This window comes from Suncus etruscus, chromosome X (assembly GCF_024139225.1).
Source record: "Suncus etruscus isolate mSunEtr1 chromosome X, mSunEtr1.pri.cur, whole genome shotgun sequence".
Taxonomy (NCBI): domain Eukaryota; kingdom Metazoa; phylum Chordata; class Mammalia; order Eulipotyphla; family Soricidae; genus Suncus; species Suncus etruscus.
In genome coordinates this window covers 27,725,599-27,869,777 of record NC_064868.1, presented here as the reverse complement: position 1 = coordinate 27,869,777, position 144,179 = coordinate 27,725,599, and the positions used below count along the sequence as shown (strand labels likewise).

The 144,179-nt window shown below is 36.3% G+C and overlaps 2 pseudogenes; one reads left to right on the top strand and one right to left on the bottom strand.

Annotated features, from left to right (window-relative positions):
* The first annotated feature begins 20,738 nt into the window (after positions 1-20,738).
* LOC125998799 (eukaryotic translation initiation factor 1A, X-chromosomal-like) lies at positions 20,739-21,188 on the top strand (annotated as a pseudogene).
* Positions 21,189-45,340: 24,152 nt separating this feature from the next.
* On the bottom strand, positions 45,341-109,930 carry LOC125998798 (tropomyosin alpha-3 chain-like; annotated as a pseudogene).
* Between the last annotated feature and the right edge of the window lie 34,249 nt (positions 109,931-144,179).

Here is a 144,179-nt window from a genome sequence, read left to right as displayed (position 1 = left end):
TGGGAACACAGAGGAGGAACTCCTAATAATTAGCTCTGGAGTAGTCCCTTCAGCACCACTGGCTTTATCCACAAACCAAAGAAGAGTTTCTTAGTTTCTTAGCTGTAAGGAATATGAAGCAAACTTAAGAAGTCTATAGATGGCCAGAGTGATAGTATAGCATGTAGGACATTTATGTTGCACGCAGGTTGATTCTCAGTGCCTGATATAGTTCCCAGAGCACTGTAGAGAATGATCTCTAAAGAATGAGCTAGGGATAAGCGCTGAACATTGCCGTGTGTGGCCCAGAAATTAAAAGAAATATGTCTGTTCATTTGAGAAACACCAAGAAAAATCCTTTGTTATTCAATGCAGGCTTGAAAATGAATGATTTTGATCTTAATCCATGAATATTTTTTTTAGTATCCTTCTACAAAGATTTCATCCTTCATCTGAAAGTTTACAAAAGTGTAAGACATTATCTTGATTTTCAATCACTGACAATTCTTGCAGTTTACATTTAATAATATAATTTAAGACATTAATAGTACAGACTTTTTAATTCACAGAGGCTGCAATAAATGTAAAATTCTTCTCTAAGAAATTCATGCCAATAGTTTCTAGTAAACCAAGCATTTGTTGTACCAAAACAAGATTTTTTTTCTGGCAACACACACACACAGCTGCATCCGAAACATGTAATCAGAATATCCATAGCCCTGGGCCGGAGCAGTGACAAAGCAGTAGAGTGTTTGCCTTGCACATGCTAACCTAGGATGAACCAAGGTTCGATCTGCTGGCATACCATATGGTTCCCCAATCCAGGAACGATTTCTGAGCACATAGCCAGGAGTAACCCTAAGTGTCACTGTGTGTGGCCCAGAAACCCCCCCCAAAAAAAACAATATCCATAGCCCTACATTGAAGGACTTGGAATAAGGTGGGCATTCTTTTCTCTGAAGCTATCCTGTCAAGAAACAACAGAGCAGAATTATGATATTTCAAAGCATCAAATAGCATGTTAAGGTCAATTAAATGGTTTTCTCCAAAACAGACCCTATAGGTAAATATGAAAATATTGAGTAAGAGAACAATGTTTAAACTATAGTACATGAGATATAGATGGAATCTTATCAATCATTTTTCTCTTTTCTCTTGTTCTTGTTTTGTGTTATTGGGTCACACCCAGTTATGCTCAGGGGCTTATTCATTGCTCTGCCTTCAGGGATCTGTTATGATGGGTCGTGGAAAACTATGGGGTGCCAGGGATTGAACCTGGGTCAGCTACTTGCAAGGCAAGCACCTTAACTGCTGTACTCTCTAAAGTACCTCAAACTTTTTTTCTTAATAGATGTAAGGCAGGTGCTGGAGCAATACCACAATGGGAAGGTGTTTGCCTTGCAAGTAGTCGACCCAGAATTGATCACCTGCATCCCATAAGGTCGCCAAACCTGCCAGGTGTGATTTCTACATGCAGAGCCAGGAATAACCCTTCAGTGTCTCCGAGTGTGACACCAAAACAAAACAAAACAAAAAAATAAGTCAATAGGGATGATGTCAGAGCCCATTTAATGGTATTATGTCTCAGATTCAAAAATTCATATCTAAACTTAAAATCGTTTACAAGTGATTTTACATACTCAGAAAACTATTGGTATAGTTATTTAAAAACATATTCCCATTTTTTATATTTTTGTTCATATCCACACTAACTACTACATGGTACAATGTATTGATATTTTTTAAATAAATGTCAGTGTTGGGGAGATAAATCAAGTGGTAGAAAACATCTACAGCATATGTGAGACACTTAGTAACTTTGGGTCACTGTTGGTGGCAACCCCTATAAGAAAACAAAAATTAACTCCTCACTTCCATGAGTAACACAAATTTGAGCTTACATGTATTAAATATAATAAGCATCAAGTTATAAAGATGCCCACATCAGGGCCTGGAGAGATAGCACAGCAGCATTTGCCTTGCAAGCAGCCGATCCAGGACCAAAAGGAGGTTGGTTCGAATCCCCGTGTCCCATATGGACCCCAGTGCCTACCAGGAGCTATTTCTGAGCAGACAGCCGGGTGTGGCCCAAAAACCAAAAAAAAAAAAAAAAAAAAAAAAAGATCTCCACATCAAGTTTCATAATCAGTGAGAGTAATACACTAATAAAAACTTTAAGATATAAAAAATTATACTATTTATTGATTGGAAGTAGAAACTATTAAACACATGAAAATAAGCATCAATATTTCTTTTATTTTAATTATTTTAAGCACCATGGATACAACATTGTTCATGACTGAGTTTCAGTAATAGAATGTACACTAATCACCATCAACGCACATTTTCTACCACCAAATGTCGTTTCCCCCCAGCTGCAGGCATTTTACCTCTCCCTCTCCCTGCCTCTTCTCTCTCTGACACTGCAGTTTACACTAATGTTAATGGAAGATTACCATGCATATCACTTTATTCCCTTTCAGCACCCATAAACATCAAATTTTAAATTAAAACTCACATGCTGGGTTGAAAGGATGGAAGAGAAAAGAGTACATGAATAATGTGAAATTTTTCTAATTCTTTATTGCCTTTCTATATGAAGCACATTTGGAAAAATGCTAAGAAGAATGTTAAAAAGAAGACCATATGGCAGACACAAATATTCATTATATATCAGCATGTTTCAATTGGAGATCTGAAATTACCTTAAACATTTGTAACTAATATTTAAAAGATAACACAATAAAAGAAAACAAAATAGAAAATATTGTAGTACATTTAAAGAGTGATTTGGTTATTTTTTTTAATTTGGTGGGTCAGATCTATCAGTGTTCAGGGCTTACTTCTGGCTCTGCACTCAGGGATCAGAATCTTGGGGGGCTTAAAAAACCATATGGTGCTGGGGATCAAACCCGGGTCAGCTATGTGCAAGGCAAGCACCCTACCCACTGTTCAGTCACTTTGGCCACTAAATAATGTTTTATGGATAGTTTGCATCACTCATTTCCATATTTATATATGAGTATTAGTATGACATAAATGTTTCTTCTGTTGTATTTGGGGTAAAAATATTTCCAATGTGCTGCATCATGTTATTTTCTAACACTTTGACCATCAGCTGTTTGAAATGTTGGCTATATTTAAAGTTGAAGTGGAGATTAATAATCGAAAAGATTGAAAAAAGTTACATTCTATTTTTTAGAGAATTATAATATCAAATAACATAAACAGTACTGTGTGAGAAAATATTGTTTTATATTTATATAATAGTTTAGAGATTTTATTTTTGCTTCTTTGTTCTTTTTTTTTTAGGGCCCCATGTGGTTTGCTCAGGGTTCACTCCTGGTATTGCTTAGGGACCATATGTAGTCCTGGAGAATGAAATGGGGTTTGCTGTGTGTAAACCAAGTGCTTTATTCCCTGTACTAACTCTCAGGCCATATATATACATACATATACATATATAGTGTTTAAATACATTTATTTGGAAAGAAAAAAGAAACCTGTGAACATGAAATTTGAACTGTGTCTAAATCTCAAATTCTGACTTCTTGTTGTTGTTGTTTGGAGACATCTCAGTACTCAGGGCTTACTCCTGACTGTCCACAGGATCGCTCCTTGAGGGTTGTGGGAGTGGAATGAGATAAGGGGTGCAAGAGACTGAGGACAGTGTGCCAAGCAAGCAGCTTACCCACTATACTATCTCTCTGTCCCCTCTAAGTTACAACTTAATGTTTATTTCTCAGAGACGATCACAATACCAATTAAACATCTTCTTTTTGCTCAATCTGAATTAAAATTTAATATATACCATGATTTTAAAAGTATTCGTGGGTTAGGTTTGTTGAAAATGTAATGAAAATGACAGAATACTGATGTAATTAACAGTGATCAGAAATTTGATTAAAATTAAGTGAGATAGCAGACAATTGAAATTGGACCTTTATATTACATTTTCCTTGTTCCACAGGACTGCATTTCAAAGCTGATATGCTTGGCCTTTGATGTGGACACATTGCTTACCCTATATATATTTATCATTTATATAAATTATGATGTTGAGTTTTAATGATCTGGAATGGGAGTTGGAAGTTAGGTGAAACATTTCAAGATGAGGTCTTTACCTATGAATCTTAACCTTTTAAAAATATACAAGTAATTTTAAAAACTATGTGCATGTCCTTAACACAGGAACTATTAATGGAAAGTAGTTCATACACATTTCCATTCTGAATTTTATTAGTGCCACTAATACAAGTTATAAATTATGAAAATTGTATGGTATTTAATGAAATAAAAAGCTACAGGCTATAGTGCTATACTTAGCATATTTTGGCATATAAAGTTATCTATCTATATATTCTAATAAGCTATATAATACACAGAAACCCAATTTTAAATGCTTCTATAGTAACAAAATGTATTTGTAGCTGAATTTATGCCTCTGGCACTCCAAAAAGATGCAGATGGGCTATAATTCATAGTCTGTATATCTTCCAAGTTTGTTTATTTGTTTGGTTTATTCATATCTGCTGCTTTCAGAAAAGGATTTTGAGCTAGGTTATAATAAAAGGCCGATGCAATAGGCTTGTTAAAATGAAGATAAATTATCAAAGTCATCGTACTTTGGAGTAGAAGAAATGATTATTGGGAATGTGGTGAAGAACATATAATTATAGAAGAAATACTAGCTAAGAATACTTTAATTATATACTAAATTTAAACTATTTCCTGGAAGCCAACACAACTAAGGGGAAAAAAAAGCAGGCTGAGTTATCTAGCTCCATTTATATCATAGTTTATCAAGACAGACAAATCAGAGTTCTAAATCTGAAGGCACTGGTGAAGGGGGTGTGTGCTTTTATGGCTGAAACCCAATTATGAATATGTTTGTATCCATTGTGCTTAAAGAAATTATTTTTAAAAAATGATTTATGTGAGAAAAAGAAAAAATAGGGCCCCAAATTTTTAAAAATCGTGGAATTTTCCAATAAGGCATGGTCAACAATATATAGCATAACACTTTGAATATTCACTAGAGGGGCTGGAGAGATAGCATGGAGGTAGGGCATTTGCCTTGCATGCAGAAGGATGGTGGTTGGAATTCCGGCATCCCATATGGTCCTTCGAGCTTGCCAGGACTAATTTCTGAGCATAGAGCCAGGAGTAACTCCTGAGTGCTGGCGGGTATGACCCAAAAACAAACAAACAAAAAAAATTCAGTAGAATTTAGAGAACTCATTCTAACATTATTCAGTGGACCATTTTATATGTCAAACACTGATAAAAAGCTGAAGGAAATCTCATTTGTTATTTCAACAAATTCCATATTAAAAGTCTACAATGAGAGGCTGGAGCAAAATTACAGTAGTAAAAGTGTTTGCCTTGCACATAGCCAATCTGGGTTCCATCCCCAGCATTTTATGTGGTCCCCCAGAACCTACCAGGAGTGATCCCTGAGTACAGAAGCCAGTGAAACCTTGAGCACTGCCTGGTTTGGCCCACCCCTTTCTTCCAAAAAAAGCTTTTTAATTAAAATCTACAATGGTTCCAGCTGCAAGATTTCATGGTAAATGTGGTAGCTAAAGAGCTTGAGAAAATAAAAGCAGGTGGTGGGATTGTTGAAACAACTTTGTTAGGTCAAGAGGCCTGGTTTTATAAGAACATTGATACCACAGATGAAAACAATATCTTCAATTAATGTGGTAAACTAAAGTCCTCCAAAGATACTCAGGTCCAAATTCCTGGAATTTGTGAAGGTCACTTTATATGGCAAAAGAACTTTGCACATCAGACTCAGGAATGTGAAAGAGGGAGATTAGCTTGGATTATCCAGGTGGTTCTTAAATTTAATCACAAGCCACCTCTAATAAAGAAAGGGAGTGAGAATTTATTGTAGAGTCAGAAGTCAACAGGGATTACTCAAGGCAGATGCTACCTTCTGGTTTTAAATCTGGAAGAGGGTAATAAGAAATGCAGCTTTAAAAGCTGGAGAAAGCAAAGAAACAAATTCTTTCCTAGAGCTTCAGACGAGAAGGTCAGACTTGCTGACATGCGGATTTGGGGCCACTGTACGTGATCTTGCATGTCTGACCTCAAAAATGAAAAGAGAATAAATGTATGTTGCTTTAAACTATAGGAAGTGTGGGGCAACTTGTTATGGCAGGCATAAGAAATGAATTAAACAAAATGCACGTGAAAAAAATATCTTTGCCCGAACTCCTGCATTTGAAACAGTCACGTGGCATAGGTACACCTAATACTAATGTTTGGATATTTCTGCTCCCCACCCCACCCCTGATTTCCTAGTGCCTACTAATGTGAAGTTAAGGACAGGGAAGTCAGAGATGTGATTCGGTTGGAGTGAATGAGCTTAATGCCTGTGAATGAGCTTAATGCCTTATAAAGGAAGCCAGAGGGACACTCCTTTGGCCTTTGTCACCAACATCCAGAATTGTAAGAAAAAAATTCTGCTGTCTAAGCTACCCTGACTGCAGTCTCTGTGTGCAGTGCGAATGGAAATCAATTGCTGTTAGCTTGAAGGGAGGGGAGGGGAGGAGGAAGAGAAGAAAAACTTAAAGGCTAATCAGCATTTTTAAATCTAATATTAAACTCCTAAGAGAATAATTTCGTAGCTCGTTATGAATTCTTTTGGCTTTCCTAATTATATTTTAGTTATCATTTGCAGTATTCTTTTATTGTATTTGTGATAATACTTTTCAGTATTCTCCTGCTGCATTCTTAGGGTAATGAAGTAAATGGCTGCATCTAGAATATCAAACCCAGTGGGAAAATAAGATTTCTTCCTTCAGTCTGGGTGGAATGATTGGCGCTTCTCAGGAATTTGCAGTGCAGATGAATGGAAGACAGGTAACACCACTCTGAGCACAGAACTGATTTCCTTTCCTCGACCTGCAATGTTAGGAATGGTAAAATAGGCAAGACACAACTGAATTCTTCTATTGAAAACAAAGTATTAGTGGGGACCTAGGGAGGCAGTGGTCTACCTGGAATATTCTTTCTTAATTTACCAACGCATAGAAAAAAAAAAAAACACTAGGAAAACAAGCCACTTGTTACTTGTTAACTAGAGAGCAACTTGGCTTGTTTTCCAAGAGGCTGAAGAGGATAGTTTAATGCAGAGAGGTGAGTTGTTTTGTTTTGTTTTTTTAAATGGAGCTAACAGGATGGATCTGGCTTATTAAGTCTTCCTTTGGGTGACTGGATTTGGAATTCAGTGGTGTTTGTTGGCCAGTTCGTTTTCTGACTGGATAATGTATGCTAGCTAATGCATTATTACCTCTAGGTCTCTAAATGAACTTGTGTACTGAACTATGAGAGATCACCATCATTATGGACCTTGCTTACTCTTTATTTACAGAGACCTTTGCAGCTCGCCCACAATGCTTTTCAGACTAAATTTAGGTTTTTCATGTCTCCCTCCTCCACAGGCATCCTGCTTTATTCTTGTATTTCTAGTACCTACAAAGTGATCAATACATACAATAATCCAAATAAATGTTTGTTCTATAAATGAATGCAATGGATTGCTAAGTACCTTTTATTAGAAAACCACTATGCAGAACCATTGACTCCTAGAATTCTTTAGGCAGATGAAGACTTTCTAGGTGGTACCAACCTGAATACACATATTAATCAGGGGTTACTCCTGGCTATGCGCTCAGAAATCACTCCTGGCTTGGGGACCCATATGGGACACCAGGGGATTGAACCGACGTCTATCCTAGGCCAGCGTGTACAAGGCAGAGGCCTTACCACTTGTGCCACCATTCTGGCCCCCAAATGTGATTTTTAAGCTCCCTTCCCACAATCATGCCTCCACATGAAGAGCTCTCACTCCCTCCACCACTCAGATTTATGCATGGATTATGATCGAGAAACAAAAGAGCCTGAATATTATTAACTGATTAAAATCTCTGGTAATAACACTTTAGGTATAACATTTTGATAGCTGTTCTATTCTTTTTTTTTTTTGGTTATTTTTGGGCCACACCCGTTTGATGCTCAGGGGTTAGTCCTGGCTAAGCGCTCAGAAATTGCCTCTGGCTTGGGGGGACCATATGGGATGCCAGGGGATCGAACCGCAGTCCTTCCTTGGCTAGCACTTGCAAGGCAGACACCTTACCTCTAGTGCCACCTCTCTGGCCCCAACATTTTGATAGCTGTTCTATTCTTATAATTAGTTTTTTTCTTCAACATTATTTGTATCAAAATGTCTTCCTGGATTACAGGTTTTTATTTTGTTAAACTAATCTTCCATTGGAGCCAAAGGAATAATCCAGAGGTAGGATGTTTAACTTTGTATGTGGCTGGCCTGGGTTGGATTCTTGGCACACCATATGTTCTATCACCTGAACATACTAAGAGTGGTCCCTGAGCACAGATCCAGGAATAAGCTGGATTCACATAACTGCTGGATTCACATAAAAAACAACCAAACAAAACAGGCTTCTATTAAACTATATAGAGTAACTCCTTTAAAAAATAAAAATATCAAGCAAGACCAAACTATAATCTTTAAACTGACCCTGTTTTTCCTAATTTATCCTGAGTCCCCAGTATTTTGGTTTTAAAGGAGCTATATAAGTCAAAACCCAAAACAAAACCTCATGAGAGAGAGAGAAAGAGAGAGAGACAGAGAGAGAGAGAGAGAGAGGGAGGGAGAGAGGGACAGAGAGAGAGTATGTGTATACAGGGGTTAAGGTATTTTTTCTTGCATGAAGTGGACCCTGGTGCAACTTCCTGCACCATGTATTCCAAATACTGCCAAAAAGATCCTTGGGCATAGAGTCAGAAGTAAGCTCTGAGTACTGTCTAAGAATAGTCCATCTCCCCCTATAAAATAAAACAACTATATAATAAGTTTTAAACATATCTGTTATCATTTATTTTCTTTAAATGACCCATATTATAAAGGCTTAGTTTTAGCTGATTGGAGATATTGATTAACTTAATCAGGCACTTTTGTGTGTATGTATCCATCTGCATGTGCATGCTCCAACAAGTAATTTGGAATACTGAGATCTTTGAAAATTATATTATTATACAAGGTATTCTTGGAAAAATATTCCCATTGTTTGAAAAGAATTTCTATTGATTTAAATAATAGACATAACAGATTCTGTTTTTCTCTTGCTTAACATAGAATCTTTTTTTACTTAGACAGTCTTTGTTCAGAAAAAAAACATGTATTTGTCAAGACATCTTTCAAAGGAAAGAATGAATTGTCTCGAATTGCCTTATTCCTTTTCTAACTGCACAGAACTGTACCCAGAATAATACTAACTGCATGTAGAAAAGAAGGTTATTCTATTTTGTTTGCCTCTTTTTCTTAAAGAAAGAAAAATCCATTACCAAAGAGTCAGTCTTTCTTTAACCCAATTAGTATTTCCTATTAGAATTTCCCAAAGAATTTGAAGTGAGTTAATAGTTTCCAGGGCTTTGTTCATTTATTTAGGCTCTAAATTCTATCAAATAAAGATAACTTTAGAATAATGAGTTTTTGAATAGTCAAAACTACTTTTCAAATCTTTATATCTTTAATCTTTCTTTCTATTACACTAGGCAACAGAAGCACCAAGGGATGCTGTCACCACAGAAATTTGTGCACACTAGGTTCTTGATTACGACACAAATATTACTTGGAGAGTTTGGCATTTTGCCTAAAAGTTGAAAGTTTGAGCAAATTAGGGAAGCAGATGTCTAGGACTGAGAATACATTTGTCAGCTGGTGTAATTACTCCATGTTGTTTAAAACACACTGAATATCTTTATCCTAATTTTGACTAGAGTTCATGACAAATGAGTGTTTAATAACATAGTAATATATTATTTTAAAAACCAATCTCTCTTCCTTTCTGCTTCTGATCTGGAGTGGTCTGAGTTCCTCATTGGCCAGTGAAGGCTCAGGCAATGGGGTCCTGGCAGCAGGACTCCCAGCCCAGCAAAGACATGTGTTTCCCAGATGGAAATGGATTCAAAAGGTAGTGACATTGGGAGCCTGGGCCTAGATACACCACACCACCCGGTCTTCGACACAGGACCTGTAGAGAAACCAGGACCTATAATTACAGAAACCTGACAGCAACAACTATGAGACTGAAGAGCTAACCAGTGAGAATGAGTAGGGGATTGGACAACTGAGTATGCCTGAAGTCTTGAGTGGGTCTTTTGTCAAAGTGCTTCAGGGGTAAGATCTCCCTGTTTTTAGGCCAAAGGTGTTTATTTCCAATTTCTTCCATATTTTGCTGTGCCTACGCAAATGACAATAGCCACACACACACACACACACACACACACACACACACACACACACACATACATCTATTTTTTTAGTGTATTTCCCATCTCTGGAAAAAAAATGGGAACATACTAAACCTTTGGCTATTGCATTAATGACTTTATAGGTGATACAATAAGTTTCACAAATATAACTGCTAATTAACTCTCTCCCCTTCTTCCATTTTTTAATTCTCTGTTCTCTTTCTATTTCTTAATAACTTTCCTTTCTATTATCCTGAAACAAATATATTATTATCAGTTGTGTTAACAATGTGATATAGTTTCTTTAAATAAATAATTTAAAAAATCTCTCTTGGAGGGCTGGACGTTACAGCCACATCAAGGACCTCACCACAAAGAGTGATGAGTTTAGTTTGAGAAATAACTACATTGAGAACTTCCTAACAATGAGAATATATGAGGGATATAGAAAGCCTGTCTAGAGTACAATTGGGGGCGGGGAGGGGAGGAGGAATATTTGGGACATTGGTGATAGGAATGTTACACTGGTGATGGGGGGGTTGTCATCTTATATGACTGAACCCCAACCACAATCATGTTGGTAACCAAGGTGTTTAAATAAAAAATATTAATTAAAAAATCTTTCTTAACTATCACATCTACCTTATCCACACGTTAATGACCCAAGTCCTCTATCCCTCCTGATTTTAGCTCTTTAAATTGCAGCAAACATTTTGGTTGTCATTGTTGAATTTGTGAGCTATCAGTGCCCTCCTAGCCAGATCATTCATGATAAGAGTCTTTTCCTCTTTGGTTGTCAGTTACAAATAAGAACACTCTGAGGCACTTTGTAAAGATCCGGAAGAGAGAAAATAGGTATTGAATTTTTAGGAGAGAATAAGCCAAATGAGTATACTAGAAATTCTGAGGGTCATAAAGTTCGGGCTTAATTTATCTGAGAGGGTTCTCAGTAGTCTTATGTGACTAGTATGCATTTGAAATATGGCCAGACTATATTTTTATAAAATGTATATATTATTATAGCAATCTTTAGAAATTCGCTCACACAAAATACATCACAATTAATGTCAACTGTTTCTCTTTACATTTATTTTAGCAATGACTATTAGAATATCAAACATCACATATGGGCTGGAATTACAGTTCCAGGCAAAAGTGGTGAGTTATAACATCCATCTCAGAAAGAAGGAATAAAGCAAGTTCTTGATCACTAAAAATCTAATATTTACAGAGATATGGGATGAATGGTAAGCTTGTAAATGGAGAATATATATATATATATTTGGTTTTTGGGCCACACTCGGCAATGCTCAGGAGTTACTCCTAGCTCTGCGCTCAGAAATTGCCTCTGGCAGGCTTGGGGGACTATATAGGAAGCTGGGATTCAAACCACCGACCATTCTGGGTCTGCTGCGTGCAAGGAAAACGCCCTACCACTGTAATATCTCTCTGACCTGAGAATATATAGATTATTCAGTGCAGAAAACGAGTAAGGTTTTATATGAACTTAATTCACCTTATACAGTTTTTGATACAAGAAGTCGTCAGTAAATAAGTATACGAATAACTAATCACTCAAGTTAGAATTATAAGCAGGAAAACTTAAGACTGCACACAACTTTCTAAACCCATAGTTAAGACATCTAAGTTTTTGCAATTTATGAATAAATTTTCAAGAAATAATTAAGAGTCCCAATTTGGAAAGTGCCCAATTGAGTTAGGAACAATTCTGACAAACTTACTAGAGAATTACTTTCTGAGTGAGGTGAGTAGAGGAAGGCTAGAGTCTGGGATTTGCATTCTAGTTTCATTTAAAAAATTTTTGCTGCCATACAATTTAGGGCTGGAACCAAACATTGGCTAAGAGAACATTTAGATTAATTTGATGAAGAGGAGGCAGTGCTGAAAGGTTATAATTTTTATGTATGAAACCCTATCAGCAAGAGTACTATAAACCACAGTACAAAAAATTATACAAAATAATAAATAAAAAAAGGCTCTTTTAGAGTCAAACTAATGTGAGGCAAATGGGCTGAGAGTGCAGGCATTGGTGAAGGGATGTGGACCCTGATGAATGGATTGGTGTTAAAACATATGCCTGAAAACTAATCATGAATTATTTTGTAATTTCATGCTGACTATATAAAAAAGAAATTTTAAAAACTCAAAAAATATGCATAGACCCATGAAAGGCATTTATTTCTTCTCTGTGTCCCTTTCTTAGAATTCTAAAACATAACTTTTTAATAAAAAGTTTTAAACTCTGATATCCACAGATGACCTTCAGAGACATATGAATCTTTCAAAATTGTGTGCAAAATTGTGCAATATGTGTTCTGGAGAAAGACTACTTGGTTGTCATCAGTATCTCAAAGGGGCCCTTGACTAAAACATATTACCCACTCACTGCTCTAACACAACATTAAGTGAGATTAGGGTGACAGTAAAATAAGACATTATGCTCTGGTTTCAACATTAGAAAGAGTTAGCCTTTGGCTGCAAAACACTAGTTCTTTTCTGTTTTTCATAAATTACCCAAGAGATTTTTCCTTTCAACTTTTTTGGAGAGCTTTCATATAGCCAGGCAAGCATTTTACAGCACTGTAAAATGGCCTAATAAAGGCAAGCATAATTTAACAGTTATATAAATGTATGAAGTGCTAACAGATTTCTTGTCTACTAGAATAACAGTATTTTTGTAATAATTCTGACCATGACAAAAAAGTTAAAAAAAATAGACACCAAGCTATACAATAGCCTTTATATTGATGTGTGAGGTGTAAGTCACTGCACCACACGGATCACCAATGTCAAACTCTCTCTCTAGCTTATTACATTTAGTCCAATAAGATAGGACTTATTAAATTCAGTCCTTTATTTTAAAATAGTCTCTTACAGAATGTAACAGAAAAAATGAAAAGTGGTTAGATTTTATTCACCCTGGCAATTGGTCAATACTGAGGAAACTGGCAGGTTCCTGGCACCTGGATCCTTAGAGTTTCACTATCTGATTCGTTCTTAAACCAGATTTTTCTGCTTTGTTTTTGATATCCAGTAAATCCCGCATAGGACCGAGATTATTTAGGAAGCAACTATATAAGAATGTTAATATTTTATTCAAAAGAAAATAGTAAACATTTCAACAGTGATTTGAGAGGTTATTGTCTTTATTAAACAGCTAGAAGCTTCAAAATAATTAAGCTGATGTAGACTGATTTCAAGGGGAATACTGATACACAAAGAAAATCATTGCCTAGTCCCCGAAAATATAGTATGGACTTCAATTCACAAAAAAAAGTCACTCTTTTGGAAAAGTGACAGGACAAAATAAAATGTGGGGGTGGCAACATCTTGATCATTGACTTAGAGAAAACTGATCCAATTGGCCTCTAGGGAGAATTTATGTATGAAAGACTGAAGAATAAGCCAGAAGTAATTTTTTAAAAAGATAATGCCATGTTCAGATGTTTGATTTATTTTATGCAGGCAACAGAAATTTCATGTAATTGATGTTTGAAATACCCTGCCCCCTCTACCTCCTCTGTGGATCACAATTGCTTCAATAAAATAAAATTAAAAAAAATAAAACTAATAAATAAAATAATGACATTTCAAATTATGCTTAGACACACCTGTTACCTGATAGAAAATATTCTATCCTGACATGAGATTAATACATGTTATTATTCATCTTTTCTTTTTTATGAACCTAAAATTTATGGAATAAAATTTTCTCAATTCATAAAGTTGACATATTTATTTCTGGCTTTCAGGTACTTTCACACCATGATGATATTATTTTATTTGTTTTGTGTTTTTTCTTTTTGGTATGTGAAGATTTATACTGCCAAATAAAAACACTAGTGCAACAAAAAAAATTAAAAAGTAGCCTGCCCCAGGCCAAAATTGGATAGGAGTTATAACTTTTCCATATTTGCTCAGATTAGTGGTAGAAAGGAAATGGGCAAGGTAGCAACAATGGAATGAAAATGGATTCCTGGAAAGAAGAATTCACTAATTCCATAAGCCTGTGAATGACTTCATCATAATTAAAAGATCATCAAGATATGTTATAAAAAAATCAAGAAGACTTTGAATTTACTAAAAAATACTGTTTTGATAATTATAGTGTGCATAGAATTTGGGTGTTTTTTGTTTGGTGGTATTGTTTTCTTGTATTTCAGGGTTATTCTTGGCTCTGTATTCAAGGGTCGCTCCCATGGTGCTTAAGGAGCCATGCCGTGCTGGAGGATCAAATCAAGGCCTCCTTTATCCAAACTATGCTTTGTATGACTCATCAAGTCAAGCTATCTACCTGACACTTAAATTCTGTTTGTCTCAATACACTGTTTTATACAAGAACAAGTGGGGTAGCTGAAAAAGAGTACTCACTTCTATATTTAATAACTATAATACACTATAGATTATTAATGATATTTTTGTTAAATATTTGTTCCTCCTCTTATTTTGAGATACTGATTTCAGATTTCCTTCCTTCCTTCCTTCCTTCCTTCCTTCCTTCCTTCCTTCCTTCCTTCCTTCCTTCCTTCCTTCCTTCCTTCCTTCCTTCCTTCCTTCCTTCCTTCCTTCCTTCCTTCCTTCCTTCCTTCCTTCCTTCCTCCCTCCCTCCCTCCCTCCCTCCCTCCCTCCCTCCCTCCCTCCCTCCCTCCCTCCCTCCCTCTTTCTTCTTTGTTTCCTTTCTATTTCCTTGAGGACAAGAGAGGTAGTATAGTGGGTAAGGTGCTTGCTTCTATCTGACCTGGGTTTAGTTTCTGTACTCCATATGGTTTCTTGATCCTGCCAGAATTGATTCCTTGCACAAAGCCAGAAGTATGCCTGGAGCTAAACTGAGTATAGCCCCCAAACACACACACACACACACACACACACACACACACACACACACACACACAAAATAACACTTTCCTTTAATAGTGTTCCACAATTTAAAAAATGCTCATAGAATTTCCTGTAATGGATAAACATGCCCTCTATGTTGAATTTTGCATATAAACTGGATAACAGTAGAGGCAGAATAAAAATTGGCAGAATAAAAATGCCTCCACAAGGTTTACTATCATTTAACATAAACTGGGGAACCTATTTCTTCATATGTATATATATGTGTGTATGTGTATATACATTTTCACACACACATTCATATATATATATATATACACAAATATATAGATATTTGGCTTTGGGCCATACTCAGCAGTGCTCAGGACTTAATCACTTCTGGCAGACTGGTGTGACCATAAGAATTGTCACGGAAGGCAAGTGCTTTCCCCTCTTTAAGATCGCTCTGGCCCCCATATTTCTTCATCTACATTTGATAGCGAACAGTTCATGCCATACCAATTTCAACTTCCATGGGCCAAATGCTGTTCAATTTTTGATCCTAAATACAGTTGTGTCAACATAAAAACTGAGCAAGCAGACAAGCAGGGATACTTTCAGTTCATTGCAAGTACACTGGAAGCTTAGACTAATCCCTTTGTTGGCTCCCAAACTGATCCGTGGAGACAGAAAAATTATAGCACTGGCTTGTTTAGTATTTAATTATCATGACCTCACATGATAATTAAGAATAATAATTCATGGCATAAAAGTGTACATGCTACAAGGAAGTGATGACCCAGTGGAATAATTAAAGTACTTGTCTTTTAAAGGGAATTTTATTTTAATACCCACTTCTGCATGTTAAAATTAATTTTAGTGAAAATGTAATGATCAAAAATCTTTTTTGTGTTTGTTTCATTTCAAAACAGTAAAAATGAAAAATAAAATTCTATTTTAAAGTAGTTTTCAAATTTCATACGTATTTCATCTTTCAAAGATATACACAAATGTCCAAACATTTCTCTCGAGTTCACACTCTGCCTCACTGTTTTAAATATTAAGTATAAGTAAAAAACCTAAGATATAGCAATTGAAGTAACTAATCATGTTTCTTCATATTCATAGTCACTGCATCCTCATCACCTTTATCAGACCTCCTGTTTAAAAAAATACCAAGTAAGGGCCTGAGAGATAGCATGGTTGCCTTGCATGCAGAAGGATGGTGGTTCAAATCCCGGCATCCCAAATGGTCCCCCGAGCCTGCCAGGAGCGATTTCTGAGTGTAGAGCCAGGAGTAACCCCTGAGCGCTGCTGGTTGTAACCCAAAAGCCAAAAAAATAAAAAATAAAAAAAAGTAGCACTGTATTGGAGACAGCAATTTTTTCCAAAGTTGGCTCAGATGATTTCAAACTTTTATGCATTTTCCTTACAGATAATGCATGTACCTGAGTACATGAAATTGGAAATGGTCCAGCTAAAGCCTCCTAAAAAGATGCCCAGCTTAAGTCCCCATTTCAAAGCCCTGGCAGGCTAAGATGCTCCTTACTAAAACAAGCAGGTGTTCCTAGGAAGTTCTAGGGGCCCCACCATTGCTCCATTCTGCCCCATACATCCTAGAACTGGCCTAGACACCCCAGCTCCATCAAATTGGCCCAGCAAGACATATATTATAAGTCTTTGCCCCTCAGATTTCAAGAATTGCCCACAAACTCCCTTCCCAGGACAGGCTTATTTTCTTTATATGGATTGATTCAGAACATTTCTTAGCTGATCCAAATTGTTAAATATATTTTATATAATTTACTTAGAATATGTTATATATAATTTACTTTCTTCACCCAATTGGGTGTGTGTGTGTTTCTTTCTCACACCCTTCCAGGACTAACTAATCTTGACAAAGCAGAAGTTTCTCGTCTGAAGCAGCCCAGATTAAAAAAATAACTGTCCTCTGAGTGCTAGATGGATCCCTCTTTGGAAGCCTCCACTGTGATTTTTCTTCACTAAATTGACATTATTCTGCTTTAATCACCACATTCCTGGTAAATTCTTTTCCCATTGCATGGCTTGGATCCAAAGAGGTCTGGATTTGAGAACGTGCTCCAATCCCCTTTGCACTGAAAATGCATTCAAGTTAACTGTATGTACAAATATTTATTCAAGTATAAGTAATATACATTCTAATTCAAGCTTACATAAATGATTAAAGTTCAACAGTAACAAAATCAATTGTTTACCAATTTAACCAGTAAACAATTCTGGGGAACAAGTCCTCTATTACATTAGTTATGTGTGGTGATTCTAAAGGTAGATTCAATTCTAGCTAATTTTCTTGACTGTTTCTAATTGATTCTGTAACTACTTTAACCCCTAATTTGCTGCCTTTTGGGATGACAATTTCCCATTCCTTCCCAACCCTGCATCTCTGATATGAATTGGTTTAAAATTTTTTTCACTGTTAAACATTCCATTTGATTCTGAAATCTTAGACTGCTGCATAATCACATTTGATGAGATTCAATATTTTATAGGTGTTACCATGCACATCTTATAAAATATCTGCACACCTCTTAGCAATATATTTTCTTAAAGATACAAAGAAGATAAATTGGGCTTTCTGGAAAATTAAGAGAAAGATAGTCAGAAATGATCATTCACATGCCAGATGAATAATGAAACTGTGAGAAATATAACTGGGTTATAATTACATAGCACCTGTTTTTCAACTACATACATTTATCTACTTAATAAACTTTTACCTCTATATTATCAGCCTTTCTATGTGCAGGGTTTTGAGATATAAAGAACCATCTGATCTCTCAACATACTATATCACTTTTATAAAATGCACTTTGCTTCACCAGCAGCTCACAGCAGGACCATATCCATATCTCAGGCCTTCTGCTTACTCATGGAAAAGAAAGCCTCAGTTTCTCTTTGCCAGCTGTTGCAAGCAGCTCCATTTATTCCACTTATTACTTCTGCAAGTTATTGAGCTCTTTTCTGTCTTTTCTGAGGAAGGGAAGTTAGCAATTTCTCAAAAACATAAATTCTTACCCAGAGCTGAGGGTCACCTGAGAGTAAGAAATAATGGATAATACCTAAAGCAAATAGTCAAACAAATACTCTCAAATTTCTAAAGCACCCACCATCTGAAGGATCCTTTCATTCTTTGTAATATCTTTGTCATTTAACAAGTAACACAAAGACCCAGTTTTCCTGTTTCAACAACAACAACAACAACAACAACAACAAGCAAACCATATTTAACTCTTTTCTCTACTAAGTCTTTCCCATGCAGGGGTTTCTTTCAGTTCTACTTACTTTCCAGTAAATTTTCTATTTTCTGATTCTAAGCAGCTTTATTCCTCATTATTTTCATTCCTAGAAATACAGGAAGGTCGCAGAGCCCAGCCGTCATCACCTCTGCATCCCTCATTCAAGCTGCTAGGCCTCATAACCACCCCCAATGTCCATAATTCCACTAACCTTTGCTTGCTGCGTGGACTCTGAATAGTTTGTCAGCTCAAGCTTTACATAACATCCACTCAGTAGATGAGAACCAGTAGAGAAGGAAAAAAAAAGGGGATATTCCACCAAATTCTTCTGAGAATTTTAGAATCCTTCCTCAGAACATAGCAAACAAGGTGCAGAAGTAAGTTCCAGCCCACCAAGCTTGGAGAGAGGAGACAACAGCACAGAAGGGGGTCCCAGTACCAATCAACCCCTGAACATCTCAGATAAAGACTGTTGAGGAACAGAGAGGGGTAACCATTGCCTAGGCCCTAGGGGGAAAACTCCCTTAAGGACATAGAAAGTTATTGGTTATTTCTTGACAAAATACTTCAAACAGTTGTCAAATTTACACACAATTGATTTTTTTTCCTTTTGCTTTGGATGTGCCTGTAGGCACTCCAGAGGCCCAGCCAGATCCCTCCCCACCAACTAGCCTTGGCTAACCAGGCTGGCTGTCTTTGTGAGGGCCTGAGAAAGTGCAGTTACTTGAGACCTACGGTTTGGGTATTATCGGGGAACCCTGCTGGTGCTTAGGGCCTCCAGAGCTATAACCAATGATGCTCAAGGAACCATGTCTTACTGGCAATTAAATTGCAAGCTTTACCTCCTGTACAATTTTGGCCCAAGATTTTTTCCTTTTAATAAAAAAGGCATATGTTCAAGACTTGCCACCTTGTCTACATGTAACACAACTTTGTTAAGATATTAAAAGTCGGGCCGGAGAGATAGCAAGGAGGAAAGGCATTTGCCTTGCATGAGAAGGATGGTGGTTCGAATCCTGGAATCCTATATGGTCCCCCGCCACTGCCAGGAGCGATTTCTGAGCGCAGAGCTAGGAGTAACCCCTGAGCGCTGCCGGGTTTGACCCCAAAACAAACAAACAAACAAACAAACAAAAAAGATATTAAAAGTCAATAAATAACACATACTGTGTGTATTCAAAGAAGGTTCTTAAAAATAACTTTCATGGGGCCAGAGTGATAGCACAGCAGTACTGTGTTTGCTTTGCACGTGGACAACCCGGGTTCGATTCTCAGCATCCCATATGGTCCCCCGAGCCTGTCAGGAATGATTTCTGAACACAGAGCCACGGGTAAACCCTGAGCACTGCCAGGTGTGGCTCCAAAACAAAAAATATAAATAAATAAATAAAAAATAAGTTTCATGGGGCTGGAGTGAGAGTACAGTGATTAAGGTGCTTGCCTTGCATGTAGCCAACCCAGGTTTTATCAGAAGCATCCTATATGGTCTCCTGAACACAACTCAGTGTAATTCCTGAGTGAAGAGCCTGGTGTAAACCCTGAGCACCGCTGATTTGACCTCAAATTCAAAAATAAATAAAAAGAAAACTTTCAGGGGCTAGGGCGATAGTATAGTGAGTAGAATGATGCCCCAAGTTTCACCAGAAATAATTGCTCAGTGCAGAGCTAGGAGTAACCCCTAATTATTGCTGTGTGGGGGGCCCCAGAACAAAGCAAAACAAAACGAAAAGTGATCACCCTCATTTGTTTTAATGATGTGATTATGTGACAGATTTGAATATAGGGTAATCTTTAAAACTATTAAATAGCAGCTTTATTGATATGGCTATAGTGATTGCCATCAATAGTTCCATAACAAATAAACCCAGTGATTTTCAGAACATTTACTGCCATAAATTAAAAAAAAGAATTATTCCTAATTTTCTGAGGCTCTATGGACAATCATAGAGGGATATTTAGGTCAAGACAAATTGTGAAGTTTTCATATTTTTGTTCCATTCTCAATGGACGATTTTTTTTGTGAAGGCAAAAAGTCAAAACTTGTAAGGAAGCGCAGCAGCTTCAGAAAAAGTACAGAGTCTACAATGGTCTTCTAGCAAGCAATTTAGTGAAGTATGAAAAATGTAAGAATCAGCGGGGCTGGGTGGTGGCGCTAGAGGTAAGGTGCCTGCCTTGCCTGCGCTAGCCTTGGATGGACCGCGGTTCGATCCCCCGGTTTCCCATATGGTCCCCCAAGCCAGAAGCGACTTCTGAGCGCATAGCCAGGAGTAACCCCTGAGCGTCACCAGTGTGGCCCAAAAAAAAAAAAAAAAAAAAAAAAGAAAAAAAAGAAAAATGTAAGAATCAGTTATTAAAGTAATGCTGAGAAATAAAGGTAAAGGCAGTAAAAATAGGGATAGAGGTAAGAATGAGAATGAATCTGAAAAAAAGAGAATTGGAATTTAAACAGGATGGCCAATAATATTCACAAGGAATCAAAATGTTGGGAAATGGATGATTAGAAGCAATGTGTTTTTGATGCTATCAAGAAGTTATGCCATACGATGGGAAATGAGGAAGAATGTTTGAATTAACGCTGTAGACATTATGTTGGTTGATCTATTGGACTGTTAGAATAATAATGCAAACATGATTTTAAAAAACTTTGCAGATGAAACTAGGAGTCTAAAGGCATATGAAGAGTTTCCAGAACATGCTAAAATCAATGGAACTCATATGTTTGGTTCTGGAGATGATGAAGTCTAGTTTGATTATATTGGAGATGAAGATGAAGATATTGATTACATACATACGTATATAAATATATAAATATATATTGAACTTTAGAAATTCTAAGGATTGTTCTACTATTTGAATTTGGACTATTATCTGTTACAAAGACTAAAATTCATTCACCATAAATATAGGTGTTCTAGTAAACTTGCTTATTTCCATGGTTTTAAATATTTATTATATTTCTTTTAAGAGCTTTTGATGCTGAATTTTTTTAATTAACACATTGTTCCTTTGTGTACTAGTGACAGGCCACAAAAGCTACTATTAAAAGTATGAAAGAAAAGAAATATCATCGAGGTTCTTACATCAACATTTAAGTTGCCATATTACTTTTTTATTTTCTTTTTAATTTTTTTATTTAAACACCATGGTTACGAGGTTGTTCATACTACAGGTATTTTTTCACAAATAAAGTTGTTCATGATTGAGTTACAGTCAGATGTACAGCAACCTTCACTAGTAATGCATATTTCCTGCCACCAATGTCAGCGATTCACCTCTTACCCTCCCTGATATTTTCTTCTATCCCCTTACCTTCCCCACCTGCTTCTGGGGCAGGCATATTACTTCTCTCTTTCTCTCTTTTTTTTCTTTTTTGACACTGTGGTTTACACTACTGATACAGTCATAGAACTTTTATGAGACCTAGTTCCAAGTAGTATTTTTGTTCTCTAAGCTTTCCTTATGTTTTATCTACCTAGATATATTTTTGAGGTTTCTGTTGTTAAATTTAAGGAAGGCAGAGATCTGCATTTGATGGAGGGCTAAATTCATACCAAAGTAGTCCTACCTAATTTCATACTAACTTGATAACATATGGTTTTCTTACTTTTGTTGACACTATAATATAAAGACTCTAAAATGCAGTTTTAATATTTTGCACAATTAGCTGTTTCCAATTTGTTAAATTAGCAGTTATCTTAAAATAAAATTATTGATACATTTGTATTTACCCTAAGTTAAATAAGAAGTCTGTTCATTTCCACTGTATATAGAAATATTTTTTTAAATTATAATGTCAAAGTACAATATTTTGTTAAAAATCTTGTGCACTGAGTGGCTGGAGTGGTGGCACAAGTGGTAGGGCGTTTGCCTTGAATGCACTAACCTGGGACAGACAGCGGTACAATCCCTCGGCATCCCATATGTCCCCCAAGCTAGGAGTGATTTCTGAGTGCATAGCCAGAAGTAACCCCTGAGCATCACTGCGTGTGGCCCATAAACCAAAAAAAATGTCTTCTGCATTGTACATTGTATCCTTAGTACTGAATTTTGTGAACAATTACAATACAAGGGACAGATAAAGGTCTAATTTTATAGTAACTTCTATAGGCTGAACCGTTAATTACCCTCGCTAGCATAAGGACAATAGAGAAACCAAAGCTAAGAAATTTAATAAAAACTTGCATTAAAAACAAAACTTGAGGGGCCGGAGAGATGGCATGGAGGTAAAGCATTTGCTTTACATGCAGGTTACAGTGGTTCAAATCCTGGAATCCCATATGGTCCCCCAAGCCTGCCAGAAGCGATTTCTGAGCACAGAGCCAGGAGTAACCCCTGAGCGCTGCCAGGTGTGACCCAAAAATCAAAAACCAAAGGAAAAAAACTTGTAAGGAGAGTGAATATCTGTAGACATGGATCCTTGTGACTATTAATCAAAATCACAATTCAATACTTTAAAAATAAAGTTGTTAGCACTTTTAGAAATGAGGACCATTATTTATTTTATTTTGGGGCCAACCTTGGTTATACTTAAGCTCTAATCTTGGGTATCACTCCTGGTTGGGCTCAGGGTATCATTTAGGGTGCCTAAGATGAAATCCATCCAGGTCAGTTGCATGAAATCAAACACCTTTCCCTTTGAACTCTTTCTCTAGATTCCTTTTATTTTATTTTGTTTTATAATAAATAATCAAGGACAAGACAAAATCAGAAACAACACAGCATACAATTCTGGTGAGACATGGAAAGTCTGCTATTTGGGAAAATTAATCCTCTATGGTAAAGAACAAACTTTTATAAATTTTTATTAGAGCAGATGAATACTCTAAGGAAACTTTGTTATTTTCCTAGAGAAGAAATCAAACTTTAGGTTTACATCACTGAAAAAATTTGATTCTGAAGGGGGAATGGTTCTCTGAAAATCTTTTAGCAAACTCATCAACACTAAGATAGAGCTGGCAAAGTTTTGTTTTGGGGGTTCTTTGGGGGGCACACCCAGTGGCGCTCAGGGGTTACTCCTCGCCCTGGAATCAGTCCTGGGTCAGCTGTGTGCAAGGGAAACACCCAACCTCTGTGCTACCACTCTGGCCCCAAACTGACAAAGTTTTAACATTTTTTTTCCTTTGCACATTCTAGTCTTTTTTGGTGAATCTTCCACAAATCTCTCTTATCTGCTCACTATGGTTCTTCATATGCTCCTTCTTATTCTGAAACAGAACTCATTTCGCTTCATGAAAGAGGCATTTTCCTCTTCTTTAATTAGCCAAAATGCACCTTATTATTTTGAGACTCCTATTAGAGCCTCATTAGTGTATATTGATTATATCTTTTATGTAAAGACATTTCTATTTTATGTAGAGTAGTAGAGGGTAGGTAATTGTAAATAGTCTGACATGTTGATAGATTCTAAAAGAGCTCAGAATACACACACTCTAGCTTTATGAAGCAGCTGAATTTCTTTTAAAAATGTCTTATTATTCAATATCAGAATCAAAATTTCAGCTCTTCTAGAGTACAAACAAGTAAAGAACATTGGAAAATGAACTTTTTTAATTTTAGGGTCCCCCTGGCAATCCTCAGGGGCTACTCCAGACTGTGTTTGGGGGTTTCTGAGAAAGGTATTCTGGAGACTATATGGTTCATTCCTGCAAGTAAAGCATCCTCTTGGTTTACAGTTCTATCTCTACAATCTTAAAATCATACTTAGCTATTTCTATAACAGTATTTTATAAATAAATTATCTGATCATTGATCTACAGTATCTGATCATTGATCATCTGATCATTGATCTACAGAATATTTATCAATTAAATCAATAAAATGGCTAAGGTTTATCTATGCATTTTGAAACTCTCCAAGAAGACATTTAAATGTCTTACTGTGAAAATAAAATATTAGAATAATGGTTCATCTTGAACAAGCATGCACTTGTTTTTCAAGATGCTAACAAAAACTAGGAATAATATTTGTGAACAAACTTGTAAAATTTATAAAATATTATATTGCAGTAGGAAAACAGTATGCTTGATTCTTAAAATGGCAAATCAGAGAAGATATAACTACTTACATTTAAGAGTTTAAATTTTCAATGATTGTAATGAATCTGAATGCTTAAAAAATCTATTTATTTGCTAAGAAGAATATATGTTTGTAGGAGCCATAGAAAAAACACAGCAGGAAAGGCCTAACATGTGGCTGCCTAGTTTTGGTCCCCGGAAACCCATATGGTTTCTCAAGCCCTTCCAGCAGTGATCCCTGAGCACAGAGCCAAGAGTAATCCTTGAGCACCATTAATTGTAGCCCCCAAACAAAGTAATACTATATGTTTCTGGTCCAGTATACTGAAAATACTGCTAATTTAATTTGGTGGGGGGTCACACCCGACAGCACTCAGGGGTTACTCCTGGCTCTACACTCAGAAATAGCTCCTGGCAGGCTCAGGGGACCATATGGGATTCAGGATTCGAACCACCATCCTTCTGCATGCAAGGCAAATGCCTTGCCTCCATGCTATCTCTCCACCCCGCTAATTTTTTTATTTTTCAGTAAACTTTAGGAAAATGATAATTTTTATAATAAATAAAATTTTGAGAGAGAGAGAGCTGTCAAAGATAGAATCCCAGACCTCCCACATGCAAAGTATGTGATAACCAGAGATAAATCCTGGCCCTAATTGGTATTTATTTATTTATTCATTCATCCATTCATTTATTGGGAAAGGGGATCCCTACTGGTTCTTGGGAGTCCTAGAGGCCTTCCTCCCAGAGTTTCTTAGCCAATCAGGTCTGAGGTTCAATGTGTTCTTCTGAAATACAATGCTGCTAGGACCCTGTGGTGAAGTGATCTCTATGAACAGCCCAGTAGAACAAAGGGGTTTCCAGGGTGCACTCAGTGATGTTCAGAAAACCATGTGGTTCTTAGGAAAGAGCCAGAATTGGCTACATGCAGGGCTTGATCTTAACCTGTGTACTACCTATCTCCTATAATGTATGTATATGTTTTAGGCAACACTTTTCAGTATTCAGGGCTTATTCCTGGCTCTGCACTCAGGTATTACTTCTAGCAGAGCTAGAAGAGCTCTGATGCTGGGATAGATTCTGGGTAGACTGCGTGCAAGGCAGGCTCCTTATACATTGTACTATTGTTCTGGTCCATTTAACATATGTAGTGGAAGTATTGTTTTCAAGATTGTATGTATTAGGGGTGTAATTTATGTTTAGGGGTGTAATTTCATACCTCTTGAAAATATATGTTATACCATATTACCTACCACTTTACTCAATATCCTGCTGCCACAGTCTATTTGGCTTTCTTTTCCATTGTTTGCCCTCACCCCTTTCCCTTTGGTTGGTTGATTAGAAGCAGGTATTTTTATATACCAATGAGAATAGAACTCATTTAGTTGAATATTCTTTTTAATATATTATACAAACAACTAATGGAGTAGAAAAAAACATACGTTTACAGAGTCAGAAGTGATGGCATTAAGAAGGCATTATAAATTAGAGAAACAGAGATATACATGTATAAAAAAGAGCTATAGCTTACATTCTATTATTTTGGCTATGGGGTCAGAGTCAATCACACTTTCATAGAGACATGGCATTTCCGTTTCCAAGGACATGACATTGTTCACTGATTTAAACTCAAAAAGAGACAAACTAATAGATAGAATCAGGTTCTCTGTTGCCTTTCACATGTAAAAGATTAGATTTCTAAAAACCATTAATCCATTAGTATACAGCTTTCTAAACTTATCTGGCCTATAGCTCCCTTTTCAGAAAAAAAAAAGATATCACCCATAAAAACCTGAAAATCCACCTACTTTTAGGAACAAACAAAAAGTGTCCTCTGGCATCACCTGAGGCTAATACTGCCCCCAAATCATTTCAAATTCCCCCTAGGGGGAAATTATTGCTGATTTTGTAAAACATTGCATTAGAGGAATCTCCAGATTGTCAGACCTTAAAATCAAGTTCACAACCATTGTTGCTAACAATGGATAATAACTTATTGACTGCAAATGAACCAAAACAGAAAAGAAACACAAAATTAGTAGAGAGGAAAATTAAAACTAGAAAAACAAAGAGTCAACAATGTTCTCTTGGTGCTTTACATTCACACAAGGAAAAGCAAGATAAACACATATGAGTTGCAGCTGCACACGAAGAGTACATGTTTCTTGGGAAGCTGACCCAGCTCTGGCAGGTGAATAAACTACTGCAGAGCTCAATGAGACTTCCTAAACAGTCACATGGCATTTTCCAACAGTATCTTTCATACATAAAAAAGATTCAAATCATGAGCGAATGAGCTGATATAAGTGGTTCAGAAAACAATACAAAGACTCAATATTGGAATAAAAATGTAAATATGGACAAGAGTAGTTTTATTACAACAAGGAACTAAACCAGGTTGTCTGAGTAGTGTCCTCTTTGTAGGCAAAGTTTTCTAGGGGAATTCATATTGATTTGTATAATGCTAAAATTGGAAAGTTACTGTTTCTTCAAAAAGAATGTTCACACATTTGTGTAAGTATGTTCCCACCTTGAATATTTATACACCCAGGAATAATCATGACCCAATAACACTAATGATATCACTAGGTTTAAAGTTACAAAGGCAGATTTATGACTTATAGGTTTATAGAAAAAGTGATTGAGGATAAGCACTGGTATTTTTTTTAGATTACCAAGGAAACAGGACAACCAAGTCAAGCCACTCGGAGAAAAACCTAACAGGAAAACGAATATCCTAGATAGGTAGAAGAATAGAACACTCTAAAAGGCCAAATATGCAATTTCCTGTAAGACCAGTGCTTCTGCAGAAGGAGAAAGTATGTTCATTCCAGTGATATGCACAATAGCCAAGGTCCGGAAACAACCCAAATATCTAATGGCAGCTGAGTGGATATGAATGGATAATCATGATATCTTCCCTCCCTGCCCCTGGGGCCTGGGGCCAGTTGTATGAAGGCTTCGTGGGCAGGCAGGGCTGTCCCTTCCCAGGCTGTCCTCAGGGCCTGGCCACTCAGCGTTTCTGCCCCAGAAGAAACAAATTGGCCAAATAAAATTAAAACTGTCAAAAATAAGAAAGAATCATGATATATAGACAATGGAATACTTCATGTTAAGTGAAGCAAGTCAGAAAGAATAAATGCTAAACTTGTCAATAATAGAAGACTTTTAAAATGGTATCAACATTTGAGTTGTTTGATTCACTAATTTCAGAAAGCAGAATATTCTAATGGTGAACATATGGGAAGTGATGAGATATGAGTATCTAGTTTAGATGGCAATGGAGATATTTACTCCTTGGCTCTGAGTAAGTAAAGTCCTTGTGAGACCAAGAAATTGGTTTGGGGCTGTCTTGGTCTGTTAGAAAATAAGGTAAGAAAAGATCAAAAGGCAATGACAGTAAAAATGATGGAGGAGATAAAATGAACTTAAGGGAGTAGAGGATTTTATAGTAAAACTGGGAAGTGTCAGAGAAAACCACACAGGAAAATATAGAAAACTGGGATCTATAGCTGAATTGACTAAATAAATTTTTTATTTCTTCCTCAATTGGAAAAAGAATTTCAGACAGGAATTATAAATTTGTTCTTATTCCTATGCCTGTCATCTCTATAGCATTTGAAAATAGTAATATTTATGTAAGGCATTAAATGGACTAAGACAGATAATTCAAGCTCTCCTTAATAATGAATTTTTAAAATAAACTTATTAAAATATCTCACAGTGATCATAATTATTAGATGAAAGACTTAATGCATCACACATTTGATAGGGCACCATAGAATTTTCAAATGAATAATGTGTTTTGAGAGATGTAGAATAGTCTGTGTGAATTCTGTAACAATTGACATCTTCAGTATACAATTCTTAAAACTACTCTCATTGTGTTATGCTAAGTTAGAAAATAATGCCTCCTGAATCACGGTAGGAAACTAACCCTCCACTTTGAGTGCCTATATAGAAAGATTTCCTTGGAGTCCACAGAATACTTAGAGACTTAGTTTGATAATACAAAATACTTAGTTTGATGTTTCCTGGCCTGTCACAGAGAGCTGGTCAGAGGTTGCCCAACAGACATCAATCATCGAAGCAGAGAACAGGGGTTTATCAATCTAGTTCATCACATTGTGTCTCTGTGATCTTAGACAGTTCTTGGACATTATTGGCCTGTATTGAACCCAGGTTGACAAGCTGCCTGCAGGTTCTGTGGGCTTGAGAGAATGCAAGCAGAGCTGTACTGCCATTTCCTTAATAGTCCTTCGACAGATTTGATTGTAGATTTCATAAGGAACATGTGAACCTTTTGATTTCCAGACGTGCACTCAATAAATTTTTTATAAAGGTGCAAGTAATGCAAAATGGAGCAAGGGAAACCACTTCAACAAAGGGTATTGAGACAACTGATCATCCACATGCAAAAAAGTAAACTCGGAACACCATGCACAAAGGTCAAATATAAATGGATTAAAGACCTTGATATCAGAACCAGAACTATAAGGTATATAAAAGAACATATAGGTAAAATACTACATGATGTTGAGACAAAAGGCATATTCAAAGAGGAAACAACACTTTCCAAACAAGTGGAAGCAGAGATAAACTAATGGGACTATATTTAGCTAAGAAGATTCTGCACTTCAAAGGAGACAGTACTAGGATACAAAGGGCATCCTTTGTATCAAAGAAACTATTCACCCACTATATTACCCATTAGGTAAGGGGCTAATATCTAAGATGTACAAGGTACTGACAGAACTTAATAAAAAAACTTCTAATACTATCAAAAATGGAGAGAAGAAATAAACAGACACTTTTTCAAAGATGAAATACAAAAGGCCAAAAGGCACATGTAAAAATGTTCCACATCACTAATCATCAAGGAGATGCAAATCCAAACAATAATGAGGTACCATCTCACGCCACAGAGACTGGCACAAATCACAAAAAATAAGAACAATCAGTGCTGATGGGGAAATGGGGACAAAGAAACTCATTTATTGCTGGTGGGAATGCTGTCTAGTCTATTCTTTATAGAAAACAATATGGAGATTCCTCAAACAACTAAAAATTGAGCTCCCATATGATTTAACTATGCCACTTCTATAGATATACTCTAAGAAAAACAACAACAAAAAATAAAAATGCCCTCTGCACACATATAGTCATTGCAGCTCTATTTACAATAGACAAAATTTGGAAATGACCCAGATGCCCAACAATAGATGGGTGGCTAAAGAAGTTGTAGTACATAAACACAATGGAATACTCTGAAGCTGTCTGGAAAAATGAAGTCGTGAAATATTCCTATACATGGATGGACATGGAAATTATTATGCTAAGTGTAATAAGTCAGAGGGAGAGAGACAGACACAGAGGAGTTTCACTCCGCTATGGGATTTAAGAAAAATAAAATACATATTGTAATAATACCCAGAGACATTAGAAATGAGGGCTGGAAGGACAGGCCCCCAATATGAAGCTTACCACAAATAGTGGTGAGTGCAGTTAGAAAAATAACTACACAAACAACTATCATGACACTGATAGTGAGTGAGAGAAATAGAATGCGGGTCTTGAATACAAGCAGAGGGTGGGGGAGGAAGAAAATGGGGCCATTGGTGGTGGGAAGGTTACACTAGTGAAGGAGAGTGTTCTTTTCTATAACTGAAACCCAACTACAATATATTTGGAATCATGATGCTTAAATATGTTATTTTAAAAAAGGAACATGTTTTTTTTATTTTCTTTTTATTGTAAGAATTTATTCAAGAGACAAAATTGATTAACATAATGAGGTAAACTAACATAACATAATATAGTGACATAACATATAATATAATTGATGTAATAATAATACGTGTAAGTCAAAGAAAGTTTCTGATTAAAACACAATTTTTTCCATAATGGCTTACATATCTTTCACAGTAGTATTTTAGGTACATATTAACATTGAATCAGGGGAATACCCATCACCAACTATGTCCTCCCCCCATTCCAGTTCCCTTTCTACAACCCATATACCCCCATCACCCCCCGGACTGCTAGAGTAGGTGGACTCCTCTTTGTCTGGCTTACTATTAGTGATCACATATCTGTTTGGTCCTGGAACTCTTCCTTGTTTCCCCCTCTATTTAAGAGGCAGAGCTAGAAAAATCGAGGTATGTGGTTTTGTTCGAAGGAAAGAAAAGCAATAGATTGGGGTACAAAATAAGAGGAAAAAAATAAGTCAAAAGTCAAATACCTGAAAATGGGCAGAGTCCCTCTAGAGGCATCCAACCTCAGTTTGAGAGAGGATGTGAAAATGGTAATTGAAATACCACAACAATACAGAAAGAAATATCAAATTAAATAACCATTGAGCACTACAGCAATAAAGACAGGCACCACACAATAGTCTCGGTTCTGAAATCAAATCATGCTCGAGTGCAAAAAGAAAGAGAAAGACAAGACAAAATGAAATAAAATAATATTGGAGACATCAACCTTAATCTCCACACCAAAATAAAGGCGCCAAAAAAATTGATCAATCGATAAATAAACGTGGAAAAATGATTGTTTTGTGCTTTTTTTCCCTCCTTTTTTTTTTATCCCCCTGCATAGGCACAGTAACTATTGGGGATATTGTAGAGGAAATTCCCTTGACCTAGGAGATACAGGGTTTCTCCACCCCTGAAGTATACTGTCATGGGATTAACTCTAGACTCCTTGCATGATCATTTACTTTCCCCTTGCTGATATCGTGGTGTGTGGAAGACTTCTGCTTTGTCTTAAAAAGAAACATGTTAACCACAATCAGTATAGAGTAAGATGAAACCAGTTATCAAAACAAAGGTTTTCCCCCAACTTTCTCCTTTTTTTGGTATGTTTCTTTTTGTTTGTTTGTTTGTTTTTGAACTACAACCTGTGATGCTCAGGGGTTACTCCTGGCTATACACTCAGAAATCACCCCTGGCTTGGGGACCATATGGGACACTGGGGGATGGAACCATGGTCTGTCCTAGGTCAGCCCGTGTAGGCAAACACCCTACCATTTGCACCACTGCTCAGGCCCCAACTTTCTCCTTTCCTGAAACTCTTCCTTTTATATATAAAATCCCAATAAATAGGTACTTTCGTCTTGCTCTCAACTTGTCCTTTTCAGGCGAATGAATATTGGTATAATAAAGAAATCAGTTTCACTTGCTCTCAGAGATGCCACCAGGCCAGACTGTTCCAGGGGTCTCACCTGACTGGCTTGGCTTATTATTTCTTCATCACTACCCTGCTTCTGCAGACTCATCCCCCTAAGGCATTATAAAGAGGGTGTGTGGGGTGATCTCGCAACCTCAATTGTCATTCTGCAGAACTTTTTATACCAAAAACTGGGGCCAATAGTCTGAAGAAACCAACAACAATAATTTAAAAAAAGACTTCCATGGAAAGAACACTAACTTAAAAGCTGTGCAAAGTTAGGGACATGGCTTCTTGTGATCACTCCTTTACCACTCCCGCTTGCATATCAGTAACTAACAAAAACATTCAGGACAATAAGTATATTGAGATTGTTGGATTCATATTTTACAGCATAGCATGAATTTAAACTCAGCATCTTAGACTGGAGAGATAGCTAAATGAGCTGAGCACCTTCATAAGGACCAGACGTCATTCCTGGGAACAAAATCCAAGCTGGGAGATGCTCCTGATTGCTGTCAGGTTTGGCTCTCAAACAAAACCAAATGAAAATAAGTTTGGTATCCTACCAACTTCCCCTTCTACATATGCTAAGGAATTCTACACTCAGTAAAGAAGACTGATAAAGAAAATGAATCATTACTGTTGAGAAAGCAGAGACCACTCAAGTTTACACATTTTTATGCATTTTCAAAAGGTGTGTCATTTCATTATAGGTAATAGTCTCCATTGGATTTAATGAACTAGCTTCAAAGAACTTCATGGTGTTTCTCATTTAAACACTAATTGTAACGGTCAGAGTTATTTTTTATCCAATTTTTTGAGAAACACTTAGTTAGGTACTCTACTACTATATATACAGATATGTATATATGTAATTTATTCAAACCTATGAACTGACACAAAAGAGTACATTTAAAAGAACAGAATCAGGGCCGGAGAGATAGCATGGAAGTAAGGCATTTGCCTTGCATGCATAAGGTCGGTGGTTCGAATCCCGGCATCCCATATGGGTCCCCTGAGCCTGCCAGGAGTGATTTCTGAGCATAGAGCCAGGAGTAACCCCTGAGCACTGTCGGGTGTGACGCAAAGAAACAAAAACCATAAAAAAGAACAGAATCATAGAAATTAAGTAAATTGTCTAAACCACATATGAGTAAGCCAGAGTATACCCAAGTCTGTAATAGAAATCTGTATGACTCAAATAAAATTATGTCATTTTATCTACAATATAACAAATGTTGAATTGTCATCCGTAGAACTTTTTATGCTAAAATCTGGGACCAACATTCTGAAGTAACAAAAACAACAATGACAATAACTGGAAAGACTTCTATGGAAATAAACTCTAAATTAGAAGTCACGCAAAGTTAGTGACATGGCTTCTTGGGATAATTCATTTACAACCCCTGCTTGCATATCAGTAACTGACAAAAATCATCCAGAATAATTATAAGTATATTGAATGAATATAAGTATCAATGACTCATCTTAAAAACTAACATTGAGGGGATCATATCCTTTAGTTTTTCACCTTTGTATCCCACCCCTAGGCAAGGGGCTGAGCCTCTAATATCCATTTATCCTCTAAATCCCAAACCATTTAGAAACATACAAAAATATAAATACACATCCCAGGAAAGCAAGGATAGTTTAGTAGATATAAAGTAATTAACATAAAACATATTAGTAAAAGGAAAAATAAAATCTTATAATGATCATATCCAGTGATGCAGAGAAGGTTTCTGAAATGATCTATACACCCATTCATGGTAAAAATATTTCAAAAAATGAGAATGGAAAGAAGCTTTCTTATGCTAGTAATAGCTATCCACATAAAGCCCATAACCAATATTAGTGGTGAAAAACAAAAAGCATTCCCACTGAGATTAGGCACAAGGCAAAGATGTCCACTGTCTCAACTCTCATGCAACTCAGTACTAGGTGTACTAGCAATAGCAATCAGACAAAAGAAGGAAATCAAAAGAATCCAACTTGGAAAAGAGGAAGTCAAACTTTCTCTGTTTGCACATGACATGATGTTATACACTAAAGAGTCTAAATATTCCACAATAAAGCTCCTAGAAACAATTAACCAATACAGTAAGTTAGTACCTGACTACAAAATCAGCACAGCAAAATTGGTTGCATTCTTATATACAAGCAATAAATCAGAGGGAAAGATTAAAGTGACCATCCTATTTAAAATAGTGTACCGAAACATCAATTACCTAATAATCAACTTTAACAAAAGAAGTGAGAGACCCATACAACAAAACTTCAAAGCACTTAAGAAAGAAATCTAAGAAGACCTTAGGAAATGGGGAAAAAAAGGTTCCATGATTGTGAATTGGAAGAATCAGTATTGTCAACATGATTATCCTATCTAAATTACTATATCGATTCAAGGCAATTCCTATCCAAATTCAGATAATATTCTTCAAGGACTCAGAACAGTCAAATATAAAGGTTGTGTAGGATAATTATAAAGTTTTTATAGAATTATAAAACATGCCAGATAGCCAAAAGCATACTGAAAAATAAGTAATTGTGAGGTATTCATTAGCTAAATTGAAGCTATGCTACAAATCCATAGAGAACAAAACTGCATGGTAAGGAATAAAGTCTATCTGATCATAGAATGGGTCAGATTAGGATATCTAAATTCAAACCCCTTATTAGATAATTTTGATAATAGAGCTGACAGCATCAAATGGAATAAAGAGTGCCTCTTCAACAAATGGTTTTTGAACGAATTGGATAACCAAGTGTAAGAAGTATAATCTGGATCCATATGTTCCACGATACACAAAGTCAACTCAAAGTAGATCAAAGATCCTGAGATCAGACTTGAATCAATAAAGTATACTGTGTAATATATAGGCAGTACTCTCTAAGATCTAAACTTCAAAGTTGTCTTCAATAATATGATGCTATTGGCAAAGTCTCCAGAATCAAAACTAAACTGGACTACATCAAACTAAAAAGTTTCTGTATGGCAAAAGAAACATGGGGCTAAAATGAAAAGACAGATATGTGGGAGAAAATATTTGCACTGAACACTTCAGATAAAAGGTTGACATCAATGATATAAAAGTACTCACAAAAATCAGCAAAAAAAAAAAAAAAGAAAAGAAAAAAAACCTCCACTAAAGTCTTTCAAAATGGGAAAAGAAAATTGAGACACTTTTCTGAAAAAAGACCATAGGATGGTCAACAGGCATATTAAAAGTACTCACCATCACTTATTATTAGGGAATTCAAATCAAGATGATATCTAATTATTATTTTACATCAGTGAGATTAGAATCTATCAAAAATACTGGGACAAATCTATATTGGTGGGAATATGGTGGAAAAGGAAATCTCATCCACTGCTGGTGAGAATGTTTAGTCCTATCCCCATGGAATACAGTATGGAGTGTTCTCAGAAAATTCCTAATTGTACTTCCATATAATCCAGCAATCCTGCATTTGGGTATCTACCCCCAGGATAAAAGTAATCAAGCAAAAGGACATATAAACTCTCAGTTACTAGCTAAGATTTGGAATCAGTCTAAATCCCAATGGTAGGTAAGTATATCATGAACATATGTTATATGCATGTGTATTTATATACAAACAATGGAATACTACACAGATGTAAGGAATTAGAGAATTACAAAATTATGGCATGCAATGTTGCAACATGAACAGAACTGGAAGACACAATGTTAAATCAAGTAAGCCAGAAGAATAAATACAAGATAACACTTACATGTGGTTTTTAGAATAACTGGATGAGAGACTATAATAGTGTAAATGGGGTATATATAGATCACCCTTGGCCTCAGAATATAGGGAGAAGGAACAAAGTAGAGTGAAAGAAAAGGAAGAAGAGATAGATGAGAAGCAATGGGCAGGGGGGGTAAGGGTCAAGAGTACTCAGGTGCATTGCTTAAGGAATGACAGAGTTAAATATCTACCCAAAACTACAGAATCAATAACATGGCAATTATGAGGTCCAAATGTTAACAACCAGACTTATAGAGGTACCTGCAATGGTTGGTAGGCTGGGGCATGGGGGATTTGGAGAGAACCTGGGAACATTGGTGGAGGAAAATTGACACTGGTGGCGGGATTGGTGCTGGAGCATTGTATATTTAAACTTAACTATGAATAGTTATAAATTATGATGCTTCAATAAAATAAAAAATAATTATTTATTTTGGTTTTGAGGCCAATCCTGGAGGTGCGCAGAGGTTACTCCTGTCTCTGCACTCAGAAATTGACCCTGGCAGGTCATCCATGTGGGATGCCTGGAATAAAACCCAGTTCCATCCCTGGCTGGCCACATGCAAGGCAAATGCCCTACCGCAGTGCTATCACTCAGGTCAAAAAATATTTAAAAGAAACTTTTTAGGGGCTGGAGCGATAGCACAGTGGTTGAGTGCAGCTGACCCAGAATGAACCTGGGTTTGATTCCTGGCATCTCATTTGGTCTCCTACCCCAGAAATGAGTTCTGAGAGCAGAGCCAGTATTAACCCCTGAGCGTTACCGGATGTGTCCCAAAACAAAATTAAACAAACAAAAAACTTTTTAAGAACGAAAATTTTAAAACATAATACTAAATTGAGTGCTAATTTTAATAAAAATTTTTCACTAATTTATAAGGATATTTATATATGATTTAACTTTCAGGTTTTATCTGGTTTTAGAGACATAAGAATAGTTGAAAAGTTTTCCTATTAGTTTAAAATCATTTGTAGATGATTTTAATTACTGAAGTTTTAGACATTTGATTTATATTATAATAGTTATGACTTACATGCTTTTGTGTTTAGTCTAAGTCTTTTATTTTGTTTTTTTATGTATATATAGGGTATATTTATATAATCTAGATTTGAGTTGCTTATCATATATTTACTGCAAATCACTTTTCAACACTGTGGCTTCTGATTATTTTTATTAAAAATAAAACATTTAGAGGCACAGGAATTTAGCTTAGTGGTAGAGCATGCACTCTGCTTATTTAAACATCAGTTTAATTCCTCACACCAAATTAAAAAGGATCTAATTTAGTAAAAGACAAATGTTTGACTTTGAATCAGGGAAACACAATAAATTCTGAATACATTCTGATTTGAGCATAGGAAACATAAATAAGTAGAACCAACGGTTTTGAATATGGAGAATGAAGAGTGGATTAGTTTATTAGACTGCTAATTTTCAATCTATAATTTTGTTCTCAATTACCTGGTGAACTTCTTATATAGCAGATTCTGATTCTCTATAGGTGGGGTTTAAGATTCTGCAACCATAACAATCCAGCAGATAATATATTAGCTACTGATTTTAGCGACCTACTTTGATTTAAAATGAAGTAAGTTTGGGGCTGGAGTGGTGGTATAAGTGGTAAGGTGTCTGCCTTGCACTTGTTACCCTAGGACGGACTGCAGTTCGATCCTCCAGTGTCCCATATGGTCCCCCAAGCCAGTAGCGATTTCTGAGTGCATAGCCAGAAGTAACTCCTGAGCATCACAGTGTGCCCCCCGCCAAAAAAAAACAACAAAAAATCATAAAATGAAGTAACTTCTAGTTGCATATTATTTAGGTGATTTTTGTTTGTTTTGGGGCCACACCTGGTATTGAGGGTCTGTGCTCAGGAATTACTCCTGGTAGTACTTGGTACTTGGGAGACTTTACAGGATGCCAAGGATTGAACGGAGGTTGGCCGCATACAAGGCAAACACCTTACCCACTCAAGCCCCATTTTAGATATATTTTAATTAGGATATAGATCCAAGGTGTCATGACTTTGTCTGACCAACATTGAATGCATAAAATATCACACTTAATATTGATACACATAGTGATTTTACTGAATTATTTTTATTTTACCTTATATGTTACCTGGTTTCACTTTAGTAGTATTTATTAATCTGAATAGGAGCAACTCTGGCCATTTGCAAAAACATCTCTTAAATGTTCATTAGAAAAAAATGACAGAGGCATTGCATAATTATATAGCCTTCTAAATTCCAATCTTACTACTCTTTTCTACTTATTGGTACCTTGTCTTTCTCTAGTGTGACTATACCTCAGGACACATTCTTTATGAAAAAATAATATGCTCTAAGATTATATAACTCCCCCACATAGTGACAAGTCAAGCTCAAATGATATTTTAGGCTATTTCTGCAGTTACAATGTTTTGGTTCAAATTATACTCGAGTCATGTTTCATTCACTTATCAGTACTATAGCTCTCCATATTACATACAAATATGAACATCTCTATCTGCCTGTTTAATATGACATTGGTTCTTCAAAGGAAGCCTTTATGGAGATTAACTCACAGAAACTTACCATCAAATCCCAATGTCAAGTATAGTGTCTGCCATATGATAGATGCTCAGTAAATATTCCCCAAATGAATGAATATCTCCATAATACAATAGAATCAGGCTTATGAAAGTGGATCTGTAGGGTAGTATTTCTCAAACTGAGTCAGAGTTCACACAAGACCCAGAAATATTTGTCTTAATGTATTAAGTATGTACCACCACAGGATATTAATCTTGGTGATCTACTGGCAGGTATATTTGAGGTAAATCCAAATAGTAGCATTGGACGGATTAGAAAAAGGAAAATGTACAAGTGAAATTTTGTTGTAGTCTGAGTAGAGAAAAGCAGAGAAAGAATGAAGCTATAAAAATAAAAGAATGAAGCAATAATTTAGCCTTCAACGATGCACACACACAGAACTCGAGCATTGGCACAATCCCAGATGATACTTTTGAGCAGAAACTCACTGATATAATTAGTAGTTTTTACAGTACCTAGTTTGCTATTTCATCTTTGGTATATATTTTCACCCAGAATAGCATTGGTGAAAGGTGGAGCCAATGACTTTAACCTATTTTGTTTATAAAATGAGTATTAGATAAGTAATATTTTTTAAGAAGGAGAGTACTAGATAAGTAATATTTTTTAAGAAGGAGAGAAAATTTTGTCTGAATTTAAATAGAAATTTCCTTATTTCAGTTACTGCATTAGATTTGTGATTGATGTTTAACATATGAGTTTCAACTGGCAGGCCACAAGGCTAAGGGTAGTGGTATAGGATGCACCCTAGGAACATTGGTGAAGGAAGATAACACTGGTGGTAGGAATGGCCCTAATTCTCTGTCACTGTATGCCTGAAATCCAACTATGAAGGATTTTAATTCACAATGGTTTCAATAAAAATTATTTTAAAAAAGGTATGAGTTTCAATAACACATAAAATAATAAATGAGTAAACTATTCTTCACTGGACCTATATTTTAAAAAATGCTGGAATTGTAAAAAATAGGACCTAATGAATGACCCATTCCAACAAATACCTTAGCTTGATCAAAAGTATTAAGTACTAACCAAATACTTTGTTCAAGGACCAACACTTACTTATTCACTAGTAATCATAAAAGATATTTTTAGTGTGTAGCCACTTATCTAAACCCTTGTAACAAGAACTCAGAATTATACTATTATTTCACTTTGTAAGACTCGACATGAAATTATCCTGCCTGACTCAAAACCTCCAAACTAACCCCTTTAACATACTATCAAGAGAAAATTTCCCCTTAACATAAGTATACCTAATAAACTTACATTAGGTCAGCCAAGACATTTTTCTAATTGCCTTTCTTGGTAGTTGATAGTCAAAAGTCTTAAGCAGCTAAAATTGTCCTAGTATATAAATGAGACAGAAATACATTTCTTATTTTTAATAATATTTTTTATTTAAACACCTTGGTTACAAACATGATTGTGGTTGTATTTCAGTCATCACCAGTGCAACATTCTTTTTTTTTTGTTTTTTTTTGTTTTTTTTGGGTCACACTTGGCGGTGCTCAGGGGTTACTCCTGGCTGTCTGCTCAGAAATAGCTCCTGGCAGGCACGGGGGACCATATGGGACACCGGGATTCGAACCATCCACCTTAGGTCCTGGATCGGCTGCTTGCAAGGCAAATGCCGCTGTGCTATCTCTCCGGGCCCCAGTGCAACATTCTTATTCTTAAAGACCTTACTATTCTCATAGTAGAATGTATAAATTCTACAACTATTGAAAGATAAGGAACACCAGTGTCAACTACAGAATCCTTGGGAATATTTCAGAATGATATGCATTTAACTTTGAAGTGTCTACCAGTCAGTCTAGTTTAGGAATTAAAACACATTTTTAAAAGTTGCCACATATGTCGAATCATGTTCATGGAAAAACGCCAATAACATTATTGAAAATGACAGAACTTCAACCAGTATTTTTTTTAACTAAAGCTCCCATAGTAATAGAGTCAAGAACTCAAGGATGTTTTTCCCCTCCACAAGTACTTTCAGTATTATGCCACACCAGAATCCCAGTGCAGTATGACCATAAAAAAAGGCTATTGTACAATTGTGAAAAATTGGAATTCATATCCGGTTCCTTAATTAACTCAAGAATCCATCCTCAATAGACACTTGACTCATTTCAGTTGACCCTAATCTGACAATAAGATATTGTGGAAATTGGTCTCTGAAAATCACTCTCAGTGCTTTTATGTTAATAGCCTATAATTCTGGACTTTTTTTAAGGAACTTGCTAATTTAAAAAAAGACATATCAAGTTTCAGTATCAAAACATCTGCTTTATTAGTTTCTCTTTATCACAATCAGTCCCCAAGGAGACCACAACAAAGGAGAGGCTTTTGCTTTTCGTTTTTGGGACACACATAGCACACTGCTTAGGACTTAACTTTGGTTCTGTGTTCAGGGGTCACTCCATGGAATTCATCCATGTTCAAGGCAAATGCCTTTCCCACTCAACTGTCTTTATCCCCAGGAGACAACAATCAAGCCAACAATCTGCAAGATGGATGTGCAGCTAATAGTAAAGGAGGATCAGGAATAAAAGAAAATATAAAATATCATTTTGTCATGCCAGAACCCTGGGCACTCTCACAATCAGAAGAGTGGTCACTGTACCCTGGCCCACTAGGAAAAATGTTTCAAAATAATATACAAAGTTGACTCATTTAAGATTGCTCCAGCACTAACCAATTCACAGCACAATGAGTGACAATTTTAGAGACAGCAGTTACAGACCCAGAACAGGGTGCTGAGTTTCGTATGGCTAAATCCATGGCAAAAAAATAATTTTCTTTCTTCAAGGAGGTTAGCGGGCAAATAAGGTGAGGTGAGATGGGATAACCTAAGGGGAAGATGTGACAAGGTTATGGGTTCACGTCTTACCATCTTAATTTATTTGGATCATATTGGAGTAAAGAAATGAGTTGCAAAGAAGTCTTCAATAAAAGGATGCCACCAAACTTGAATAAATGGGACTGGATCAAACTAAAAAGTTTGTGTATGGCAAAAGAAATATGGGCCAAAATTAGAAGACTACTAACTGAATGGGAAAATTTTTTTCTCTTATTTTCTTTTCTTTTTTTCTTTTTTTTTATTGTGACTGAAGTTCATTTACATAGAATTATTTACAATACATAGTGACAATGAATGAAGGGCATTCCCACCACCAATGTTATCCTCCCTCCACTCGTTCCCAGCATGTCTCCCACATCTCACTCCTTTACCCCCCAGAATGCTACTGCAAATGGTCGCTACCTTACAGCTTGTTATAGGTTGGGTATCTATTCTGTTTGGTGTTCCACTCTGGTCATTTTTTTATTTACACTACATGTTCATATGACTGGTCCTGGTATCATTTGGGAAAAATGTTTGCACTCAACACATCAGATAAAGGTTTGATATCTACAATATACAAAGTACTCACAAAGGTTAACTCCACAAAAGATAAAAAACCTTGTCAAAAAATGGGGAGAGGTGCTGGACCGGTGGATGGGGTGTAAGCCGTCTGTCATGCACGCACTAGCCTAGGACAGACTGCATTCGATTCCCTGGCATCCCATATGGTCCCCCAAGCCAGGAAATTTCTGAGCACATAGCCAGGAGTAACCCCTGAGTGTCACCAGGTGTGACGGAAAAACAAAAAATCAAAATCAAAAACAAAACAAAACAAAACAAAAAAACAGGGAGAAGAAATGAACAGACGCTCCTCTGAGGAAGACCAACAGATGGCCAACAGGCACATGAAAAAATGCTCATCATCACTTATCATTAAGGAAATCTAAATCAAGCTAACAATGAGATATCCTCTTACACCAGTGAGGATGGCGCATATCAAAAATTCTGAGAACAATCTCTGTTGTTGAGGATATTGTGAGAAAGGAACTATCATCCATTGCTGGTGAGAATGCCACCTGATTCAACTCCTATGTAAAATAGTATGGAAGGCTCTCACTAAACTCAAAATTGATCTGCCACATGACCCAGAAAATCCCCTTTTGGGTATCTTTCCCCAGGACAGAAAAACATTCATCCAAAAGAATGTACAAACACCACTATTCATTGTAGTACTCAGTAAAATAGCTAAGACTTGGAACCATACTAGATGTCCACCAAGAGATGAGTGTATCATGAAGATGTGGTACTATATATATGTATGTATATACATACATACATATATATACATACATATATATAGTGGAATATTACATAGCTTTAAGGAATGATGCAATCATGCAATTTTCAGCAAAACGGATGGGACTAGAAGATATTATGTTAAATGAAGTAAGCCAGAAGAAGAAGGATAAATACAGAATGATATCACTTATTTAGTATTTATAATAACTGCATGAAGAAACACAATGGTCTAAATGGTAGTTTTCTCACGCACGACAGAGTATAATGAGGTAAGGAAAAAAGCATAGTGGAAGAGGATAAACATGAAAGCTTATATTCTCCTTTTTACTTCAAAGAGACCTTCAGCAATGGATACAGCTGTTTAGATAGAGCAGGTGTCCAATTATCTGCTCTTTATTGATGTCTATAATAATGTTCTAATGCTTTTATCTACAGAAACAGGTGCAGAATGCATTTGGAAGTCATAGACACCCATCACAGTGCTCACTATAAGAATTTTTAGTGCGTTAATTTTAATATGTCTAGAATAAATTTAATCTTTTTGTACACAGTATCTCTTGGAAATACAGGTTGGTCTACTAGTGTCGTTTACAGTGCTATATTATATTAGACTCCAAATACAGTGCTCATTCTTTTGAAGTCTAGACAAATATTCTAATATATTAATTTTACTATGATTATGCCTACTAATATGAACTAACGTTTCTGTCCACAGTTGTCATAGGAAAAGGCAACTTCATGCCATACATTCTTGCTTCAGTGTTCATTCATTATGTTTTTCCGATTTACTTTAAATTTTAGCTAGTTTACTATTACATTATAATGCTCATGTTGTCATTTTACTTTCAGTAAAGGAACCTGGACACTCAAGACCTGTTAGACAATACTTTTTGGTGTAGACTTCTTTTACACTGCTAATTACAATATTACATAAAAATTATAATCACCGTCTTATTCTAGACTTTAAAAATATGATTGCTTTAAGAATGCTCTATGCATAATATAACTCAGGAAGCCTTTCTTCAGTAAAGATTATACTCACCCATGAGGATTTGCTATTCCATCTGACCTTCTGGCTTTATAATTTTAAGCTCTCTGACCCATTTCACCTGGATCAGATTTTTCTTATTTATTTCTTTATTTAGTTTTTGGGCCACACCCGGTGGTGCTCAGGGGTTACTCCTGGCTCTATGCTCAGAAATCGCTTCTGGCAGGCCCCGGGGACCATATGGGATGCTGGGATTTGAACGAACATCAGTCCTGGGTCAGACGCTTGCAAGGAAAACGCTCTACTGCTGTGCTATCTCTCTCCAGCCCCTGGATCAGATTTTTCAACTGCAACCTATGGATCAATTTTCACTGTCTGTCTATGTGTGTGTGTGTGTGTGTGTGTGTGTATGGTGTCCACCTCTGCATCTGTCTAATGTCCATATGTATTCTATATAATGTCTGTTTATATAGAGCTTTACCATATTATATACAACCCTTCCTCTTCTCCCTGCTCTCCTTATCATTATACAAGTCCTTTATTCTCCTTTCTCTCTCTCACTCTTAATCTGTTATTTCTCCCTATTTAACCCTTTTTTGCCCTCATTTATTAACTCCTCAGGAATCAGAACAGTCCTTCCCCACCTCAATCCACTTCCAGCTGGCTCCCAAAGTGAAAGGACAGCCTCCCAGCCCTCCTTTCCTTAGCTCAGGTTAAAATAGCTGCCACTGTTTTGCTGATTTGTTCTTGGTGGCCCGTTTGCTTCCACCTCTCTTCACTGTGGATTGTTACACAATACTGAATTCAGCTTTTGAAAGACCCTTGGATCAAGGATATTTCCTGATCTGTGACTGCTGGGATCTGTTTTTAAAACCCCAATAAACCATATCGCAGGCTGAAACTGTGCTCTGGATTTTATCCCCCACCCCCAGACTATTTAAAAAACATATAGGGGATTTTATATTTCTTTAGTTGTATTTCCTTAATAGGTATAATTTTAGTGTGTATTTACTTATGTAGATGTAGGTCTCTCTAATCCTTTTTTTAGATTTGTTTAATAGGAAATACTAGTAGATAAATTCATCTTGGTTTCTGAGTTCGTAATAGGGATTGCTTAGTTTGGTATTTTTTACCCCTATATGCATTAGTAGTATCCTGAGGCATTGTTCCTTTTAGAGTAGACACAATAAAATGAGGAATCTTTCATAAGAAAAAGTTCTTATCTAATAGGAACGCCTAATATTTTTATTGGGGGGGGCTTTAGCCCTGAACATTTGTCATACCGACTTGACTTAGGCTTCAGTCATTTACACTCAAACCTTGGATCACATCTTTGAAACCTGCATGGTTTTCTGCACCAGCACCAGGAATCAGACTTCTACTGGGGGAGGCCTTAATACTGCCCTGACACCAATTTGCTCTAGGGTGGGTTCATAGGACACCCTGATAACTTGGAAACAGCAACATCTTTCTTTTTTTTTAATTTAAAAATTTTTTTTAACAGCAACATTTTTCAAGGCAATTTTCCCTGCCTCATCACCTAACAGTAAGATGAAATCAGAAATGCCCCATGGCACCCTGACTTTGACATAGAAATAGATTTTGCACAGGCAAAATCCAAGATCTCTAATTACTGAAGCATGACATCAAGAACCATGATTGAAAATGTTTTCTGGAACATTGAAGAAACTCAGACAACATAGAAACTTAGACATCTTAGTATGCCCAGAGCCTGTAGTTGGTCTTATGGCAGGATGCTTCATGGGAAGGAATACTCAGTTTATTAGGCCAAAGGTTTTTTCTTTCTAATTTCCCCAACTTTTGCTGTGTCTACTCATAAACTGCCACCCCTTTTGATCGTTTTCATAGAAACTTGGTATACAAATGACCTTGTTATACCTCATATTTCTGAATTTTTCTGTATAATTAAGAGGCAGGGGAAAATGGAGGGGCCAGGATCAAATGGAGACAAGAAAGGATAGAACTAAATATCCAAAGCTAAAGTTAACCACAACAGAATCAAGAAACCCAAACTATAACAATCTAAACTTAAAATGGACTTGTTATAGCAGGGCAGGTGGTGGTGGTATAGAGTGCACTCTGGGAATACTGATGGAGGGAAGTCAACACAGTTGATGGATTGGCCATGATTCATGGTTGGATTAATTGAAATCAACTATAAAGGACTTTTTATTTCACAATGGTTTCAATAAAATAAAATTAAAAAAAAGAAAAAATAAATTGGACATCAAATCACAAGCTGAATCTGCATCCTTTGTTACAGAGGTGCTTCTCTTTGATACGTTTCTGTTATTTTCCCAGTCAATGTCTTTTCCAGTTTGTTTCAACATCTCTCAGCATGTTGAGCATGGATGGATCTCTGCTTCCTTGAGTTTATTGGTATGAATCTTTCTTTCTTTTTTATATTTGTCACCTTCTGAGAGTCTTCAGCACTACTCACTTCTGATTTGGGTCCATCTGTCTAATCTGCTTATCTAATTCTCTTGGCATTGGGACTCTGCCATCTGAACCCATTCTTCTCTGTATTCCAAATCCTCCTCAATAATCATCAATTAACATGCCACCTCCTCATACTTCCTATGTATTTCTTCTCCCATATGCTTAGCTCCTTTGAGTTGAATTTCCTGGATTTCCTTTTTTACTTCATATTTTAAAGTTCTGTTTTCCATAAACTTCATACCTCTCACTAGCAGCAGCTTTCTCAGCTTCTCCCAGCTTTTGCATGGTCCAATTCCTCTCCAACCAGCTGGATCCTATGGTTCCAGGATGCTACCTCAGCCTCAGGATTTTACCAGACCTGCCCTTCTCCTGCCACTTTCCACTAGAGGCACCTGGCACTCTACTCAAGGGCCTGCTGTGCAGAAATGGCTCTTGCTCTTCACTGCCTTGATGGTCCCCACCCAACTTCTGCTCACATTTTTGTGCCTGCCCCTGCCTTTCAACATTTCAGCCACTTCTCCTTTAGCTCACATCCTTTACTGAAGCAACACATATTTGCAGATTTCCTTTAATCAGCACACAGGAATCCAAAAAGAAAAAGCAGCAAATGTAAATTGTACCAGCACTCTCGTCTGCATTTATAGATGTATATCTTTGCAATAGATACGATGCACAATGCTAAAAGAATAAGTGGCATAACCTATGTAAATAAATATAGATTGCAGACATATTCCACTTGCTTAGGGAAGCCTAACCTAAATTGGACTACAAGGTAAATGTGTGATGTTCCATCTCCAAAACATAAAGTTATTTCAAATTTAGATATTGGACTAGAGCAAGGATTGGGTACATTACATTCATTGATTGATGAGGGCTCAAGTAAAGGAAAATGGAATCACTAGTCATCACTATATGTCATTGAGACATGCTTGCATGATTTTATTTTCGGAGATTTTATATTGAACATATAGTTATTGATATTAAAATGAACAAATTGAAAACTGATGTCAGAGCCAAACACGAAATCTATGACAGGTACAAGGAGCAAGAGACAGATAACAGTGATCTTTCCACCTAGAGTGGAAAGCAGCTGAACAGCCAATTCTAGCACTTTAAGCTTATCCACGGAAACCTGAATTGTTGGTTTTGAAACCATGGAATCTTTAAATATACTACTATTCAGCAATAATGGGAGAAGTTACGAGGTCAAGGAAAGTTTACCAGGATATAAAAATGAGTAGTTCCGCCTATGCCAGTAACACAGATATACTAAACCTATAAAAGTAGCTCTTCATATGGTGCCACATGTTTATACAATCAGTACTGACTCATTCTTATATTTTAGGAGAGGGGAAGAAAGATAAAACTGTCATTTATTTAGCAATTTAAAAAACTTTGTTTTTGGTTTTTGGGCCACACCCAGTGACACTCAGATGATACTCCTGGCTTTGCACTCAGAAATTGCTCCTGGCTTAGGGGAACCATATGGGATGCAGGCATCAAACCCAGTCTGTCCTGGATCAGCTGCATGCAAACGCTCTACTGTTGTGCTAAATCTCCGGCCCCTAAAAAACACATTTTAAGTAATGGTAAATAATACTAAGAAGAAACCAATACAAAATTATAAATGGTCATGAATATTATTAAATTTAAAGGATTTTAATTGATGGAAATAAGAAATATAAATAATTAACATAAGCCAAATGTAAAAACTTTCTGAAACAAAATATAAAAAGAAAAATAGAGAGACCATCTTGTGAAAGCGAAGTCACGGAAACTAAAATGTGGATAGTACAGGAGAAAACAACATCTACCTTTCTCTGATTTTACTTCACAGTCTAGAGGCCTATATAATGGTTATATAAGAGCACAGGAATTTAAAATTATATTTATGAGAGCAAAGATACAACAAAACTTCTATTAACTTTTGAAGAAGAGGTCTATGTAAATTTAATAAATAAATAGAGAAAATGGCCAAGTGCCATTATATGATTTTTATTCTCATAAATTTCTCTCAGATTCACTTAAGATATTACATACACATTGGACACAGTCCAGAGTTATATATTTTGGTTCTGAAATAGACTAACCTGCTTTAGAGTTAAGATTACAGGAACATTCTTTTGCTCTATTAACTGCATATTATTTATACATTTTATTAGCATTTCAAAAGTTAATGAAGGAGTCAATGATGAAATAGAAAACCAAATAGGTCATTTGAGTTCTTAATTAATTCTTTTAAAATATGCTTGGCCTCTGGGAGAATGGTTATAGGGGAAAAAAGCAATTTCAGGAAAAGAATACAGTGTTGAATCTCCTATGAGAGAACACACAGATAAGACCCTGTACTGCTTTGCCACCTTCTGGCCTTCCTACTTTTGTTAATCAAAGTTCAATTCTCATAATAACTGAGGCCTTAAATCCTTTCTGTCCCTCACCAGGCACATCCAATCATTTGACAAGTACTATCACAAAAATGTCTTTTTATACCCCATGTCTTTACCTGAAATCAGACTTCACTTCTTCCTGGAGGCCCAATTTCAGTGAACTATTGTGAATGATTACAAAAACAATCCCACACTCAAGGAATGGTCACCACATCAAGGGGGGGGGAATAATTTCCTTATTCTTGGGATATGTCCGGCCACCTGATTTCCATTGATCAAAAGAAATTGAAGAAGTGATATGGTATGGATTCTGATCTAAAGGACTATTTCGCTAGTCCAGGAAACACTGTAGTTTATTTAAGCCACAAAACAATTATTATTTGTTCAAATAGTTACCTGCTATGTTTACTACACAGAGTTCTAAACCATTCAACTATGAATTCATCCACTCATGAGAAATTTATTTTCAGTCTGTTTAAAATAGGAAAGTAGAGAAATATTAATATAAAAGAATAAGAAGTGGAGGACATAAAATTAGAAATAAAATCTTGGATGCTGAAGATGGAAAATATAATCTTTTTTTTTATTTTGGTTCACACCCGGCAGCGATAAGGGGTTTCTCCTGGCTCTACGTTCAAAAATCACTCCTGGAAGGATTGGAGGACCATATTGGATGCCGGGATTTGAACCACCATCCTTCTGAATGAAAGGCAAATGCCCTACCTCCATACTATCTCTCCAACCCCCAAGGAAAAATATGATTTTTCAAAGACATATGTTGTCTTACGTTCTTTGCAGCTATGTTCATTGCACAATAGCCAAAATTTGGAAACAATCCAAGTGTCTAGGAATATTGTAATGGACAAAACTATGGTGTATATATGTCTATATACATATATAAGATGAACTAGTACTCAGCAATAAGAAAAAAATTAAACAATGCACTACATGGTTATAAATATAAATTATGCTTAGTGGAGCCAATAAGAAGAAGGACATAATATTCAGAATCATCTCTCTCATATGTGGGATATAAAGAATCAGGAATAAGGAAACACAAAAGACCAACAGCAATGGCAATGGAACTTAGGAGCTGGTCTACAGAAGTAAACTCTGAGTGAGGAAGATAGATTCAAGGGGTTTCTGGTACATTGGTAGTGGTAAATGGACATTCCAGTAGTACGTGTAGTGTTTGAAAGAAATAAGGATGAGAATATCATTATCAATACTACAAACCATAATACCTTAAGAAAAATGAGAAAAATGACAATATAATTAAAAGGATAATTGAAAAAATAAATACTAAGATCTTAGGGCCAGCGAGCTAGTACAGTGGCTGTGGCTCTTGCCTTGCATGTGGCTGACCCTAGTTTGATCCCCAGTGATGTCTGTGGTCTCCAGAACGCTGTAAGTTATGGCCCAAAACAGAAATGACAGAAATAAACAAAAACATGAAAATGGAAGAAAAATACTAATATACTTAAAGAATTTTAATTCTCATATCCCTAGCTCATTGTTGTTTCTTATCTCTACTTAGATTAGAAACAAATTGCCTATTGAAAAAAACAGCATGATTTTAGTGCTCTTTCCAAAAATATCTTTCCTTCAATCTTTCTATAGAGAAAAGTTTAAGTGAAAGTTTATATTTCTGTATTTTTTCCTACCATCCTATTTTAGAATATAAGCACCCCAATCCCTATTTAGTTCATATAATTCCTTCCTTCTCCTTATAACAACTTCACTTTTTGAGTTTCCTCCCTCCCTCCCTTCCTCCCTTCCTCCCTTCCTCCCTTCCTCCCTTCCTCCCTCCCTCCCTCCCTCCCTTCCTCCCTCCCTCCCTCCCTTCCTCCCTCCCTCCCTCCCTCCCTCCCTCCCTTCCTTCCTTCCTTCCTTCCTTCCTTCCTTCCTTCCTTCCTTCCTTCCTTCCTTCCTTCCTTCCTTCCTTCCTTCCTTCCTTCCTTCCTTCCTTCCTTCCTTCCTTCCTTTTTCCTTATTACTCTCCACTGGTAGCCTGTTTTTAATAGAAGACTGAGTTACAAGATACATACAGGGATACATAGTTTTAGATATTAGCTCACACTATCAACAACTTTTTGTTTTGTTTTTGGGTCACACCTGGCGGTGCTCAGGGGTTACTACTGGCTTTGTGCTCAGAAATCAATCCAGGCTGGTTTGGAGAACCTTATGGGATGCTGGGATTCAAACCACCTTCCTTCCTGGGTTGGCTTGTTGCAAGACAAACGCCCTACCACTGTGCTATCTCTCTAGCCCCTACTCACAGATTTAACTAAGCTACAGAACAGAGGAAAGAAGCTTTAGACCTGACAGTGTACATGAGAGAGTGGAGGTAAGGATCAGAACTAGAAGGTTGGTATGAAACATAGAAGTACATAGAGAACTAACTGCTGCTTTTGACTTTAGCCTGGAGTCCCAAAATAGTATTTTTCACTGCCCTACAACATCTATTTTTTCATTCATTTATAAAATGTGAATAATATATCTTTCATATAAAAGTACTATACTGAAAATACTGAAAATATAGATGCCAAAGATATATGTATGTCCTGAAAGTAGTAACATCTTTTTTTTGTTTGTTTTGTTTTTGTTATTTTGGGCCACACCCATTTGATGCTCAGGGGTTACTCCTGGCTAAGCACTCAGAAATTGCCCCTGGCTTGGGGGGACCATATGGGATGCCAGGGGATCGAACCATGGTCCTTCCTTAGCTAGCGCTTACAAGGCAGACACCTTAACTCTAGCGCCACCTCACTGGCCCCAGAAAGTGGTAACATCTTAAACAACTTTCAATAACATTAATAAGCAGATGAACAATATTGAATCTCACTCATAGTTCATAAATTCAAGAGCCTAAAATAAATGCCTAAATTTCAGTGGCCTAAATTACTGTCTAATAACCTTCTATCCTTCTCAGCAATTTTTGTTTTCACTGATAATTTTAAGTCTTGAAATGGGAAATAAATCCCTGAAATATTCTTCTCATACTGAATTAAAGCACTACACTAGATAAAAGAATTTATAGAAGTATTTTTTGAACCAACGAAGTCTTTATAAAATATAAATCAATATTAGAATTCCAAATTAAGTTCAAAACCTCCAGAATTTAACCTAGACTAATGGAAAACTTGACAACCTTAGGATAACAACAAAGGGAATTTTTTTTTCATCTCAAGTTTATATGAAACTAATTCACCTAAAGAATGAAAGTATTGATTTTTTTCACTTGTTTGGTGAGTCTGAATACCATATCTGACCTAGCAAGAGTCACTATTTTATAATCAAAACAACAGCTACAACAGTGGTATCTGTGGTTAAAAATAAAAAGACAAGTCAAGAGTCCAGTTATCATAGCTGTGACTTTGTTTTAATAATCACCATAATCATAGAGGACCAAGAGGACCTTAGTAAATGAATGGTACTTACATCGCTTCCTTAGCTATTAAAATATAAATCAGATTATAGAAGAACCGGAAATAAATAGAATCCTTACAGGACATACATATATGTCTGACATCTTTTTTTTCCAACAAACTGTTCTAACAAGGTGTTTCAGGGACTCCTTAAACTCTGAACTAACTAGAGATATTATAATCCAGGTGGTTGCCATTTCTATAACTACCAACTAAAATGTGAAAAAAATAGCACTTTATTTGTTTTAGCTGTTTGTTTGTTTGTTTGTTTGGGGACCACCTCAACAGTGCTCAAGGCTCAGTCTTGACTGTTCACTGAGGGCTCACTCCTGCTGGGGCTTTGAGAACCATATGGGGTTCTATGGATTAAAGCTGCATGCAAGGCAAGTACCCTTCCCATCTTCTGTACTATTTTAATTGCATTCAGATACTATGGAGAATGAGAGAAAATAATCATTAGAATTATAGTTAGTGAAAGGTAAAATCATATAAAAATGGTATTAAGAATAGCTTGTCTAACAGTATACACACTGTCCTGGGTAGGATAAGTTAAAATCACAGAATCCACTCCAAAGTCTGATTTTTCGTTTCTGTTTTCATTTTTGAGTCACAACAAGTAGTGCTCAGTTTCACAAAGTGTGGTCAACTGGTTCCCTGAACAACACATGTGGGGGCTCCTCCATACAACATTTAAGTACCTAGGTATTCTAGATCCTAGCGTCTTATATTGTGGGTCAAGACTATATAGACAATATATAAGTAAATGTGGGCTCATGAAAAAATTGATATGAGTAAAAGGTAGTAAATATGCAATAGTAAATATTTAAAAAGCAATTGTATAATTGTATAATTGAATTCAATTCCTTCCTTCCTTCCTTCCTTCCTTCCTTCCTTCCTTCCTTCCTTCCTTCCTTCCTTCCTTCCTTCCTTCCTTCCTTCCTTCCTTCCTTCTTCCTTCCTTTCTTCGTTTCTGGCAATGTTTATCCATGTTACATTTTCTGAGTGAAACGAGATCATGGGCAAATGGTTTAAAGAGCATTTGTCTAGAATCTGTCACAGGATAGACACATTCTCAACTTTCCTTTATCTAAAAGTGCCTCATTTGTGGGACCATCGAGATAACACAGAAGTAGGGCATTTGCCTTGTATGCAGCTGACTCAGGATGGACCTGAATTTGATTCCTTGCATCCCTTATGGTCCCCAGAGCCTGCCAGGAGAGATTTCTGGGCACGGAGCCAGGAGTAACACCTGAGTACTGCTGGGTGTGGCCAAAACACTCCTCCCCCCCAAAAATTCCTCATTTCATTTGGGTAAAAAGCAATTTTTCAAGAAACACAACTTTAAATAGCTATAGTAGGAAACATTTCTTTGGTTATTGGGAGACACAGGAGATTAGGTATTTAATTATTGTTCAGGCTTGGTCACCATAATTGGGCAAGTATATTTCTTATTTCCCTTTAAAAATTTCCCCAAAACCATTTTACAATATCGTTCTGTTTCCCTATACTTTTTTGTTGTGATTGCTGTTTCGATTGAGAGTTGTCTGCTTTTAGCTGTGGATATGGCACATTTGGTGGTTTATCCTTGTGTGTGGTCTTGGAAAATTGACTTGAGGCAAGTGCTCTAACATTAGTGAACCTTGGGGTCTGTCTTAAACTTTCACTGTATTAATTTTAAGTAACTAAAAGAAGGCATATATATCATTAGCTAGAATTTTGCTTACTTATTTCAAATAAAATACAAAGATTAAAGAAAATGTTTGAAAAAGGTCTTCCATTTTCTAAACTCAGTCAAAAATAATCCAAATTCTTAAAGCCTTCTTATATAGAAATAAGCATTGTAAATTTCTAAAGATGGATTGACTATGTAGCAATCTGTAAATTTGTTTGACCATGAAACCCTATTTGAACAGAATGTCTACTTTTTATACATGTAAGGAATGCTAGAAGAGGTATATGTATGCATTGATTTTAAACATTGAGTGATTTTGGAAAAGAGTTTACTACACGTTTATAGTATTAGTGTGTAAAGAATTTCTGTATTTAAAAAAACCCAGCACTTCTTCCACAGCAACAAGTTCCCTATATGATGAAAAGAAAAATAAAGAAGTTATAATGTTGAGGTCATTCATTATATTTAGCTATGGAATACGTATAATGAATAAAATATAAATAAATATTAGAATGATATTCATTTTGCAAAAAAGAACTTTGAAGAATCTCTAAAATAAACTGGAACATTGCTGACATCAGTTTCCAATAAATAATGCTTTACTTTCTAAGGTAGATTTTTATGGTGACCTGCTGCACATTTGAGTAAAATGATTATGTATTTCATTTTAATTATTGAGTATAGGGGTGCCAATAAATGACAGAACAGAGCTGGAAAGTTAATAGAGCATAGTTGGGCACTTGCTTACATGTCATCGATTGGAAATTGATTCCTGACACCACATATTACTCTGAGTCCCACCAGGACTCAGTTTCCTAATCACAGAATCAGCTGTAAGGCCTCAGCACTGCTGTATTTTGCCCCAAAACAAAACAAGCAAACAAAAAGACTACAGTCCTGAAGTGAGAAGCTGAATTTTGGACAAAGAACCAAATCCCTTGGTCTCAAATAGAAAGAAATAAAATAATGACTAGATAATTATCTTATGAATAAAAATAATGAAATTTAATAAGAGTGAAAAATAAAACTATACCAGAGACAATGAAAATGAAAGGAAATCTTGGTCATTATAAAAGTATTAACCTTTTAGGTCTACTTTAAGACAAGATCGTCCAACAAATACACCAAATTCTACACAAAGATGACACTAAATTCCATGACAATTATCTCTCTCAACATCAATGTACTAAATGCACCTGTTAAGAAATACAGAGTGACAAAATGAATCAAATAGCTGACTCCAAAAAAATGCTCAAAAATAGTGAAAATAAATAAATTAATTAAAAAATAAATATGTGAAGGACCTATACAAAGAAAACTACAAAACCCTACTTTAAGAAATAAAAGAGGACATAAGGAAATGGAGACAGACACCTTGTTCATGAATTGGGAGGAGTAACATCATTAAAATGTAAATACTCTCCAAAGCATTGTACAGATTTAATGCAATGCCTCTAAGTATACCCACGACATTCTTTAAAGAAGTGCATCAAATACTCCTGAAATTTATCTGGAACAATAAACAACCGCAAATAGCTAGAACAACCCTTGGGAAAAGGAATATGGTAGGCATCATTTTCCCCAACTTTAAACTGTATTATGAAGTTATAGTCATTAAAACAGCATGTTTTTGAAATAATGACAGACTGTCAGATCAGTGGAATAGAATAAAGTATTCAGAGAATGTCCCCCAGACATACAATCAATTAATCTTTGATAAAGGGGCAATGAATGCAAATGGAGCAAAGAAAGTCTTTTCAACAAGTGATGTTGGGACAACTGGTCAGCCACTTTCAAAAAAAAAAAAAAACAACATAAAACGAACCCAGCTCTCTACATGACACTCTGCAAAAAGGTCAAATGCAAATTGATTAAAGACACTGAAATCAGACTTAAAACCATAATGTATATAGACCAACACATAGGTAAAACACCCCAAAATATTGAGATTTAATGGCATCTTCAAGGAGGAAAGAGCAGTCTCCAAACAAGTGGAAGCGGAGATAAACAGATGGGACTATATTAAGCTGAGAACATTCTGCACCTCAAAGGAAATAATGCCTAGGCTGCAAAAGCCACCCACAGAATGAGAGAAACTCTTCACCCAATATCCATCAGAAAAGGGTCTAATATCGAAAATATACAAGGTACTGATAGAACTTAACAAGAAAAATACATCTAACCCCATAAAAATGGGGAGAAGAAATGAACAATTTCTCAAAGAAGAAATACAAATGGCCAAAAACCACATGAAAAAATGCTCCATATCACTAAACATCAGAGAGATGCAAATCAGATCAACAATGAGGTACCAACTCATGCCACAGAGACTGGCACACATCACAAAGAACAAGAATCATCAGTGCTGGTGGGGATGTGGAGAGAAAGGAATTCTCATTCACTGCTGGTGGGAATGTTGTCTAGTCTAGCCCTTATGGAAAACAACATGGAGATTCCTCAAAAAACTAGATTTGAGCTCTCATATCATCCAGCTATACCACTCCTAAGGATATACCCTAGGAACACAAAAATACAATATAAAAATCCCTTCCTCATACCTATATTCACTGCAGTGCTATTTACAATAGCCAGACTCTGGAAACAACCAAGATGCCCATCAATAGATGAATTGCTAAAAAACATTGGTACATATACACAATGGAATATTATGCAGCCATCAGGAGAGATGAATTCATACAATTTTCCTATACATGGATGTACATATAATCTATTATGCTGAGTAAAATAAGTCAGAGGGAGAGAAAGAGACTCAGAAGAGTCTCACTCATCTATGGATTTTAAGAAAAATAAAAGACATTATTGAAATTATTCCCAGAGATGAGAGCCGGAAGGACCAACTCATGATATGAAGCTCAACACAACGTGTGTAGAGTGTGGTTAGAGAAATAACTACACTGAGGACTATCATAACAATGTCAATATGTTCAGGATGTAGAAAACCTGTCTCAATTACAGGCAGGGGTGGGGAGGAAGACGTGGGCATTGGTGATGGGCATGGGGCATTGGTGAAGGGTGGTGTTCTATTTATGACTGAACCTCAACTACAATCATGTTTGTATTTATGTTGTTTAAATAAAGACATTAAAATGTTAAACTTTTCATTTTCTGATATAGACTAGAGTATTTGAGATTAAAAAAAAACACACAAAGTAGCACTGAAATTGTTTTGACTACTTTCAAGAGGCACTGTAAGGGCTTTTAAAGGGTCTTGCCAGATTTTACAAATCAAGTGCAGTGTTGTTCAATAAATAAAGTAATGAGAAAAATAAGGGATCATTAAACTCTAAGACCACAGAGACAAAACAAGCTTTACAGAGCATAGTGGAATCAGAAAAAGAGGGTACACATTTGGCAGTGAAATACCCATTCTTTCATTCTTTTCACTTTCCCTACCCTCTCCCAAACTATGTTACAAATATGAAATACAATCCCCAGAGCTCTATAATGTATTGATATGTATATATTTTTGCCTCTACACATGCCTTACCTAGAGAAATAAATACAAAGTAGAGAAATTACAGAAACAAAAGGCAAAAATTTCCATTACTTTTCAAAGTGGATCCTCCTAGCCCCTCCTGAATGATGGGGTGATGCTTGTAGGCTTAAGTACAATTAGGGGGCACTATATACTTGTTCACTTAAATTCACATAGATTTCCAGGGTGAGAGTGACACTGAGTTATTTATTTTTTTGGAGAAGGAAATAGGCCAAATAACTTTGGGAAACTCTGGATCAGAAGCACAAGAAAAATGACAGTCTAACTGGAAATAAACTACTATATTTATATCAAAAGTTGTCAGGCTTCTTGATGGATGGCACATTTGTTAATTGATAAATGAAAAGTTCCAGGAACTGGTCTTTTTCTGTAGCACTCTATGCTCAGTAAGGAGCATTCGGGTTAAGCTTCAGAAACATCTAAGGATATCCATCTTTGTGTACAATCTTGAAATTGGAATTTTGAAAACGTTAGTGATTTCAAATCAGTATGGTGACATGAAGAACACTTGTAAGAACACTGTTTAGCTAAAGCTTATGAACTATACCTTTGAGCTAAAAGATAAATATGATGCACAATATTTTTTCATATATTTTTTCTGCATTGGGGGGATTGTTTGGGGGCACATTCAATAGTGGGCAGTGCTTCCTCCTGGCTCTGTAATAAGGGGTCATTTCTGCTGACTTGAGGTCCAGACAATGTGGGATGCCAGGGATCTTACCTGGGTCTGCTTCATGTAAAGCAAGTATCAATCCTTTGTACTAGATGTCTGGTTTGTTTCTTGCTTTCTTTTATACAAGTACAATAAAAAGAATTCCAGGATCAGATTAGAAACTTGTATCATGCCCAATTGAAAATAAGTGATTCTGTGCAGTGTAGTACTTAGTATCATTGTCAGGGGAGGCTTAAGTAGTTTGGAATGAAAATTCCCTCCTGGTACTCTTTTGATACACCTCTATCTTTTGTTCAAGGCTGTGATCTCAGGCCAATTTACCATTATATCATCTTAGTTTTTCATAAATAAGGTGGACATTTTAGATGTTTTCATAGTCTTTAATTTCTGGAAACTGAGAGCTAGAACAATGAAAAACGCATAAAGCTACAGTAAAAGGCTAAAATGCATCCAAACTATAGCAGAACCTTTTATATTTAATGAAAAATGGAGAACAAAAAAAACCCATAATGTTAATGTTTCCAAGAGTAGTAGGACAGCTAAGGTTAACCTGCTTAATGTTTTACTTTTTCTAAGAAAGTATCTAATATCTATTGAAATTCAAATGTTTTTGTTTGCAATACAAATGCTTTCTTTTCTGATTAAAAACATTTTTTTTCCATAATGGCTTACATATCTTTCACAGTAGTATTTTAGGTACATATTAACATTGAATCAGGGGAATACCCATCACCAACTATGTCCTCCTCCCATTCCAGTTCCCTTTCTACAACCCATATACCCCACCATAACCCCCCGGGCTCCTGGAGTAGGTGGACCCCTCTTTGTCTGGCTTACTATTAGTGATCACATATCTGTTTGGTCCTGGAACCCTCCCTTGTTTCCCCCTCTATTTAAGAGGCAGAGCTAGAAAAATCGAGGTATGTGGTTTTGTTCGAAGGAAAGAAAAGCAATAGATTGGGGTACAAAATAAGAGGTAAAAAAAAAAGAAGTCAAAAGTCAAATACGCTGAAAATGGGCAGAGTCCCTCTAGAGGCTTCCAACCTCAGTTTGAGAGAGGATGTGAAAAAGGTAATTGAGATACCACAACAATACAGAAAAAAATATCGAATTAAATAACCGGTGAGCACTACAGCAATAAAGACAGGCACCACTCAATAGTCTCGGTTCTGATATCAAATCATGCTCTAGTGCAAAAAGAAAGAGAAAGACAAGACAAAATAAAATAAAATAATATTGGAGACATGAACCGTAGTCTCCACACCAAAATAAAGACGTCAAAAAATCGATCAATCAATAAATAAACATTTGGAAAAATGATTGTATTGTGCTTTTTTCCTCCTTTTCTTTATCCCCCTGCATAGGCACAGTAACTATTGGGGATATTGTAGAGGGAGTTCCCTTGACCTAGGAGATTCAGGGTTTCACGGCCCCTGTCGTATACTGTCATGGGATTAACTCTAGACTCCTTGCATGATCATTTACTCTCTCCTTGCTGCTTTCGTGGTGTGTGGAAGACTTCTGCTTTGTCTTAGATGGTAAAATCAGACCTCTGTTTCTAGAGATCTTGGTGGCTGTGCAGCTCAGGGGCAAATGCTTTTCTCTTTAATTTGTCAATTCGATTAGCTACTTTCATTTTTGTTTTGTTTTGTTTTGTTTTGTTTTTGGGCCACATCCGGCGATGCTCAGGGGTTACTCCTGGCTGTCTGCTCAGAAATAGCTCCTGGCAGGCACGGGGGACCATATGGGACACCGGGATTCGAACCAACCACCTTAGGTCCTGGATGGGCTGCTTGCAAGGCAAACACCGCTGTGCTATCTCTCTGGGTCCAGATTAGCTACTTTCATTTTTTCAGAAAGAAACAGAACTCAAGAACTTGAATGTATACAAAGGTAAACACAGCATTTAATTATTTACCCATGCTTTCAATTAACCAAGAGAAAACGGAGAAAGATGATGTCTGTGATTATTTCTGCACTGTGTTCATGACGATGAAAAAATGATATGAAAGTTTATCTTCCACAACCTTGACACAGCACTCACAGCATAGTGTGAGGTTATAGGAGGAAGTAAATAATCCGCGTTGAAGTTCTATTTTAATTTTGTCCAGTTGGAACTCTATATGGACATGTTAAAATCTAAGACATTATTATTTTTTCAACGGAAAATGTCCCTTAATGTTTTAGACTTCAGGTTGGTCAGGTTCTAGCAATGTGACTTTGAGCAAGTCTGGAGTCATGATCAGATTAAGAGGCATCTGAGGGAAATAGGCTACAGGTTAGAGAAAAAGTATCAGTACATTTTTCCAATCAAAGTTTAGTCAGAACTTTTATACCACTATACACATCATTTTCGTGACTCCATCACAAGTCCTGAAATAAAAAAAATATAACAAAAACAACAACCCTCACTGCTTGCTATTACCTAGAAAATATAAGTCATTTACCAGAATGGCTGTGGAAGAACAAGGCATATTTCTACATTATATAGTAAACAATTCTTTTCAGTTTTGATGAAGAAAAGACAGAAATTGCATCAGCGAGATTTAAAGTGGCTGTCAAGGCTCAATGACAGTAAAATCTATGTTGAATAGTTGCTCAAAGTCAGCTCCAATGGCCTGTCTGAACATTTCCAAGGACAATTACATCTCTATTTTAGCCAAGTGATAAAGGGCTCAATAAACATTCTGCTTAAGACCCTCTTGACTCTTTTTTTTTCCTTTCCATAAAATTTAAATCTCTTTGTTTTTCAAGGCCCAAAGAACTGCTGGTCTTTATTAGATTTTATTTAGTGACAACAAATCATATTCATCCTTTTCAGAATTTATGATAGCATCCCAATGGAAACTAAAACTAAATCTAGTATTAAATGATATATGTCTTAATAATCTTCTATTAGATATAATCCATGTTTCAGAATAAACAGGTTTAATTGATATTTCATTTGATCTCTCTCTATAGAATCAAGTTTGAAGAGTACAGATTCTTGCAGAAAAGAACCATGCTTATACATGGTAATACATGTTAAATTAATTGCAAAAACAATTAGTTTACATTTATATATAGCTTTATATCTTTTTGTTTTGTTTTGTTTTTGGGTCACACCAGCGGTGCTCAGGGGTTACTCCTGGCTGTCTGCTCAGAAGTAGCTCCTGGCAGGCACAGGGAACCATATGGGACACTGGGATTCGAACCAACCACTTTTGGTCCTGAATCGGCTGCTTGCAAGGCAAACGCCGCTGTGCTATCTCTCCGGGCCCAGCTTTATATCTTTTAAGAGAACATACAATTCATAATTTACTCATCCCAAACTCTCTTGTATATATATAATTGGTTGGTATAAACATAATCCTTGGCAGGCTCAAGGCACCATATGAAATGCTGGGAATTGAACCGAGTCAGTCTTGGGTCGGCTGCATACAAGGCAAATGCCCCACTGCACTGCTCTCATCGCTCTGACCCAGGTCATGGCATTTTGAACATCACTGAGCCATGCACGGTTCTCTTTTGTTTGATTTCATTATTTATTCATTCATTTGTATTCACTATCTACTAAACTAATTATATCATATGAAATCCAATATTCTTGATTTTTAAAATAATTTAATGGGTCAGGAGGACAAGATAACTATTATTAGTTCAACATATAATTATGAAGTGCTTGTTGTATGTCATACACTATATTTCTCTCAGCAATTTGAAACAGATCACATTGTAATTTAGGGTGTTTCTGTTCCATTTCAACCTGCATTTGCATGAAAATAGTAACTCTTAGTGGAGCTTTTTTCTCATTCTGTATACTAGATCCTCACCCCCAAATCTTTCTGAAACCTCAAAGGGAGATGTTTGCCAAACAAAACTTCAAATGCAAAAAAAGTTCCTAGTAACCTGTAACACAAATAGATCACCTTTGTACTTATCTAAATAATTGGCAGTGTGGTAAGAAAAGAACTTTCCTATATAATTTTCCATTGTTTATGACACCCTTCTTCTCTAGAGTGAGTGGCTGCCAATTTTTGTGCACCACAGCGACCAAAATCAACTTCATCTGTCTAATACTTGACTCATTTTGAACTTTTTATAAGATTTTGTCAAAAACACATTTTAGGAGCATAACAAGCTTTTTTTTTTTTCCTCTCTTGCTTTCCAAAGTAAAAAATACTAGAAATTTGACCAACTCTTAGCAGAAGTTTATCTTTTTGAGAGAACAGGAAAGAAAAATAATTACTACTTGAATTCACTCTGGCCTTTTGGCTTCCCTGTTCTTATTTTGAAGCCTTCTATCTTTTCAGTAGCTTTATAAGAAGAAAAGTATTTTAGTCCTTCATAGAACAAAAAAAATATATCTGTAGTCAATGTTCATAATAATAGATTTAATTAGACATAGAATTTGAGGTTGACTTTAATACTAGATCTTTCATGAAACCTCTCAGTTGTTTTCTGCTTGGTATCATTATGGCCTATGAAAAGTTAGTTTGTCATCATTCTAATTGTCTTTTATTTCTGGTAGTTTGTATTTTGTTTCTGTTAGATAAAGTGTTTCATGAACCTTGATATATGCAGGTGTAGATTTATTTGTATGTGTCTCAGAAGACATTCAATCTATACTTTTTTTTTTTTGGTTTTTGGGCCACACCCAGCGTTGCTCAGGGGTTACTCCTGGCTGTCTGCTCTGGCAGGCACAGGGGGGACCATATGGGACCATATGGGACACTGGGATTCGAACCAACCACCTTTGGTCCTGGATCGGCTGCTTGCAAGGCAAACACCGCTGTGCTATCTCTCCGGGCCCCAATCTATACTTTTTAAAGGTAGACTCATATTGTTTGGTTCTTGAATATTATCTGACCCCATTTCAAAAATTGCTTCTTAGCCATTTTCTTACTTGTCTGTTAGGCACACTGCTTCAGCTCCATAAAATTATAATCTCAAATCTTCAATGTTCCTTTCTATATCTTAAATATAATAAATAAAATAAAATAAAATAAAAATAAAATTCTAATTAGTTTGCTAAAGTATCTTACCAATAACATTTTCTGATATATCCTGTAAAATTTTATAAATTTTGGAAAGCAAAGAGGAAAAAAATTAAATCCCCTATCTTTACAGTCCCCAGAATTAATCAGATCATGTAATAGTTTAGACAAAAACACTTTCCCTATTCCTGCATATGCTTCATAAATTACTGAAAATATAAATGTAGATGTGTAACTTAAAGAAAATATTAGATAAAGCAAATGTTCTTTTCTCACCACTTTCATTGTTGAACCCACTTTTCCATGATACTACAGTTATAAAAATGATTAATTTCCTTATCAACATTTTCTAAACTTTTGCATATTTCAGTTTATGTTTTAATATATAATATATTTTATATATGTTATTCATAGAAGCTAGCCAGCAATGCTCTCTATATTTTCATATATTTTGAAAAGCATTTAATGCAATTTATTTAATTTCATACATCATTTTATATTTTATTACATGTTAGTTACTTAAACCTCTTCAGATAACTTTTGATTTTGGTGCCATTTTTCTCATGAACAATAGTGAAAAGAAACAATAATTTTTATGCATTTCTTTTATTGAGTATCTCAGTAATTCTCCAGGGGAAATACCAAAAGGTCACATTTCTGAATGATAAGGCTTTAGAATTAATAAATATATCTAAATGTAGCCCTTTCATCAGCCTTATAAATATCTAATAGTGTATAAAATTTTACTAATCATAGCAATAATGTATATATAGGATTTAAGTGACCTTTTCTTGTTTTCTAATAATGTGGAGAAAAATATTTGTGTCCTTACATTACTTAATTTGATTACCTGTTCAAATAGTATTATTATGTTTTCATTAGGCTGCTAATTTACATGTTGGAGATATTTGTGTATTCAGAATGGTGATCCTAAGGTATAGACATATCTATATGTATGTATGTATGTAATAAAAAACTCTTTCCAGCAATGAGATTAATTTATAAGCTACTAGCTTTGTTCCTTTTTGATATTTGGGAGGGAGGTAGACATTATCTAGGTGTACTCAGAAAACTATTATGCAGTACCACATGGCAGGAGTGTTTATATAAATGGCAAATGTCTTATCTCCAGTATTATCTTTTTAACTTTGTCTTCGGATATTTTCAGTCTTCTGACTTAATTTTTTTGCCTTAATATTTGTCACCTTAGTACCTTAGATTTGTTACCTTAGTATTCCCAATACTAAGGCGCTAATATATTCAATGCTAATACTTTTTGATTTAAGTATAATCTAACATTTTGATTAACTATTATCCCTTTACTGAATAATTGTTTATATTTTATTTATAGTAATTTTTCATTATTTAAATTTCATGTTGAATAATTTTATATTCTAGGATTGATCCATTGCCTGCTAACTTTTTAAATCTTTAATCTATTATACATTGAAGTTACTGTTATTTTAAGTAATGATATCACAGGCCAGAGTGATAGTATGCAGGGAGGGCTCTTGCATTGCATGCCGCCAACGTGGGTTCAGTTGCTGGCACTACATATGGTCCCCAAAACTCCACCATGCATGATTCCTGAGCAGAATCAAGAGTTATCCCAAGCACTACCATGTATGGCCCAAACCTTCCTTTCCATACCCCCAATAGAAGAAAGTTGTGTGATCATCACATAGTTATTACTCTTTAAATAAATGAAAAGTGGGATCAATGAAAAGTCAGCAACAACAAAGATGGTGAAATCAATGAAGTGGATGTGATCAGTCTATCAGCTGTTTTGAAGATGGAATCTAGAGCCATAAGCCTAGAAATGTTCCTAGGAACTCTCAAAAGCAAGCAAACAATATCAGCAAGTGCTTCAAAAAGGCACACAGCCCTTCCTACACTTTTATTTAGACCAGTGAGATATTTAGGTTTTGGACCTTTCGAACTGTTAGAGAATATATTCTGTTGTTTTAAGCCACTAATTTGTTATAATAGCCCCATTAGACAATGAATTCGCTAATTCATCCAGCTGCATAGTCCTAAACTTCAGAGCCTAGCACTAGAAGCCTTCTTCAATTGTCTTCATTTTACTGACTCAGTGATTATAGTTTCATTTGTGGTATAGTACAGGATTAGTTATGCAGAAAACACAAGATATAAACTGAAGATGGACACCTATTCCAACTTCCAGACATGGATTCTTGCTTGCTATACCATTAGAGCCACCTACAACATTGTGCAATTTGTTTCTGCTTTGTTCTTGTGTTCTGGAGATGTTTGCTGTATTGAGATATGTTCATTCTACTTCTAGAGTTGATCCATCATTGCTATTAGAACAACAATGATGACATTTTATTGACTTAGGAGGAAATATAGCTTTGTAAAGCAATGTTTAAGGCTGCCTTACTCTTCAGGTAGAAGAGCAAACATTGTGAATGCAAGTCATTTCTTCCACTTTCAGTTCTTTTCCATCCCTACTTCCCTCTCATAGACACAAAACCTTTATATATACATACATATATATGTATATATATCCCACTTTCAATTAGGATTTGACATAAGAAAAATGAAGAGAAAAAGTAGACATGCCATTACAGACCCTAAAGAGCATCCTGAATATTCTATGAGTCTGTTTTCTATGATGACTATTCAAGAAAATGTCTTAATGCAGAGGTTATAAAAGATGCAGTCAGAGAGGCCAGAGAAATAGCAGAGTGATAGGGTGTTTGCCTTGCACACAGCTGACCTAGAACAGACCCAGGTTCGAATCCCAGCATCCCATATGGTACCCTGAGCCTACCCTGGGAGATTTCTGTGCACAGACACAGGAGTAATCTCTGAGCTCCTCTAAGTGTGCCCCCAAAGCAAAAAATTTAAAAAGAAAAGATGCAGTCAGAAAAAAGGGATTCAACTCCAAAGGCACCCATCTCAAAAGCTTGTATACAGGTAATACAACTTCCTTAAAACTGCATTCAAATAGAAAATTGCTTTAGCAATAAACCTTTTAATGTCTTCTTTTTTTTTTTTTTTTTTTTTTTTTTGGTTTTTGGGCCACACCCGGTGACGCTCAGGGGTTACTCCTGGCTATGCGCTCAGAAGTCGCTCCTGGCTTGGGGGACCATATGGGACGCCGGGGGATCGAACCGCAGTCCGTCTCCTAGGCTAGCGCAGGTAAGGCAGGCACCTTACCTACAGCACCACCGCCCGGCCCCCTTAATGTCTTCTTTTTAAAATTTTAGTTTATTGTTTTTAAATTTTAGGCACTACGTGGTTTTTAATATTATCAATGACAGATTACTATTTTTAATTACTATTTATATATTGTGGTATATAAGCTTATTCAAAATACAGTTGTTTTTACATTTTCAGTTTGCTTTACAAAGTTGTTCAGGATTGAGTAGATCATGCAATGTACAACACCCTTCACCAGTGCATTTCCCATCACCAATGTTCCCATTTCCTCCACACTCCCCCTCCCTGTTTCCTGTTCTATTTCTTTTCATTTTCTTCTCATCCTCCTCTCTTTCCTTTTTATTTTCCTTTTAGGCACTGTGATTTGCAGTATTGTTACTGAAAGGGCGCCATGCATATAACTTTATTTCCTTTCAGCACCAGGTTCTTGTCAAGAGATCATTTCCAACTATCACAACTATCGTCATAGTGGTCCTTTCTCTGCCTTAACTGGATTCCATCTCTCTTTGTAGCAAGCTTCCTACCATGGCCTAGTCATCTTTTCCCTCAATTCTATTGTCTCTGAATATTATTACCATACTACCTTCTTTTATGTTCCACAAATGAGTGTGATCATATGATGAATGAGATTTCTTGCATAAAACATTCCAATACCTTCTACCACAGTGTTTACTTCCCCCCACCATCGTCCCAGTCATACCCTTCTGTTCCCTCTCCATCCTCCCTCTGTGGTGAGCTTTCTACTGAAGACCAGTTCTCAGTTTCTTTTGCCTTTGGCATTTGCTATTCCTTTACTATTTGTCATTATACCCTACATGTGAGAGAGGCCATTATGTGTCTGTCTCTCTACTTCTGACTAACTTCGCTCAGCATGATGCTCTCCAGATCCAACCAATCATGCAAAATGCATGATTTTATATTTTCTTATAGCTAAATAGTTTCCTTTTTGTACAGCCAAGGGTATCAGGAAAATATAACTTGTGGATGAAGTATTAATCAAGTACTTAGAATATTAACATATCAATAATCTGCTGTAATATGTCTGGGCTACAAAATATACATGATACCATTTTTCAAGTTTTATTAAATCATGGTCTACAGATCTCATATACCTGTCAAGTAGTATCTTAATATCCTTGAGGAGCTAACTTATAACCATCACAAATAAGCCATTCATAAATAAGTACATAAAATGAAACACATGCATTTTGAAGTGTATAATATAGTTCTATATTTTCTTTGACTTTGTGGAAAATAACATCATTTTTAACAAAAAGACTTTCAAACAAAAGAGATTAAGAATGTCATATTGTGGAAAGGCTTTTCACTATTATAGAAAAATGTTAATATCTCAAAGTTTTACATTCTTGATTAATGTCACCCACACTATATAATTTGAAGCTACTTCTCTTATATGTATGATTCTAAATGACAATTATATATGACTTGATATCTTGTTTTTATATGTTGTCTTCAATTCTTTCAGGTTTCAATTTGATAAAGTATATGTATAAATCATCTTGATTAAATTTAGTTTAACAGATTAATGAAGGCACCTGCTGGACTCTTAAATTCTCTCCAGGGAAGTCTCAAAAACGATTGTCATGGAAACAGCCTCGTTCTGATAAGTTCCTTTCAAATCCATGTTTTCTTACATATATATATATATTCATTTTTATTTACTTTATTTGTTATAGCTGTGATTTGCACCTTACTAGAACTAAGATTCATTATTTTTATTTCTTCACTGGTGTGATCTCAGCATCTTATAATCTTGATGGCATAAATGTTTATTTCGTATACAGTGAATGAACAAAAAATGTTTTTCATGAAAACTGTGGTCATTATGAATAGACAGAGCCAGGTATTTGTGGTCCAGCATAAGAGTCCGGTCTAATATGGACATTGTTTTGATCTGGGATGAATTGATCTCAGAACTCATCCATAGCATATGGATGAGACAACAATGAGACAAACCAAAGAGTAGGCAAATAATAGCAGGGTAGAAATGAGATGTTATAACCATTCACTAAACTGACGCCATATGAAAGCAAGTAGTAGAGAGAAAAGAAGATTAACATTTAGAAGTGGTACCAGAAGCAGATGGAAGGCAAGCATGCTAAAAATACCAGAATCATAAAAAGGAAGGTGTATCACTCTCAATGAAATGATTGGAAAGTTCCAGATGTTTCATTGTTGATGGCCACTCTACTTTCCATTGAGTTTCAGTAGGGACTACTGAGATGTTGCTTCAAATTCAGATTCCCATAGATCCTTCAAGTCAACCACTATTAATTTATTTTTCTGGCTTTGCTCCTAGTAGCAAAGAACCCATCACATAAAACAGTCATCTTATCTTTGTCTTGAACTTTCTTTTTGTTTTGTTTTGAATCACATCAGTGGTATTTAGGGCTTATTCCTGGCTCTGTGCTCAGGGATCACTTCTGGAAGTGCATGGGGACCACATTGGTGCTGGGGATAGAACCCAGGTCAGTATGGTTTAAGGCAAGGATATTATCAGCTGTACTGTCAATCAGGCTCTGATAATTTTTCAAATGAAGAAAATCCATTAAGAATATCCACTGCTGGTGGGAATGCCGTCTAGTTCAACCTTTATGGAAAGCGATATGGAGGTTCCTCCAAAAACTGGAAATCGAGCTCCCATACGATCCAGCTATACCACTCCTAGGAATATACCCTAGGAACACAAAAATACAATACAAAAGCCCCTTCCTTACACCTATATTCATTGCAGCACTATTTACCATAGCAAGACTCTGGAAACAACCAAGATGCCCTTCAACAGACGAATGGCTAAAGAAACTGTGGTACATATACACAATGGAATATTATGCAGCTGTCAGGAGAGATGAAGTCATGAAATTTTCCTATACATGGATGTACACAGAATCTATTATGCTGAGTGAAATAAGTCAGAGAGAGAGAGAAAAACGCAGCATGGTCTCACTCATCTATGGGTTTTAAGAAAAATGAAAGACATTCTTGCAATAATAATTTTCAGACACAAAAGAGAAAAGAGCTGGAAGTTCCAGCTCACCTCAGGAAGCTCACCACAAAGAGTGATGAGTTTAGTTAGAGAAATAACTACATTTTGAACTGTCCTAATAATGAGAATGTATGAGGGAAATGGAGAGCCTGTTTAGAGTACAGGCGGGGGTCGGGTGGGGAGGAGGGAGATTTGGGACATTGGTGATGGGAATGTTGCACTGGTGATGGGTGGTGTTCTTTACATGACTGAAACCCAAACACAATCATGTATGTAATCAAGGTTTTTAAATAAAATATAAAAAAGAATATAACATTATGTTAAGATTATGGGAAAATTATCGAGTCTAAAGCTCTTTTCCTTGTACTCACCCTAGTAACAAAATTCCAGGTGGGTGCATATTGGGAAAAGTCTCACAAAAAATCATCATGGGAGGATCCCATTTTAAGTGATGTAGTTCAGAAGAACTAGTACAAAGTAGGATGTCCCCACTAATTAATAATGGTATATAGAGTAACATGCTTAGGGAAAAGATGATATCAAAGATTAGCCTAGAATACAAATATAGAAACAAAAATGTTGGACCAGAGCAATATACAGTGTGTTGAGCATTTGCATTGTATGCGGTCAATCTGGCATCCCATATGGTTCCTTGAGCACTATCAGGAGTAATTCCTGAGTGCAGAGTCAGGAGTAACCACTGAACATCACTAGTGTGCCACCACACCTATTCCAAGAAACAAAAAAAATATGAAGGAAGGTGAGAAATCAAAGGGTGGGGGCAAGAACAGAAGGGTTGGAAGTAACATAGGGGCAAAAATCAGGGCCTTGGCTCTTCTATGATCTAAGAGATGGAGTATTTGTCTATATCTAAATCACTAGACCCAGCACTATGGGAAGCAAGGGATCCTAAGTATAATAAATAATTTAAAATGTATCTATTAAGGAGTTAGCTTAGGGATGGGAAAATGGGGTCACTGTTAGAAAGATGGGGTCAGTGATGGATAGGACATGTGAACATTGCATGCCTGAACATGTATTATAAACTACTTTGTAAATCTTTGTAAATCATGGTGTTTTAATAAAAATTCATTAAAAATTTAAAAAATGCCTCTGTAAAAGCAAGTAGATCTCATTACCCCTGTGATTCACTTGCACTGTAATCGGAGATGTGAACCTTACACTTTCTCTTTTTGTCTCTGTTCTTTGTGTAGTCCCTCTTCCTTTCTTTCCACCCTCTGCCTTCTATTGAAAGGAAGTCTCAGTTTTCCTTTGCCAGCTGCTGAGAGCAGTCCTGTTTTTGCCTGCCTTCATCGTACATTTTTCAACATTCCTGTAATAGCATTTTGCCTCTGAGCGTGGGCTCACTGAGACACTAGATAATAGGCGATGCCTAAAGCAAATGGATTAACCCAAAGGCCTTAGATGAGCCAGCTCACTCTGTGAGATCCATGAATTCTCTGCAATATTCTTATCAATTGGTAAGGTATGCAAAGAGCCTTTCAATGCCCACACAAAGACTCAGTTTTCCTATTACCCCCCCCCCAAAAAATAAACAAGCCACGCTTAGTCCTCTCCACATAGGGCTTTCCTTCACTTTTCTCCTCTAAAATTCCAATAAAATGTTCGACCTTCTAATTCTGAGTGTGAGCATGCTTATTATTAAAGTTTTATTATTGAACATATTGAGGATCCTGAGAATTATAAACCAACACAGAGACCCGCCATCACTGTCGCTGAATCACTATCCTCTTTCTCATTTCTCTAAATAAAACTATCTTTCTTCACTAAAATCAGGGTCATTTATTTATGCCTGATAACATAGCCCATGCTGACTGCTATCTTATTTGATATACCACAGGGCTCACTGTACTTGATGTGAAGTCATGTTCTTTTGGTCACGTTCTATCTTTGGAAAGTATTGATGTTTTCTTCACAGCCTTCCCAATTCTCATGTCTCCCTGCTTTTCTGTTTTCCATTTGCTTCCAAATCGAGGCTTACAGAGCAGTATACACTTTGTAGAACTTGGTGATAGAATCTTGAGAAGAACAAAATTCTTAGAGAGCAGCTATTTTATCTCTCCAATACTCAAACTTGCAATATGAATAGGCAGAAATGGTATCACAACATATAAATACAGGATCCTTGTTTGAGTATGTGCTCTGCTGTCTTAAAACTCACCTTTTTGTTTGTTTTTGTTTATAAATTATTACAATTTATATCTGATTAATATATATTAATTATGACTACTCATGATGACATCTCAGTTCACTGTGATCATGACTTTCTTCTTCCCTGTTCTCCAAATTGTGTACATTTTGATGGGAAATGTATAAAGCTAGAAACTCCACCTTTTTTTGCCTTTTTGTGCTTCTTTTCCCTGACAAATTGCCTTCTATTATTTTCTCAGGAGCCTTATAATTCAGATTGATCTACAACTCCCCTCAACTAAACCCTTTCTTCAGAAAAACATAACACACAGCTAACCTCTTAGCTTGGGGTTTGAGTACATGTAATTCTCCCAGAGGTAGCTTGCATTATAAACTATGTCATTAAAGAAGGTAAAAAGCCTTATTGCTTTCTCAAGTACTTCACTCATTGCTTAATATTTGCTTGCTTTCCTTATAACAACTTTCTAAAGAACCTTAATATCATACAGCCAGCAATTTATTTGCTACCACCTTATTTTATATCAGGATGTGTTAGGCCGGAACCGCAGAGACATGGAGATACCAGAGATATTTTTAAAAAATTTTAAATATCCTTATTTAAGCACCATGATTACAAACATGTTTGTAGTTGGGTTTCAGTAATATAAAGAACATCCGTCTTCACCAGTGTAATATTCCCACCACCAGAGATAGTTAAAGAATAGAAAGAGACCTGAGATCCTGACAGACTTTTTGCTGTCTTTATATAACTTCTACAGAAAGGCAGGAAAGCTAATTTCCTACCTAACTGACATATAGTAAGGTCACAGAGTTTAATCTAGGTAAGGTTCTAGACTCACTGGAGAGGTTTGGCATATCTAATTTACAAGGTTGTCTTAATTGTTCCCTTTTCTCATGGATGTATTCCTTATCTCTTCTTTACAACCCATATTGGAAGTGCTCCTTCTGAGGTAAAAATTGCTGTTTCAAAACACGCAAAAAAATCTATCTGACATACATACATATATACATACATACATACATACATACATACACACATACATAAATATATCACCATAACTTTTTGGGCAATTAGAATTTTAGCTTCAAGCTGGGAATTGTCTTTGTTCAAGGCTCAACTCTGATAAGGGGGGCTCTTAATTTCTGCAGGTTTCATAGCTAGGCACCACAAACACAAAACATATCTTCTTTGAATTTTGATTATTTGATGGCTATGAAAAATGACTATTTAATTAAAATAAAAAGATGACAATTATATATTGATTTTCTTGGAAATATTGTAACTTTTTGGTAATCTTAGATCAGTCGAACTCAATTCTATTTCAAGAATACCTTCTCGAACTCCAGAGAGTTCAGCAGAGAGGGCAGTTGATGTGTACACAGCAGACCCAGGTTTAATACCCAGCATTCGATATGGTCCTCCAAGTCTACCAGGAGTAACTCCTGTGCATCATTGGGTATGGCCCTCAAAACAATAAAAAATACCACCTCTACAACAAAATTTTTTATTTTTTCCTTTTCTAATAATACTTATACAAAGCGTATTAATTGAACCTATTGTGCTAATTATTTCACAGTATATGTTGCTAAAACCATTATGCTGTATTCTGAACTTGTATATATGTCACACAATTTCTCAATAAAATGGAAAAAAACACATAACAACAAAAGAAGACTATTAAACAATGCTGTTAAAGCGTTCTACAGCTTAAACAAATTCAAATTGGAGTTTGGGTGCCTGTATTAATTTTAAACTTCATGATGATTTCTGAGACACAGCTTGATTTGAAAACTAGTATACTAAGGAATGCTGAGTCGATTTTCTAGTGATTTTTTTAAAAAATTGATGTCATTTTCTTACATTTTAAAATCTTCTGTGCTTTTCATAAGCAGTTTTCATACCACAGATCCATATTAATTCTTATAATCAGCTTTGATCTTGAACCTTTATTTTTGAAAGTTATTCAGGTACAATTCACCTACTTAACTGTGCAACTCTTGGGTTTTTGGTTTGGTTTTCTTGCCCAAAGTCACCATAGATTGATAAAGAGATAATTAGTCTACCTGGAGTTTCATGACTTGTTTTAACCAGTTATTGAGTGTCTGTAGGCTCTCTCCCAGTTCCTCTGATGAAGCACAGTGGGACTCTCATAATTGTGCGTAGCTATAGGCGCCACATTTCTACTCAGAGTGGAAGTAGAAGGTTATATTTTAGAGAGCACTAGAGAATGAGAGATTGTCCAATTTTGTGGCTAACGCAGATGAACATTATGGGAACAAACATAAAAGGAGAATGGATTTTACAAGTCCTTTTATTTTTATTTTTTAGATGGGCTACCCCTGGCATTACTCAGGGGTAACTTCCAGTTCTGCCCTTAGAAATCACTCCTGGCTGTGCTCAGGCATACTAGGGATGCTGGAGAGCAAACCCAGATTGGCCACATACAAAGCAAACACCCTTCCCACTGTGCTATTGCTCTGGTCCCTGTGAGTCCTTTATAAAGGAGCATAGGGGAAGGTGGACTGGTACTGGGCTTGTTATCTACCTTCTATTTTTTATGTCATCACACTTCTATGTGTGCCCTTCTCCGTCCAAACACATAAAATTTGCTCTTCCTAAACACTTCCCTTCAACAAAGGAGATGCATGCATGAAATTGTACCATTACTTACTGAACAACCTTATCAAAACCTTACCAAATCCTATGTCAGGATTTTGAAGGATGTGGAAATAATTCAGAGTGTTTGAGTGCTCATGTCATCGATGACACACAGAAATGACAAGTGTTCTAAGGTCAAAAATAAAGTTTGAAGGACATTTGTGTTATAACAGAGAGATGGCTTTTAAACTTATCTGTACACATAATTTTTCCCAGTGACTCCCATGTCATGGAGACATATTAAAACCACCTATATATGACATTTTAAGATTCTAGGAGAATGGCAGCAATGAAACTGGTAGGTACAAGTATGGTGGCAAAATGTGAAGAACTGTCATGCTTATTTTTTGGATCTAACTTGGCCCAAAGGAGGGCCTTCAAACAGGTGTGCCAGAAGCCTACAAGCTCAGGGTACATGAAATTCATAGTTTGTAACTACTCAAAGTCAGTCCCCTCCTATTTCCCTCAATTTAGTACTGTGTAAGTATTCTGGAACAAATGTATACTGCAGTAAAAAGTCTGGAATGATACTGAGGTTGTCTGAAAGAACATTAGGAAATGCAGCTTGCATATGCTTATAATGGTGCTGTTTCTAATCCAAATGCTTTCTATCATGCCTCATTTAGGATGAGATTCATGCTTGGTTTGGCTTGATGTGTAACAGGTGGTAAGTAGTGCAGGAACATTTGAAATGGTTTCACCATTTTATTGCCATAGGGGTGACCTCTGAATGGACATCCAAAGTCCATGTTGACTCTCCAATGTCTGTAGTCAAATGTTTTTTCATGTGTTTTAGAAAATATTAAAGACTGAGGATGGTGTGAAAGCACAGCAGGGAGGGCTCTTGCCTTGCACACTCACACAGGTTGGATCCCTGGCATCCCATATGGTCTCTGAACCTTGCCGGGAGTGATCCCTGAATGAAGAGCCAAGAGGAAGTTCTGAGCTCTGCTGGGTGAGACCCAAAAACCAAAACAAAGGAAACATTATAAATCACTGTTAGAGAGGAGAGAAAAAAATCTTTGGCCAAGAGCATATAGATTTAATGACTTTTGAAAGCAAGGAAGTGTCTTTGTATTTGTGTACAGTATACACATGGCATATGATTTCTCATCAATAATCATATTTATAGTGTATATACATAATTTTAGATAAATACTGAATTATAACTCAACTGATCATATTTTGTGGCAGCTTCTTAAAGGAAAAGAATTTTTAAAGAAAAGGGCTTCTTTTTTTAAAGGAAATTCAATGTCTATACTTCTATATCTACTGTGTAGTAAATATGATATCAAGGCAAACATTTGTGACTGTTACGAGACCAATACACATTGTATGGTGGAAATTAGAATTCTAAAAGCCATGTGTGCTTAAACATGTGCCACCTGAGAAAATATACTAGCTCTAGTCTCAGGTGGGTCATTTGATTGATTAGTCATCAATATGAGCTCGTATTTCTAATGAAGGCAGGGAAGGTGTGAGATCCACTCATCTGATTAGGAACAAACTCAGCCACTGTGGAAATGGTCCACAAAGGATTTAGAATTGACACAACAATGAAAGGACAGATCCATTGATCTCAAATTGAAAATGTCTAGTTATAGATAAATGCATGATATAATTTTGAATGCGAAGAGTTTATAAGGATAGGTTTATATGCATAGATAAATTATATATTCATATATACATATTCATATATAAATATATATACATACATAAATGTATACATAAACATATATAAACATATGTTTATGTTTGCTTTCAGACTAAAATGAGGGAAATACTGCCTAATAGACATTGATTTCCCTGTTCTGAATTGAACAGCCCTGATCCAGTAAATGTTCCAGATTTTGTTTGGTGGGCTTTGTCAACTTTACTACATCTCAATTACTTTTCAGTAGTATACAAACAAGGCTAGCCAAGGGTCCGGTATATGAGGTCATGGTTGCATGCTGAGTTCCAAAACCAGCACACCATTATTCCTCTATACCACAGGGTGTGTGGATCAGGGTGTGGAACACTGATCACCACAAATTGTGACTCTGAAGCCCCCAAACATTGCCAGGGCATCTTTGGTGGCTCCTGTTCCTCAGGACTCTCTTGACTGAATATTTCTGGGAGTGGCTCCTGAAGACCCCGAGCAGTGCTTGGGAAGCATTTCCCATTCACACTCTCAAAAAAAAAAAAAAACGAAAGCGGGGGTGAAGCCTACTCAAGAGTTCAAACATATAAAGACCTTGTAAGTTACAACTTTTATTTTTATAAGGAAAAGCTGAACAAACTGAAAATCAATGACTTCTCTTAGACCCATCAGAGTTGAGGTCAGGAAGCAAACTTGCACCAGTAAATCTGTAGAGAAAGGCAGATTTCAGAGAGTTACAGTTGGGAGCTGTTTATCTGAAAAAGAAACCACTGGCACCATAAGATTTAAACTCAAATAATAATTTTGATGAATTACTGGTGGCTGTAGGGAGTAGTAGTTTAGTTAGAAATTCCTGGGAGTCTTTACAATTTGCTGGGTTTTACCCTCCAGAAATCTCAGTGCACCTGTTATCACAATGAAGGGCTGAGATAGATGCCCTTGTGGTGTTGCCAAGGGAAGGAAAGAGTAAAGATGGTAAAATAAGCCCAGAGTCTTCTCCATAGCAAAGTCCAGCTCTTAAGGAAATAAAAAGTTATCCCACTCAGAAGGCCATTTTCTCAAGTCCAGCTTCTTTTCTCACAGCCCTCTTATCTAACAGGGAAAATAAAAAGCTGATAAACACTTGTGTGTGTTAGTCTAGAGACACTGGGCATCTGAAAAGAGAGATTTAATCAAAGATTAGAAAAGGCTTCTCCCCTTTAGCAAAAGTGTTCTATAATACTAACAATATAGTATAATTAAAAAAAGAGGAAGACTATTGAGGAATTCTTTGGGAAGGGCAAAGAAAACAGGGATGTTGAAAACAAAGACATTAGAGGAAATAGCTACAGCAAACACTGCCCAAATTCTAGCTACATAAACATAAATCTTCACAACAAGAACTATTTATCTCAATAGAAACCAATACACAATTACTTAGGAACCAATACAAAATGACTTGTTTTCTGAGAAATATGCAAGGCATGCTAAATTATCTACCATTTAAAGAAACCAAAATGAACATCAGTACCAAACTAAGATATAACATAGATGCTTGAATTATCACACAAGGGATTTAAAACAACTATAGTAAATAAATTAAGAGACCCAATGGAAAATGAGACAACATTCAAGAACAGAAAATTAAGATGAGCGGATGTAGAAAAATCTAGGAAAGAATTAAGGAAATGCAAGTAATTTAAGAAATGCAAGAATTATATGTAAGAAATGCAAGATTTTTTTAAATAAAGGATGCCTTTGAAGGCTTGTCAATGACCAGGCACAGTTCAAGAAACTACATTTACTGTTCAACAACAGAAGGTTTCTTAAATGAAATATAAAAAAAATAAACTTATTACAGCATGATTTTAAGTCTAAAATCCTTTGTTAAGGACTGCAACAATAGTACAGAATTTGAAGCACTTGCTTTGCAGGGACCTGGGGTCATGAAAATGGTTCAGAACCTGGCAGCACACATGACCACTAGAGCATCACCACTGTGCTTTCCTTACTGAAAAGTTAAATAATAAAAAATTTTTTCTTAAGGAATTTAATTATCCACTGAATATAGATTTACTGCATTTCTGAAAGTGATTACCAGAATATAAGCTAAAGAGTTTCTTACAAAAATATCAGTTAAGTCCTGGATAATACATTCAATTTGATAAAATGAGTATAAAATGATATTTCATAACCATGTATCTATATTTAATGGCACAAAGCTGTGCACTTAGAAACAGTTAAATAATAAATTTTATTACTTATAATTAGCAACAGAAAAATAAATTTAATTTGAAAAATTAAACCATGGTATATGCATAGCTGTCCCATTTAGTGATCATGAACAGAGCAGAGCCTATGTATTATCACATAAACAAATTAATGTGTTTCTGAAAACAGGTTTATACAAACTTGAAACTGCAGTCACTAAATAAGATCTGTAAAACTGATATGTTTAGGAAGTAATACTTATAGCAGTTTTTAAAATATTTCCTTCATAGATCAATTTATAACATTAAATGAATTTAACATTTATTATATGATTATTACATTCCTAAGAGATCATCGTGGACAATTTAGGGTTTTTTTATTGTTGTTTTTTGGGTCCCTGGGATTGAACGAGGGTCTGTCCTGTGTGGGCCTTATGTAAGACAAATGGCCTACCACTGTGCTAACACTCCGGCCCAATCATCATGCAAAATTTAGGGATGTCATCACCCACATCTGAGTGGAAAGTTTTCTGGTACCACAAAAAGACCTCGGAGTGTGTAAATGAGTGAGTATGGAACCTGTAGTTGTTCCCATGGCAGTTTGCTTCAAGAGTGGAATGGAAAAACCCTGTATCTCTTAGGCCAAGGGAATTTTCTTTCTAATTTACTCAATATTTACTGTGCCTATGAGAGAGAGAGAGAGAGAGAGAGAGAGAGAGAGAGAGAGAGAGAGAGAGAGAGAGAGAGAGAGAACACAACCCTTTTTTTAAGAAGTTGCTAGTCTGGTTTCTTTTTTGTAGCTGATCAACTTTTGTTGTTACTACCTTATTGTTTTCTTTTTGTCTTGTCTTGTTTTTTAACTTTTTCTTCTTTTTTCCCTTTCTTCTTCCAAATGAATATTTATAACACCTAGATGGATTCTTCCCATATCTTTTCTTATATCTCCAATAGAACAACATTACTGGAATCACCTTGGAGGGAGAAAAATGGGTGGTACCAAGACCAGACAGTCATATGTTCATTAGGTGGAAATAAAAAATGATCAAACTTGAATACCAAATCCAAAGTCAACAGAATCAATACCCAGTCTACAACAAACTGTTCAGAACAGTTACACTAGCATTATGGGGGGTATAGGAGGAAAAAGTGGGATGCATGCTGGGAACAGGAGTGGAGGGAGGACAACACTGGTGGTGGGAATGCCCCTCGTTCATTATCACTATGTGCCTTAAATATTATATATATATATAAATATTATATATATAATTTATTTGACCACAATAAAAATTAAAAATATAGTTTTGTGTTTTTTGAGAAAAATTTATAAACCAAATCCTTATTTTTATTCATTTACAAATCTTCAGCTTGGCACAAAATAGCTTTCAAATTTGTCCATTACATTTCTTTGCCGACTGAACACTATCCAAATAAAAACTAACATCACATTTTACTGGTATCGCAGAGATCACTCCCACTTTCATAATTCCTATAATCTGTGAGAGACCTTTGAACAGTACTATCTAGTTAAGAAAGAAAATGCAAAGAAAAAATGTAGTTTTTTATTATAGGTTTTGCTTGTAATTTAAAAACTGAGGTATGCTTTTTATTTTACAATATGGTTCCCCATCCAATCTGCCACCTCTCAGTGGGATCCTCACCCAAACAAAACAAAACAAATTTTAAAATAGGTCACAGGTCTGGAATTTACATGCTTTACTTGCATGAAGGGGTATTTTTAGGTATTTACTTATTTTTTTTCACCCAATTTAGTTTGCCATGTTCAAGGCAAGGGTTTTAATCTAGTTCTGTGGATTTAGGAGAATTTTAAACTTTAAATCAGTGATAATTTTTATTACATTTGACTGGACTGTCCTAAAAGAATTGTAAAGTCATAACAGTATGTTGAGACGACTTTAATACATCAAGGTACTTAATAGTGGTACTTTTCTAACATGAAAATATTTTACCTAAAAGTGTTATAAAATCATGGCTTGCAATGATTGTTTTTATAGTGGGGGGAAAATTAGAGGTTTAAAGCTTCCCAAAAAATGACTGCATAATACTGATTCCTCCGGATATGATGATGTAAGAATGGTGGAGTTTTAGAATGTTTTAAAGACTTTTTCTGCAGCGAGAAACTGGACATTGGGAATGAGCTTTGGAAAAGACTTTCTGAAACCCAAACCAGCCCAAAGACATCAAGTCTTTTGAAATACCAGAGCAGTGGAAGCCTGGAAACCCTTGTAGATGCAGATTTTCAGACCACTAACATTAGCTGGACTCCCCAGGGGGGAAGATTCCATGGCAGAAACAAAGATCTTGCTAAAATGTACATATGGGTCTAAATTTTAGACAGATTAACAGCAACAATTTGGGGTGTGGGGAGGGTGTATTTTGTGAGATATGCCAACAGATAAATAAAATGACCTAAATTCTCTTCTGTTGCTGTATCTCTACTTGAGATGTGCTCACTCCTGCCCAATCTTGGTGTTACCTGCAGCATTTCTGCATGAGAGAAGATTCCCTATGACCATACATTTGATGTCTTGAGGTTTTGCCTATAGCTGTCTGTGGGATATGCACTTCGGACAAGCACACCTCTCTCATTTATTTAAGCACTGTGGTCTCTGTCAGGCTACTTCTCTCTCTCAATAATGTATTTATTTAGTCATTGTGGTTACAGAAATGTTCATAGGTGGATTTCAGTCATCCAAAGTACATCACCCTTCACCAGTGCAACTTTCCTGCCACCAATGTCCCCATTTCCCTACCTTCTCATCCCCTGCTATCTCTGGGATAGGCATTCTGCTTCCCACTATCATTGTCAAAGTAGTAGTTAGTGCAGTTAGTGCTTTAACTCACCACTCTGTGACATGGGCTGGTCCTCCTGGCTTTCATCTCTATTGTCTTTGGATATTTTTATCATACTTCCTTTATTTTCTTATATCCTACAGATGAGTGAGACTATTCTATGATTATGCCTGTTATTCTCATTCATTTCACTCAGCATAAAAATCTCCATGTCCATCCATGTTAAGGCAAATTTCATGACTTCCTTTTTCCTAAGAGCTGCATAGTATTCCATTGCGATGTACCAAAGCTTCTTTAGCCACACATTTGTTGTTGGACACCTGGTCTGTTTCCAAATTCTGTCTAATGTAAATAGTGTTCTGATGAACATAAGAATGCAGAGGACATTTTTGTATTGTGTTTTTGTGTTCCTAGGGTATATTCCTAGGATTAGTATTGCTGGATTATATGGGAGATTAATTTCCAGTTTTTTGAGGAATATCTGTATTGTTTACCAGAAAGGCTGGTAGAGCTCCTTCTCTTCTAATTCCCACATTAAGTTTTCTTCACTAGTTATCTTCTTACTAAAATTCTTTTCTAGGAAGGTAGAGAACAGACTGTAGAGAGAAAAATGCTGGATTTTTGGTTAAAATTGATTTTCCTCGTGCCTGAGATTTGATTTTTATGGACCCTGTGCACAGAAGGTAAGGAGTTTGTCTTTTTGGGTTTGATACCAGACGTCTCATATAGCCCTGATCACCACTAGGAGTAATTCCTGAGTGTAGAGCCAGTAGTACCCCCTGAGCTTTGCTACCCCAACCAAAACAAAGAAAATAATTGATTTTGTTTTTCCTACAAAGAGTTTATTCCTTGAGTGATGGGGAAAAATTCCTGTGGGATGTAGTGGGTCAGGTACAATTTGATGAGTGTTGTGTGGAGCTGGTGAGGCGCAAGGTCCATATGGTGTAAGCAACTTTATTAGTCCTAAGCCCCCAAGTCACTCACACGTCTATGGCTGTGAGTTGCAATTCTTTAGTTGTTTATACATACCTGTTTTGGTACAGCAGAAATCACTTATAGTGAGTGATAGACATCACAGACTGCATATCTGTTAAGTTCAAATAGCAGAGTTGCCAAGATCATGTTTGGGTCATGCTATCATACTATGAGTTTGAACTTGGAGTCTTACATTTGCAATGTAGTACTTGGCGTCACTATGCAATCTCTTGGGCTGCCAATGCATGTGGAAGTGTAATTCAGTGCAATTTCCATATGATTGCCAGATGAAAGGAAAAAAGTAGTATTAAAAGCTGGCCATCTAGAAAAAAACCACAGCCAGCTTATCAAAATGAATTTGACACACTTATTAAATATTCCTTGCCAGCCAAAAAAACCTGGCACATTATAGGAGAAGTTAAATACTTAAAATGCTTTAACTACCATTTTCCTTTGCGTAGCCAGTAACAAGTTATGGTCAAAGAATAGGTGTTTTGACTCAGGTTTCATTTGCCAGAACTGTGCAGAACAGTGGCATTAACAAACTTCCTTTGCTTCTTGACTTGAAATAAAAAAAAGTGTCGCTTATATTGCCAAAGGCAGTAGAAGGTCAAGGTAGAAAAACAGTCATCCATAGGAAACAGAGAAATGATCGTGAATATGATTAATGATAATGTTTCATTTTGTATACGGAGATTTTGTAGGATTTGTTTTGAACGAATATTCAGAAGACTGTCACACAGTGACTGTGAATAAAGAATTGATTTTGAGTCTACTGTGTTAAAGGACAGCTTGTCTGTCTTGCCTTCTTTCTACACTTCAAAAATATGCCCTCTACAGAAATCATTGACCACAATTCAAAAACAGTTACTAGTAGACTTTCCCATTATGCTTGCTTTCTTCTGATTTAGATGGTTATTTAAAGAACAGGCTCATTTAATGCTCATTATAAAAATGAAAGTTGTCTTGAAGATAGCAATATAATGGTGTCTTAACAAAGAGAGGATAATGCCAGAGAATATGTCTGTATTCATAGACAGATAATTAAAATCACAGATTTCAAGGGAAGGTTTGCCAGAGTATCTTTGGGATGCTATGAAACATTGGACTTTTCCTCAATGCAATTGAAAAAAACAGGTTTTAAATCTTTTAAATTTAGACTGCTATAATGAATATTACTGAATACTTTGATATAATTATTCTATGGTAAATTCCATATTATTTAGTTCAGAAGATGCTAGATGAAAAAAATAGTCCATGGATCTATATGTCTCAGAAACTGTGAATGTTTCAAAAAACCCTATACTATTTTGCAATGTTCTGTATCATTTTACATGCCTACCAACAATATTTAAAAGTTCCATTTTTGCTATATCCTCACCAGTAGTTGGTATCTATTTTTTTCTGACAATACACATCCTAACAGTTTGAGGTGATGTTTCATTGCAGTATTTCTGGGTGTGGCCCCAACAGTTTCCCCCAACAGAACATATAACTGGTTTAGAGGTTAGTTTATTGTTGATGTATATGAAAGCAAATTATATATTTATAAACTATATAAATAATTTTAAAGATTTATATGTAGAACTATTTTTGCCCTAGTTCCTTCATGATTCTAGAATTATAAAAATGATCATTTTCTTTTATTTACTTTTTCTTTTTTATTTCATATTATTTTATTTTTTGGTATTTGGGCCACACCCAGCAGTGCTCAGAAGTTACTCCTGCCTCTGCACTCAGAAATCACTCCTGGCAGGCTCGGGGGACCATACAGCATTCCGAGAATCGAAGCTGGGTCCATCCCAGGTCGAACACATGCAAGACAAACGCCTTATGACTGTGCTATCTCTGGCCTTGAAAATTATAATTTTTATTAAAAATTGTTTTGATAAAAAGTTATTCTTACTTTTACGCCACTGGGGTCATTACTGCAATTTTAAAATGAATGGTCTTTCATGTATGCATCTCTCTAAAATGCGTTAAGAGTTCTGTAGACTGAATTATTTGTAATAATTTTTAAATTTTAGAGACGAATATGTAGTATTGAAATGGGTTATAGTCACATTTAGTACAATAATTATATGTGGTTTTTCAAGTTCTAAAATAAAAAGGGCAAATTATAACTTTTGGTTTTTCAGTATAAGGTACTAGTTAGGTGTCAGACAAAATATGCATATTATAAGCTTTAAAGTCTCAAACCAACTAAACACCATCCCTCCATCTCAGAGTCACTGAATAAATGAAGATAATTATATCCGGTGGAAACTTTGGTATTTGGGGAGCTAACTAATCACCTCTGTTGAACCTGTAGCTAGACGGGTGATATAGTACAAGCAAAAAATATTCAGATTTCAGAAGCAAGGACTGACAAGACTATGGAGAAGAGTCTCAGATTATGGACACAGAAATATCATATTCATTTTTTCTTTTTAGGCATTTCTGATAATTAAAGTGGATATAATAAATCTTTGGTTGCTTTGAAGGTTAGAAGTGGCTTTCTGAGAAAACAAGTGACAAGCAGTCATGAAAATGTTACTGATCATGGTTACAGAGATTGGGAAATATGACAGGAAGTATTCTGAGAATATTCTGTAAAAAAATTGAATAAAAGCAAGTATCCCTAACTTAGCTGGCTCTAAATGCACATAAAATGGCAGGTGGCTATATTATTTTCCTTGTACAGTATGCAATGCCACAAAGTTAAAGAGAAGACATATTCTTTCCTCTTTCTAAATGTATTTATTGGTGAGATTAAGCTCTAATGCCTGGGCTCACTTGAATCAGAACACATAAATATTGAGAGCTGAATACTCTAATTCTAATTCTGAATACTCTAATAGATAAAGAAGAAATACACCTCTACTGTTCATTATTTCTCTTTAAGAGTCCAGAAAGCACATCGGCAAGAAAATGAGTGAGTGAAACTATTAAAACTGCTGTTTTAATTGTCAAACTACAAGGTTAAAAATGCAAAATTAAATCCTATTGAAATACAGGGTTTCACAACTATAGCACTATTTGGGACAGGATATTTTTGATTTGTTTGTTTTGGGCCACACACAGAGTTGTTCAAGGCTTACTCTTGGCTTTGTACTTATAGATTACTTCTGATGGAGCACAGGGAAACATATGGGCAGCCATAGATTAAACTGTGGTCAGCTGCATTCGAGGCATATACCCTACATGCTGTACTGTTTATTCAGTCCATGGCAAAGGATGATTCTTATGGAATCTGAACTGATTGTTATAGGGCACTACATCTATGCTAGCCACTTTCCACTTAAGTTTTGATAACCAAAAATGTTCCCAGACATTGCAAAATATTCTCTAATAGCCCAAATCACCCTTTGTTCTAAAATATTCGAAATTTCTAGTGAGGAGAGTATAAGCTAATATGCAGAAATGGGAAAATATTTACTTTTTAGCATGTGTAACGGAATTGAGACTTTATAACATTGAAGGAAAATGAGTAATTATGTTAACCAAAAAATTATAAGATTGTTCAGAGCAGGGGCAGAAGCAGTGGCGCAAGCAGTAGGGCATTTGCCTGTACATGCTAACCTAGGATGGAGGATGGACCGTGGTTTGATACCCTGACATCCCATATGGTTCCCCAAGCCAGGTGCGATTTCTGAAAGCATAGCCAGGCGTAACCCCTGAGCGTCACTGGGTGTGGCCCCAAAACAAAAAAAATTATTCAGAGCAACTTTATTCATAGTCATGAAAAACTATTCAAATGATGAATAATCAAATAGTTAAATCTGAATATTATTTATACAATAAAGTATTCTATTGGGATGGGTGACGAATGAAATTTTTACAACACAAATACATTTCTCAACATATTATGTGAAAGAAAGCAAAATCATAAGAATAATTATGATTTTGTTTCTATGAAACTCAAAATATATATAAAACTAGAAGTCACACACCAAAAGTATTTGCTAACTGACAGGTATATGAGAGAGATGTCTAGAAAATTGAAGATGTTCAAAGTCTTGGCTGAGTCTGGAATGCATGGATGTATACATATGCACAATTTCAAGTGTGTATACATGTAAGATACATGCTCTTTATACCATAAATTAAAGTTATAAAGTTATCAACCAATAAAAATTAATAATAATGTGCCATTTTCTATGAAATTAAACTACATACTTTAAGTAGTGAATGAAGAAACTTATGGACTCCTTCCATTTTTTGCTTGTTAGAATTTTTGGCCTCCCTTTTTTCCTTTTTCTTTTTCATTTCTTTTCTTACCTTCAAACAGAACCACATAACTTGAACCATCTTGTTGTGCCTCACAAATTGAAGGGGAAATAATGGAGGGCACCAAGACCAAACAGGAGTATGAACATTGAGTAAAAATAAAAAATGATCAGACTTAAATACCAAATCCAAAGCCAACTACAACAGAATCAATACCTAATCTACAACAAGCTAGACACAGAAGGGACTAGCAGCCAGAGGGGCAAAGGAGGGGCATGGGATGCATGCTGGGAACAGGGGTGGAGGGAGGATAACATTGGTGGTGGGAATGCCCCTGATTCAATGTCACTATGTACCTAAAAATCTACTGTGAATGATTTGTAATCCACTTTGGTCAAAATAAAAATTATTATATAAAATAAGCACTATATCATGTATTAGTATGACCATTTACTGAGCTTATGAGAGACTTAGCTGCCTTTTCCAATGGCTTCACATAGTCTTTCCTCTGTATAAAGGTCCTGACATCTATGTGCTTGAATATCCCTTCTATCTCTGATTAAATTGGACTATGACCCTCTCTAATAGCCTCATTTTAACTTAATTACAACATTAAAGGCTTTATCTCCAAATATAGTCTCATTCTGAGTCAGAAACTTCAGCATAAAAATTTCCAGGTTGAGGAAGAGAAAATACATTCCATGCTGTTTATATGTATAAAAACATCTAATATATAACCATACATTCCATATATATATATATACACATAATATTACCTCCTCATTTGAATATTCAAGTAAAGCTAGGTAAATATGTTTAGAGCTAGGTGCTATTTTACTAAATAAAACAGATTGTTTTAATTTTAGTAAGTCTTTTAAAAGTAATTATTATGAGGGGCCGGAGCAGTGGTGTAAGCAGTAAGACATCTGCCTTGCCCGTGCTAGCCTAGGAGGGACCTCATTCGATCCCCACTATCCCATATGGTTCTCTAAGCCAGAAGCAATTTCTGAGTGAATAGCCAGGAATAATCCCTGAGCATCACCGGGTGTGGCCCAAAAAACAACAAAAAGTAATTATTATGAATACATATTTTGGATGGAAAATATATCCAAAGCAATAATACTTGCTGTCTTGGTTAATTAAATATTTTGGAGGTTTTTAGATGGACTTAGGTCATGCCTAGTAGTACTCAGGGGACATTCCTGGCTCTGTGCTCAGGAGTTATATCTGGTGGTGCTTGGGGGTGGGGTTGTCCATATATGGAACAGAGGATTAATCTGAAGTTGGCCACACACAACACAAGCTCCTTACATCCTGCAATATCATATATCTCAGGGCCCAAGCCTGACTAATATTTTAACTGGTTAAACTGGGATTTATCTCAAGACTATATTTTACAATATAAACAATATTATGCCATGCAAAATCTACTATACAGACACTTAACATATATAATTATCAGAGCTTGAATTCTAAATAGATTATGAACTTTTTATAGCACTGGTCAATTTTAGACAAATTACATATTTAATCGATATAAATAAACAAATGGCATACACAAAAATCCAGTTATTGTGATTCTGGATTTTTCCATTAGTAGAAAACTAGGTATCTTAGCAACAGTGCTGGTTTAGACTAAATTCCCATGAAAGAAAATCATTTGACAGAATTATATTTTAGAATCCTAATACATGCTCAGAGAGACGAAACAAAGGGCTGGGTGACAAGCTAAAAAATAAAAATTAGCCAAGTTCCTGAATCCTCATTATGAAATACTTAGGTAAAAAACAGCCATGTGACTATAAGAATCAAAATTCTTTTGAATATTGCTATTGTATTAGCGTGTGTGTGACATCTGAACAAAGAACAAATTTTAAAGTAGTTTTTAAGTGTGGAATTTAAATTCCAATATCAATCATTTCCACTCTTATCTTCAGCAGGGGTATACATGTAATAAAATCATGAAACAGGTAAAAAAAAAGTACTATTATAGCCATTACGGAGATGAAAAAATTCAGAACTAAAAATTTTGACTGACTTATGTTCATTATTTCATGTTTTGCTTAACAATGATATTAAGTAACAACCTTAATAATTAAGGCAAATATCTACATTCCATGCTGTTAGGTAATGCACTTAAATTCTTCAGCTAGTACAGTGAGAGAAACTTGACTGAGTTTAATCTTCATTATGCCATTTTTGTTAGCATTTCTGGCAGTCCAATAAAGATGAGTCACATTTTAATTTAAGAGGTTATCTTCCTTTATTATTTAAGGAATAATTCCACCTCTCATTCATCTATTCTTCTAACACAAATAGTAAAACACCTACTAAGCTCTAGGTATTAAGCTCAGTATCAACAATACTTTTCTGAAGGCAAAACAATTTTTCTGTATAAGTGGTTCGCAGGTTCAGAAAATAAAAAGATAAGTACATGCAAAAATTTTTTTTTTTGTGGTTTTTGGGTCACACCCGGCAGTGCTCAGGGGTTATTCCTGGCTCCAGGCTCAGAAATTGCTCCTGGTAGGCACGGGGGACCATATGGGGCGCCGGGATTCGAACCGATGACCTCCTGCATGAAAGGCAAATGCCTTACCTCCATGCTATCTCTCCGGCCCATGCAAAAATATTTTAATCATATCAGTGTTAGAAATAAAATATTTTCCAATGCTTTAGGCAAACAAAAATAATACATTGGCCAACTAGCTGAATTTACTGGATCAAAGACAGATTTGCCAGTATTTAAAAATAAGAAATCTAAATCTTGTCTTCTAGCCCATCCTTTTAGTTACTTTTTTTTTCTTATCCTGAGTCATTCCTATAGGCTTGTTTTCTCAACAACTCTGATTTCCTTCCAAGTATCTTCTGCTTTTTTTTGCAATTCTAAATCAAAAGTTTAAGTCAATGAGAAGATGGGCCAGAGAAATAACATAGGGGTTAAGGTGGTTGCCTTGTATAAGACTGTTCCTTGTTGGTTCCCTTGCACTATATAAGGTCACCTGAGAAGCTCCAGAAGCGATTACTGAGCACAGAACCAGGATTAAGCCCTGAACACCTTTAGATGTGGCCCAAAGTCAAAATTTTAGGTAAATAAGAAGACTCTAGAGCAGCATAAATATGTTCAATAAAAGAGGTGAGGGTTTTTTTTATGTATTTGTTTATTGTAACTGAAAACAGCCTTCCACCACAACTCTCAGTTTTAGAATCAAATAATCATAAACAACTATTTGCTGTTTCTGGTAGTGCTGGATAAAGAAGATTAGTGCATTTACAAATCAGTTGCAAAGATAAAATGTGCTTGTAGGAAACAATTAGAGAATGATTAAGCGCCAAGCTGAACATTATTCTCTTTAGAGATTTAAGGAACAAGGAAATCATTGGTGCCTATATAACATGAAGTTTGATTAAATAGAAAAAGTTTTGAAGAAGTGGCATTCTGAGACAGCAACAAAGGGAGAAACAGTCTGAACTCAATGGAATGCAAAAACGTATGTATAGGAGTGATCACAATATAGTTGGTGTGAAGCTGTCCCTGAGATGCTTGCGAACAGGAAACAGGGTGTGAAATATGGGGAAGCTAGTGTTACAGAGAAGAAACAGTAAAAGTGGATGGATATGAAGTCCATAATTCGGAACAATAATATGAATCAGGGAAATGAGATGAACTAAAATGAAGATGCACATATATATGTATTTATGTCTATTTCAAGAATGCATTAATTTAATCTGAACATGCTTTATTTCACAGTCCATTGATCCACAGATAAGATTTTTTATGATATTATTTTGGATAATAAACTGAAATTTTCTTGCTGTAAAGTGAATAGCGATTGAAAGTAAAAATTTCACAGCCAGAACCCCAGGTCATAATTGTGGGTTGCATGAACAGCTAACTAGTGACCTGGCAAGAAACCAAGGAGAGGAAGTAAATGAAGCAGAGTGAGCTTGCCTGGCAGATGACAGATGATTTCCTGGCTTCATCTTAGACCATTTGGACTAACTTCACTAAAAAAGGAAAGCTTGTAGAAGAACTGATTTTGGTGAAATTTCTCTCCATAGCAAATTTTGATTTTAAGAACATCTAGATGTTTTCAAATTATGCTTTGTACACAGGCTCTTTTGGACACTGGTGTTTTTAGTTCACTTTCTGTTTTGGCTATATCAGGCTGTGCTCAGGGCTAACTCCTGTTTATGTGCTTAGGGTACATGCTTGACAGGGGATCTTATGGGATGCTAAGAATCAAACCCAGGTCAAACATGTGCAAGGCAAGTGCTTTACACTATACCATTTCTCCATCCTATATAGTCAATATTTTGGGGTTTTTTTTTTCGGGGGAAGCCATATCCAATGGTGTTCATAGATTACTTCTGGCTCTGTGCTCAGAAATTATCCTGGTGGGCTCAGGGAACCATATATAAGGTTGGCCTTGTGCAAAGCAAGTACCTGCATGCTGTCACTCTGGCCCCTAGTTCATATTTTTATCCTAACAACTAAATACCTTGTGCTTCAAAACTTCACTGAACAGATATTTCACCACAGATAACATATAGTTGGTGAACAGGCAATTGAAAGAAAAGATGCACATCACCGGTTATGAAGAAAATAAAATCAAAGTAGAAAAGAGATATTATCACACACCAGTGAGACTAGCCCATGCGAAAAGCCCAGTCACAGCAAGTCCTGGCGGATTTGAAGGAAGAGGAAGTCTTTTTCACTTTTGAGAGGACTGGAAAACTAGTCTAGTCTCCTCTGGAGAGCAGTATGAAAATATCTACAAAAATTAAAAGTTGAACTATCATATGATCCAATAATTTCTTTTACTACTTAATACAAACACTAATTAAAAAAGATATTGGGGGCTGGAGAGACAGTACAATGGGTGAGGCACATGGCCGATCCAGGTTCAAGTCAGGCAACAGAAATAGTCCTTCAGTACTGCTAGGAATGATCTTTGTGCGAGGATTAAGACCAAGCATCACTGGTGGTGGTTCCCAAACAAATAAAAATATAGTCACATAACAATGTTCATAATATGTGTATTATATTAAACATGATCAGGAATAAAACCCTGCCCAATGGCAGATGAGTGGATAAAGAAGTTGTGGAATTCAGTTCATGAAATCTCCTCTCTGCTGCAACTAGGGTGGATTTGGAGGATGTCTGCTAAGTCAAGTAAGTCATAAAGAAAAATGTGGGATAAAAACCGGCTAACCTTTGCAAAAGCTGGCTCCCTGTGTGTGACACCAGGCGGGGAAAATCCGCGAAAGTACACCGGCCCAGTGGGGCTCAGCTGTGAAAGACTGTGAGTGTGACCTGTCTATGTCTGTCTACTGTCCTCTTGCGTGAAACTCTTGCGAGTGGGGCAAAAAGAGCCTCCAGAAACCTCGCTCGCCCAGACGCCATTTTCAGGGAGGGACTTCAGAGCATAAAAACCGGCTAACCTTTGCAAAAGCTGGCTCCCTGTGTGTGACACCAGGTGGGGAAAATCCGCTTCGCTACGCGGCCGTGCACTCTTTCTAAGGAAAGAACTCCATTGCAACAAGAAGGAAAAATCACACTAAGAACGGCGCTATATCACAGAAGCAAACATTTCTCTCTGGACTGTCTTCTCTGTTGCATGCTCGGGCCTAAGATTTGACCCAGTGTGAGGCTTCATCCACGGAGAACTCCCCTCCCTTAGAGGCAAGTCAGCCCATCCAGAAAGGGAGGAGCCAGAGGAGTGTGCTGCCTACATCATATAGACAATGAATACCACCACAACACGTAGAAAAACCCACAATACAAGTGTGACAATGGGGAAACAACGCAGGCCAGCATCAGACATAGAGAATGAAGATGACAATTCTGAGGACCAGATAATGACTGAACAACTAATCAAACTCTCAGATAAGGACTTTAGACTAGCAATATGGAAGGTGCTCAAGAGACTCCAAGAAACCATGGATCGAGTTGAACAGAACACTAATAAGAACCAAGAAAATATGAAGGCAGAAATGACAAAACTCCAAACTGAAATAACATGTCAACTAACAGGACTGAAAAAGTCAGTAAACGAAGTGAATGACAAAATGGATAAGCTCTGGGACAGGGTATCAGAAGCTGAGAATAGACTTGGTGCTGTGGAAGATGAGATACATAACAATTCCATACCAGGAGAGATTGGACAAAAAACTTAAAGCAAATGAGCAGACAATGGAAAAATTAGTCAAAGAATGGGAACAGACGAAAATAGAAGTCTATGATAAGATCAACAGAAACAACTTAAGAATCATTGGAGTCCCAGAGACCCAGGAAGAAAATTTCCAGGAAGAATCAATGGTCAAGAACATCATTAAAGAGAAACTTCCAGAGCTAAAGAATATATGTGATCAAATCCTGCATGCCCGAAGAGTACCAACCAAAAGAGACCCCAGAAAAACCACCCCAAGACACATCCTAGTCACAATGACAAATCCCACAGATAGAGACAGAATTCTGAAAACAGCAAGATCAAAAGGGGAAATCATGTTCAAGCAAGCTTCCCTGAGATTTACAGCAGACCTGTCACCAGAAACGCTCAATGCCAGAAAGCAGTGGTGGGATATTGTGACAAGACTGAATGAAATGAATGCTTCACCCAGAATACTATACCCAGCAAAACTCACTTTCCGGTTTGATGGAAGAATACATGGTTTCACAGACAAAAAACAGCTCAGAAACTTCACAGACACAAAACCAGTCTTAAGAGAGAAACTGAAAGACCTAATCTAAGACAAGACTACCCAAAAGACACACCAAATTTTGAAATAAAGATGGCGTTAAATCCCAGGACAATTCTTTCTCTCAATGTCAATGGACTAAATGCACCAGTTAAGAGACACAGAGTGGCTAAATGGATCAAAAAACTCAATCCAACCTTCTGCTGCCTTCAAGAAACGCACCTGAATAGTCAGAACAAACATAGACTCAAAATAAAAGGCTGGAGAAAAGTTATCCAAGCAAACAACACCCATAAAAAAGCTGGAGTGGCCATACTAATATCAGATAATGCAAACTTTATACTCAGGAAGGTTGTAAGGGACAAAGATGGACATTTTATATTAATCAAGGGGTACGTAGAGCAGGAAGAATTCACTCTCCTAAACATATATGCACCGAATGAGGGGCCAGCAAAATATTTAATACAACTGTTGACAAATCTGAAAAATAATATCAACAACAACACAATAATTGTGGGGGACCTTAACACGGCTTTGTCAACACTGGACAGGTCAACCAGACTGAAACCCAACAAGAATATACTAGACCTGAGGAGAGAAATGGAAGAAAGAGGCCTAGTGGATATATATAGGACACTCCATCCCCAGAAACCTGGATACACATTCTTCTCCAATGTACATGGGACATTCTCCAGGATAGACTACATGCTGGCACATAAAACATACCTCCATAAGATCAAGAGGATAGAAATTTTGCAGACTACCTTCGCTGACCACAAGGCTCTGAAATTATTTGTGAACTCCAAAGGGACTCAGAAGAAACACTTTAACACCTGGAAGTTAAACAGCCTCATGCTCAATAACCAGTGGGTCCGAGATGAAATCAAGGAGGAAATAAAAAGGTTCCTGGAAACAAATGACAATAAAGACACAAACTCTCAGAACCTATGGGACACAGCAAAAGCAGTACTGAGAGGAAAATTTATAGCTTTGCAAGCACACATCAGGAAGGAAGAAGGAGCTTACCTGAGTAGCTTAATGACACAGCTAATAGAACTAGAAAATGCTCAACAAAAGGACCCAAGAATAGGAAGACAGAAGGAAATAACAAAGCTGAGAGCAGAAATCAACGAAGTGGAAACTCAAAAAACAATCCGAAAGATCAACGAAAGCAGAAGTTGGTTCTTTGAAAAAATAAACAAGATTGATAGACCACTGGCAAACCTAACAAAGAAAGAGAGAGAGAGAAACTTGATAACTCGTATCAGGAATGAAAAAGGAGAGATCACTACTGATATGACAGAGATTCAAAGGGTAATCAGAAACTACTTTGAAAAACTCTACGCCACTAAAAATGAGAACCTGGAAGAAATGGATAAATTCTTGGACTCTTATAATCTTCCACGGTTGAAGGAAGAGGATGTAGCATATCTAAACACCCCCATCACCATTGATGAAATTAAAACAGTAATCAAATGTCTGCCGAAAAACAAAAGCCCAGGTCCAGATGGATTCACTAATGAATTCTATCAAACTTTCCAAGAGGAACTACTGCCAATCTTGGCAAGACTCTTTCATGAAATTGAACAAACAGAAACACTTCCAAATAGCTTTTATGAAGCCAACATCACCTTGATACCTAAACCAGACAGAGACGCTACCAAAAAAGAAAATTACAGACCAATATCACTGATGAATGCAGATGCAAAGATCCTCAACAAAATCCTGGCAAATAGGATTCAATGCCTCGTTAAGAAGATCATCCACTACGATCAAGTAGGTTTCATCCCAGGAATGCAAGGCTGGTTTAACATCCGTAAATCTATCAACATAATACACAACATCAATAACAAGAAAAATAAAAACCACATGATCATATCAATAGATGCAGAGAAAGCATTTGATAAGGTCCAACACCCATTCTTGATCAAAACTCTCAGCAAGATGGGAATGGAGGGAACCTTTCTCAATATAGTGAAGGCCATCTACCACAAGCCAGTGGCAAATATTATCCTCAATGGAGAAAAACTGAAAGCCTTCCCTCTAAATTCTGGCACAAGACAAGGCTGTCCTCTCTCACCACTCCTATTCAACATAGCACTGGAAGTACTTGCTATAGCGATTAGGCAAGAAAAGGATATCAAGGGAATCCAGATAGGAAAGGAAGAAGTCAAGCTCTCACTGTTTGCAGATGACATGATACTCTACTTAGAAAACCCTAAAGACTCTATCAAAAAGCTTCTAGAAACAATAGACTCATATAGCAAGGTGGCAGGCTACAAAATTAACACACAAAAATCAATGGCCTTTCTATATACCAATAGTAATAAGGATGAAATGGACATTAAGAAAACAACCCCATTCACAATAGTACCACACAAACTCAAATATCTTGGAATCAACTTGACTAAATATGTGAAGGACCTATACAAAGAAAACTATAAAACTCTGCTCCAAGAAATAAGAGAGGACACACGGAAATGGAAACACATACCCTGCTCATGGATTGGCAGGATTAACATCATCAAAATGTCAATACTCCCCAAGGCATTATACAGATTTAATGCCATCCCTCTAAAGATACCCATGACATTCTTCAAAGAAGTGGATCAGACACTTTTGAAATTCATTTGGAACAATAAACACCCTCGAATAGCTAAAGCAATCATTGGGAAAAAGAATATGGGAGGAATTACTTTTCCCAACTTTAAACTGTACTACAAAGCAACAGTTATCAAAACATCATGGTATTGGAATAAGGATAGGTCCTAAGATCAGTGGAATAGGCTTGAATACTCAGAAAATGTTCCCCAGAGATACAACCATCTAATTTTTGATAAAGGAGCAGGAAATCCTAAATGGAGCAGGGAAAGCCTCTTCAACAAGTGGTGTTGGCACAATTGGATAGCCACTTGCAAAAAATTAAACTTAGACCCCCAGCTAACATCATGTACAAAGGTAAAATCCAAATGGATTAAAGACCTCGATATCAGCCCCAAAACCGTAAGATATATAGAACAGCACATAGGCAAAACACTACAGGACATTACAGGCATCTTCAAGGAGGAAACTGCACTCTCCAAGCAAGTGAAAGCAGAGATTAACAGATGGGAATATATTAAGCTGAGAAGCTTCTGCACCTCAAAGGAAATAGTGCCCAGGATACAAGAGCCACCCACTGAGTGGGAGAAACTATTCACCCAATACCCATCAGATAAGGGGCTAATCTCCAAAATATACAAGGCACTGACAGAACTTTACAAGAAAAAAACATCTAACCCCATCAAAAAATGGGGAGAAGAAATGAACAGACACTTTGACAAAGAAGAAATACGCATGGCCAAAAGACACATGAAAAAATGTTCCACATCACTAATCATCAGGGAGATGCAAATCAAAACAACGATGAGATACCACCTCACACCCCAGAGAATGGCACACATCACAAAGAATGAGAATAAACAGTGTTGGCGGGGATGTGGAGAGAAAGGAACTCTTATCCACTGCTGGTGGGAATGCTGTCTAGTTCAACCTTTATGGAAAGCGATATGGAGATTCCTCCAAAAACTGGAAATCGAGCTCCCATACGATCCAGCTATACCACTCCTAGGAATATACCCTAGGAACACAAAAATACAATACAAAAACCCCTTCCTTACACCTATATTCATTGCAGCTCTATTTACCATAGCAAGACTCTGGAAACAACCAAGATGCCCTTCAACAGACGAATGGCTAAAGAAACTGTGGTACATATACACAATGGAATATTATGCAGCTGTCAGGAGAGATGAAGTCATGAAATTTTCCTATACATGGATGTACATGGAATCTATTATGCTGAGTGAAATAAGTCAGAGAGAGAGAGAAAAACGCAGAATGGTCTCACTCATCTATGGGTTTTAAGAAAAATGAAAGACACCCTTGTAATAATAATTTTCAGACACAAAAGAGAAAAGAGCTGGAAGTTCCAGCTCACCTCAGGAAGCTCACCACAAAGAGTGATGAGTTTAGTTAGAGAAATAACTACATTTTGAACTGTCCTAATAATGAGAATGTATGAGGGAAATGTAGAGCCTGTTTAGGGTACAGGCGGGGGTTGGGTGGGGAGGAGGGAGATTTGGGACTTGGGTGATGGGAATGTTGCACTGGTGATGGGTGGTGTTCCTTTTATGACTGAAACCCAAACACAATCATGTATGTAATCAAGGTGTTTAAATAAAAAAAATTATGCATTAAAAAAAAAAAGAAAAATGTGGGATGATCTCACTCATGACTAGTATATAAAGAAACAAAAAATGTGAATAGTCAATGTAAAATAAAAACAAATATGTATGAACCAGGGAAACTGTCTACTCTCTGTAGGGTACTTTCCTTACATAGAGATTATCTGGGTTCAATTAAACCCAGCACCACCCTTGGATCCCCTAAATCCTACCAATAGTGATTCCTGGACACAGAGATGGGGACTGAAAGGGTAAAAACATTGTTTTCCATGCCCTGATTCATGTCTTTATTCAATATTTACCAAGGTTAAGTTTGAAGGCTACACAATTAAATTTGATTTTAACCTCTGCTCAAATTTCTTGTCTATTCAGAAAAATGAAAAACAGTATTACACAATCAAAGAAAAGTAGTAGTATAGTTTTAGTAAAAATATATATGTACTCCAATTGTTACAAATGCCAATTTTATAGAGGATACATAATATTTCTACAATTATATGAAAGGGTAGATATATTATATATTTCTTCTCCTTTACCTTAACACTTTCCTAGCTCCTCATCTTAAAATTTTAAAATGCATATTGTATATGCAACACATAAGTTTAAGTCATTTGAAATACTGTCATTTATTCATTTTGCAACACTTAACTTTTTATCATACTAAGAAAATGAATATAGTTATTATTTGATCATATCACAAATTAAAATATGTTTAGAAATACTAGAAGAAAAGAATGTTATTTCTTTAAGAAATAACATATGAGGGCTGAAAAGATGGTACAATATTAAGGCACTTTTCTTGCATGCTGGCAAATCGAGTTCAGTCTCTGGCGACACAAATGGTTCCATGAGCACTGTACACAGAGGCAGGAGTAATCTCCGGTGTAAGCATCGCTGGGTTTAGCCCCAAATGTAAAATTAAATATATAAAAATTAATTAAAAAATAACATCTGGTATTAAATCCCAGCATGCAGTCCCCTAGCAGGAAATATTAATTTGCTTATTCAGTGACATAATGAAAATGTATGGTTTAGATAAAGAATGAACTATGCCCTATGTACTATTTAAAGATATACAATAAGATGACACAAAGTCCAAAGGCATAAAGGGAGAACTGATCCACACATTTGAGTTGGGTTGGAGGGTTTGGGAGGAAGTGATCTTGGAATCTTTGAGGGTTACACTGGTGATGAGTGTGGTGTTGGACTTATGTGTGTGAGAAACCATTATTAGTAGCATTGTAGACTACAAAATCTCAATATAAAATTTCAAAAATTACCCCTAAGCCTGACCTCAAACTTTTTAATATTCTAGTCACTAACACTGCTTCGACTTCTAACAAATTTACTGAAACAAATGTCTATACGTTCTGACAAATATTTCCTTATCCTTTCCACTAATATTACATATTGGCAAATGATTTTTAAAATTGTATTATGCCATTTCATTTCTTCTTTCTAGTCAATTTGAATTTTTGGTTCATTTCATTTTTTTTCTCTCACAGTGTGGTGGGTGCTTCTTAAGTAGTGTTCCAGAATTCCTGAGGAACACTCCTGACAATACTCAGCCAGGCTGTATGTACAGGCATGAACGTTCAACATCACTCTAATCACCCTGATTACCTGGTGGTATGGAACCCAGGTAGTGCTAGAGATATGGCACTCCTCATACATGGCATGCAGAGCTACCTTTTCCCTCAGTTTCTGTCTTTTTAAATTTATTTAAAAAGATATAGCAGTTGATAATAATATGTTTAATAATATTATGTTTCAGGTGTGCAGCTTTTTGTATACTATAAACAGTGCTTTTTGTACACTAAAAGTTGAGCACATTTGAACAGTACATTATGATCACTGATAGAAGTCTAAATTGCATGTATTACTATACTACTGATTGACTTTCTTTATCTGTTTTATAAGCCATCCTCACAATTTCCTTCCCCTCTGGTTGCCATCCATATGTTCTCTTTATCTTTTCCATATATAAAGTAACATAAGACATATGTCTTTCTCTTTCTAAATTACTACACTTTCCATAATATCATCTAGGTCCATCTCTGTCTTACAAATGGCAAGAACTCAACTCACACCCAGTAGAATGAATATTATCAAGAAACAAGCATTGGCAAGGCTGTGGAAAAAAGAAAACATATATAGTGCTGGCGGTAATGGAATGGAAATGGAATAGAAATATGTGTAGCCACTAAGGAAAATAGTCTGGTGATATCTCAAAAAAAAAAGAATAAAAAATACCATATAATCTAACTCTTCATGTTTGATTATTAAAACAAATCTGAATTATTCATTCAAAAATATTAGCAACTGTATGTTCATTACATTATTCGTGATGACAAAAATGAAAAAGCTTTCTGTCATTTGCTTTCTGTCAAAAACTGTTTATTGGTGAATAAAGAAAATATTACCTAACGATCATCATTATAACATATGAGATAATGTTTCAAAGAGTAAAGACAAATTAATATGTCCCTTTAGAGCTGGACATGGTGAGCAACAATAAAAGATTAAAAAATTTCAGGGTCAGAGAGAGAAAACATATTTGCATGCAACCGACCTGGGTTTGATTCCTGGCATCCCCTATGGTCCCACAAGCACCACCAGGAGTGGTTCCTGAGTGCAGAACCAGTAATCATCCTTAAGCATCACTGGCTATGACTCCCAAATAAAACAAAGCAAAAAATAAAAATTGGGTAACAAGCAGTTATAGGAAATTTATAAGTCTTTTCTGGACTTTGCCATTTATTCTGTATTTGAGATCAAAGCTGTTGAATAAAAAATTTACATGATTTGCTTGCTAAAAAATCACACTATTGGAATACATCTCAGCTATAAATGAATCAATTTAGAATAGACATTGCCTTGCATATTTTTATGTATCATTTGTAAAATTAACATGTATATAGTAGCTTCTAAATACTCCTTTTCTAAAATGCTCATATTTGCAATCCATTCCAATCCATACAGATGAAATCTCTAATCTCTATTTTAATTTGTTTTGACAATTCTTTATTATATACCATAAATAGTAAATTTATATACCATAAAAGTAGTAGTTATATACCATAAACAATTTCTTTATTTTTCCTTTTTTCTTTCCTTCTTTCTTTTTCCCTTCCTTTCTTCTTTCCTTTCTTTTCTTCCTTCTTTCCTTCGTTTCTTCCTTCTTTTAATTTTTTTTTTGTTTTTTTTGGGCCACACCCGGTGGTGCTCAGGGGTTTCTTCTGGCTGTCTGCTCAGAAATAGCTCCTGGCAGGCACGGGGGACCATATGGGACACCGGGATTCGAACCAACCACCTTTGGTCCTGGATCGGCTGCTTGCAAGGCAAACGTCGCTGTGCTATCTCTCCGGGCCCTTTTAATTTTTTTTTTGAAAATTTACTCCCTTAAGTTCTTAAAAGGCAAGGCCAAATCTATTTAACGAAAGAAAAGACCTTAGCTATGTATAATCCAAAATGCTTGATTGTTTTGGTTCATGGCAATGTTGTGCTCTTGTAAAATTATAAGAATTAAAGAGGCTCTGGGAAACCACAAAGTCATTTTGTTCCAGAAGTTCAATATTGTATTGAAATCAACCCAGAAAAATTGTTTCATACACAAAAATATTAACTATAAAGCAAGTTCTCAGATATTGCAGGATAAATAACATATCCTAAGATTTTGAAATTGTTACAATCCATTTGTTTCTAATGTAAAGATCCTGCTGCCTAAGGAAAATATTCTATTGTTCTTGTTTTGCGTTTGTTATAAAAGTTCTTCTTCCCCATGTGCCAACTTTTATTAAAATATTTTATCAAGATTGTCTTTTTTCTCTTTCTACCTTTCTAGACAGTAGAAAGCCTGTCTAGAACAGGCTGGTATAAGATGGGTAGGAGGGACACTTGAGACATTGGTGATGGGAATGTTGCACTGGTGAAGGGTCTTTTTTATATATTAAATGCTAAACAATAAAAAAGATAAAGATAAATAAAACATAAGAAAAGACTGTCCTTTCTCTTTATGCCATATGCCCTCTAATTATGACAGGAGGATTTGTGTATTTGACTCCTTAACAATGTATTAAAAAAAGCAGTAAGAGGCAAGGCAGGCATAGAGACTGGCACACATCACAAAGAACAAAAAAAAGCGGTGCTAGTGGGGATGTGGGGAAAAAGGAACACTCATTCACTGCTGGTGGGAATGTTGTCTAGTCAAGCCTTTATGGAAAACAATATGGAGATTCCTCAAAAAACTGGATATTGAGTTCCTGTACAATCGAGCTATACCACTCCTAGGGATATACCCTAGGAACATAAAAGCACAATACAAAAAGGCCTTCCTCACACCTATATTTATTGCAGCACTATTTACAATTGCCAGAATCTGGAAACAACCATGATGCCTTTCAACTGATGAGCAGCTAAAAAAACTGTGGTACATATACACAAGGGAATATTATACAGCCATCTGGGGAGATGAAGTCATGAAATTTTTCCCTACATGGATAGACATAGAAACTTTTATGCTAAGTGAAATAAGTGAGATGAAGAGAGCTAGACACAGAATAGTCTCACTTATCTATGAGCTTTAAGAAAAATAAAAGACATTATTGTTATAATACCCAGAGATGAGGGCTGGAAGACTGACTCATGATATGAAGCTCACCACAAAGATTGATAAATGCAGTTAGAAAAATAACTACACTAACAGCTACCATGACAATGTTAATGAGTGAGAGAAATAGAATTCCTGACTCGATTACAGGCAGGGGTCAGGGAGAGGGAAATTGAGGGCATTGGCGGTGGGAATGTTGCACTGACCTTCTGTTTATCACTGGAATCCAACTACAATCATGTTTGTAATCATGGTGCTTAAATAAAGATATTAAAAGAATAGAGTCTAGGCAGAAGCCGGAGAGATAGCACAGTGGTAGGGCATTTACCATGCACGCAGCCAACCCAGGATGAACTGAATGGTGGTTCAAATCCCGGCATCTCTTATGGTCCTCTGCGCCTGCCAGGAGCAATTTCTGAGCACAGACCAGGGGTAACACCTGAGCACTGCTGGGTGTGACCCCAAAACAAACAAACAAACAAACAAGAATCTAGGCAAAGAAGGACAGAAAAAGATTTTCTCAGTTGTAAAATTTCTATAACTTCAGGGGACAATCAAGAGCTCTTCTATTGAGACATGGGGAGAAACACAGACTTCTATATTCTTAGAATAACCCTCAAAAAGATTAGTTAATGAGAGTAAAAGTATAGGAATTGGGGACAGTGAAATAGGAAAGTATTCGAAAGAGATCTGAGAAGACCCCGGGATAGCTAAGCAAAATCAAATGTTCTTAGCGGTGCTTAATTTTGATCAATTATCTTTTTTTGTTATTTTGGTTTTGGGCCATACCAGGTGTTTCTCAGAAGTTATTTTTGGCTCCTCTGTCAGGGATCACTCCTTGCAGTGCTCTGGGGAACATACAGGATGCTGAGGATTGATCTGGGTCGCAGACAAGTGCCTTATCTGCTGCATTATCTCTCCAGCCTCTTAAATATCTGTTTTTAATACATTATCGGCATCCTCCTCAATTGTGTTTAATTAATTCATTTTACAGTGTTGAAAGTCAAAACCAAGCCTCATACGTGTAAAGCAGGGGTCCTCAAACTTTTTCAACAGGGGGCCAGTTCACTGTCCCTCAGACCATTGGAGGGTCTGACTATAGTAAAAACAAAACTTATGAACGAATTCTTATGCACACTGCATATATCTTATTTTGCAATGAAGAAACAAAACAGATAACAATACAATATGTGGCCCACGGGCCATAGTTTGAGAACCACTGGTATAAAGGAAACGCTTTCCTTATGATTTTACATCTCTCCCACATAGAACCTGTGAAAAAAAGAGATGATTTGTTTGTATGCTGAAGTATGCATACCTGAAAATTTTAAGTAATCAAAGTACTTAGTCGAGGTTCTCATGGGATTCAAGCATTATAATACAAGAAAAATGCATGTAGAACAATACTTGATTAAAAATAGGAAAAGAGTTCAATATAGGTTACTATTGCTGTTGTGATATTCTTATAAAGCATGTGTTTTAGTCTGAAAGCCCACACAGGTGTCCAAAACTAGGAACATATTTGGATTATGTTTTTTTCCTTCATTCTTATATACAGAAGTTACTGTTTATATGGTAGTATGCTAACTCTAGGATTAGATTTCTATTGATGTCTTTTGTTCACATAGTTGCTACTTTAACTAAATGTTAAGTCACTGTTCTTGTCATTTCAGAGACTTAGTGGAAAACTCCTGTGTCTGAGAATAGAAAGCACAATTTTTTCAGACATCCAAACTAAAGCAAAGTAATAGAATATCAATAAAAACAAGATAAGACAGTGTAGATTGTAGTCACAACCTACAAAAAAATGATTGTGATAAAGAAGACAGACAGGGACCAGACATAGTACTAGGATTAAGGTACTTGCTTTGCAGGCAGCTAACCCAGTTCACACCTGGCACCACATATCAACATCCCCTGAGCACAGCTGGGAATGACCCTTGCACAGAGAGCCAGGAATAGCCCCTAAATACTGCCCACTGCCTGTGTGGTCCAAACAATTCTTCAATCATCTCACCTTATACAGACTAAAGCTGCTGTAGATATGAAAAATTATAAGTTCACACAGCCCTGAAGATATTTAGTTATTGTTGGCATTTTGAGTAAACAGTTCTTACAATGGTCAACGCATGGCAAGCAATTTCAGTCCTAGTTATCTACCTAATAATAAGTGATAACATACCTTTACATGAAAATATCATTCACAGGGCCAAAAGATATTATAGTGTTAAGGTCCCTGTGTCAAATGCCAGCAGACCTTGGACTGATCCTTGCTATCGATAGAGTCCCTTGAACCCTACCAAAAGTTAATCCTGAACACTTCCAGGTATGCTGCCCAAACCCAGAACACAACAAAACAAATATTGCACACAAATATACATAGCACCTATTTTCACAATAATGAAAATGACAGCTCAAATACATTCGAAATGTTGAAATAATAAAAAAATGTGATCTATCATTCAAAAATAGTACTGATTTGAAAAAATTAAGGACTTTTGCATATTACAAACCAATATATTGCTACTAGAAACATTGTATAAAAAGGCAAGAAAAAACAAAAATTGCATACAATTATACTTTTATTTATATGAAATAGCTCCAAACAAAACACTTAAAGTGTTAGAACTTAATTTGGTTTTCCAGGGATATGGCAAGAGGGAAAAACTGGTAGTGGCAGGTATTTCTTTTGTTTGGAGGGCTTCACATGCTTTCTTCTTTCTTTTATCTTTGAAATGTTTATTATTGCAATGTCTGATGCTTGCTTTGGTGCTCATAATACTTGCCCTTGTTGCTCAATGAGCACCACTCATTTGAGTGCAGATTCTGGAACACAGCTAGCCTGGCTACAATGCTTTAAGGTCTTCAAATTTGTAACAGCCAGGATCATGCTGGGCACATGTAGGTGGCATCTGGTATTGAAAGTGCAATCTTTATACCTATTGTGTAGGTGTTGTTTTGTTTTGCCACAGAGCTATTATCCATGTCCTCTATAGTGTTCAGGGCTACTCCTGGCTCTATGCTCAGAAATCACTCCTGGCAGGCTCGGGGGACCATATGGTATGCAAAGGATAGAATTCAGGTTTGTTCCAGGTCAGCTGCATGCAAGGCAAATGCTTTACCACTATGCTATCACTCTGGCCCATTATACAGGTTTTTTTTAATAAATGAAGAAATAATTCATAAAAATAGTTTGTAATGTAGGACCATAGAAAAATACTAATAGTACACTTGACTGTGGTCCTGACATAGGTTATGAGTATTTTATATGGATTATGTTTTAGCAAGATTCAGAAAAGTACTTTCAATCAAAACATCTAAAGATGACTTCAAATATCTTTCCTATAAATGACATTCAGTTAAAAGTTCTCTAGATATCATACTAGGTCAAGTCAGTCAGAAGGAATGGGATAGATCAAGAATGGTCAGACTCATGTGCCTGAATTCAAGATACTCATGTGGTAGCAACAAAGAGCCAAAGGCAATATAAAGGAAGAATGCAGTTGGAAGGTTGGGAGAGAGGAGTGTCTGGGTCCTTGGGTAAGGGAGAAGGTACAATGGTGATGGGTGTGGTGTTGGAATTATGTACAGATGAAACTATAATTATTAGCATTGTAAACTACATAATCTCAATTAAAAATAAGTTTACCTCAATGGAAAACGTTATGGAGATAGCTTAAAAATTGAGAATGAGGTTCTTTATGTGCTAGCAATTCCACTTCTTGGCATCTACCCCAGAGAGCAAAGAAACACTTTAAAAAGATAATTAGAATCCTATATTTATTCAGTGCTATTTACAATGTTCTAGAAATGATGCAAATGTCCAAGAATATACAAGAAGATAAATAAATCATGGTCTGGGGTCCAGAAGCAAGTATAGCAGTTATTACTATGTATGTTCCTAGCACAACAAGCGCCACGACGCTTCCCCATGTGCAATTCTATAGGCTCCAGAAACTTATAGTTTTGGACCAGGTATTCCCAATGACCCATTTGACTGAAACTCCCTACTAGCATTTCCAGGCCCACGAGTCTACGACTTGGAAGCATGTATCTAAAGAAACTGTTGTTAATACACAATGAAATGCCAATCACGTGTAAGAAAAATGAAAGCTTATATTTCACTGCAGCTAGGAGGATCTGGAGGGTATCACGATGAGCAAAGCAAATAAAAGGGAAAATGACAAATATTTAAGGATCTCTCAAATAGATGGAATAAAAGAAACACAGTAGGGGCCCAAAGCAATAGTGTGCTCTAAAGGGCATTTGCATTGCAGGCAGCTGACTCAGGTTCAATCCCCCGCATCCATTATGGTCCCCTGAGATTTCCAGGAGTAATTTCTGAGCACAGAGCCAGAAATAACTCCTGAGCACCACCAGGTGTGGCTCAAAAACAAAACAAAACAAAACATACACACACACACACACACACACACACACACACACACACACACCACAGTAAGGGAATTAAAAATGGCCAATGATAACAGACCCCAAGAGTCAGTCTAAAGAACAGAGTTTGCTGAATGGAAGTTGGGTAAGAGGGGATCTTGAAAGATTGGTGGAAGGATGCTAATGCTTCAGTACTGGGGGTGAGAGAGCAACAATGCATTCTTGTAACTGTACATTAATGGCAGTTTAAATCATGGTATCTAAATGAAAAGGAATTTTATACTAACACCCTTTCCGCCAGAAATCATAGAAAATATCTTTTGTTTGTTTGTTTTTGGGTCACACTCAGCAGCGCTAGGGGGTTACTCCTGGAGCTCAGAAATCACTCCAGGCAAAGTCTGGGGTCCTATGGGATGCTCAGAATCAAACCCAGGTTCGTCCTGGTTTGCCACATGCAAAGCAAACGCCTTACAGCTGTGCCCCAATCATAGAAAATATTTGAAGACAGTCTCTAACAAATTTTCCCGGGGTTTGGGAAACAGTTCTAGGCTGTTTGTTATTACATGGTTAAAAATATTTGAGAGGATGTACTGTTTTCTATGGAGAAAGATTTTTCTCCAAACATACTGTTTCTGACATATTCACAAGTTGCTCCAAGCATGCTGTTTCTGTCTTATTAACAAGATGCTCCATTTCTCTGCCCGTAGCTTGTTGTTATTCATTCTGGGAAGGAAGAGGGGGCTTCACTTCACCACAAGCTGACTGAGAGAGAGCTTCCATTTCTAATTTGTTAAGTGTATCCCTGGAGATTAAGTTCTGTGGTGACCTGGATCTAACTCACTCTTGAAAATCCAAGGGCAAGAGCCTGGGGCTGAGTTTACTAATCAATATGTAAGTAAAGAGATGAAGATGAAGGTAGAGATTGTTGTGATGTAAGTACAATATAAGGAAAGTCAAGGACTGCTGACAAGCAGAAGTTTCTAGGAATAAAATAGCAGGATAATCCGTCAAAAAATATGGTGTCCCCAATACCTTCATTTTGGACATCCAGCCTACAGGACTGAGAAAGTATAAATGTCTAATTTTAAAAATATTTACCTAGTGGTAATTTGCTATATCTGCCCTAGGAAACTAACACACTAAGAACCTGGTGAAGAGACTAAGATTTCATACACTCCTAGATAAGTATAATCATGACAATGAATTTAAAGAGACACTATAGGAACGAATAGATAATATTCAATTAGGTGCAGTCCATTCAATAAACTAAACTGTGGTTACTCCATAACTAGTTTTATAACATACTGCGATGTCTAACCCACTCTGAATAATGTTTATTTTTCATTCCTTTACAGGCAACTCACAACCTATATTGGAGCTATATTATTTGATTTCAATCTCTCTGACTTCTCTTTGTATTTTCAATGTCACTTTTCTATGTGACATATTTTCAAAAGCAGATGTCAAGTAAGTGACTTGAATCTTCAACAGCTATAAAATACTCGGATTTGTCAAAGCAAAGGACCATTAATATCAGATTGGGGTACATTTTACAGGACATGGTCTCCAATTCTAAAGCAATTCTATGAAAACACATTAATATTTCCCTATTTAACTGATGAGGAAACTGAAGTATTGAATAAAAAACTCACCCATGGTTATTCAGCTAGTAAATGGATTAAATAATCATTCATACCAAATACCTAGAAGTTGAGTTAAGATTGTGGCTGCAGCCATAGGAACACTGAAATAGCAGAGATGTATTCACCAGCTTTCGGTGCCAGGAAGTTAACAGATGCTTTAAGTACTAACAAAACAATCTACTACTAACACAATGACACTAAATATGATGGCAACCAGTTAAGTTACAAATTTATATATTGATTTAATTATTTCAGAGAAACTACTAGAGATACAGTGTTGTTCAACACTAATTTGGAAGGTTTTACATCAACTTCTTTTGTTGTTGTTGTTTGTGGGTCACATCTGGTGGCGCTAAGGGGATACTCCTGGCTATGTGCTCAAAAATCAATCCTGGCAGGCTCCAGGGACCATATAGGATGCCAGATTTCGATCACTGTCTGTCCTGAATCGGCTGCGTGCAAGGCAAACGCCCTACTGCTGGACTATCTCTTTGGCTGCTATAAAGTTCCTTCTTTATGAGGTCCTTTGCCTGAGTTCAGAAAAACACCAAAGGTAGTATCAATGAATAGTTACAATTTACTGGGTACCAATTATTTTTTTTAAAAATTTTAACTAAAGAACCATAATTTATAAAATTATTGATAGTTGAATTTTAGACATATCATTTTCTAGCATTAGTTTCCTCTATCAGTGTTCTCTAGTTCCCATATGCCCCCTAAAATCTGAGTGCATTAGTTGGGATCTCTTGCTTTGATTGCTGCTGAGTGTAGCTCGGATAAATTGCTATACTGTTTCCCCCTCATCATCAATATTCTACTTGTGCCAGGGCATACCTAAGCTTTTAGGAGGGCCACCAGATGTATCCTCAGATTTTCCTGGTGGGTAGAACTAATTTAAACCCCATGGGGTTCCTCAAAAGGCCCACTGTGGACGCTTTTTTCCACTGTGTGGATGGTTGAGGAATTTCCAAAGAGATACCTGGCATTACATTTTCAGCCAGTATTTGACTATCTCTCCTTTGTATATCTCAAGCAAAATTATGGCCTCTATCAAATAATTTGGCTCAGAAATTCCAGCACCAAAGATTATTTGAGAACCCCTTTTCTGGATAATAGCCAGCCCTAAAAGCAAAGACAATACCTTTTCTCTCTTTTTCAAATATATCCTTGCAGCTGCATTTTCTGGAAATCAAGGGCATAACCAGAATGCAGATCCTGACTATTGACTATTGACCCTCTTTTAGAAATAGGGAAACTCATTTTTGGGGATTTGGCTCCTCCCTTTACTTAACTTCTAAAACAATAGAGTCCAGTCAAGTAAAGATCAAGTTTCTAGATATTTCCTACTTCCTCCTAATTCTGAATTTGCATTTGAAGTAAGCTTGCAAGGAGTTGCCTTCTCTTTCATAACCTAGAATTTTTACAGTCACACCCATAGCTTAGATATTGTTACTGTTGTACTCTGCTTTGTGATTAGAATTATTCTTTACCTCTGGCTAATTTTATCCCTATAAATTCGCCTGCTCAAAAAATTAAACTTGTCACACTCTGCCAGAAGATGTGTTGACTCCACGTACTCTGTGTGGTTTCATTATTTCATATTTCATATTCGGCCGCTTGTGTTACCCGTTTTCCTCTCGTGAAGGATTGCTCCCCACTAGAGATGCTGAGACACAAGATGCCTGCAGCATACTTGGTATCAAGCTAAAACAAGAATTAGGCAATAGCAGAGAGTGTTTATTAACTGCCCTTTAACATTGTTTTGTTTTGGGGCAACACCCATATATTCTCAGGCCTACTCTTAGAGACACTTGTGGGAGTGCTTGAAGGACCGTATGTGATGCCAGGGATCAAACCAGAGTCTTGGGTCTGAGAGATAGTACAGTCAGTAGGGAACTTGCCTTGCATACAGCAGACCTAGGTTGTATCCCCAGCACCACATCTGGTCCCCTGAGCCCACAGGAGTGATACTGGAATGCACAGCCAGTGCTCAGGCACTGCTGGATGTGCCCCTCACCCATCCAGAAAAACCAAACAAGAGTCAGGCTGCAGGCACTTCAAAAACTATCTGCCCACTTCTCTACCATTTTGTCCATCAACTGCTATTTATTGATAATCACTATACGCAGCTCAAACCCTGTGCTAGGATGTTTATATATACTGTCAATTTTTACTTGTATTTTGTTTTACTAATTTTTAAAAATTGCAAAATTATAGAAAAGTTACAAGAATAATAAAAACCAATAAAAATTAGTATTTTATCCATTTTATATACATCCCTACCTCCCCAACCTCTCCATGTCTCTGTTTACACAGAGTATTTCTTTATAAACATTTTAGAAATTACTATGCAAGTTGTATTCCCTTACTTTTGTTACTTTAGAACAAGGATACATTCTCTCATATGGTCAGAGTCATAGTTAAAACTCAGGAAATCTAGCATTTTGACTAGAATGAATCTGTAGTTCATATTTCAATAATGTCAACTGTCTAAATATGTTCTCTATTCCAATTATTAAGGATACAATGCACTATATTTAGTCATATTTCAGTCACTTACAGTATGTGATACCTTATCTTTCTTTCTCTTTCACATACCATTCAAAAATCTGTATAGTGAGGGGTTGGAGAGATAGCATGGAGATAAGGCATTTGCCTTTCATGCAGAAGGCTGGTGGTTTGAATTCTGGCATCCCATATGGTCCCCCGAGCCTGCCAGGAGTGATTTCTGAGCGTAGAGCCAGGAGTAACCCCTGAGCCTGCCGGGTGTGACTCAAAAACCTATTAAAAAAAGCTTTAAAGCAGCAATTTTGTATCTGTATAGCACATATTTTATAATGCACTGAAATGTGGTTTCTTTGCTATTTACTTATGATTAACTTCATGTTACACAGTTTAGATAAAAATATTATAAGTTTTGTACTTTCAAAAAGAGGATGCACAATTCTTAATCTGGGCACACAACTGTACATTATTGTGTAGAAATGCCTGAAAGCTATATAAAAAGCATATTCCATTTGTGATTATAAGGGGCCAGAGTCGTAGCACAACAGTAGGGCATTTATTTTGCAAGAGACTGACGCAGGATGGATTCCAGTTCCATTGCCGGCATTCCATATGGTCCCCCCAGCCATGAATGATTTGAGCACAGAGCGAGGAGTAACCCCTGAGCACCGTGGGGTGTGGTCCAAGAAACAGAAAAAAAAATCTGTGATTATGATACAGTATTATCATCAATGGTTGATGAGAAGCCTTCTGAGGCTTTAAGTTTTGGGAATACAGTGCTTTCTCAATTCTACAAGGTAAAAGACTTACCAGTATGTCAATATCAGCCATTGCGCTTTTGCAGTATGTTATACATTTAGATAGGTGGCAGGCAATGAATAAACTTCATGGCACTGGTTTCTATAGTTGGTTTGGACAGATTCTACCTTCTTAGAAATAAGTCTTTTTTGGGCCTGGAGAGATAGCACAGCGGCGTTTGCCTTGCAAGCAGCCGATCCAGGACCAAAGGTGGTTGGTTCGAATCCCGGTGTCCCATATGGTCCCCCGTGCCTGCCAGGAGCTGTTTCTGAGCAGACAGCCAGGAATAACCCCTGAGCTCCGCCGGATGTGGCCCAAAAACCAAAAAAAAAAAAAAAAAAAGAAATAAGTTTTTTTAATGAAATTCTCCATCATCTTCTTTGGAAAAGAATGTAATGATGACATTTGTAGCTACTGTATTTTCAAATCTTATAGTTCAACCTTTTGAATAGTCCCTTTGATGTAAATTCTTATAAAAATTGCTTTGAAATTCAGAAAAATTACTGGGAATTAGATTGAGTATTAGATTAAGTAGTATATTGGGCATTATCACTTTTGGCCCCAAAGTGAGATTTTAACCATAACGAAATGAATCTTTATTTTCTGGTTCTTAAACTGCTCTGTAAAATCAAATCTAAAAGGGCTAATTGTAGTTTATTTGTGCTAATGAATCACTGTAATAGAGAAACATGTCTTCTTTGAGATGACCCTACTGATTTGTATGCATATGCTCTATTTGGATTGCTTATTTAAAAAATCTGAAAGCAATAATGTTACTTATCAATTAGAAGAATGGGTCAAAGTAAAGCACTGCTGAAATTCTTCTCTGGCATTATGTCTTTGGATTTATACTGGAAATTTTGTGAATACACAGATATTTAGCTAAAATGGTAATGACAGTCATCATAGAAATGCGCAAAGTGAAAATCTGCATTTAATGACCATATTTAAAAAACTATATTAAAATGTACTCAATGAATGTTAAACAGCTTTTTAAGGTATTCCAGTGTAATAAATCAGAGATTGATATCACACTCCTGTTTAAATAAAAATCAATAAAATATCAATATATATATTTGAGGTTAGGATACACTGTAAATCAATACAGTGTGAAATTATTTGTCATGAAATTTTCATTTTTCTTTTATACCCTACACCACAAAAATGACAATTAATAACCAAGTCTATAAGAGTATTTCTAGTGATAATAACAACAGCTATTGTCAAAGAGTAAAAAATTTGCTGGCACCAGAAAAAGAGCACTCTGACAATAAATTACATGGAAACTTTGCAATTATAATATGTAAGATGACATAAAATTCTTGTATTATTGTCTGTCATATTTAATTTAAATAAAAGGCAATAAGAACATTTGTCTTGAGAAAATTAATAAACATCAAGATATATAGACATACATATAGAACTTATAAAACAATTAGATAATGTAAATGTGACTTGGGAAATGTCTCAAGAATACTAATCAGAATAGACCCTTCAAGTATACAAAAGTGAAACTTAACTAAGATAGAAATATATATTTAAAGTATTGTTCTGCAATTTTTATATGAAAACATCTGGAGAGCATTTTGGAGCAATCATCATCATAATATATGTGTTAAGGTGTCTATATGATATTAGAAAGATAGTGGAGGATTTTTTGGATTTGCCCTCACTTTATAATCTTTCTTTCATTATTTTGTTTTGTTTTGGGATCACACCTATCTATACTCAGGAGACCAACCATATGCAATGCTAGGGTTCACACCAGGATCAGCTGCTTGTAAGGCAAGTGCCTTCCTTGCTGCATTATCTCTCTGGTCTCTCCTATTGATTTCTAACTCGGTGAGAGGCAGAAAGGAAAACAACAGATACCTAGAAGAAACAGTATATTAAAAAATACACTAGAGGGGCCCGGAGAGATAGCACACTGGCGTTTGCCTTGCAAGCAGCCGATGCAGGACCAAAAGTGGTTGGTTCGAATCCCGGTGTCCCATATGGTCCCTGGTGCCTGCCAGGAGCTATTTCTGAGCAGACAGCCAGGAGTAACCCCTGAGCAACGCCGGGTGTGGCCCAAAAACCAAAAAAAAAAAAAAAATACACTAGAATAAACTAAAACAAAATAGGAAGCATTTTCCTTTCATGTGTGAATTTGAAATAAATTTGCCAAAGTAACAAAGAATAAATATTCTTTATAACATGAACAGTCAGAACAACATGAAAACTTAGAAAATTAAACAACAATAGGAAATCTACTAAGATGTTAGAAATAAATGTTATTAAAATATATCTAGGACCAATCTAAAGATACAGTTTGACCAGATAATGTAAAACTTAGATTTAAATGTTATTTCATAATACTGACCTTTAATATTTAGCAAATTTCATTTTCTACCTGGCTTGTACAGGTGTCACTTTCACTTTAAAACTAATGTGGGGCCGGCGAGGTGGCGCTAGAGGTAAGGCGTCTGCCTTGCAAGCGCTAGCCAAGGAAGGACCGCGGTTTGATCCCCGGGCATCCCATATGGTCCCCCCAAGCCAGGGGCTATTTCTGAGCATTTAGCCAGGAGTAATCCCTGAGCATCAAACGTGTGGGGCCCGAAAAACAAACAAACAACAACAACAACAACAACAACAACAAAACTAATGTAATTGGGGTTCCCTGGAGATAGTACCGCGTTTCGGTGCTTGCCTTGCATCCTACTGACCACAGATCATATCTCCAACACCTTATATGATCTCTGGCTACTCTGCAGGATCACTCCTGAGTACAGAGCACCACTGGGTGTGGCTTAAATCCAGCCCACCTCCCAAATTAGTATCATCATTAAAAGCTGAATTCAATGTGTTTTCTCTTATTTCTTTTTGAACCAAAGCAATTTGGGGGAGGGGTGTTAGGTCCATACCTGGCAGTGCTCAGGGTTTACTCCTGACTCAGAATCGCTCCTGACATGCTTGGGGGACTATATGAGATGCCGGGGATCTAACCCATCCCATCACAAGTCACATGTGTGCAAGGCAAATGCCCTACTCTTGTGCTGTCACTCCAGCCCCAGCAAAACAATTTTTTGTTTTTGTTTTTGGGCCACACCTGGTGATGCTCAGGAACTACTCCTGGCTATGCACTCAGAAGTCGCTCCTGGCTTGGGGGACCATATGGGATGCCGGGGAATCGAACTGAGGTCTTTCCTAGGCTAGTGTGTGCAAGCCATACCGTTTGAGCCACTGCTCTGGCCCTGGCCACCAAAACAATTTTATTTTTATTTTTATTTTTATTTTTTTTTGGTTTTTGGGTCACACCCGGCAGCGCTCAGGGGTTCCTTCTGGCTCTACACTCATAAATCGCTCCTGGCAGGCTCGGGGGACCATATGAGATGCCAGGATTTGAACCACCATCCTTCTGCATGCAAGGCTAATGCCTTACCTCTATGCTATCTCTCCAGCCCCAACCAAAACAATTTTTAGAGTGAGTTTGATGAATTGTGAGGAGAGTGAACTCAGTCTTCTCCATAGGAGAGAAAGTGTCACTTTGCCATCATTTTAAGACATGATCAAAGACTTTACATTCTCATTAACAGTAAATTTAGTTTTATTTATCAGTTTACTATTAGGAAGTAAATTTTATTTTTAAATTTCGTGTGAGTTGACTCATTAAATGTTTTAAATAAAATAAAATTATTAGATTCAAGAATGTTATATGAAAATATTATTCACATCTTTTCAGTTTTTTTCCAGATAAATTGTGATACTTCATAAAATGGGTGGTGTTCTTGGAGCCAGGAAACAATATTGGAATATATTTTCTTCATCATATTTAACACTGTGCATTCAAATAGTAAGGAAAATGTTAAATTATCGACATCCTGCTTTATAAAAAGTAAATGAATAACATCTGTTTTCAGGAGACTAATGGCATATTAATTGCTTATTAATTTTTGGTTTTGGCCACACCAGATGGCACTCAGACTTACTCCTGGCTCAGGGATCACTCTGGCTGATACTCAGAGGACAATATATAGTGCCAGGGATTGACCTTGAATTGACCACATGCAAGCAAAGTGTCTTACCTGGTATACTATCTCTCTAATGCCTTAATTGATTACTATTATTAAAAAACACATTTTAGAGCCACTGAGGCTTAAATTAATATGAGAAACAAATTAAGAAATGTCTTTAATAGAACAAGAATGTAACATATGAAATAATAATAGAATGAATGTTATAGAATGTCTTTAGGACCTGCAAGTTATAGTAGTATAAATAAAAGAAGGAAAAGGTGAAAGAGAAGTGCCATAAAGACATAAAGGTCTTTGACACCTTGGTATTAGGTTCATTACAGAGAATTATAAGCTTAAACAGCAATATTAATTCTATTGTAAAACTTGATACTTCAGTAAAATAAATTCATTTTCTATTTAAATAATAAATACAAGAAGGAGCTGGTCTTAATAAGCTCTAGAACATATTAGGTATTTTTAAGGACCAACTAACCTTAATTTTTATTACTAAGAGATATTTTATACTGTAAGTAAGATTATAAGGTCATTTAACATCGTCAATACAAGAACTTGCAGGAAGGTGGCGCTAGAGGTAAGGTGTCTGCCTTACAAGCGCTAGCCAAGGAACGGACCGCGGTTCGATCCCCCGGCGTCCCATATGGTCTCCCCAAGCCAGGGGCGATTTCTGAGCACATAGCCAGGAGTAACCCCTGAGCGTCAAACGGGTGTGGCCCAAAAACCAAAAAAAAAAAAAAGAAATACATTTTGGAAAACATTGTTAAATATTTTTACTTAGGGGCCGGGAAGGTGGCGCTAGAGGTAAGGTGTCTGCCTTGCAAGCACTAGCATAGGGCGGACCGTGGTTCGATCCCCCAGCGTCCCATATGGTCCCCCCAAGCCAGGGGCGATTTCTGAGCGCATAGCCAGGAGTAACCCCTGAGCGTCAAATGGGTGTGGCCCAAAACCCCCCAAAAATTGTTTTTATTTAGTGTGCATACATGCATGTGTGTATTTATTTGTATATATATCTAATCCTCAGGGCAATAAAATTAACATTTAACATTGTCGTGCTTTAACAATGCTCTGAAGGTGTCCAGTTATGGAAAAATCTATGTCTGTGATCTATTGTTCATTTGTCACTGTTGTGGGTTTGGAATGCCTATATTCCAAAATACTGAGTACAAAATGAATGGTCAAATTAGTCTAAAATCCACAAACACTGATAAAATATGAAGTGGCCTTTTAAGAGATATACATTTTTTCTATAAAAGCATGACCAAGTTAGAATTAGATATTTGATATTACCAAACCATCCGGTTGACTATTTCCTCCTAATAGAAAGATTAGTCATATAAAATGGGAAATACTACATAAAGTAAATTTGCATGTATATTGGTGTTTAATGTAAGAGAGGGGGTTGTCTCGATGCTTAAGAATGGTTCTAGGAATAAGTAAGAGAGGAAATATAGATGTACAAACAAAATTTTTCAATCATAACGCTTAGTCTCTGAGGCTAAACATAGACAAATTTTGTTTTTATATGTAATTTATGTTGTAATTAGATGGCACTCTAAAGAAAAGCACAACATAGTCCTAAATATATTTCATGCATTTTACACATTAATAATAGCTAAATAACATTATCATTTCGGTTACATATTAATGTCCTGTTTCTGCTTTTTTTTGGAGGGGAATTTGGGCCACACCTGGCGGTGCTCAGGGGTTATTCCTACTTTCATGCTGGAATGTATGTGGACTGGAGTGTTCTCTGCCTTTGGCTCTGGCTTGAATGCTTTATTCCCTCTCTCTCCCCTTCCTTAGAATTTCCAAATCCTATTTTTACATCACTTCTTGTCTCCTCCTGAAATTCTTTTCTGAGAGAAAGATGATGGACCTGAAAGGGCTAGGGAAGTCTAAGATTGACTTTGCTTTCCGTGTCAGAGCAAGATTCACAGTCCTAGATCTCCCTAGACATTCTTGGGGTGAACAGAGGTAAAGAGGGAAAAGGTGGCAGATTCTATTCTTGAGGTTGTTGCTTCTCTCCTTCCCACTTCACAAAAGTCACCCGAAGCCTACATCAGCATTGCTAATAATAGTATTTTACTCTTTGAGAATCATTTCAAATGGCTAAATGGTAGATTTGTGTTAATTATATCGTTACACAAAATAGTAGCACTCCTCTCTTGTATGAGAAGGCTAATTATAATGTTACTCACTAGCTATACATAATGTAACTTTGGGGTGCACTACATTTATGTTCTTGGTGCAATATTATTTATTTTCCATTATTAGACTGTGCTCAGGATTTACTCTTGGTTCTTCACTCAAGAGATCACTTCTGGCAGGGATTGGGGAGACACATCTAAACCTGAGTCAGATGTGTGCAAGGCAAGTACCCTAGCTGCGATACTATCTCTCTGACCAAACTATTTATTTATTTATTTATTTATTTATTTATTTATTGAAATTTAACTTTGGTCTGGATTTCTGTGGAAAAGAAGCTAGTGATTTATAGGAAATTCTACAGACCTTTTAAAAAACTTCAGCATATGACTTAAGTGATAAAATGAGATCTTAGTAGGTTATTATAGTTACTTTTAGTCATAGTTATTATTAGTCAGGTACATTTTCTTGGCATGTGACTAAATTTTTTACCATTATTGAATGTAAATATGAAAAGCTCTAGGGACTAACAGCTCAGAAACTGAATTATTGGTTAAGTTGTCAGATCATGGCTTTTTACAAAAAAGGTTACTGAAATTAGGGCACATTCCCCTAAGAGGCAGTTCCGAGTGGTCTAGATCAGTGTTTCTCAAACTAGTGTCATATGAATCTTCTGTGTATCCCAAGTATCCCAAGAGGGCCACCGGTGAAAATGGCATAGATGAGGGGCATAAAAAAGTCTAGAGGCCAAATTGGCAGATCAGTGAAGGAGAAAAATCAAAGATGGAAGGGGACCTCAGTAAGAAACAAGTTGAGAAACACTTGTCTAGATTGTATCAGAACAAACTTCCGTTGGGAAATTTTCTCAAGTATCCCTTATCACACTACTTTCACGGTGCTGTGATTACTGTCCCTTTCTCTGTAAAGAATTTCTCTAAACTGGGTGACTATGTTTGCTTGTCCAAAAGGGTTATCACTAGCTATATGTGACTATAGAACACTAGAAGTGTGAGTAGTCTGAATTGAGATGTCATTGTAACAAACCACCATCTGTTTCACAAATACATTAAAATTTGAGACACAGGGCCCTGAGTTTTCTGCAAGCACTCTTCAATTCTTACATACCTTTAAGGCAATAATATCTTTATTGTTTAAGTTCCACCATGAGATATTTTTTTTCATTTTTTGCTATTTTGTTCTCTGATTTGTCTCAATTTTTAGACCAGAACTAGAAATATGAAAGATTACTCAAAATATTTTTGAATAAACACAATTGATATGATAAGAGTATTACCCAACCAAGATCAGATACATATTCAAAGACTCCCTTCCTCTTCTTCTTAGTAAAATTATAGCTTATGGTTAATGTTTTAGAAATGTACTATTTATAATTATGCCTTCACAGAAAACAACCAGAGAAGCCGGAATTATAGCACAGCAGGTAGGATGTTTGCCTTACATGCAGTGGACCCAGGTTTAATCCTCCATATAACATATGGTCCCCCAAGCCTGCTAGGAGTGATTTTTGAGTGCAGCGCTTGGAGTAACCCCTAAGCACTGCTGGGTGTGGCCCAGAAAGAACAGCAGCAGCAGCAGCAGCAGCAACAACAACAACAAGAAAGAAAAAAACAACCATAAAAAAGTTGACAAAAGATGAAGTTTGATTTTAAATTTGAAAATATAAATGAAAATAATCTCATCTGTTCCTCCTACAAAACAGCAGGATAGAACAGAAAACAAAACCCAACCTTTTGTTGCTTTTTGTTTGTTTGTTTGTTTGTTTTTGGAGTAACCCAGTGGCGCTCATGGGTTACTCCTGGCTCTGCACTCAGAAATCGCTCCTGGCTGAATCAGGGGACTATATGGGATGTCAAGAATTTAAACCGAGTCCGTCCCAGGCTGGCTGCATGCAAGGTAAATGCCCTACTGCTCTGTATCTCGCTGTGTATCTCTATGGCCCTGTAAGGTAAATTTTAATGTAATTAAATTTTAATTAATATATTTATATAAGCATCGTGATGACAAATATGTTTATAGTTGGGTTTCAGTCATACAAAAGTATACCCCCTTCACCAGTGCACCCTTCCCACCACCAAAGCCCCCCATCTCCCTCCTCCCTATCCCCTGCCTGTCTTCCACACATGCATTTTATTTCTCTCACTCACTACTATTCTCATGAAAGTTGTTAGTGTAGTCAGAAACTTAAACTCTCATGAAAACATAGTCGGAATCAATGGTTGGAAGAAAATTATACATGTTAATAGTACACATAAAAGTCAGGACAACCGTACTGGTTTCAGACAATATAGCATTAAAACTAAAGGAGATAATAAAAGATAGAAAAGAACAGCATATATCCATCAATAGAACCTAACTGTTGAAGGAGGAAAAAGTCTCAGTTACCCCTTTGCTAGCTGTTGTGAGCAGTTCCATATTTTTATGCTAAGTGATAGTTGAATCAAAGAGGAAATCAAAAAATAAATAAAAATATTCCTCCTTACAAACAGCCCAGTGATTTCTGGATTTATTTTCAAAAAGAGAAAAAGCATTAACACTAATGGAAGGAGTTTTTAAAAAGTAAGAATTTGTATACATATTTAAGTCATGATTACACATAATAATTAGTAAAAACAAACTACAATGAGTGTTATTTTATATCATGGGACATTTGATTTGGAATCAATTGTCCAAAGAACAATAAATCATAAACATCATCATGTCCATTAATAAAAATCCCATCCTCTCTCCCGTTTCTGAACAAAATCAGTGTATACCAAAGAGAAAAATTCAAAGACAAAGTACCAAATTTCATAATTATCCATTCTGTGAAGTAAAAGGTTTTATGAGTTTCCTGAAAATGAAAAGTTTGTGCCTGATAAGGTAAATAAATAAAATTTAAAGTTAACTTAAAAACTAGAATAAACTGTTACATACATATACACTATCTAATATACTAGTATTATTTATATATTCACACACATTTTATGTAACGTACTCTAATAGCTTTCAAGTGCATGATACCATTCAAGAATGTATTTCACACATAATTTTTGACACTGTAAATTTTTGCACCATTTTATTAATACTGGAAATAATACTTTACTTAAGTAGAAAATATAGTTTTTATCTTATAGATACCCAAAAACTAAGATTAAAGTATTTTACTGTGTAGTTATTACTTCTCGCTTCATTCTTCCATAGTTGGGAATTAGAGTTGTTTTTATATTTTGGTTATTATATTAAATACTATTTCTCCAGCTCAAAAGTTGTCTATTCCACTTCAAAACTATACATTATATTTGGTAACTGTATGGTATTGTCTGCTATGAGAATTGGAGTAAGAAATCGAGAGAGAAACTTCAAAGGAGTTATTTAGTTATTTCAGATTATTTTCTCTTGAATTTTACAAGACCAGTGGAAGACAGTAAAATCCAGTCTACTACCTTCATAATAGACTTAAATAATTTAGTAGATCCACTCAAGGTATACTTTAAAGATATAAAACAGATTCCTAGACATAGATAAGAAAACATTTAGACATGTTCATCTGTGTGTGTTTATTTATAGTAACAAGTATGTTTCTCTCCAGAACTATAACAACAACAAATTTTTAGCCTTTCTGAGAATTCTAGAATTCATTAAGAATTTACATAGAGGGGCTGCAGCGACAGCAAGGCAATAAGGTGTTTGCCTTGCATGTGGCCAACTCTGGACAGACCCCGGTTCGATTTCCAGCATCCCATAAGGTCCCTCGAACCTGCCAGGAGTGACTTCTGAGTGCAAAGCCAGGAATAATCCCTGAGCACCGTTGGTGTAACCCAAAACCAAAAATTATTCACATAGAAATTTTAATTAAGTTCATATCATTAGGGGCAGGCAAGGTGGCGCTAGAGGTAAGGTATCTGCCTTGCAAGCGCTAGCCAAGGAAAGATTGAGACTGCGGTTGGATCCCCTGGCGTCCCATATTGTCCCCCCAAGCCAGGGGCAATTTATGAGCGCTTAGCCAGGAGTAACCCCTGAGCATCAAACGGGTGTGGCCCGAAAAACCAAAAAAAAAGTTCATATCATTAATATTTGGTTATATATATATTGGTGTTTGAGTCAGACCTGGCAGCGCTAGGAGGTTACTCCTGGCTCTATGCTCAGAAATCGCTCCTGGCAGGCTCGGGGGACTATATAGAATGCCGTGATTCGAACCACCGTCCTTCTTCATGCAAGACGAACGCTCTACCTCCATGCTATCTCTTGTCCCCTTACCAATATATTTTTTGCTGAATGTATTTTTGCAGAAAGGTCTGTGAGAATGTTTAAATAAACACTGCATAAGCTCCAATTCCCCCCTTTTATGCAGCAACCAGATTGGAAATAAAAATATACATATACATTATATAACCTATACAAAAATCTCTTAGTAAAATAAAATGAGGAATTTTAAATATGTTGTAAGTTAATGTATACAGCCTTCTGGAGCAAAGAGAAATGCATATTTACTCTTGTCAAACTGAGAGCCCTAAATCTTTTGGGGGGAGGTTTGGGGCCACAACTAACCATGCTCAGAAGTTTCTTCTGGCTCTTAGAGAAATTTTATATGTGTGCTGGTATGCTCAGGGGACACATATGGGATGCCAGGGCTTGATCTTGGGCTGGTATTGAGTTAAGACACATGCCATGCCCACCATACTATCACTTCTGCCCTGACTCCTAATCCATTTTCTCACCATCACTAGGATTTCAAAGCTATTGAATGTTGTTTTTATTTTTGAGTGCTACAATAAAAAAATCTTTTATAGAAAATGCTTTTAGAATATTCTTCAAATATCAATCAGGATTAGATTAGCTCAAGTTCAAATATGTCATCAAGGTTACTTAAACCTCATAAATCAAATTTTTTAAGGTTGATGTTTGTACAGTAGTATTATTAGAAATGGAAAGATCTGTAACTATAGGTAAATACATCTCAAAAATCATGAACTTTAATTTAAAATCTGTCAGCATATTAAGCAATATATTCATGATCTACACAAACAATACATTTTTGCTGCTAACTGTCAACAAATGCATGTCTTTACCCAGGAGAATGGAATGTGAGATATTTTGGATACATGTGAATCAGAGAAAATGCTGATAGTTAGAAAAGGAAGTGATACTTTCCATTATTGTATGGAGGTGACAGTGCCTGTTAAGTGGCATGGTAATAAGGAAAGCAAAAGAGTCACTACATTGAACCACATTTCAAGGTAAAAGTGAATATCAAGGTGTTCACTTAAATCCAACCAACTTGAATGTTTTACATGAATATCTAGATTTTGTAAACCTGGCAGTGCTCAGAGCTTTTTCCTGGCTTTGTACTCTAGGACACTCCTGGCAGGTTCAGGGTGCCAGATATGGAACCCAGGTCAGCTGTGTGCAAGACTGTACTAATGCTCTGACTTTGTAAATCAATTTTAATTAATTTTTTTCAATCTGTTACCTCAAATATGTGTATTCATATAAATATAGGTGAATTTAATAATGCAACTTGAGTGTCTTCATAGCTTATTGTTAAATTAAAAATTAAAACAAATGAAAAATCGGCCCATAATTATGATGTTAGGCAAAGATATGTTATTTAAAGATGTTTGAGTCAAAAGATAAGAAATGTGTGAAGACAATCATAATGCCATTTGGTATAATTTCTGATATTCAGAAAAATCTGACAAATATTTCAGCATGAAATATATAATTTTCTTATACAAAATTTAGTAAATATTGTATGAATCAATAAAACTTTTAAAATCAGTTCTTATAGAAATAAAAATAAATACATAATAAATTAGTAAGTTTTAGGTCCAACCAGTGAGATGTCTATTTATCTACCTACCTACCTACCTACCTACCTACCTACCTACCTACCTACCTACCTACCTACCTACCTACCTATCTATCTATCTATCTATCTATCTATCTATCTATCTATCTATCTATCTATCTATCTATCTATCTACCTATCTATCTACTATAAGTCTGTCTAAGAGTTTTCTGAATTTTGTAAGATTATATTCAATCTAAGAGTTTGGTAGGCTTTACTTAATTTTTTTTATTTGTATTGTTTGGGACCCCACCTTGAGATGCTCAGGGATTAATCCAGGCTATATGGTTAGGAATTGTTCTGGGAAGTGCTTGAGAATTATATGGGATACTGAGGATTGATGCAGGTCAGCTACCGGCAAGGCAAGCACCCAACTCCCTGTACTATCTCACCACCCCCAGACTACTGTTTAAATTACTGTTTATGATTCTATGTGAAGAGTTAGTAAAAAGCACATTTCCAAATTACTTTAAGATATGATGATACATTTTGATATTTTCTGTAAGGTCAAGCTTACTTTATAAATACATTAGTGAATAATACAGGTATTCTGAATAACAAACTATATTTTCAGGAATATTATTTATATTTAAATCTACTGAAGTTATTTTGAAGTACAAAGGGCTTTTTTAAAGTTTGTTTTTGAGGCACACCTGGCTGTGCTTATGCACTTCTGATAGGCTTAGAGGTTCAAACCAGTCAGCCAGGTACAATAAAAATGCTACCTTCAATGTATTACCACCCTGACCCCCACATAAAAGTTTTAATAAAGTTATATTTAAGCTGTAATTAAAATTCATTAAAACTTATTGTAGCTATCTATGTTTTCATCACAACGTTGACTTAATTTTACTATGTTAAGGAGCTAATGGATAATGGATTATTTTCAAAGTACATAAGGCAAATATATATTGCGTACATAAAGCCAGGCTCTGAATTAATTTAGAATGACATTTTTGGAAACATTGGGGCTTTATATTTTCATTGGTAAATTAAAATCTATTCAAATATTCATCAGTGAGAACAAATATTGAATAAATAAATCCTATTATAGATATATTAGAAGAAAATAAGATTACTGTTTAGAATGAATTGGTGAGAGAAATAAAGGCATAATTACCCAGCATTATGTCAATTATAATCTAAATTTTGCAAAAGAAACTATACAGAAGCATGTAGGCCAATATTTTTATTGTAGTTTTTAACCCTAGCTGATATAATAGCTAAACTTTCCCTTCATTTTCTTTCCTTTTTTAAAAATTTCTCTAAATAAAATAATTGATTATAAGTAAAGAAATATATTTTAAAATGATGTTTTCTTCTAAAATTAGATAGTGAGATTAGTAACTGAAATAAAATTAAAACATGAAGGCTCAATTACTTGTCTAGAAGTAGACACCATTAACACAAATAGCCTATATCTCTAGTGATTTAATGCCATTATTTATTTTATCATGTTCTCTATGTATTCTTTGTTAGGTTACATTTTCATGACTCATTAAGTCATACAAACAATATAGAGTTTCTAATAGACAAGAACCATTAGAAGAATATGACTGTATTTAAAAGATACCATAAAAGCTTGATTTGACTCCAGTTTGCAAGACAGTACTTATCTATATCTTGATCATTAAAATGTGCTTATTTATCTGATCTGTGAAGTGTGGAATCATTTGTTCTTTCAAGTATACATTCCAAAATACCTTACCATAGGAAAAGAAAGAGTAACAAATGGTAAGCTCTAAGCCGCATGTGATTCTTTAACAACATTAAGAATACAAACTTACAAAATCATCTGTGAATTTACTACATTACCCCAAAATTAGTTTCTATCATTTTCCAAAACATCTTCTGTAAGAATATATACCACCCAAAGAGTTGTAGAGAGCAATTATACTGACATTAGAGAGCAATGGTCATTTTATTGCTTTGAAAGTAATTTTCATTAGCAAATTAATTAACCCTAACATTTTTAGAATATGTTTCATTCTACAATAAAGCCATTAGAGTTTTAAAATTTTACTTGCAATAGTTTGCTCAGTTTTAATACAAATAGACAAATAATTATAAGCCTAATGGAATATATGAAAAATGCAGCAAATAGTTTCAATATGCATGTGTTACATATTCTCCCAAATGTTACGTGGTTACACAATGTAATAGTGCTATATTGTTATATTACTTTTCTATGATTTAAAATAAATGAATTAATTTATTTGAAATAACACAAGCAATTTTCTTATATCCCTATAATACATCTTATATCAATAAACTATATATGATATGAACTATTATATATTATAATAGATATTATATAGTATGTATTAGCATATATACAATTTATATATAATAGGAACTAGTGTATATTATTATATATTCATATTAATATGGTAGTTCTCTATCAAGAGAAAGGAAGGAGTTCAACTGGTTTATCCAGTCTTTTGCATAGTCTATTCAGTATGTCAATTATGATAAAAAAGTCATATAAATAATAATTATATAATTTATTAGTAAAGGTACTGGATTAATATATAGGAAATAACAGAATCATATACTATTGAATAAAAATTGTATGTCTAATATAAAAGTAGGCATTTAACAAGAATAAAATCAAAGGAAATAGTTCCTAAGATACAAAAGCCATCCACAGAATTGGGAGAAACTATTCACCCAATACCCATCAGACAAGGAGCTAATATTGACAATATATAAGGTACTGACAGAACTTAATATGAAAAAAACATATAGCCCCATCAAAAAATGGGGAGAAGAAATGAACAGATACTTCCTCAAAGAAGAAACACAAATGGCCATAAATGAAAAATTGCTCCACATCAATAATCATCAATAATCATCAGGGAGATGATGCAAATCAAAACTACAATGAGGTACCATCTCACACCGCAGAGACTGGCACACATCACAAAGAACAAGAACAATCAGTGCTGGCAGGGATGTAGAGAGAAAGGAACTCTTATTCACTGCTGGTGGGAATGCTGTCTAGTCCACTCTTTGTGGAAAACAATATGGAGATTCCTCAAAAAACTGGAATGAACTTTCATATGATCCAGCTATTCCATTTCTAGGAACATACCCTAGGAATACGAAAATACAATAAAAAATCCCTTTCTCAAACCCATGTTTATTCAATAGCCAGACTCTGGAAACAACCAAGATGTCCTTCAACAGATGAACGGCTAGAGAAACTGTAGTACACATATACAGCCATCAGGAAAGATGAAGTCATGAAATTTTCCTATACATGAATGTACATGGAATCTATTATGTTGAGTGAAATAAGTCAGAGGAGAACGACATAGAATAGTCTCACTCATCTATGGGTTTTAAGAAAAATTAAAGACATTACTGTAATAAGGCCCAGAGAGAATAGAGTTAAGGGCTGGAAGGGCTGGAAGGACCGGCTCACAATTTGAAGCTCACCACAAAGAGTGGTGAATGCTGTTAGGGAAATAACTACAATAACAACTAGCATGACAAAGAATGTTAACTAGCATGTTAAAGAATAAGAGAAGCAGAATGTCTGTCTCAAAAACCCAACTACAAGCATGCTTATAATCATGGTGCTTAAATAAAGATATAAAAAAAAAAGAGGGCCGGAGAGATAGTAGGGCCTTTGCTTTGCAAGCAGCCAACCCAGGACCAATGGTGTTTCAAATTCTGGCATACCATATGGTCCCCTCTGCTTGCCAGGAGCAATTTCTGAGCACAGAGACACGAGTAACCACTAAGAACCGACGGGTGTGGCTCCAAAACCAAAAAGAAAAAAAGAAAAGAAAAGAAAAAGAAAAAAAAGAATAAACTACCTTATACTCGGATCCCAAAACATAAAATAAGAATTTACAGTTCAGTGTGGGGCTAGATGATACAATGCTTGCTTTGTACATGGCAAACGTGGGGTTGATCTCAGGTATCCCATTCCTGCCAGAAGAGATCACTACTGCAGAGCCTGGGGTAAGCCCTGAGCACTTCTAGGTGAGTAATGGCAATAGTAGTAGAAGCAGCAGCTTTATTATTTTTTTTAGTAACATAGCCAGTTGTGCTCAAGACTTACTCCTAGAGGGGCTGAAAATCACATGAGATACTGAGGATTACGTCCAGTTTGGGTGTGTGCAAGGCAAAATGCCCTATGTACTGTACTATTACTCTGGCCCCAACATTAGTATTGGTATTAATAGTAAAGTTTGTTTATAAACAAAGTTCCTGTCAACACAGTAGTGAAACCATAAAATATCACCTTTAACACAATTTGTATTAAGTGTGGTCTATTGTGGAGTATAAAGACCTCTCCATTGCTGCTAAGGCACTTATACGAAGTTCAATGCTTTATATAAAGAATAATGAATAACTGAGAAAAAGAACTCTACCACAGGTTGTGTTAAAAATGTTTTTAATGTCTACAACATACCCAGTATTACATTAATGAATAAAAATCCATTATTGCTATGGATAGCACTTTATAGTCTAGTATCAAAAATAGGGGAGTAAAGAAAAAAAATAACAATGCCTACATTTGGGCAAGTTTTAACTCAGTAAAATTATATTCTATCTTTCTAAACTGTGCAAACACTGTACCTCAATGGAAAGTTCCTCTTTGCAAGAGGCTTTCAGGCAGTCTCAATGGACATAAATAAGTGATTTTGATTTGATTGAAATAGATGGAATTCAATAACTTGATGCTTGTTATTTTCAAGTAGTGTTTGGTAAAAGTAGTCATCAAGCAGAATAAATTGCATATGTTATAGTCTTTCGGGTGTAGAGGATTCAGATATGTGCTGAGAAAGAGGGAATATTAGGTAATCAGTGTGTACAGAGGCATTAATCTGTGAATATGTATGATAAATGATAAATGTGAGGGAATGAATACCCAAGACACTAGATATTTATATTTATGTTAGAAAGTAACAAGATATGATGACTTGATAACTCGGTATCTAAAATGATGGAAGTTTCTTAAAGTCTATTAGTACATGTGATGCTAAGCCAAGACTCAGTATAAGGAACATCAAAGATTGCAAGAAAGGACATTGATTCCGTGTATAGGATTAACTTTACAATGAAAGAGACAAAACAAAGGTTGCTATTTGAATTTTTGTTTGGCCTAGTCAGATAGTATGCTGATATTTGCACAAAAGAAAATGAATGAAATTACTAAATAAACAAGCATAAGTGACTTCTACTTTCATGACAAATTAAAACATAATTGAAAAATGTAAAAGTTTAAAACAAATCACCATCTTTCATAGGATGTTTTCCACTTTTTTTCTCTCATTACCATAGTCTCTAGTTGATCCAATGTCCTCCTTCTAGTATAACCTACTTTTCAAAGTACACATATAATTAAACTCTAAATAAAATTAGAGTACATTTTATAGATACATACAGAGGAATATATATAATGACAAATTACTATCAGTAGTAATAAAATAAATACTTCCTTAGCTGCTATTATCTAATTAAAATACCAAGTGTGTTAGAGTGAGTACTTTGTAAACTTCTATAGCCATATGCAGAATACCAAGAACTTAAATGCAATTACTTTATAGATTCACATTCATAGTTTCCTTGCTATGTAATTCGTATAACGGAACAAATGACATTGTTTTCTTTGATTTAAATTGACAATAATTAAAAATGTTTCCACTGTTTTACAACTTATTCTTGTTTAATATTTAACATAACGAACTATAGCAGGAGGGCTTATGTGTCTGTGTTAGCACGGTATAACATTGATTTCTGTACTAGATGTCAAATGTTAATTTACCTGTTTGGATATATAAGTGTACTCAATAATTCTTAGGTTAGACATGTTAGGACTCAAGTAATGTTACATCAGTTGCTTCAGTTGCCATGGCAGTTTAACTTTCTCAGGGTCAGATTTTATAATCTTAGAAATTTGAACAATAAAATCTCTGCCTATGTGATGGTCACTCGCAAGTGCCAATAGAGCCATTTAATAGCTCCCTATTTAGTAAAATAATAACTTAAGTGTTTCTTAGAAGAAATTTTGTAGGTGTGGTTGACGTCTACAACCAGTTGACTTAAAGGAAGTAAAAATATTTTTTTGGTATTGGGCCATAACCTAGTGATGCTCAGGTATTATTTCTGGCTCTGTGCTTGGATTATTCCAGGCTGGCTCAGGGGAATCCAACCCAGATAGTTGGTATGCAAGGAAAATGCCCTACCTGCTGTGCTATGTATTGCTGCTTCCTCAAAGGAAGTAAATTCTTGATAATATTGGTTGGTCTATTTCAATCTGGTTAAAAAAGTTAACAGCAAAGTGGAGGCTCCCCCGAAGAAGCAATTTTCTCTTTTTCATCTCATGTTACAAGCTCCAGTGCTTGTCTTCATTGCGTGCCCTAAAACATTTAGTCTTTTGAGAATTCAGCCTCAAAAATGCATAAGTCAATTCCCTGATCTATAGCTTAATATATATCTTCTAGTGTTTTTTTTCTCTAGTTGAGCTATGACTGATATGTTTATGAGGAAAATGAGCCTGAGCCCAGTGAAAGGCATTCTGTGGGGTAGAACAAGAGGGTACCTTGTTAAGTGAAGCCAGAAGAAGGTCAAATCCCAGAGGTTTTTCACCTATCCATGGCCGCCAGAGTAACACAACAAGGAAATGGAAGGTGTACAAGGTAGAAAAAAAATCCTTGGACTTGAATTACAGAAATAAAAATGCCAATAAAGGAAAGCCATGGAAGGGAAGAGAGGCAACACTAAAAAATAGTCAGAGAAGAGTGACAATATAGTATAATCTCTCTCATGTGTGAAATATAAGAAACAAAGTAAAAGAATAACAAATGACCAAAACAACAGAACCTGAGAACTGGTTTCCACACCTGAGCTTCTAGTGGTGACAGGTTTGGTGTCACCTGAGAGAAGGGGTCACCTGAGACTATGGTTGAAGGAGGCAAATACTCTTGTGGAGGGTGCCGTTGGAACATTGTATACATGAAAACCTACCATTAACAGTCTTATAAGTCTTGATATCTTGAATGAAACAAACAAATAAAAAATAAACTATTGTCAAAAAGCAAAACCAAAAAAGAGGTAGTCTGCAAGTGTCATCGGGGCATTGGTTGGCGGCTTGGGACAACCCAGTGGTGTGGAGGTAGGTATCTGTATACATCAAAACAATATCGCCAACACTACTGTAAGAATAGGACACAGCTTCCAAAATTTAAATGTAAAAATGTGTCTGCTGAGTAGATAGGCTAGCGGGAAGAGGGAATCTCAGAACAAGGTGCTGACAGTAGTTGTGGATTATTCCCTTAACTCAAAGTTCAACGTATGAATCGCCTCCTGGACAAAAGTGTTTAGGTTGTAGAATGTTATAGGGCAGTAAATGTGTGTCCAGGAATGAATAAATTATAACAATTTATGGTCATTATAGACAAAAATAGCTCCAAGACCGGAAAATTAGAAAAGGAAATTGTCATTATTTTACTCTATTAATTGTGCCTACTGATTGGGCAGTCACTGGTCTTCCTGTACCATTAGATGTTGATGTGCTTAATAAATGTCCTTCATGTCTCTGTCCACTTACACAATGGCTCACATGTCCTGAGCTAGGGTTGGGGATCGATATAGTATTAAATAAATTGCCACCTGTGAGCTCATTGGATTGTGTGTGTGTGTGTGTGTGTGTGTGTGTGTGTGGTGTGTCTGTGTGTGTGTGTGTGAGATTCTCTGCTGGCCAGGGCTATAGAACCAGTTTGGCAGGATTCATAACAGTGAATGTGGAGTTGGGATATTGCATGTCTGAAAATCTATTATTTAAAGCTTTGTTACTCATGGGGCCTAAATGTAAAAAAGAAATATATAATATGAAATAAAAGAATGCCATGAAAAAAGAAAGAGATGTTTGATAATTAAAAAGTATAGATTATTGTCTAAATTTAGCATATCGGTTTTCTTCTCCATATTATGATAAAAGTAGGTTCAACATAGGAAATACCCGTTGCCAAACGAAAGCCTGTGCTTAGAGACCACTAGAGCACTGTCAAGAAACTATAAGAAAACATCTCCTGTTATCCCCTCCCCTTCACTCTACTCCTTTTCCTCTCCCCTTTCCTCCTCCTCTCCTCCCCATCTCCTTTCCTTCCCCTCTTCTCCCCTTTCCTACCCTTCCTTCCCCCTCCCAGTCCCTGTCATCACTCCCTTCCCTTTACTCCCCTCCCCTCCTTTTCCCTTCCCTCCCCTCCTCTTTCCTTTCTTTCCCTTCCCTTCATTTCTTTTCCCTTAGCTTCCCTTCTTTCCCCAGCACTGCTCAGGGATTAGCACTTCTTAGGGATTAATCCTGACCAGCTCAGGTGCTGAGGAGCAAATGCAGGCTGGCTGCATGCAAGGCAAGTGCCCTACCCACCATACTGATTCTCTGGTTCCTTAATTCTGTTTTTATTCCTGCAGTGTTGTTCTGTTTATACTGTGGATTCTAAGGATTCATGATTGCTATCTCCCACTTCAAAGTTTACAAAGGACCAATACTCATTGTTTTTTCTTTTACTTAAACACTGTGGTTACAAAGTAATTCATGATTGAGTTTCAGTCTTACAATATACACCACGCTTCACTCATGAACATTTCCTGTGTTCAATGTCCCCAATTTCCTTCCTGTCCTTCCCCTGCCTGCCTCTGGGACAGGCATTTAACTCCTCTCTCTCTCCAATATTTTTAGAGCATCTTCAATTTTTTTAACTTATTTACATAATTTGGTACTTATAGCATTAATTTTATTTTTCTTTTTCCCTTTGCATACCAGGAAATTCAGAAACAAATATGCACCTCAAATTTAGTTTCAATATATTTACTGTGCATATCTATTAGCTTTAAAGGAATTCTAGTTTAAAGAATATAAATAAAAATATTATTAAAATATAAAAAAGTAATTTCCCCTAAAGTAATAATTAAATTTAGCGCATCTTTTAGGTAGTAAGAAAACTCTGTTTTTAATATAGACAGCAATTCAATACTATCATTTAGATTACAATGGCATTTGTCTTGCAGTTCATCTAAAAATCAAATACACAAAGTGGAATATCTAATCACATTCTTGAGGCATTGTTTTTAATACTGTGATTCAATGTCTTAGAGTTGGGGGTCAGGATGGGCTGATTTACATGTCTTTTTTATAAATTCTAGTTAATAACCAAAAGTAAGTACCCTTGATTTATTTTCTATAGGACAGAAATAAAAACCTAGATGACTAACAATATTAAAATTTTAAAAAGGCTTAATACTAGAGGAAGGGGTGATTCCAAAATGAGAGAAGTTTTATGGAACTAAAATAATATTTTTGTGTGGAAAATGCTACACTCAGTCCCTAAATTGCATAACTTTTTTTTTGGAGGGAGGCACACCCAGCAGCGCTCAGGGATTACTCTTGGCTTTGTGCTCAGAAGTCGCTCCTGGATTGGGGAACCATACGGTATGCTGGGGATCGAACTGAGGTCTGTCTGTCCTGGATCAGTTGCATGAAAGGCAAATTCCCTACAGCTGTGCTACCACTCTGGCCCTGCATAGCAATTTTTTTAAATAAATTTTTATTGTGACCAAAGTGCATTACAAATCTTTCACTGAATTATTTATGGTACATAGTGACAATGAATGAGAGGCATTCCCACCACCAGTGCTGTCCTCCCTCCACCCCTATTCCCAGCATGTCTCCCATATCTCCCTCCTTTACCCCCCAGAATACTAGTGCAACTGCTCTCCACTTTACAGCATGTTGTAGATTGAGCATCCATTCCGCTGTCATTGGAGATAAAAAGGATAAGAAAAAGGCAGAAAAAAATTTGGTAGCAACTACCAAAAAAAGAAAGAAGAGAAAAAAAAAGAAAGAGGGAAGAAAAAAAGAAAAAAAATGCACCGGGCAAAGAAAAAAATCACCAAATAATAACCACAAGGGTGAAAAAGAAAGAGAAAAGTGGAAGATAAAAAGAGAAGGAAAATAAAGTCAAAAACTAACAAAACAAAAGAAAAAGAAGGGGTGCTGGTGTGGCAGGGTTTGGCGTTCCCCCCCACCCCTCCCACTTTTTTTTTTTTTGCATAGGCACAGTAAGCATTGGGGAAGAAAGGGAATTCCCGTGGCCTAAGAGATTCAGGGATTCTCCATCCTTGAAGCATACCATCATGGGATCAACTGCTGGCTCCATATATACTCATTACCCCATCCCAAGGGCTTTTTTGTGGTGCCAGGAAACTTTCCTCTCAGTTGTGGGTGAGAAAATCAAGCCACTGTAGCTAGCAATCTTGGTATTTGCGCAGGTTATAGGACAGGGTCTAGGATAGAGTATGGTTCTAGAGGTTTCTATCCATCATTGTTGTTGTGTTCTGTCTTCTGTAACAATTGCTCCCTGTTTTCATTCAGTCCCTAAGCTGAAGCCTAGGATATTATGGATCCAAAGGTTCTGCTCAGTCTCTGTTGTCCAAGTTGGGCCTCTGTAATAAGAAATCTTTTTTTTTATAAGAGTCCTGGGCTATAACCTAGGGTAGGGTTTTCCTTATTGGCCCCAAGGTAAGTTCTGTCCAGTCACGGTTGTCAAAGTCAGTTTTCTGTAGTTGGTGCTCCTATTTTTTATAGCATGGCATTTTTAAGGAAACTAGTTCTCTCCATCCATAACTTTTTGGGCTTACTACTGCTATTGTGCTGATAAATTGCCAAATGATTTCTGATGTAAAAGCTATAAAATAAATCAACAAAAATCTTCCCAAATATCACATTTAACAAATTTTCCTATAAAAGTTTTAAGATTATATGTATGGTCAATATTGAAACTGAAATCTGTAAAATCTACTTTTAACGTATAATACCTTACCGTGAAACTTTGGCTTACTTTTTCCATTAAAATGAACAAAATTTAACTGACTAGTTGAACAAACAATTAGTCAATATATAATGAAGTGTTTTTGTTGTAAATAACAACTGGCTGTTTTCAGTGCTTACTACTGACTGCATTGGTGGTGTTCAAGGAATTATGTGGTTTGTCAAGGATCAAATTGGGTTGACCTGACCATGCTAAGCACCATACCTACTGAACTAGTACCCAGATAATGAAGTTTTTGAGGCTGTTACATCATTCCAGTGTTTTCATAATTTTGATACATTAGCATTATTAATAATAACTCTGCAAAGATACAATTAAGTAGGTACAGTGATCATTTTTGTTGGCTTACTTTATGTGGATTTTTTAATCAGCTATATTATTTTGGGGGAAGTAAACAAAAAGTCACTTTCAATAGATTTAAGAGGATAAATGTATTTGAGTTATAGAATGGCTACTTCTTACCATTTTTTTGGGGGGTGGTCACATCCGGCAGCACACAGGGGTTAATCCTGGCTCTACGCTCAGAAATCGTTTCTGGCCGGCATGGGGAACCATACCACCATTCTTCTGCATGCAAGGCAAACCCCCTACCTCCATGCTATCTCTCTGGCCCCAGAATGGATACTTTTTAAGGTTTCCATTCTAACTGAAAACAAGTTGACTAAAATATATTTGTAATATATATTCGGTTTCTTGTTGCTGTTGTTGTTTGAGGCCACACCTTGCAAAGTTTAGGGAATACTTCTGGTTCTGTACTTATGATCATTCCCCGGGGACCATATGAACTGCTGGAAATTAAACCCAGTTTGGGTGCATGCAAGGCAAGCATCTTACCCACTGTCTCTCCAGCACCTGTCAGTAGTATTTGATCAACAGTGTAAAGCTGTTTATATTACAGTGATTCACAGTTGATTTATTTAATAGATGAAAAAGCAAATAATGGTTCTAGAACAGAATCCAAAATGAATAAAACACATATTATCATTAACAAATCAATAAAACTGAGATACACGTTATATCCAAAGAAGAAAGAGAAGAAAGAGAAAGAGAAAATAAAATAAAAAATAAGTGTTTCATGGATGCAGGGAGAAAAAGGAACCCTCATTCATTGCTGATGAGAATGTCAAATGGTCCAGCATTTTTGAAAAATAATATAAGCATTATTCAAAAGACTAGAAATCAAGCTTTCATAGGAACCAGCAATTCACTCCTTGGAATATACCTGAAGGTCCCCAAAACACAATGCAGAGAAGATATCTGAATTTCTTTGTTAACTGCAGTACAATTCACAATAGTCAAAATATGAAAACAATACAATGCCCAAGAGCAGATGACTGGCTAAAGAAACCATGATAGATCTACACAATAAAGTGCGTATCTGTAAGAAAAGATGAACTCATGACATTTGCTGCTACAGGGCTGGATCTGGAGAGTATCAATTTAAGTCAAGTTAAAAAGAGAGAGATACAGAATGGTCTATCTCATATCATAGGATTCCAGAGTCGAAGGATGAGACCAAACAACTGGAATAAAGTTTAATCTACCTGGTAGATTAAAGGATGAGACCACACAACTGGAATAAAGTTTAATCAACCTGGTATGGCCAGGTAGATTGAGGCGAGGTCTATGGATATAGGATCATGAAGCCTCAGCATGTGGTGCACACCATGTGGTCCTTACAAAATGGTGTTTCTCCCTGCTGGTTTTTACAAAAAGTCATCCCTCCTTGTTCAGAATTCAGGTCCCAACAATATCTGGGTTATAAAGAAACATAATAGGGGTATAACCAATTCTCAAAAGCAACAAAAATGGAGAGCTGGTATTTAGTAAAAGGTTGTCACAGAAGGGATGGGGGAATAAGATGGGAGTGGAAAATCAGAATTAGAAGAACACAGGTGGGTGAGTACTGAGACAATGACGAAGGAAAACAGACTTCCTTCTGTATGGAGAGTGTTGTGCTGGCATGTCTCAGGCATAAAACCCTATCATTTATCACTGTAAATCATGATGCCTAAAATAAAAAAAATTAAAGAAAGAAGAAATGACAAAGCAACAGAAAGAAAATATAGAAATATCTTAAGTGCTAGTGAATGCAATGACAAAATAAATTCTGAACCTTCTTTGAATGGCATTCCCACCTACAAGTTAGTATGCCACAGAGGACTGAAGAGCCTCATCTCTTGAAGTAAAGGAAATATGGACTGACAGAAAAATCGCGATTGTCAAAGGGGAAATAGAAAAAGCACTCAATCTTATTGATATAAATGACCACTTCTTGATTGAACATGTCAGTATGGTTAGTGCCATTGGCAAGGGCAACCTTACTGCCTGCCAAGTAGCATGTAAGAAAATTTCCAGTGACTTCTTGCTGAAACTAGTTTCTTTCTCTCCACTTCTCAGTATAAGAAGCTTGAGGAAAGATTCCTCTCATACAATTCTAAAAGGTATTCATCAAGTATTTGATTATTTTAACTTTGTCTGACAATGAGTACATTATGATAGATTACTAAGTTTAATACAATCAATTAGCAAGTAAGATAATATAAGTATAAAACTATCTGGAAATGTCCTACCCAGCAATGCTCAGGGGTTAGTCTTGGCTCTGTACTTAGAAATTGCTCCTGGTTGGCTAAGGGGACCATATGGGATGCCGGGATTCAAACCATCGTCCATCCTGGGTCGGCTGTGTACAAGGCAAGCACCCTACCCATTGTGCTATCTCTCCAGCCCCAAGGAAATTTATTTTAACCATGGCATAATATATCTAAAATGTTACATTTTCATCAGATTTTATTTGAAGGAAGTAAGTCAAATCAATAGTGCATATTTTCATATTGAAAATAAGCAATTTTGAAGAAAACAATAGGTTACAAAATAATACACACTATGTGGTGAATTCATTTGTGAACAAATAAAAAGATATATCAGTGTTAGAAAATTGACAGTGTTGAGGCAGGAGGTTGCCAACTGGAGCGGGTGGAAGGCGGCCATTCAAGGGAACCCTGAGCTCCTGGAACAGGCCAGAGTGAGTGCAGAAGGTCGACGACTGGAGTGGGTGGAAGGTGGCCATTCAAGGGAACCTTGATCTCCCACGACAGGCCAGAGTGTGTGCAGGAGGTCGCCGACTGCAGCAGGTGGAAGGTGGCCATTCAAGGGAACCTTGAGCTCCTGGGACAGGCCGGAGAGTGATCCTGCACTGTCTGGCAGGAAGGGGGTGGTGATTGACCAGGCTTGACTGGAGGATGAGGGAAGGTCCAAAACTCAGCGACATCACCCAACATACTCATGTAGAGCCACACCCCGAGAAGGGACCCAGACCCACGCCACAGGTGGCAAAAGAGGGCTGAAACCTGAAGGCACTGCACTCCAAGCCAAGCCAATAAATGCTAAAAAAAGATGGGTAAACCAAGAAAAACATTAACAACAGGGGATATGGAGAGAAATCAGAACAAGTTTCCAAGTCCACCAAAATGCACAGACCCAAGAGAGGAAGACCTACAAGCAGCCATGAGAATAGAATTCCAAGCCATGCTAAAAGAATGACACACTGCCCAGAGATTACAATAAATTAATAGATGAACAAATGAACCAATTTAAACAAGAATTCCTACAAAATATGAAAGACTCCATACAAACAGAATTAAAAGAAATTCGTAAAACTGTAGAAAGCCAGAAGAGCAGAATTGCACAGCTCGAGAATCACATAGAACAACTCAAAGATAAACTGCAAACAAAAGACAACAAATAAACCAACAAATAAATAGAAGGTAAAGCACTGGAAGTAAAAGTCCAGTATTTAATGAACAAAGACTGAAGAAACAATCTAAGAATTGTAGGTATGCCAGAAGGGGAGAAAACAGGGAAAGGGGAAGAACAATTAGTCAGGGAGATAATAGTGGAAAATATTCTCACCCTCTGGAAAGACTCATCTGAGCAAATCCAGGATGTGAAAAGAGTACCCAACAAAATAGACCCTAACAAACCAACTCCAAGACACAAAGTAATCAAATGGTAAGAAACAAAGAGAAAGGCGACCTACTTAAAGTAATAAGGGAGAAAAAACCCTCACATACAAATGAAGGAATATTAGAATCAAACCAGATCTCTCATATGAAATACTTCAAGCAAGAAGACAGTGTAATGACATATTTAAACAACTGAATGAAAGAAACTTTCAACCTAGAGTCCACTACCCAGCAAAACTCTCATTCTTATGGGAGGGAAGACTAAAATCATTCTCAAACAAAAATGAACTCGCACTATTTGTGCAAACAAAACCGACCCTAAATTACCTACTCAGAGACAAATTACACAATTCAAACCCCCGATTGTAACAACCACCCTAAACAACACAACTGCACAACAGCCCTCTCTGTCAATAATCTCCTTAAATGTTAATGGACTAAACTCTCCCATTAAAAGACACATAATAGAGAACTGCATTAGAAAACATAAACTAGATTTTTTCTGCCTACAAGAAACACACCTACAAGTACAAGATAGGCACAGCTTAGAATAAAAGGATGGAAATCAATTATCCAGGTCAATGGAAATTAAAAAAAAGCAGGGACGGCCATTCTTATATCAGACCAAATTGCATTCAACCTCAAGAAAGTGATCAGAGACAAAGAGGTTCACTACTTACTGATCAGAGGAACACTAGACCAAGAAGTGCTGACACTAGTTAATATCTATGCACCTAATGCAGAGCCAGCAAAATATGTATGGCAACTGCTTGCAAAACTGGAGAAACACATGAAAGGAAATGTGATAGTAGTAGGAGATCTTAATATACCACTATCACCACTGGAGATATTCACCAGACAGAAAACTCACAAAGAAATAAGAGCCCTAAACAAAAAATTAGAAGAACTAGGGCTTATATAGGGCCCTCCACCCCTAGAAAACAGAATATATATTCTTCTCAAGTCCACATGGAACTTTCTTCAGAATAGACCATGCCTTAGGATACAAATCTAACCTGCATAAAATCACAAAGATATGGATCATTAGAAACACCCTGTCAGATCACTATGCAATAGATGTCAAAATTGACTGTAAAAAGAAACAATGGAGAAAATACAACACCTGGAGATTAAACAACATGCTGCTCAAAAACAGCTGGATCAAAGAGGTACTCAAGGAAGAAATAAAAAGATTCCTTGAGACAAACGACAATGAAGAAACAACTTGTCAAAATTTGTGGGACACAGCAAAAGCAGTAATCAGGGGAAACTCATAGCAATACAATCCTATGTCAGGAAAGAGGAAAACGACAAAATTAGCAGTTTAAAGGACCTTCTTAAGCAGCTAGAGCAACAGCAACAAAGAAACCCAAACACAACCATAAGACATGAAATAATAAAAACCAGAGCAGAAATAAACAACATAGAAACTAAGAAAACAATACAGAAAATCAATGAGACCAGGAGTTGTTTTTTTGAAAGAATATACATAATAGACAAACCACACAGCAAGACTCACAAAAAAAGAGGGAAAACACCCAAATAAGCAGGATCACAAATGAAAGGGAAGAGATTACAACTGAACATCAAAAAGTCCAACACATCATGAGGACATATGAACAACTATACTCAGGCTAGAGAACCCAGAAGTGATAGATTCTTGGAAAAATACCAGCTTCCAAGACTAGACAAGGAGGATTTAGAAAGCCTAAACAGGCCAATCATGTTGGAAGAAATTGAAACAGTAATTAAGAAACTCCCCAAGAACAAAAGTCCAGGCCCAGATGGTTTTACAGGTGAATTCTATCAAACAGTCCAAGAAGAATTACTTCCACTGATCCACAGGTTCTTCCAAACCATTGAAAAGACAGGAATCCTCCCCAGTTCCTTTTATGAGGCTAATATCACTCTGATTCCCAAAGAGGGCAAAGATGCCACCAAGAAAGGAAACTATAGACCAATCTCACTAATGAACATAGATGCAAAAATACTCAACAAAATCTTAGCGAACCGAATCCAGCACTACATCAAAAATATTATACACCATGACCAAGTGGGTTTCATCCCAGGTATGCAAGGCTGGTTCAACATATGCAAATCAATCAACATCATACACCACATCAATAACAAAAATGACAAAAACCACATGATCATATCAATCGATGCAGAGAAGGCATTTGACAAAATCCAACACCCATTCATGTTGAAAACACTAAGCAAAATAGGTCTGGAAGAAACCTTTCTCAAGATAGTTACAGCTATCTATGAAAAGCCCACAGCTAATATTATCCTTAATGGTGAAAAATTGAATGTATTCCCACTTAGGTCAAGAACTAGGCAAGGATGTCCACTCTCTCCACTCTTATTTAACATAGTCTTAGAAGTCCTAGCAATAGCAATCAGACAAGAGAAGGGAATCAAAGGAATTCAAATAGGGAAAGAGGAATTAAAACTATCCCTTTTTGCAGATGACATGATGATATACATGGAAAACCCTAAAGAGTCCACAGTAAAACTCCTAGAAACAATAAACCAATACATCAAAGTGGCTGGTTACAAAGTCAATGCACAAAAGACAGTAGCATTTCTCTATACAAATAATGAAGTAGAGGAGAGAGATTAAGAATACAACTAAATTTAAAATAGTATCAAAAAAACATCAAGTACATAGGAATCAATCTTACAAGGGAAGTGAAGGACTTATACCAGGCAAACTTCAAAACACTTCAGAAAGAAATTGAAGAGTATCTGGAGAAATGGAAGAACATCCCATACTCATGGGTAGGTAGAATCAACATAGTCAAAATGACTATCATACCCAAACTCCTATATAGATTTAATGAAATCCCCATCCAAATTCAAACATCATTCTTTAAAGACTTAGAACAATCAATCATAAAATTCATCTGGAAGCAAAAAAGATCTAGGATAGCCAAACACATACTAAAAAACAGAAAGCTGGGTGGCATCTCTTTACCTAACCTGAAGCTATACTATAAAGTCATAGTGAACAAAACAGCATGGTACTGGTACAAGGACAGAGCCACAGGCCAGTGCTTTAAAACAGAATTTCCAGACATAAGCCCCCAGATATACAGTCAACTAATATTTGACAAAAATCCAAGAACTTGAAATGGGACAAAGAAAGTCTTTTCAACAAATGGTGCTGGTACAACTGGAAAACCACTTGTAAGAAACTGAAAATTGACCCATACCTCACCCCAGGTACAAAAGTCAACTCAAAATGGATTAAAGACCTTGAAATCAGACCCAAATCTATAAAGTTTATTGAGGAAAAAATAGGCAGAACACTCGAAGACCTATATATCAAAAAAATCTTTGATGATAGAAAGCCAATGGCAAGTACTTTAGCATCAACCATAAACAAATGAGATTACACCAAACTAAAAAGCTTCTGCATGGCAAAAGAAACCCTATTAACACAAGAAGACAGTTAACTGAATGGGAAAAAATGTTCGCACTCAACATGTCAGATAAAGGGCTGATATCCAGAATATACAAAGCACTCAGAAAGCTGAGCCTCCAGAACCAAATAAAGCTATAGAAAAATGGGGAGATGAAATGAATAGACAGTTCTCTGAGGAAGACAGAAAGATGGCCAACAAACACATGAAAACATGCTCATCTTCACTCATCATTAGGGAAATCCAAATCAAGACAACAATGAGGTACCACCTTACTCCAGTGAGGATGGCTCACATCAAAAATAATGGGAAAAATCTGTGTTGGCGGGGATGCGGTATAAAAGGCACTCTCATTCACTGCTGGTGGGAATGCCCCTAGTCCAACACCTATGGAGAACTGTCTGGAGAGTTCTCAAAGATCTCAGAATTGAGCTGCCATTTGACCCAACTATTGCTCTTCTAGGTATCTACCCCAAAGTTGGAAGGACATTCATTCCAAAGTATGTGTGCACTTCACTATTTATTGCAGCACTCAGTATAATTGCCAAGTTGGAACCAACCTCGAAATCCAACAACAGATGATGGATCATTAAGATGTGCTACCTATACACAATGGAATACTACATGGCAGTCAGAAATGATACAATTACAGACTTTGCAGCAACGTGGATGGGCCTAGAATGTATTATGGTAAATGAAGCCAGAAGATGAAAGACAAATACAGAATGATAGCACTATTCTGAATCACCTAGAACATACACCATATATACAACTAATACTCAACAATCAAATAACAGGGTTTAACAGGGTAGAAACTTCAAACACTGTAACAGTCAACATATACCAGAGAGCAGTGCCCAAAACACATGAAAGAGGCACAACACAAACTCTTGACTACACATTATACCACAAAGAAACCACCAAAAGCAGAAACAGCAGCATAGAGAGAACAGGTATATAATCAGCCTTCTACTACAAGCCCATAATAATCCCTTAGGGATATTATACAGGATTACAAGTAAAGAATACCATGGAAAATCACTTACTCCAGCGGAAGCATTTCACAATTTGTTTTAATGCCTTAATCTTACTATATTTAAAATAGCTTCTCAGTTAAGCAAACTAGCATTCTCATGCTCTTTTCTCCTCTCTTCTCACTACTTTCTTTTTTATTTCTCTTTTTCTTTTTAATTGCTCTTCTCTTTTCTTCTCTCCTGCCCCTTCCATATACTTTCCCCTTTCCTCCCTTTGGAAATCTGACTATCTTTTCAACCCTCAATCCCACCCAGCTTTCTCACCTCATTAAAACTCTTCAATCTCAGTTCTTAACCCATTAAGCATCAAGACTGCCTCCTACCCCAACAAACCAGTACCCAGCACCCAAGCGAAGTGACAACCAGTCAAACCCACACCTCGCCCCCTGCAAGAAAAGGCAACCAACTCCCCTGCTGACTCATTCTGCACGGTCCTCCTTACCAACCCTTCCTAACGTGGACTGTTACTTGAAACCGGACTTAACTATAAAAGTATCCCCAATGCAAGAACTCTTCTCAAGACCTCCATTCCGCAAATCTTTTGCCATTCTCAAGAGGGTCAGGTTGTGTGATGAAAAGATGCCCAGGAACCCACACACCACAAGAAAATATCAAAAGACAATGGGGAATCATATACTTCCATCATAAATATAAGACCTGTATTACACCACCTCTTTACCTGCTTTTTTCCAAATGTAAGGTAGTCTCTTGCATCACTTTGTTCCTTTAATCACTTTTTATTTCATTTTTTAAAATCTTTTTTCTTTATATATACATATATATGTGAGCACATATATTTTTATTTCTATTTTTATCTTTTTTGGGTGTGTGACATATTTCTGTTTTCTTCTCTTTCCACCCTCAAATGCACCGGCAATATATTGTAGCACCATTTCTCCCTGCAAAGGCAAACTAAAAAGGGAGGAAATCTTACATATAAAAACGAGCTCTTGTGTCTACTAGGGATAAGAACTCATACTTCTTTACAATACAGGGGCATCACCCACCTTGAAAATATGTCACGTGGGCCCAACTTAGACCCCAGGTGATTAGACACCAATCGTCCAGCCTTGAACACTGGATCCCAGACATAGAAATGACACAGTTCTTCACAACAGCCACAGGAAACAAATCCCATCCGGGAAATCCTTAATACTGCTCAGACATCATAAGTGCCAGCTCTAATATATCCTGACAACGAGGAAACTGGTAGCAACTTGACCTAAGAGCAGGTTATCCTACCTCACCTGCTAACGATAAGACAATATCAGAAGATTTGTCACCCTTTGGTCTGTCCAAATGCCAAGATCGTGATCTACAGATGACTGGCTGCTAGAACCATGACCGGACTATGTGTATCCTGGGACCAATAAAAAAGCCCTAGTCTAGGGTTTGAGCCACGACCTGCACAACAACCACGATATCTAGTTCCAGAGGTCTGTCTGAGACAATTGCAACGTAATGAGTCTTCTGGAAACATAATGAAAGACGCTATCCCAGGCCCCGTCCTAGGATCAGTGCAAAGATCAAGACCACCAACCACAGAAAACGGATTAAAACGACACGGAGGGAACAGAACTTCTAGAACCACAAAGAAAGACTTCATCATAAGTTCCACTCCCTGACCTGTGCAGATACTGAGATCTCTAGATAGAGAGGTCTGATTTTATCACCCAGGACGGAGCAGAAGTCTTCCATACACCACAAAAGCACCAAGGGGAGAGTAAATGAAACTAAAAGGAGTCTATAGTTAATCCCATGACAATACACTTCAAGGGTGGAGAAACTCTGTTTCTCTTAGGCCAAGGGAATTCCTTTCGAATGACCCCAATATTTACTGTGCCTGTGCAGAAGGGAAGAAAAAAAAAGCCAAAAAGCACAATTTTTTATTTATTTATCTAGATTTTGCCGATTTATTTATTTTGGTGTGGTTATTGAAGTTGTTGTCTCAGTTCATATTTATTTTTTCTTCTTTTCTTTTCTTCCTTTATGTACTCTGCCATGGTTTTTTTTTTATCTCAAGACCATGGCCTTTATGTGGTGCTTATCTTTATTATTGGAGTGTTCACTGGATGTTTTATTTGGCACTTCTTTTTGTACAATTGTGGTGTTCCACCTCCTTTTTCCCCTTCATCTCTCAAAAATAGGATGAGACCTTCCAGAAGGACTCTACCCATTTTCAGCGTATTGGATTTTTTCCCCAGTTTATTACTTTTCTCTTCTTCAAACAAAACCACATAATTTGAACTATCTTGTCCTGCCTCCCAACTAGAGCGGGAAATATGGAGGTACCAAGACCAAACAGGTATAGGACCACTAAGTAGTTAGCTAGGCACAGAGGGGACCACTTATTCTGGCAGCCCTGGGGTTGAAGGAGGAGGATATGGTAGGTAGGATGGGAAAGTAGGTGGAGGGAGGACAATTCGGTGATGGAAATTCCCCTGATTTTATGTTAATATATACCTAAAATATTATTGTCAATGATATGTATGATTAAAATAAAAATTATATTAAAAAAAGAAAATTGACAGTGTTGAAAATATAATAGTTTTAAATCAAAACAATATTAAGAGTAATTTTCTAATTGGATGTATCAGTCACATGCAAAACATTCATTGTTGTTCACAATTTATTCTTTCCTCAACCTTCTAATTAAGTTTATATAATAGCAAAAATTAATGAAAATAAAACAGATTTAAATGGAATGTTAAAGCTACTGAGTATTGTTGAATTACTATGACATAGGTTAAATGGGAAATGTCCACACCTAGGATTTAAAAAAAATTAAATAGGGGCCCAGAGGGATAGCACAGCCAGTAGGGCATTTGCTTTGCCAGCGACCAACCCAGGTTCGATCACCCGCATTTTTTATGGTCCTCCAAGCCTGCCAGTGTGGGGAAGAGAAGCTGAGAAACAAGGGGATTTTTGCAAGCTGGCCTTGAATATAAAAAATGTGTCTTTTCAGAGACTTGTGTTCTCTGATGTTATAAGTGTAGGATGAGCTG